The sequence below is a fragment of the Pinus tabuliformis genome, chromosome 9 (assembly GCF_031772625.1).
Source record: "Pinus tabuliformis cultivar Carrire ecotype Pingquan chromosome 9, CPIR1, whole genome shotgun sequence".
NCBI classification, from domain to species: Eukaryota; Viridiplantae; Streptophyta; class Pinopsida; order Pinales; family Pinaceae; genus Pinus; species Pinus tabuliformis.
The window spans coordinates 1,720,287,087-1,720,431,265 of NC_142307.1; positions in this window are offsets into that span (position 1 = coordinate 1,720,287,087).

Here is a 144,179-nt window from a genome sequence, read left to right on the forward strand (position 1 = left end):
ATGAGCTATGAGCTAACTGAGTACCAAGACAAGAAAATAATTCTGTCCAAAAATTTCCAGTGAAAATGGGATCTCTGTCACTTACAATAATCTTTGGGTTTCCATGTAGCTTTTGAATTGTTTCCATAAATGCAGTAGAAACTGTACTGGCTTTAAATGGATGTGATAATGCACAAAAGTGTGCATACTTGGTAAGTCTGTCAACTACCACCATGATGACACTCTTTCCCTCAGACTTGGGTAAACCTGTGATAAAATCCATTGAAACCTCCTCCCAACGTTGGCTTGGAATGGATAAAGGTTGTAATAGACCCGGTGTCTTAATTGTTTCAACTTTATTTTGTTGGCAAACCAAACATTCTGCCACAAACTTTTGAATATCTGATTTAAGGCCATCCCAAAAAAATTCCTTCTTAACCCTGTGGTAAGTTTTTAAAAATCCTGAGTGCCCTCCTAAGGGAGAAGTGTGCAATTCCATAAGAATCTTTTGTTTTAGCTGGGAATTCTTACAGAGGTATAAGCGATCTTTGTACCATAACGAATCATTTTTCCAGCTAAATGTATCAGACGTACTGGAATCTTGTTGTAGCTTTCGAATAAGTGCCCACACTTCTTCGTCATTCTTCCATTCCTCCCTTGCTTCATTTATCCAATCTGGTTGGATAATAGAAATGGCACACAACAATGCTTCCACATCCTCATCCTTTCTTGAGAGTGCATCTGCCACCACATTTTGCTTCCCTTTTTTGTAGATGATTTCAAAGTCATAACCCAACATCTTTGTGACCCACTTTTGTTGCTCTTCAGAGGATAATCTTTGTTCTAAAAAGTATTTAAGGCTATCATGATCTGTTTTTACCTTGAAGTGTCTTCCCATTAGGTAGGGTCGCCATTTCTTAAGTGCATGGAGTATTGCCAACATTTCCTTCTCATAAATAGCTTTGCTTAAAAACTTTCCCTTGATTGGACGACTTTCAAAAGCAATGGGTCTTTCATCTTGCATTAGAACAGCACCAATTCCATTTCCTGAAGCATCACATTCCACAATAAAGGTTTTTGTGAAGTCCGGTGTAGCTAAGACCGGTGCTTGGCACATTGCCTCTTTAAGATGTTCAAAGGCCTTTGTTGCTTCCGGAGTCCATGAAAATGCATCTTTCTTCAATAATGTTGTTAGAGGTGCTGCTATTCTCCCATAATTCTTAACAAACTTGCGATAATACCCTGTCAACCCAAGAAATCCTCGCAGATGCTTTATGGATGTGGGGATTTTCCATTCCTTAATGGCTTTAATTTTGCTAGGGTCTACCTTAACTCCTTCATGAGATACAATATGACCCAAATATTCCACCTCCTGGACTCCAAAGAAACATTTGGATCTTTTTGCATATAATTGTTTCTCCTCCAATAGTTGTAGCACCCTGTCAACATGTTCAACATGATCCTTCCAAGACTTGCTGTAGATTAGTATATCATCAAAAAATACTAACACAAATTTTCTAAGGAATGGTTTGAAAATTGAATTCATCAAACCTTGAAATGTTGAAGGTGCATTGGTAAGGCCAAAAGGCATGACCAAAAATTCATAATGACCCTCATGAGTTCTAAATGCCGTTTTCGGAATGTCTTCAATCTTCATTCTGATTTGATGATATCCTGAACGAAGATCCAACTTGGTGAAGTAAATTGATCCATGCAATTCATCCAGTAATTCATCAATGACAGGAATGGGGAACTTATCTTTAATAGTGAGCTTGTTGAGCTCCCTATAATCCGGACACATGCGCCATGATCCATCCTTCTTGTGCACCAATACTACTGGAGCAGAGAAAGAACTTTGACTCGGTTGAATTATACCAGCCTCTAGCATTTCTGCAACCATACGTTCAATTTCACTTTTTTGGACATAGGGATATCTGTACGGCCTGATGTTTGGAGGAACACTTCCTGGAATCAGATGAATAGCATGATCATGATCACGCATAGGTGGGAGACCTTTGGGAGTCTCAAATACCTTGGAATGATTGTCCAGGACTTTTTGGAGATCTGGAGAAATAGATGATTCCAATGTGGAAACATCTAGCGAACATAATTGTGCAATTACACCTCTTTGCTCCTTTTTTAGAAGCTTTGTCATGCCATTAGAGCTGATTATCTTTCCTGGTTTCCCTGCAATACCCCTTAATTCAACTTCCTTTCCTTCCACAGAAAATTTCATGAAAAGTTCTTGAAAATTAAAAGCTATTGTACCCAAGGATTGTAGCCATTGGACTCCTAGTACAACATCAGCACCTCCCATTGGAATGGAAAGCATTGGGCTAGTCAATACATATTCTCCCATGGATAGCTTGATATTATGGCACTTTCCAGAACAATTTATTGTTCCTCCATTTGCAATCATCACTTGACACTCTGGTGCTGGATATAGGAAGCAATTCAATTCTTTTGCTACCCTACAATGAATAAAATTGTGGGTGCTTCCTGAATCAATCAACACTATTACCTTTTTCTTCTTGATTTGTCCTTCTATCTTGATGGTTTGAGGAGTGGTAATTCCCGCCAATGCATTACAAGATATGGTCGGATTTATTTGTTCTTCATCTAGGCTTTGTTCCTGGAATATATCCTCTTCTTTTGACCTTTCTTGCTCCTTTTCTTCTTCCTCTTCACAATCTATGTAGAATAATTTCTTCTCAGCACACTTATGACCTTTTGTGTATTTGCTATCACAATTGTAACAAAGCCCTTTTGCTCTTTTTTCTTCCAATTGTTGTGGTGTCAACCTTGTAGGTTGTGGAAGACTATGGGCAACAACACTTCCATCTTTATAGTTGTGAATGGTATGCTTCCTAGTTGCCATAATTTTGCTTTCCATTTTTCTTGCTAACCTGAATGCCTTCTCTAATGAATCAGGTTCCCAAAGGCGCACATCATGTTGGATATTATCCTTTAAAGACCCTATGAACACATCAATCCTATGCTCCTCTGGAATATCTTTTACCCTTATGTTCAATTTTTGGAACTCCTCAATGTGCTCCATTATTGAACCCTTTTGTTTGAGACTTATCAATTGGCTAAAAAAAGTGTTGCTTTTTGTATCCTCATAATGTGCTATCAATTCTTCCGTAAAAATTGCCCAAGTGATAAATTGTTTACGAGAACAAAGCCATTGATACCATACAAACTGATTTGGTTCCAAATATAAAGTTGCCATACGTACCTTTTGTGTGTTTTGCACATTATTGAGATCGAAGAATTGCTCCATCTGTAATATCCATGTGGCGGGATCCTTGCCATCAAACTTCCTCATATCGATTTTTGGAACATGGTGAGTCTTCGATCCAACATTAGAGTCTATGGAATCATGATTAACATTTCTTTTGTTCTCATCATGAGTTTCCTTTAGTACTCTTTCACCCTTAGTGACCATTTCTTGTAGCAACTTATCTATCTTATCATCCATGCCATCAATTTTAGCGTCCATGCCATTCACCTTAGCTTCCATGCCATCCATCTTAGCTTCTACACCTTTCTTTAAACCGTCCATCTTAGCTTCTACATCTTTCCTTAAACCATCCATTTTAGATTCTGTTGCTTTTTGTGCAAGTGACACTTGTTGCACTTGTTCTTGTAATTTTGATATATCATATAGCATTTCTTCTTCTTCTTCATGAGTCATGCTAGAGCTTTCAGGTTCCTTACTAGGTGTTTTCATTTTCTTTCCTCGGGGCATCAGTTACTGATAATAATTCTCTAATATTCCCTTTGAATTCCTTCAAAATAAATTTTCAAACCAAGCTTAAGCAAAAATTAAAGAAAATCTACACACCTTTTTTCACTTTGTAGGAGCTCGATATTGCCTCTGATGTATCTCTGTACTTCCTGATTATCTAGTTCTGAATTTGTGACCTGTAGTAGCCCTCTGTGTCCTCTTTCTAATGCCACAAGTCTGACCCAAATTGGATTCTCCAAGGAAGAGTTATGCGAAATCTCCCACAATGACTTAATTATAGACTAGTTCAGCAGAGCGAACTTGTATGACGGGCCACGTGTCACTGTTTCAACCTTTGATTCTGAAAAATATATAAAAGAAAACTATAGTCTGTCCTCTTTCTGTACCTTCTTACGAAATTTCAATCCGATGCTCAGAAAGAAAGTTATGACGATTTTCCCCAGGTCACCTGTTTTGAGTGTAATTCAGGAGTCTGAAAAAAGACCAACTTCCTCAGATCATATCTCCGAAAATATCACGCGAAAAACTCTGAAATTTGGACCCAAGGTTCAGCGCGATTTCTTCTCAAATGGGTTTTTTTTGCGACTTCTGAAACGTCACAGAAAAAAAGTTATAGCGAAAATGCCACGATGACCTGTTTGGAGCAGCGAAACCCTAGAATCCAAAGGCTCTGATACCAAATGTTATGAAACCAGCTCACAAAAAGATAGAAAAGAGAGATCCACGCCTTAGAATTCAGCCTCTTCGAGGGGGCAACCTCCTTTACATTACATAAATGAACAATTCTTGGATGATACAAATGAAAATACCTCCTTTCTATATATAGGAGTCTAAATGGTCCCAATACAATCAGAGCCTACATCACAATAATATTGTAGGGCACAACAATAACAATAGTGGGCTTCTATGTGGCACAATAGTAACAATATGGGCACTACATGGGTACATCATTATAAATAAGGGGTATAACTACAATATTAATGGGGTAATCACTAGTATTATAGGGACCCAACATATTCCAAGCTGAATGTTGGGAAAAAACATATTGATGGGGATCACTGGTGATGAATTAATGGCTATGGAAATTAGAAAAGTAATTGGCAAAGGCTTTGGAAAGGCAAAGTGGCATTAATTGGAATTTATTTATGCAAATAATGGAAATTAGGAGAAAAGGAAGATGAAGGGTCACAGGTTGCATGTGAAGAGGAATATGAAGGAAAATAATAGAAATTGAAGAAAATAGAGGCCTCATTAATAAAAAGGCTTATGAGAATCAATTAATATCTTTTTGTCAGTTTTAGCTTGGAGCTCTCTCTCTATTTGCTCTCTCTCTCATACTTTTTCACAATCAGAGTTCTTGGAGCACTCTTGGATAATTTTGGTCATACTTTGGATTTGGAGCAAGAAGGCAAAGGAAAAGTAGGAAAGCACAATGGAACAACGGGATCAATAGCTACAACAGGTTTGCTTTGCAGGTACCGAGTTGCATGTATGATTTCCTTGCTAGTTTTGGCATGCATGGCATATGCATGTGGTTTTTTGGTTATGTTATATCATTGGCATGGAGGATTGCCTGGATTGGAAGTGGTTTTTCCTAGCCTTACCATTTCCTAGATAGCCATGGTGTTGTGGGTTTTACCTTTTTTTCTGGTTGGTGTTCATGTTCCTCATGGATGTGGGTTGAGTTATTAGTTCTTGGAGCCTTGGTTGGTGTTGAAGCCCAACATTGTCTCTTTTTTACCACCTTCTTAAACTCCATCCTCCTTTTTTACCTTAATAACTCTAATTGAGCATCAATCTACAAGGTTCACGACAATAGTAGGTACTTAAACATATTGTATTTCATAAGTTTCATTATTATTTATTATTTAACTTAATATTTGCATGAGCTATTGAATTGCATTGATTCTGTAGCTAATGACTGATTTTGTAGCAAAGTCGAAGGTTTGATAGGTTACAAAACTCCAGCCGAGGAATGAGACATATGGGCAGGTGGCTAATAGTTGGCACAATGATATTTTCCTATCTTCATGGTCTAGATCGATGATAAGAACACCACATAGGCCCATTCAACGCAGAAGTCAACCAATGAAGAAGGAGCCGAAGGTGAACCAAGCGAGCGAGGAAATTAATTGAAGAAAATATTTAGCCTCATGATTTTCTTCTCCGATAGAAAATCATGAGGAAATCATGAGATATTATCCTCTTATGTTATTTTTAGTCTCTGTCGAGTAGGATAGGCTCATAAATCTCTAAACAATTATTTGATGGAGGTTATAAATCTACCTCTCAGCATGACAAACACAATGTTGAATATTATTTTGAAAAACTCTATTTTACAGTTATAAAAACCCTATTTTATTTTATATCCTTGTTGCGCGTTACTTCGATGTGTAGATAGTCCTTTGAAGAGTTGTGTTGTTGCCTACATCTCTCAGGAGGGCCCCCTGGAGTTGCAAGGTTTTGTTACTAACATTTCAATTCTACATTTTATATCATGTTTAATTTGTTCATCTAACTATCGAGTTCGATTATTAGTGAATGCTTTTTCCAATGATCACAGAGTTCATAACAAAGCATATTTTGTTTAATCATTTTGTTGTAGGATGAATGAGTGAAGTCGATATCTCTTGTGCACATGATAATTAGTATAGTAGCGTGTGAATTGATTTATGATTTGAAGTATAGTTTGAGTTTGGTGAAGAGGATTTCAATTTCCAATTAGCGTTAATTTCTCTTTTTTTGTCAGAGTGATTTAGATTCAGTTTCATTATTTAGTTGAGTAAGTGTGATTTTTATTTTTGCAAAGTGTGATCTTTTTTTGAGCAAGTGTGATAATCCTAGTTTCATATTTCTTTCAGGCAAGTGTGATTTTTCTTTCAAGTAAGGTGTGATATTTCTTTTAAGCAAGTGCAATAATTTTGATTTCAAGAGTGACATATTTATTTTCATGTAAAAGCAATGAAAACGTGTGCATCTCGATATATCAATTTAATTTAGGAATTGATTGAATAATAAAGATTTCTAGTACATACAGTACATATAAACTTCATCAGTATACTAGCCCTATTCGATAATTTATGTAGTAATTTAACATCAATTAAATTACCAAATAGTTGGACAAACACTCTGGAAGCCATGTAACAAATTGGGTTGAGTTACTAGTCCTGGAAGCCTTAGTTGGACAAACGCTATGGAGCCCTTGGTTGGTTGAGTTACTAGTCCTAGAAGCCTCGATTGGACAAACACTTTAGAGCCCTAGATATCTTGGATAGAGACCAATTTGGTGATGGTTAGTGATGTTCAACTATGAGGTGGAATCACTGGTTGAGGGTTGAGGTGGTTTGGCCTCTAGAAACCCTGGTTTGGTTTTCTTGGTTTATTCCATGAGATCCCACATGCATGCTTGGAATATGGCACGGGGGTGATTGGATAAAAGAAATATTTGTTTTAGCCCAATTTATGGTTAGGTGATACGTGGAAGTCCCTGACTTGGTTGGATTTGCATATGCTAATACTTCTTGTGTTCTATGTGTAAATGTACTTGTTATTATGTGGCAATGATGATTGTTCTATTATTGTTGATTATCTGGTTATATGTTGGTTACAATCTTGGTTAATGATAGATTGATTTATGGATGTCATCATGTTTTGGTTAGTATATGAAATGTTAATAAATGAATGACCTAATAGATAATAATGCAACTATTGTGAGAGGGAATTAAACCTCATTGGCAATTCTTAGATAAGTATGAGACCCCTATGTTCATATGTGTATTTATGACCTGTACCTTACATGTTCATGATGTGTTTGATAAAAGGTCTGTCATGGATAACCCTGGTTAGGTCAAGTTCTTATCTAAGTTTTGTGTCAAAAGATTTTTCCTAGTGTCATTCATTGTTCTGGAAAGTTTTATGAAGTTTTGGGCAGTGGTCTGAAGACTAGCCTAAAAAGGTGGCTTAAATCTCATAGTTGTTGGCACAAAACTAGGTGAAAAAGTTTGAAGTCGCATGGAGACCTTATTGTGGGAGCGACTGGAGGGTTAAAATCGCATGTAGCTCTTGTCATGGGAGATATTGGGGGTTTAGTTTAGTTAGAAAACACGTTGACTCAGGGGTTGGGCACCTGGAGTGGTTGGTTAGCCCATGGGGGTCTTGTAGCTCCTAAAGAAGGTCAGTTTTGTTTTGGTTTTTCGATTCCACTTCCTTAACTGTACTTGGGAAGTTTAATCATATTATAGTAACTCTTTGTCACATATTTGCCCTGGTGGATCGGTTGGATGGGGTAAGTGTGGGAGGAGGGTCTTACAGAGTGGTATTAGAGCATGGTTTAACCCTTGGAATGGATGGGCATAATGTGTTTGTTATGTATGCATGGTATTGATTATCCTTGTAGCTGTGTTGTCATGAATTCATGTCATTTGTATATGTATTTTTTATGCATGTGTGTTTTCTATATGTTTTCCATGCATGCATTGTACCTAGTTTGTGTTATAGTTGTGACATCGTGCATGGTAGTTGGGATAATGATTGGGATGATGTTGGTTTATTGATGTGATTATATATATATATATATATATATATATATATATATATCGTGCTAATTAGGTTGATCTTGCAGACGAGATATCCTCCTCTAAACTACATTGAGGTATGTTGGTATGTTTATGTTTGGTTTATCTGACATGATATCATTGCAGGTCGAAGATCAAAAATGACTAGAAAAATGGTAGACTACAGTTCACGAGATTCTCAATATAGATAAGATGAGCAACATGGTGATGGGTACTCCCTTGACATAGTAAACACTTTGAGAAGTTTGAAGGAAAAAATAAGAAGTTGTAAATCAGGTAATGATAAAATCATTTAGTCACAAGAAAGACTTGCTAGGGTGCAGGAGAAACAAGCAAAGGTTAATGCAGTTATCCTTCAAAGTTTTTCAGACTTGCAAAGACAGGGACCACTTAGGATTAGTCATGGATAAGAGGATAAAACTAATGGAACATATGGTAGCAGGTCTCATGGTGGGCATAGGTCGGACAAAGATGATACCATTAGAGATGGAAAGTTATTGGATACACCTAATAGACGAGGCAGTGGACATGGGATTTACTCTAATTCTTGTTCAGACACGTACCATGGTCATCATCGTTATCATACCTATATGAGAAGTGATATGGGATATTGTTGGATGAGTTCAAGAAATCCAAGCCACCTACATTCGATGGAGAAATGAAGAAGTCACAGGATGCATAAGTGTGGTTACTTGGTATGAATAAGTTCTTTCGGTTGCATTATTATTCAGAGAACACGAAGGCCATAATAGCTAAGTTCAGTCTTAAAAGCAAAGGATAAATTTGGTGGGAAATGTAAAGAATGTCAGGGGCATTTACGAAGAGGAGTTGACTTGGAGTGATTTTGAGATACTTTTTAGGAAGAAGTATCTGTTGATTTTTGTAGCTTGGGAGGTACTCCAAGCCTTATGGATCGAGTGTTTAGAAGAAGGAGCTCCAAAAATGGCCTTGTGGGCTTGAAACCCAAGCTTGGGATTTTGCACCCATCATGATTTGGGCCAAAAACCACGAGGACATTTCGACGTGTGATAGATGTGGATGATAGCTCCCATCAAGACGAATCTGATGCAATGAAGATCACCCAATTCCGAGTTGTAGAAATGGAGTTATGAATTTTTGAATTTTATATATGTGGTTGTGGATTAATTTGGGAGAAAAGAGTAGGTCGGCTTGTGTCCAAATTAGACTTGTTGACACCACATGTAGCCCTCATGTTTGTGTATAAATATGAGGTGAGTGAGGTTCATTTGAACACATCCAAAAGTGTGTTTATCTCTTGAGAAAATACAACCGAGTAGCACGAGTGACTGAGTCGCGGTAGTGGCTGAGTATCAACAGGGACCGAGTAGCAGCGGCGACAGTGATCGAGTAGCAGCAACGGTCGAGTAATAACAACTGACTAATGATCGAGTAGCAGAAGTTGAGCATCAGCCATGCAAAGGAAGCCATCAACCCTTAAGGACTTGCAGAGGTATGTGTTTTGATAGAGTTGTTTGCTAATTGGATGGGTGTCCAAGGGTTGGACAGTTGATGCACTCTGTTGGTAGCCAAGAGGAGGGTTTCCTACGTATGAGGATGCCCTAGCCATAGGCATATGCTACAACGAGGATTTGTCACTCATGGATTGTTGGAGGAAAGTGTGAGAGTGGACCAAGTGTGGACGTGATTGGGAATTTATGGTCTGCTGGAGGACAATGTGATAGTGCCCAAGTTAGAGCCCGGTGTGCAACACTTTGATGGACAAAAGTAGTTGTAAGAGTGGCGGTGGTTAGAGCTCAAGGGTGTGATCAACTAGTAGCAGTTTGTGGAGACCTAGAATTGTGTGTGGATAAGGACTTCTACAGTAGATGATGAGCATTCCTCCTAGCTCCTGTTCATTGTGGGAGATGGACATCTTGTAGTGATAAGTGGGAGCCCTCTGTGTCCTATGTTGGTCTTCATTGGAGTAGTGCAGGAAGACCATAGTGAGATAAAGTACCTAAGTAGATGAGGAGAAGAAGTGGGAAGATTGAGAGTTTGTTCACAAGTGGAGATGTGAACAACTTGAGAGGAGTCTCAATGTGTTAATGCGTTGCTGGATGAACTATCAACTAGTGAGAATATTGGATAGCCGAGGTTGAGTGGTTAGATGGAATTGGAGCATTGATAGAGGTAAGAGATGCATATTGGGAGCCGAAGGACTGGGCAGGTACAAGGTACGCTCGAGAGGAGATGAGAGAGCACGCTACATCGGCTAGATGGTCAGAGCATCTTGTTGAGGGAAGATTGGTCGTCAAAGTACTGACACTAAGCCCTATTTTGTATCTTGTACTAGTGGATGTATGAGGGCCATTATACCTGGTGTGGGAGCCCTAGACTATTATATTATATGTTGCTTAATATAACGAAGTTGGGTTGAAAAATGTAATTTTTTTTATATATTTTGTGCATATGTGATTTATTGTTGTTTATATTCCGTTGTGAAAAGTATTATCGTTGAGATTCTTGGTTTGGTAGCGTCAAATATTTTAAGAATCTATCCTAGACCCAAGATCATGGAAATTCAACATGGTCTCAGAGCGTGTCTAAGCTACTTTCAGGGACAGTGAATCACAGAGTGCGCAACAAATCAACTCAGAGGAAGTTGTACATGGTTGTTTAGATCATGGAGTAGAGGGTTCAATTGAAGACATAGATATGTGGTCTTGATTGGCTTGGTAGTGAGGTTGGCTGGGAGTTTTGGTGGATTGATGGTGAGGCTGGTGAACAACAATTTGTTGTAGGTCAGATTACTGATCATGGAATTTCGTTGATTTGTCATGGATGGTTGGGACAACTCAAGGTTTTCTTTGGCTTGGATGAGATCAGATTGATTGAGATAGCTTCATGTGATGGAATTCAGATTGGCAGACTGGAGTCTTCATTAGATCGTGATGTTGCATATGTGAGATTGGAGGGATTTTCACGAGTGGTATTTGATCTAGGAGGATGAGTGCTTGAAAGACTAAGCAAGTGGAGATCATGTAGTCTCAGAGGGAGTCTAGCCTTAAAGGGAGAAACCCTATGGAGGTTTGGGATCTTCAGGTTCAGATGTGATGAGGCAAAGGAACTACCGGGAATGTCAGATTCATTCTACAGGGTATATTGTAGTGATGGATAGCATATGGGCTAGTTTCGTCGGATGATGACGGTTACTTCCTAGTCTTGGAAGTACCTCCCTAGCTAAGAGGGAGTGTTGATTTTTGTAGCTTGGGAGGTACTCCAAGCCTTATGGATCCAGGGTTTGGAGGAAGGAACTCCACAAATGACCTTGTGGGCTTGAAACCCAAGCTTGGGGTTTTGCACCCATCGTGATTTAGGTCAAAAACATGAACACATTTCAACATGTAATGGATGAGGATGATAGCTCTCGTCGAGACGAATCCAATGCAATGAAGATCACCTAATTTCAAGTTGTAGAAATGGAGTTATGAATATTTGAATTTTATATATGTGGTTTTGGATTAATTAGGGAGAAAAGAGCAGGTTGACTTGTGTCCAAATTAGACATTTTGACACCACATGTAGCCCTCATGTTTGTGTATAAATATGAGGTGAGTGAGGTTAATTTGAACACATCTAAAAGTTTGTTTATCTCTTCAAAGAATACAGTCGATCCAAGTAGCAACAGTGACCAAGTAGCGACAGTGGCCGTGTAGCAGCAACATACGAGTAACAGTAGCTGAGCGACAACTGAGTAGTAGTAGTTCAAAAAAAACTATGAAAAGGAAGCCATCAACCCTTAAGGACTTGCAGAGGTATGTGTTTTGATAGAGTTTATTTCTAGTTGGATGGGTGTCCAAGGGTTGGACAGTGATGCCCTAGCCAGAGGCAGATGCTACAACGAGGATCGTTCACTATGGATTTTTGGAGAGAAGTGTGAGAGTGTACCAAGTGTGGATGTGACTGGGAATTTATTGTCTACTGGAGGACAACGTGATAGTGCTCAAGTTGGAGCTCGGTGTGCAACACTTTGATGGAATCAATTGTTGGAGCTCAAGGGTGTGATCAACTAGCAACAATTTTTGGAGACCTAGACTTTTGTGTGGAGAAGGACTTCTACATCAGATGATCAGAATTCCTCCTAGCCTGTGTTCATTGTGGGAGATGGACATCTTGCAATGATAGGTGGTAGCCCTTCATGCCCTATGTTGGTCTTCATTGGAGCAACGCAGGAAGACCATAGCGGGTTAAAGTTCCTAAGTAGTTGAGGAGCAACAGTGGGCAGATTGAGAGTTGTTTGCAAGTGGAGCCGTGAACAACTCGACAGGAGTCTCGATGTGTTGATGCGTTGATGAATGAACGATCAACTAGTGAGAATATTGGATAGTCGAGGTTGAGTGGTCAGATGGAATTGGAGCATTGATAGAGGCAAGAGATGCATATCAGGAGCCGAAGGACCGGGCAGGTACAGGGTATGCCCAAGAGGAGCTGAGAGAGCACGCTACATCAGCTAGATGGTCAGAGCATATTGTTGAGGGCAGATTGGCCGTCAATGTACTGACACCAAGCCCTAGTTTGTATCTTGTACTAGTGGATGTATGAGGGCCATTATACCTGGTGTGGGAGCCCTAGACTATTATATTATATGTTGCTTAATATAATGAAGTTGGGTCGAAAAATGTAATTTTTTTCTATATTCTGTGCATGTATGATTTATTGTTGTTTATATTCCGTTGTTCAAAGTAGTATCGATGAGATTCTTGGTTTGGTAGCGTCAAATATTTTAAGATTTTATCCTAGACCCAAGATCATGGAATTCAACATGGTTTTAGAGAATTCTTGAGCTACTTTGAGGGATAGTGAATTAGAGAGTGCGCAACAAAGCAACTTAGAGGAAATTGTACATGGTTGTCTAGATCATGAAGTAGAGGGTTCAGCTGAAGACATGGAGATGTGGTCTTGATTGGCTTGGTAGTGAGATTGGTTGGGAGTTCTACTGGATTGGTGGTGAGGTTGGTGAATAACAGTTTATTGTAGGTCAGATTACTGATCATGGACTTTCTTTGATTTTTCATGGATGGTTGGGACAACTCAAGGTTTTCTTTGGCTTGGATGAGATCAGATTGATCGAGATAACTTCATGTGATGGAATTAACATTGGCAGACTGGAGTCTTCATTGGATCGTGATGTTGCATATGTGATATTGGAGGTATTGTAGTCTTAGAGGGAGTCTATCCTTAGAGGGAGAAACCCTATGGAGGTTTGGGATCTTCAGGTTCATATGTGATGAGGCAGAGGAACTATCGGGAATGTCAGATTCATTCTACAGGGTATACTGCAGTGATGGATAGCATATGGGCTAGTTTTGCCGGATGATGATGGTTACTTCCTAGTCTTGGAAGTACCTCCCTCGCTACGAGGGAGTGTTGATTTTTATAGCTTGGGAGGTACTCCAAGCCTTGTGGATCGAGGGTTTGGAGGAAGGAATTCCACAAATGGCCTTGTGGGCTTGAAACCCAAGCTTGGGGTGTTGCACCCATCATGATTTAGCCCAAAAACATGAGCACATTTCAACAAGTGATGGATGAGGATGATAACTCTCGTCGAGACGAATCCAACGCAATGAAGATCACCCAATTTTGAGTTGTAGAAATGGAGTTATGAATATTTGAAGTTTATATATGTGGTTTTGGATTAATTTGGGAGAAAAGAGCAGGTCGACTTGTGTACAAATTAGACTTTTTGACACCACATGTAGCCATCATGTTTGTGTATAAATATGAGGTGAGTGAGGTTCATTTGAACACATCCAAAAGTTTGTTTATCTCTTCAAAGAATACAGTCGATCCAAGTAGCAACAGTGACCAAGTAGCGACAGTGGCCGTGTAGCAGCAACAAACGAGTAATAGTAGCTGAGCGACAACTGAGTAGTAGTAGTTAAAAAAAAACTATGCAAAGGAAGCCATCAACCCTTAAGGACTTGCAGAGGTATGTGTTTTGATAGAGTTGATTTCTAGATGGATGGGTGTCCAAGGGTTGGACAATTGATGGAGTCTGTTGGCAGCCAATAGTAGGGTTTCCTAGGTATGAGGATGCCCTAGCCAGAGGCAGATGCTACAACGAGGATCGGTCACTATGGATTTTGGAGAGAAGTGTGAGAGTGTACCAAGTGTGGATGTGACTGGGAATTTATTGTCTACTGGAGGACGACGTGATAGTGCTCAAGTTGGAGCCCCGTGTGCAACAATTTGATGGACTCAATTGTTGGAGCTCAAGGGCGTGATCAGCCAGCAATAGTTTGTGGAGACCTAGACTTTTGTGTGGAGAAGGAATTCTACATCAGATGATGGGAAGTCCTCCTAGCTCGTGTTCATTGTGGGAGATGGACATCTTGTAGTGATAGGTGGCAGAGCTTTGTGCCCTATGTTGGTCTTCATTGGAGCAACACAGGAAGACCATAGCGGGTTGAAGTCCCTAAGTAGTTGAGGAGCAACAGTGGGCAGATTGACATTTGTTTGCAAGTGGAGCTGTGAACAACTCGACATGAGTCTCGATGTGTTGATGCGTTAATGGATGAATGATCAACTAGTGAGCAGATTGGATAGTCGAGGTTGAGTGGTCAGATGGAATTGGAGCATTGATAGAGGCAAGAGATGTATATCGGGAGCCGAAGGACCTAGCAGGTACAAGGTACGCCCAAGAGGAGCTGAGAGAGTGTGCTACATCAACTAGATGGTTAGAGCATCTTTTTGAGGGCAGATTGGCCATTAATGTACTGACACCAAGCCCTAGTTTGTATCTTTTACTAGTGGATGTATGAGGGCCATTATACCTGGTGTGGGAGCCCTAGACTATTATATTATATGTTTCTTAATATAACGAAGTTGGGTTGAAAATGTAAAAAAATTTCTATATTCTGTGCATGTGTGATTTATTGTTGTTTATATTCCATTCTGCAAAGTAGTATCGCTGAGATTCTTGGTTTGGTAGCGTCAAATATTTTAAGATTTTATCCTAGACCCAAGATCATGAAATTCAACATGTTTTAGAGCGTTCCTGAGCTACTTTGAGGGACAATGAATTAGAGAGTGCACAACAAAGCAATTCAGAGGAAATTGTACATGGTTGTCTAGATCATGGAGTAGAGGGTTCAGCTGAAGACATGGAGATGTGGTCTTGATTGGCTTGGTAGTGAGATTGGTTGGAAGTTTTGGTGGATTGGTGGTGAGGCTGGTGAACAACAGTTTGTTGTAGGTCAGATTACTGATCATGGACTTTCGTTGATTTGTCATGGATGGTTGGGACAACTCGAGGTTTTTATTGGCTTGGATGAGATCAGATTGATCGAGATAGCTTCATGCGATGGAATTTAGATTGGCAGACTGGAGTCTTCATTGGATCGTGATGTTGCATATGTGGGATTGGAGGGATTTACATGGGTGGTATTTGATCTAGGAGGATGAGTGCTTGTAGGACTGAGCAAGTGGAGATCGTGTAGTCTTAGAGTGAGTCTAGACTTAGAGGGAGAAACCCTATGGAGGTTTGGGATCTTCAGGTTCAGATGTGATGAGGCAGAGGCACTATTGGGATTGTCGAATTCATTCTATAGGGTATAATACAGTGATGGATAACATATGGGCTAGTGTCACCGGATGATGATGGTTACTTCCTAGCCTTGGAAGTACCTCCCTTGCTAAGAGGGAGCATTGATTTTTGTAGCTTGGGAGGTACTCCAAGCCTTGTGGATTGAGGGGTTGGAGGAAGGAACTCCACAAATGGCCTTGTGGGCTTGAAACCCAACCTTAGTGTTTTTCACCCATCGTGATTTAGGCCAAAAACATGAGCACATTTCGACATGTGGTGGATGAGGATGATAGCTCTCATCGAGACGAATCCAACGCAATGAATATCACCCAATTCTGAGTTGTAGAAATGGAGTTATGAATATTTGAAGTTTAAATATGTGGTTGTGGATTAATTTGGGAGAAAAGAGAAGGTCAACTTGTGTCCAAATTAGACTTTTTGACACCACATGTATCCCTCATGTTTTTGTATAATATGAGGTGAATGAGGTTCATTTGAACACATCCAAAAGTGTGTTTACCTCTTCAAACAATACAATTGAGCCAAGTAGCGATGGTCATGTAGTAGCAATGGATAAGTAACAGTAGCTGAGTGACAACCAAGTAGCAACAGTTGAGAAAAAACTATGTAAAGGAAGCCATCAGCCCTTAATGACTTACAGAGGTATGTGTTTTGATAGAGTTGATTTCTAGTTGGATGGGTGTCCAAGGGTTGGATAGTTGATGGAGTCTGTTGGCAGCCAAGAGTAGGGTTTCCTAGGTATGAGGATGCCCTAGCCAAAGGCAAATGCTACAACGAGGATTGGTCACTCATGGATTTTTGGAGAGAAGTGTAAGAGTGTACCAAGTGTGGATGTGATTAGGAATTTATTGTATGCTAGAGGAAAATGTGATAATTCCCAAGTTGGAGCCCGATGTGCAACACTTTGATGGAATAAAGTAGTTACTAGTGTGGCAGTTGTTGGAGCTCAAGGGTGTGATCAACCAACAACAGTTTGTGGAGACCTAGACTTTTGTGTGGAGAAGGACTTCTACATCAGATGATGGGAAGTCCTCCTAGCTTGTGTTCATTGTGGGAGATGGACATCTTGCAGTGATAGGTGTAAGCCCTTTGTGCCCTATGTTGGTCTTCATTTGAGCAGCGCAGGACGACCATAGTGGGTTGATGTCCCTAAGTAGTTGAGGAGCAGCAGTGGGCATATTGAGAGTTATTTTCAAGTGCATATGTGAACCAATCAACATGAGTCTCGATGTGTTGATGGATGAACGATCAATTAGTGAGCAGATTGGATAGTCGAGGTTGAGTGGTCAGATGGAATTGGAGAATTGATAGAGGCTGGAAATGCAGATCGGGAGCCGAAGGACCAGGTAGGTACAGGGTACAACTGAGAGGAGCTAAGAGAGCACACTACATCATCCAGATGGTCATAGTATCTTGTTGAGGGCAGATCGCTCATCGATGTACTAACATCAAGCCCGAGTTTGTATCTTATACTAGTGGATGTATGAGGGCCATTATCCCTGGTACGAGAGCCCTAGACTGTTGTATTATATGTTGTTTAATATAACACAGCTGGGTTGAAAAATGTAAAAAGTTGTCCATATTCTGTGAATGTGTGATCTATTGTTGTTTATATTCCATTGTGAAAATTAGTACCATTGATATTCTTGGTTTGGTATTGTTATAGATTTTAAGATTCTATCCTAGACCCAAGATCATGGAAATTCAACAGTATCTATCAAAGATATACTATGATGGCAGTGCAAAAGAATTCTATGAGTTGAAGATAGTATCCATGACTGATGAGGAGTAAACTAGAAAATTCTTGGATTTATTGAGGTATATGCCTCGTATTAAGGAGGAGAAGGCGAAGATTCAGAGATTCATCAGTGAGTTTCCAGTGGCAGTCAAAGACAAGATTGTGTTTGATGAGCCTAGATCATTGGAGGAAGTCATGAAAAAGCTAAAGCATTGTTATGAGCAATCAAAGCGCAGATCTAGGACTAAGCAGGATTGGAAAGATAATGAGAAGAATAAAGGAAAATGGTATAAGAAGTGAACTAGACCTTAGGACATAGGTAACAAAGAGAATGAAACAACGCCTAAGAAGTTCAATGCATATGACTGAGGACAAGGATTTCAGTCTAAGGATCAGAACAAGGGTGATAATAGGAGGCCTTTGCAATGTTGGACTTGTGGCAAGGATCATCACTGAAACGATTGTCCGTAGCATCAGAGTGTCATACCATAGATCTATAGTGCTAAGGAAGCACAGACAGTGGGGGATGTTGGATAGAGTATTCCTCATATTTATGGAGCCTTGGATAATAGGCGGGCGGATCACCAGGCATCTTTTATCGAGATGGATGGTAAGCTTTGTGATAAAGTTGTTTCTATTTTTATTGACCCTAGATCTAATTATAGTTATGTTAACCCTAACTTAGTGGATAAGTGTGGTTTGAATAAAGAAGTACACGCAAAATCTTGGTTAGTGCAGTTGGCTACATGTACAAAGAAAAAAGTCCATCTTTGAGTAAGAGCTTGTGCATTTGAGTTGAATGATATGCCTACATCAACACATCTGAATGTACTTTTGTTGGGTTAGTACAATATGTTATTGGGTATAGATTTGTTGTATCTTCACAAGAATAAGGTGGAACGTTATGATAAGGCTATTGAATGCTTGGATTGCAATGGAGAACAAAGAATATTGCAGGGTAAGAAAAGACAACATTAGTTAGAATGGTTACATCTATGCAAGCAAAGCGTAGTTGTAGGAAAGGGTGTGTGTTATTTGCAATACATATTTCCAGTGATAAAGGTAAGGATGTTTAGGATACATAAGTCTTAAACACGTACCCATTTCTACAATAGTGTTAGGATGTATTTCCCACAAAGATTCCAGAGTTACCACTTCACAGAGAAGTGGACTTTTTTATTGAGTTGGTAACAAGGGCAACACCAGCATCAAAGGCACCTTACAGGATGAGCGCACCATAGTTAGTGGAATTGAAGTTGTAGCTGAAGGAAATGTCAGACAAGTGATACATTAGGCCAAGTTTATCGCCTTGGGGAGCACCAATATTGTTTGTAAAGAAGAAGGATGGTACTCTTAGGTTATGCATTGATTACAGGGAGTTGAACAAGGTAACCATCAAGAACAGATATATGTTACCGAGGATTGATGATTTGTTTGAACAATTGAAGGGAGCAATAGTGTTATCAAAGATTGATATGAGATCGAGATACCATCAGGTACACATCAGTTTTCTCGAAGATTGATATGAGATCAAGATACCATCAGGTACGCATCAAATAAGAGGATATTTACAAGACTTCTTTTCGGACTAGGTATGGGCATTGTGAGTTCATCATAGTTCCTTTCAGTTTGATTAATGCTCCAACTACTTTTATGTGCTTGATGAATAGTGTGTTGAGTCCTTATCTGGACAAGTTTGTTATTGTATTCACTAATGATATATTGATATATTCTAAGAATGAGGAAGATCATGTCGAACACTTGGAAACAATATTAAGACTGCTGAGAGAGCATCAATTGTATGCCAATCTTAAGAAATGAAATTGATTTCAGACAAAGGTACATTACTTGGGGCATGTTGTTTCCAAGTAAGGCATACCAGTAGATCCGTAAAAGATAAGAGCTATCATGGAATGGGAAACTTCTAGGAATGTGGACGGGGTTAGATCATTCATGGCATTAGACGGTTATTACAAGAGGTTAATCAAGAACTTCTCACAGATTTCTTGTCTTATTACATCATTGCAGAGGAAAGGTAAGAAATTTGAATGGAAAGATGCTCTAATGCTAAAAATCACAGATCCAAATAAAGCGTTCATGGGGTGTACAAAGGCTTTCAAGAGAGTACTTGGTGGAGTTCTAATGTAGTAAGGACAAGTAGTATGCTACAAATCAAGAAAATTGAATGAGTGCGAGTAGAATTTTGTGACACATGATCTTGAGTTGGCAGCGATCATTCATGCATTGAATATGTGGAGGCACTATCTTCTTGGTAGGAGGTTTGTATTGATAAGTGATCATAGTGGATTGAGATACTTGCTTGACCAACTGAATCTGAATGCCAGGAGAGCTAGATGGTTGGTCGCGATCAATGAGTTTGACTTTGAGATTAGGTACATTAGAGGAAAAGGGAACAGGGTTGTTGATGCTCTTAGCAAAAGAGGACAGGTAAATCACATTGTAGCCATGAGTTCATATGGGACAAATCTATAGGATCAGATCTTGTAGGCAGGACAACATGATGACATGTATAGGGAGCTTAGGCATGATTTATAGTAGGATACAAGTGATCTGGATGTGGAATATCGTCTCACCTTGGATGGTTTGTTCAGATTTAGGGACAGGAACTATGTGTCGGAAAATAGTGAGCTCAATAATCATATCTTGAGGGAATGTCATGGTAATATGTATTCAGGTCACCCGGGATATCATAAGACATTGACAATGGTGAATAAGTTCTATTATTGGATGAATTTGAAGAGGGAGGTGGCAGAGTTTGTGGCTAGATATTTGTATTATCAACAAGTAAAAGCAGAGTGTAAGCATCTAGGTGGCTTACTATAGACGATTCTGATTCCAGAGTGGAAATGGGAGGTCATTTCCATGGATTTTATTATGGGTTTTCCAAGGACATCTAGGCAGCATGATTCTATTATGGTTGTGGTACTTGACAGGTTGACTAAGGTAGTGCACTTCATTCCAGTGAAGTCTACTTATTCATCTAATGATGTAGCACTACTCTTCATCAGAGATATAGTGAGGTTGCATGGTGTACAAAAGAATATTGTATCAGACAAGGATTTTAAGTTCACTCCTAGGTTCTAGAAAGAGTTATTTGCAGGGTTCAATACAGAGTTGGCCTTTAACAAAACTTATCATCCACAGACAGATGGATAGACGTAGAGGGCCAACAGGATTCTAGAGAACATGTTGAGAATGTATGTTATGCATCAAAAACGGTAGTGGGAAGAGTATCTTCCACTAGTTGAGGTTGCTTACAAAAATGGTTATCAGGAGTCACTGAGGATGAGTCTATTTGAGGCACCTTATGGGTAGAGTTGTAATAATCCCATCAGTTGGAGTGATCCAGTGAACAGGGTATTGATAGGACCAGACATGTTGGTAGAAATGGAACAATAAATGCAAGTTATCAAGAAGAATATAAAGGTAGCACAGGACAGGAAAAAATGTTAAGCAAATCAACGCATGGAATTTAAGGAGTTTTAGGTTGGGGAACATGTGTAATTGCACATCTAGCCTAAGAATAGCTCCTTGAGTATTGGGTCATGTGAAAAGTTAGCACCTTGTTATTGTGGACCTTTCAAGATCCTTGAGAGGATTGGACCTGTGACCTACATATTCAGACTACCTCTGGAAATGAAAGTCCATGATGTTTTCCATATGACATTACTTAAGAATAATGTTAAATATGTTGATCATGTAATTGATTGGTCTGTATTGTAGGTGGAACTAGAAGGAGAATTCCAACCAGAACCTCAATGCAATTTGCAGAGAAATATGCTCATGGTTTGGAACCAAGAAGTCGATTAGGTTAAAGCGTAATGGAAGCACTTTGGGCCCGATGAAGCTACATGGGAGATGGTTGATCAGATGCGAGCTATATATCCTTCATTGTTTGTCAGTGAATGTAAATTAATTTTGGTATATGTACATATTTATATATGGTTTTCATTGTAAATACCACAATGAGTTGTGTTATAAAGCTCCAATAAGCGGTATGGTTGTCATGTTTTGTTTCTTTTCAGGAGGTTTTACCATTGTAAACACTGCAATGAACTAAGTTATAAATATCCATGGGCAGTATGTTTGGTTTTTAGTGGCCTTGCTTGTTGTAGGTGTCACTTGAGGACGGTGTTCCCCTAAGGGGGATGGCTTTGTAACATCCCTAAGTTAAAAATACATGTAATAAAGTTAATAAAGGCAAAATAATAACCAAGGTCATGGGACACATATTCCAAGTTGAATGTTGGGAAAAAAACATGGTGATGGGGATCACTGGTCATTAATTAATGGCTATGGAAATAAACAAAGGCATTGGCTAAGGATTTGGAAATGCAAAGTGGCATTATTTGGCATTTATTTATGAAAATAATGGAAATTAGGAGAAAAGGAAGATGAAAGGTCGCAAGTTGCATGTGAGGAGGAAAATGAAGGAAAATAATGGAAATTGAAGCAATCTTGGAGGATTTTGGGCGTGCTTTGGATTTGGAGCAAGAAGACAAAGGAAAAGCAGGAAAGCACAAGGGAACAATGGGTTTGCTTTGCAGGTACCAAGTTGCATGTTTGATTTCCTTGCTAGTTTTGGCCTGCGTGTCATATGCATGTGGTTGTTTGGTTATGATCTATCGTTGTCATAGAGGATTGCCTAGATCGCAGTGGTTTTGCCTAGCCTTTCCATTTCCTAGATAGCCATGGTGTTGTGGGTTTTACCTTTTGTTTTCTAGTTGGTTCTCATGTTCCTTATGGATGTGAGTTGAATTATTAGTTCCTGGAGCCTTGGTTGGACAAACTCTTTGGAAGAACTGTAACAACTTGGGTTGAGTTACTAGTCCTGGAAGCCCTGGTGGGAAAAACACTCTGGAGCCCTTAGTGGGTTGAGTTACTAGTCTTAGATGCCTTGGTTGGAAAAATTCTCTATAGCCCAACAACAACTGTGGGTTGAGTTACTAGTCCTGGAATCCAGGTTGGAACAAACGTTCTAGAGCCCTGGACAACTTGGATAAAGACCGATTTGGTGAAGGTTAGTGATGTCCGACCGTGACGTGGAATCATTGGTTGAGGTTTGAGGTGGTTTTTCCTCTCGAATCCATGGTTTGGTTTTTTTGGTTTATTCCATGAGATCCCACATTCATGCTTGGAATATGGCATGGGGTCATTGGCTGAAAGAAATATTTGGTTCAACCCAATCTATGGTCAGGTGTTATGTGGAAGTCTGTGACTTGGTTGGATTTGCATATGTTAATAAGAGTTTTTTCTTCTTGTGTTATATGTGTAAATGTACTTGTTATTATGTGGCTATGATGGATGTTCTATTATTATTGTTTATCTGGTTATATACTGGTTACAAGCATGGTTAATGACAAATTTGAGTTATGGCTCTCATCATGTTTTGGTTAGTAGATGAAATGTTAATGAATGAATGACCTAATATATGATAATGCAACTATTGTGAGAGGGAATTAGACCTCATTGATGATTCTTAGATAAATCTGAAACCCCTATGTTCATATGTGTAATTATGACCTGTGCCTTACATATTCATGATGTGTTTGATGAAATTTGTGTCATGGATAGGCATGGTTAGGTCAAGTTCTTGTCTAAGTTTTGTGTCAAAGGTTTTGTTTTGATGTAATTCATTGTTTTGGAATTTTTTATGAAGTTTTGGGTAGTGGTCTGAAGACTAGCTTGGAAATGTGGCTTAAATTGCATAGTCGATGGCATAGAACTGGGTGAAAAAGTTTGCACTCACATGGAGGCCTTGTTGTGGGAGCGAATGGAGGGTTACAATCACATGTAGATATTTTCATGGGAGCGACTGGAGGGTTACAGTTGCATGTAGGGATCATCACCAGAACAACTAGGGGTTTAGTTCAGTTAAAAAGCAAGTGAACTCAGGGGTTGGGCACTTGGAGTGGTTGGTTAGCCCTTGGGGGTCCTATGGCTCTCGAGGAAGGTCAGTTTTGTTTTGGTTTGTCGATTCCACTTCCTTAATTGTACTTGGGAAGTTGAGTCATATCATGGTAACTCTTTGTCTTATATTTATCCCGACGGACTGGTTAGATGGGGTATGTGTGGGAGGAGGGTGTTACAATGGTTTTTTCTAGATTCTCTGCTTGGTTATGTTTTGGTTTATTCCGTGTAATCCAAAATCACACTTGGAATATGGCACGGGGGTGATTGGGCTAGAAGAAATAATTGGTTTAGTCTCAATCTATGGTCGAGTGGTACATAGAAGTCCCAGACTTGGTCGGAATTATGCATCTTTTAATATTTGTTATTCTTTAATGAGATCAATGAGTACAACTTTTGGTTTAAATGTGTTGATTATGTGACTGGTTCGTCATAACTTCATTCTGGTTAATTGCTTGTTACATGCATGGTATATTTCTTATTATATGATGTGCTCTGTTATTTACATGTTCCATGATTTGATAGGCTCTTCGATAATTCATATGAATGCATGAGCTAATACATGTTTATTGCAACGAGTATGAGAGGAAAACAAGCCTTCTTGGTGAACATCTGATGGAATCGATGAAACGGTGAACAAACCATATATTCAAATCTATGGATAGCATAGTCACAATGTTTGTATAAATGTTTCACATGATTTGGAAAAGTTTGAGCATGATCAAAGTCTAAAACAGGGCACACAAACACATAGACATTGTTGATCAAGTTTTGGAGAGTTCTGGGCAATTGGCCTATATGCTAGCCCTAAAATTCTGGAAGAAAGTCTATGGCCGCACTATTTAAACAAGGAAATTTCAGCTCTGGCCACATTGAGGATGGGTTGTAGGTGTGGATGGAGGCTTCTAGTCACAATGGAAGGCCTGCATGCATGCGATTGGGGTGTAAACTAGGTCAAGGGGTGGAATGGTATCAAGAAAAATTATCACCAGGTAAAGTTTGGCATATAACAATGTGATCATGCACCCTTGGGTGTTTACAGTAAGTTTTGGCAAGTGGACCCATTTTCACAACTGAATATTGGACGTTGGGTCATGCATAGTAAGTATCAGCTCATATTTACCCTGGTAAGTATGTTAAAGTGGGTAAATGTGGGGTGGGGTGTTATAGAATCATATTTCCATTCTCCCTTTGAAATGGAATAATCCCTCTTGCAACTAGGTTGCACTGGGATTTGTTCTCCATCTGAATCTGGAATCTGATTTCCTCCTCCTTATAACTAGAGAAGTACTCTCTAACTCATGTCATATGGAATGACACTCAATTGTTTATATATTAGACACCATATGAAGTTGAGCTAGATAGGCAAGCCATCAATGTGAATTCCTATTCCATCTCGCTGGACGGCTCATATGCATCTGTTGAAGTTGCTACTTGCTTCTTTCCATTCTTCTTTATGTGAGGAAAATCATTGATATACTAGCCAAATGCGTGATACCCATAGAGCTTGACCTTTGATAGGTCCTTCTTCTTCTTCTCTCCTTTTGTGTCAGATCCCTTGTTGGATCACTTCTTTGCCTTCCCCTTTCCTGCTAAGGCCACGTTTTCTTGCTCCTTATCAACCTTCAAAGTCTTTCTATTACTACTACCATTAACCAAGTTGAGCCTAAGCTTCTCATTAGTGAAGTCACTCCATAGGTAATCCCATCTTGTAAGTGTATCTCCCCCATTGATCACTTGGATGAACATGCCCCACTCCTTGGAAAATACATTCAGTTCTATTCACACTAATTCATCATCACTAGGTTTATCACCAACCACAACTAATTCATCTCTAGCAAGTCAAACTCTGGTGAGGTAGGAAGTCACATCTTCACCTTTCGGCATCTTGATGGTCCTCAGCTTCTCTCTAAGAATCAACTTCCTGTTCTCTATAGGATTATGGTATAGATTTATAATTTGTTAGCGAAAACGCTAGTATGTAGAAGTAATTGTGTGTAGATTTTGTAAGTACGTGTATTAAGTAATTGTGTTATTGAATTAAATCTGAATGGTCGTTATAATGCTTTGTGGAAGTGTGCCTATATAGGCATTAACTGGCCACAAAGGTGAGTGGTCACATCTTTTGACCTATGCCCCTTCATAATTAATGGGCCATTAATCAATTAGAATATTTAATTTATTATTATTTAATTAATGTTTTTTATGAATATTGTGTTCATAACATTTCCACCCCCTATAGAAATGTTTTGTCCTCAAAGCATAACAAGAAGGGTTTCACTAGTTGAACACACTGCGATGGAATGACAACCTGTATTTTGACTTTTCTTGTGCCTTGTGAGTTGGTGAAACCCTCATGTGTATTTGCATCTTCCTTGAAGATGGAAGCATTGAAACCAAATAATTTATAATGTCGTCCTTGCCAACTAAACTCCATGAGTTGTTCTTCAAGGTTCGTAGTATATCTTCCTAATTGTATTAACCATGCTGCACCTATCACTATATCCATTTCATTGAGAGGTAGGGCATAAAATTTTGTCTATATCTCTTGTTCTTGTATCCATATTGAAACTTTAAGACATTCTTCTACCTCTTCGAACTTTTTCCCGGTAGCTACAGTCATTCTTAGGTCCTTGATTGGGCATATACAAAGATCAAGTTTTTTATCAAGGTCAATGTTTATACAATTGTGTGAACTACCAGAGTCTACAAGTATATTGATATTTCTGCCTCTTATGAGTCCTTTAAGCTTTATGGTTTTAGGGCGTAATCTCCTCATCATGTTTGTTGGTGGTGTAATAAGCTTAATGTTCCTTCTTCTTGGAGACTAGTTTCTCTTCTTTCGAAGATGTGGTGGAATGTATTTTGCAGTTGCTTGTTGTTCTTGATCTTTTGAAGAATTGTTATTTTCATCATGGTTTTTCTAGTCACATGAAATTGTAGCTAATGAAGGTTCCTCGGGATTTTAATCTTCCTTGTGTGTGACAACGATTTATTCATTAGGTTCTTGTACTTCAACTTTCCTTCCATCTTCTCTTTTATAGTAGCGTAAGGATGTGCCTTCACATTTATGTCTTGGAATCCAGTTTTCTCCACAATTGCGACAATATTATTATTATTTGACTCATTACTAGAAGTATATTATTACTTCTCAACTTCATAAATATACAATTTCTTGTTAAGGCATCTATGTTCTAATGTCCATTTGTCTCCACAATACCTACATTTGTTTGCATCTTTTTTACCTAAGTATTGTTGTTGGTCTTCGTCTTCCTTGAATGATGACATTTTGAACTTATGTTTTTGTTCAATAAGCCTTGTCACATGTCTAGATTCTTCGATAGTTTTAGGTTTGTACAATTTCAATTATGCATGAATATACTCCTTAAGTCCACATTTATACATTTTAAGTAGTTCTTCATCAATAAATCCTCTTTGTCTTGTAGCTAATACTTCCCATTCGTGGGTGTATTCGCTTACAAACCCTTTTTCCTTAAGATGAACAAATATTTCGTAGACATCATCTTCTTCTTCGTCATAAAACCTTCTTAGCAAAGCATCCACAAAGTTATTCCAAAGAAAGGAACAAGTGTCACATTTTCCAGACCACCATATGAACTAATCATATGCCTCTACTTCCAAATTATTGGATGTGGTCATGGTTTTTTCTCGTTCACCTATTGGCGGGCTTGACTAAAAAATGGCTTCTGTTTGATTAACCCAGACAATAGTGTCTTTATGGTCTTTTCCATCATATTTTCGGAGCTCATTTTTAATCTGTTGATAGTTCCATTCTGAAATTCTGGTGAAATTTTAACTTCCTGAAAAATATATTTTAGATGGATTTGTTGGTTTATGTTCATTTTCATTTAGGAGGTTATTAGTTGGCTTCTGATAGGGGCCAAACTGCAACATCAAGGTGTCCATTTTTTCTATTAGTGTATTAATTTATTCACCATGTTCATTAAGCCTTCGAGTAGTCTCATCAATTTTGAAGTCCTTTTGAAGAATTTGCTCCATCATTGACGTCAATCTTTTTTGTTCTTCCCTAAACTCTGCTTGTGATTTATCTATATTACTAAGGCAATAACATAAATTGTTGACTTTGTCTTGATAATGATTAAGATAAGATTGTAATTATTCATTTCTCACCATCTTGCCTTTTTTCTTGGTGGACACCATTTTTTATTTTATATTTTTAAGTAATATATATATATATATATATATATTAAATGATTTAACTTTATGATATATTTTGTCTAATTATTTTATTTTATAATCACTGATTCAACTAACCCACCAATTGTATGTTAATTATCCAAGCTATGTGACGTTTGGAAAAAAATGATGGTTGATTGGATTGAAATGAAAATGAATTGTTGACTGGTTGAACGATATAGACAAGGAGTAGACATGGACAGGGGAACACACGACGACGGAGGAGGAATGAGAACAATGGTTGGGACGGCGTCAGGGCAGCTATAGGGTTACGCATTGGATGAGGGTTAGACAAATCACAGTAGAAATAGGTGCCGAGAAGTTGACAGAATGGTGTATGGTGATGAGAATAAGATCACGCGACAGTAGAAATAGGTGCCGAGAAGTTGACAGAATGCTGTATGGTGATGAGAATAAGTATCGTGGGTAGCTGCGTAACCGAATAGGTAATATGCCATAGGAACAAGTAAGAGGCAATGGTAACCGACTGGAAGGAATTGTGGGGAAATGAAAATATTCGAATGCCGGAGTTGACAGGTGGACGCAACATGGAAAGTGGCGGGGAGCAGGCACAACGAACAAGGAGTAGGCACAACATACACGGAAATGAGCTGGAGGGTGAAAAATAATGAAGAATTTCATAATAAATAATGACAATGTGGATAGAGTTGTGGAGTTGCCGTGGATGTTTTGGTAGGACGTGCAGAAATTATGGCCTAAAGATCGAAACTTCTTTGATATCACAATTACAAACAAAGTTCCTATACTCATAGGAATATCTAATATCATTGTTAGTGAGAACGATAGTATGGAGAAGTAATTGTGTGTAAATTTTGTAAGTATGTGTAATAAGTAATTGTATTATTGAATTAAGTTTGAATGGTCATTACAATCCTTCGTGGCAGTGTGTCTGTGTAGGGATTGATTAGTCAGGAAGGTGAGATTTTGACCTATGTCTCTTTATAATTAATGGGTCATTAATTAATTAAATTGTTTAATTTATTATTATTATTATTATTATTTAATTAATGTTTTTAAGAATATTTTATCCATAACATAATTACGTCCTACATCATCTTTGTTGTGTCTAGCTTTGCGATAACCAGAATAATATGGTCCTTGACTGTTATGCTCTTAACTTGCACGACGATACCAGAATACCAAATATGCGAAGAAATATACCCAGAACATAGAACAATGAGAAATAATAGCGAGTATTTTATTATTTAGAAAGCAATGTTTACTTGCCTCTTCGAGGGGGCAACCTCCAATAGAGCTAAGCTCAATTACAAAATAAGACACGATGCTCCTCGAGGGGAGTCTCTATCCTTTATATAGGATTCATACATGCAATACCATGGGGCAATACCATGGTTCTTATTAATACCATCTATCTAATACCATGGCCCATTTGCAACTAACTGTGGTCCCTTCATTAAATGCGGGTTAACCACTTACAATTATTAATATGGGCTTTATTGACTCTTTACTTAACTATAACTATGACTCGATCCTATTACATAAATAAGGGGGTTAGGGTTGGACCCTAACATGCCCTCCCCCATAAGAATAGCCTTGTCCTCAACGCTGAAGCTGCAAAAACTGTTGAAGGATAGTAGCTGGTTCTCAGGTTGCATCTTCCGGAGAGGTGTCTTTCCACTTGACGAGGACTTCCTTGATCATGCGGCCACGCAGGTGCCGTTCTCATGTGTCAAGAACCTGTTCAGGTTGGAGCCAGATTGACCCTTCTTCATCCAGTTCAGGTAGAGTGGTTCGAATTCTGCAATTGTTCCCAATCACTTTCTTGAGGCATGAGACATGGAAAACTGGATGGATTTTTGCAGTGGGTGGCAAAGCTAGCTTGTAGGCAACTTCTCCAATGCGCTGAAGTACTTGATACAGTCCGTAGAATTTTGGAGATAATTTCTGACAACCCTTGTCTTTGAGTGATGTTTGCTTATATGGTTGCAGCCTCAAAAATACTTGATCCCCTTCTTGAAATTGGGGTTCTGAGCAATGTTGAACTACCTGTTGCTTCATGCAGTTTTGGGCTTAATGAAGATTCTCTCTAAGGTGGGCTAGCATGGCTGTGTGGTTCTGTAGGAGTTGATCCATTGCTTGTACCTTTGAGCATCCCTTAATATAAGAAGTAGGGGAAGGAGGGAGTTGACCATAAACTGCTTCATATGGAGTCATTTTGGTGGTGGCATGATAGTTGGTGTTATACCACCATTCGGCTAGAGGTAACCACTGTACCAAGAGATGTTGCTTTTCTGAAGTGAAACACCTAAGGTAGGTCTCCAGACATTTTTTGACTGCTTCAGTTTGACCATCAGTTTGTGGATGATAGGAAGTACTGAGTTGTAGTTGGGTACCTTGTAGCCGGAAGAGTTCATGCCAAAAGTTACTGGTGAAGATCGGGTCACAATTAGACACAATGGAAGTGGGCATGCCATGCAATTTGAAGATCTGATCCATGAAAGATTGAGCGACCAAAGTCGGTGTAAAAGGGTGGGGTATGACACAAAAATGAGCATGCTTAGAAAGTATGTCTACAACCACCATGATGACTGACTTGTTTCCTGACTTTGGAAGACCCGTAATGAAATCCATAGAAACCTCCATCCAGATTGAGGTCGGGATGGGCAATGGCTGTAATGTGCCTGGGGATTTGATTGTTTCTCCTTTGTGGTGCTGACAGATGTTGCATTCAGCTACAAAAGTAAGAATGTCCTTTTTCATGCTTGTCCAAAAAAATGATCTTTGAGTGTGAGCATACGTCTTCTGAAAGCCTAAATGTCCTATAGTGGGAGATGAGTGCAACTCCGCCAAAATGCGGCTTTTGAGGGTGGATGTTGATGATATTACGACTCTATCCTTGTAGCAAAGAATCTAATTCTGCCACGAGTAGCCCGCTGTAGAATTTGGATCTGCCTGTAATTGATTAATGAGTTGGGAGAGCTAGGGATTTGAAAACCATTCCTTGTGAGCCTCTTCAATCCATTTTGGAATGGGAAGGGAAATTGCAAGTAAGGTACTTTCCTCCTCAAATTGGCAGGATAACACATTTTCTACAATATTTTCGCACCCTTTCTTGTAAATTATCTCATAATCATATCCCAGCATTTTGGCGAGCCATTTATTTTGTTGTGGTGAGGATAGACGTTGCTCAAAAAAATATTTAAGGCTTTGATTGTCTGTGCAGATTTGGAAACGTCGCCCCAATAAGTATGGTCGCCAGGTATCTATTGCATGTAAGATGGACATCATCTCCTTCTCATAGGTAGATTGTCCCAGATTCTTCCCACTTAGTTGTTGGCTCATGAAGGCCAAGGGTTGACCTTCCTGCATTAAGACCACCCCAATACCCGTACCAGAAGCATCACACTCAATCACAAAAGATTTGGTGAAGTCGGGTAGTGCTAAGACTAGAGTGGAACACATGGCATGTTTGAGAGCTGTAAAGGCTTGTTGTGCTTCATCATTCCAGAGGAATGAATTTTTCTTGAGGAGTTGAGTGAGGGGCCTAGCAATGCGACCATAATTGCGGACAAATTTGCGATAGTAGCCTGTGAGACCCAAAAATCCTTGCAAGCTCTTCAAGGTCTTTGGTTAAGGCCAATTCTGCATTGTTTGGATCTTTTTGGGGTCCACCCTGACACCTTCACGTCCCACAATGTGGCCCAAATAATCAACTTCTTCCATGCCAAAAGAGCACTTGGACATCTTGAAAAATAATTTATGCTTGCGGAGCAGTTGCAAGAGGAGATCTACATGCTGAAGATGTGTGGCCCAGGTGCGACTGTAGATGAGGATGTCATCAAAGAAAACAAGGACAAATTTTCTGAGATATGGTTTGAGCAGGTGGTTCATAAGGCTCTGAAAAGTGGATGGGGCATTACAAAGACCAAATGGCATGACCAGGAACTCATAATGGCCTTCATGAGTTCAGAAAGTAGTCTTTGGAATGTCTACTTCTTTCATGCGAATTTGGTGGTAGCCCAAGCGAAGATCGAGCTTAGTAAAGAATTGAGCCCCATTTAGTTCATCCAGAAAATCATCGGCAACCGGGATGGGAAATTTATCTTTGACCATTAACTTATTGAGGGCCCTGAATTCTGGAAACATACACCATTCCCCATCTTTTTTGAGCACCATGACCACCGGCGATGAATAAGGACTAATGCTGGGACGAATGATGCCTGCTTCCAAGAGTTCCTTGAATATTTTTTCAATTTCATTCTTTTGGGCGAACGTATATCATTATGGGTGCACATTTGGTGGTTGGCCCCCTAGGACCAAAGTAATGCTATGATCATGTTCCCCTCTCGAGGGTGGAAGCTCATGAGGCTTGTCAAAGACTGGCAGATGGTTGTTTGAGATCTGTTGCATCTCAAGATGACTATGAAGACAATGGGGTTCAAAGGCCTGGATGGCATTTAAATTGGGCTATAACTCCATGGTGGCCCTTTTTTAACAATTTTTCGATCCGATGTGAGTTGATGATAGAGGGAGCTCTCGCCTGGAGTCCAGGAAGGGTATGTGTGTGGTTGTTCTGCTTAAATCTCATATATAACTCCTGGAAATCCATTGTGATTGGACCAAGTGTGCGAAGCCATTCAACACCTAGGACAATGTCGCACCTTCCCATGTGTATGGCAAACATGTGGGTCTTTAACTGATAATCCCCCATTTGAAGTTTGACATTTTCATAATAGCCTTCACATTTCATTGTCCCCCCATCAACAATTTGGATCTGGAAGTTAGAAACTAGTCGGACAAGACAATGTATTGCTTCTACGACTCTTTGATGGATAAAATTATGTGTGTTGCCACTATCAATCAAGACTACTGCTGGGCGATGCTTAATAAAACCTCTAATTTTGAGATTTTAGGGAGAAGAAATCCCTGCCAAAGCATGCAGTGAGACAACTGGTTCTCCAGGTACATTGTCCTGCTAGTTGTCCTCTTCTTTCTCCTTTGGTTCCTCAAATGGTGGGGCTTCCTCCGATGAACTGTGATCAGTAGCATCAATTTGAAAGAATTTGGGTTGCTTGCATTTATGCCCAGGGGAGTATTTATCATCACAGTAGTAATACAATCCTTGCTTTCTTCTTTCCGCCATTTCTGCTGGTGACACCTTTTGAACCTTGAGTTTTTGGGTAGTGCTTTGAGCCTGTGTGGAGTGACCCTTGGTGATGAAATTTGGGCAATTGGACTAGGCCGCTAACGCACATTCTACTTCACGAGCTATCCTGCAAGCATGCAGCCATGAGCTAAGGTGGTGCAGTCGGACGTGGGCTTGTATGGCTTCTTTAAGACCACTGACAAAACATTCCGTGTAGAACTCATCTTGTATACCTCCAGTGCGGAAAGCTAAGGCTTCAAAGGCTGTAATATATTCATTCACTGTTCCTATCTGTCGGAGCTTAGTGAGACGACCCAAAAAATCAGATTCATGGTCAAAGCGATCCGTAAGAGCTTTTTTGAATGTCTACCAAGTCAAGGGCCTTCCATAACAATGTTGATGCCATTGCCACCATTGCCATCTTTCATTGTCCAAGTACATGATACCCACACTAAGCTGAGTCGCATCATCCAGAATGTAATTCAGTGTGAAATATTGCTCCATTTGTGCTATGCATGCGACCGGGTGAGAGCCATCAAATTTATACATGTCCAGCTTGGGTGGTCGTGGATGGGATTGTTGGTGGGTGCCAAAGAGGTGAAGAGACTAGCTAGACTCTCCCTCAATGTTTTCATTGCCAATAGATGCCTCCGCGCGTGCCTCCACCTTGCCCTTAGAGAGTGTTTCATTTAAGGTCTTCCGTTGCAAGATGACATCTTGAAATTATGATTCAAGGCTGTCAATCCTCTCATTGGCCATAGCTTGAGCTCTAGTTTGTACCATGCATCGATCCGATGTACTAGAAATTTGGGACCGCCTGAAATTTTTGGCCCTAACAATTGAATGGTACCACCTTACTCAGCTCGTCGACCTGATTCTTATGGGCTAAGTCACCAATAAGCGTCCCAGGGGGTCTCAAACTCTTTTTTTTTTACTTCGAACGAAGTCTTACTCCTTGCTTAGGAATGTTGCAGTAGCCGGATCCCAGGAATGTTAATGTTGCCCAAAGTCCTGCGAAAATCACGCCTAGGTATAGGAACCCACACAATTAGTCAGATCTGAATGGCGGATCTAATTTTTGTGATGGATACAGAGCCCAAACTGCTAGATCTGGATGGCGGATCTGATGGATCTGAGAGATCTGAATGGCAGAACTGATTGCTGCTGCGAATCTGATGGATCTGATAGATATGAATGATATGATAGATCTGAATGGCGGAACTGCTTGCTGCTGCTGTGACAAAAACCCCACTTGCGAGATCTGATCTGGCAAAGATTATGTGTGATCCAGAGATAGAGAAGGGAATTATGGTCTCCAGGAGTGTCAAGTGCTACTGATCGCAATATACATAAGGGTCTGACAGTAGTACTCGACCCAATTTTTCAGGGCACTAACTAAGGAGGATCAACCGTACCCTTAGTCGTACAATCCAACTACCCTATCGAATACGCGAGTAATTTCTCCGAGTGCTTTTCTTGGTGTACTGTAGTAGCAAGACGGCTGACAGTTTATCTATGGCGAGGTTTCAAGGGAGCTAGGGGGCTTCTGATATACCCAGAGGGTACTTAGAAGATAGTCCGTGCGCGGTTCTGTCTAATGCGCTACTACTCGAAGGGGTACCCACAAGGGTTACAAGGGGGTCCAACAAGCGTGACCACCTCTTGTATTTCCTGCTGTATGCCTCCCCAAATCCGCAGGTTTATGCACTCAACGACAGATCCCGTGGTTTAAAGACACCGGAACACGTCTCTAGCCAATTTTTTTTTTGCTAAAAATTGGAGATCCCACCGGCCCTGGAAAGCACTCTGATACCACTTGTTATGCTCTTAACCTGCAAGATGATACCAGAATACCAAATATGCGAAGAAATATACCCAGAACATATAACAATGAGAAATAACAACAAGTATTTTATTATTCAGAAAGCAATGTTCACTTGCCTCTTCGAGGGGGCAACCTCCAATAGAGTTGAGCTCAATTACAAAATAAGACACGATCCTCCTTGAGGGGAGTCTCTATCCTTTATATAGGATTCATACATGCAATACCATGGGACAATACCATGGTTCTTATTAATACCATCTATCTAATACCATGGCCCATTTGCAACTAACTGTGGTCCCTTCATTAAATGCGGGTTAACCACTTACAATTATTAATATGGGCTTTATTGACTCTTTACTTAACTATAACTATGACTCGATCCTATTACATAAATAAGGGGGTTAGGGTTGGACCCCAACATTGACTCCATCAAGGATAATCCTCTTCACTTTGGCATTCTCCATTTTGTAGGTGGTCAGCTAATAATAATATTTGCATACTCCCTCAATCCAAACACATCTAATAAGAATGTCATTATGGATTTCCATATGCCAAAGTTGGAGGCTCCATCCAACTTATCCCGATCTCTCAAACTTGCTGCGACCATCTCTGGAAATTTAAGAAACTCAAATTTTATAGAGACTAGACTGAAGAAATTGAACTGGTTTAAAACCCTTGGCTTTTCTCTTCCCATTCCTGCGTAGATCTTCCTTCTTCCCCTAGATCTGCTCTGACACCATATGCAATTTAATTACTATTGTAGTTAGCTAGTTATTATTCTTCTATCAAATAATTATTTGTCTTCTGCGAAAAATAATGAATAAAACACAACTGCAACTTCACTAAAAAATAAATAACCATGAGAAAATTATGCACATGCACAAATAATAATGGACCCTAATATTTTGGACAAATGTCCCTAGAAAAACCCCAAAGGGAAAACTAGTTATGCAGATGAGGGTTTCATTATTAATTATTTGTCAAAATTTGTGAGTAAAAATTACAATTGGTTGCTGTAAAATAGCGAACCTTCGAAAAAACAATTTCTTCACTTCCACGAGCCAATCTGACCTCCTGGAAGCAACACGAACCCTCAGATCCAATTTAGCCTCCCTCTGCCTATTCGATCTGGCTCACACGTGTGGTCTGATAAATAAAATTGGGCCTCCTGAAAATTCACACTAACTGGGAAATTTACTCAGCTTTCACTGGAAAATATGAATTCTCTGGAAAATCGAATTCCCTTAGGCAAATTGACCTTCTTCCATAAATTTCATTCTTCCTCTAGCAATTCGACTTCCTTGACCAATTCACACTCCTCCTGGGAAATTTGGCCTCTCTACAGAAAATTGATCTCCCTCTGTCACTGAGAATCTAGAAATCATTGTGAATATTTTCTCTCTGGAACTTGATCTTCAATCATTTTTGATACCCTTGTTGTTGATGTCCCTATGTTTCCTCTACACCCTTGCTCTCACTACAATGTTATGTCTTGATCTCTCATTGACATTCTATGTATTCTCTAAATGCCCATTGATTTCCGCTTATAATCTCTTGTTAATGAAGCAACGACCATTATCTAATCTCATTTGATGGCTAAGATCATCTTGACCTCTTCTCATGACTTTTCTGAAAGTCTCTAGAGGAAAATCGATTTCCCTAATTAATACTAATTAATTAATCCATTTCCATAAGTTATATTTACGTAAATTAATTAACTGGATTATCGATTCTAATTAATGCCTTTTCTTGCAAAATCTTTTATGGGTATTGGAGAAAATGTGTTCCTTAGCCTCATAGACACAATCTGAGACTAGAACACCTATCCAGGCTACACAAACTAATACATACCACCCTTTGAAAGTAATACCTTCAAGGCCCAAGAGAAATTGCATGAAGATGGGGAACTCATTCAAGAAACTGAAGTCTGGAAAGAGACTCAAGAAGTTTTGGATTAAGAGGCAAAGGACCGTGTGGCATGAACCCTCCAGATCCACTCATCCCCGGAAGCAATCTTGTCCTTAGAACTAGGTAACCTAGGGGAAGTAATCCAGGAAATAGTTCAAGTCCTAAAAGTATCCAAAGGGGCAGCCTCGATACCAAGGTCAACTAGAGCCAGATCTGCACAACAACAAGAAGGAAAGGTAGAGGAAACCAAGAGGGCGATTAGGGGAAAAGTGAGTAAGAAAATCAGACAAAGAAATCTGAGAGACCATGAAAGAATGAGATAAACAATTGGGGCCTCAATCAAGGCTAGATTCCTTCAAAGGGTACTCCCATGAAGAATCGATTCTGTAGAAAAACATGAGAAATAATGTTGGTAATTCCTCTCATTTGGCTAGTAAATAATGAGCATCATCTCTTGGAATTGCAGAGGGTTGGGCAGTAAAAGGAAAATTTGAGTCAAGAAATATGTAGTGCAGGATGTTCGCCCCTCCATTCTTTGCATCTAAGATACAAAACTTCCAAATGCTTACTGTCATTAATTTATTATAGAAAAACAGTTCAACAATAGCAAATATCTCCTCTAGAGGATCTGAAGGACTATGAACGGTTTGGAATCCAAGACAATTTCACTTAATGAGCCACATTATCCTTTAAGATGTTATATTGAAAATTTTGGAACACTAAGATATTGGACATAAACTGAAGTTTTACAATATCTACGTCACAATTATTTATGGAGAAAACAAAGCATTTTGAAATGATTTGAATGCATTGTAATAAGAGGATCACCACCACCTGATCAGGTGCTCATGTCCTAAGTGTCGTAAAATGCTCAAAATTTAAAGTGCTCAGAATTGGTACAAAGTTGAACGACTGGAAAGTGCTCGTCTTCCTGATTCTGGTGCCGCAAACGGTTCGAAAAACGGTCGCTGTATGAGGAAGTTATGGCAAAAAGAAGAATTTGTCAATAACATTGGAAATTTTAATTTTTGAAAAAAAAATAAAAAAGGAATATTCCACAGAATATTCCTTGGAATATTTCAGGGAATATTCCCTTTTCGGAAACCAATCATATGCTGCCACGTGGCAGGCTCGGAGGCTGCCACGTGGCCCCCATAGGACGTCAGCAAGCTCATGGGCGCATGTTCAAAATTTTTGTGAGTTCAGAGTTTTGAACCCACGACCTATGGATTAACAGCCTAGCGCTTTACCGTTTGGCCACGGGGTCATGTGTTGTTTAAAGGGCAAAACCATTGTAATTTGAACATTAAAATTGTGCTGGGCGGAAACCAAAGGGGGCCAGCCCCCCATTTCATATGACCTTGGGCCGAGAACCGTGGGCCAAACTTAACCACCAGCGCGCAATCCAAGAATAACTGCAACGTGGTCACATGCGGAATTTGTGGGCAGTTAAGTAACAGTTAGACTGGCAGATTTTTTGGCGGTGGCGCCAAATTTGGCGGACGCCCAGATTTGGCGGAGCTAACTGGACATTAACTAAAGTTAGCTGGAGTTCTTTTAGGCTAAACTGGAGGGGATCATTAAATGGCCATAACTTTGGCTAGGAAAGGCGGTTTTGGAAGATTTTTTTTTTTTTTTTTTCGGTATTTTCGACCTTCTGAAGCCATTAGTGCAGGTATTACAGCCATCTGAGGTCATTTGCAGAGGTTTTGGAGCCGTGAAAGTTCTAGGAGCCACTAGGGCCCAGTATTGTGAAGACTGTATAGGGTTGCAGGTATCCATTGGAGGTGATCCAATAGTCAATCCTGAAGGATTCAAGTGTTCTGAATCCATTTTTACCATAAAATTCACCTGTAGATGCTTCTATTCAGATGTATATTCAATTTGAGCATTTAATGAAAACAAGGACAAGCCCATTTGGGAGCTTTGGACCCAGCAGACGTAGCCCAGGAGGGGTGAACTGCTTTATCAACTTCTTTTGGACCTGTGGTTGATTTATTTTGCAGAACAAATTCATTTTAGTGTGTTAGACAGTAAAAGGAAATAAATCTGCTATGCTTAAATGGATCATGAACAACTGAAAATTTCATTTGTTTTCTTTCTGCAAGACATGGAAATCTTTTAAACATGTATAATTCTGAATTGGATACCTTGCAAACAAATTACAAGTAGTTTCAAATTTAGATCAAGTTGGTATCAGAGCTCAGGGTTTTGTGCAAAGATCTTCTAACTGTCTTGCAAGTATTGATGCTTACCAGGTTGAAACTTAAAAGAGGGGAAGGACAGTTGACTAGAGAATGAGAGAATCCTCAGTCAAGGAAGGCCAGAGAGTCATCACCTCCACCTTCAATTTCACCCTCAAGAGTCTCAGCAGAAGCTTCAAGAATGTCTGCCCATGAAGGAGAAATTCCTGCAGACATGGATCCAAAAGGAGTTTTAGAAAGGCTTTCTTGGACCTCACTGAAATGGTGAGGATATTGTACCAAGAAAGAAATGAAAAATTGGCTGGAGAAGGGTCCAAACATCCACATGAAGGAGAGGGCTCTTCAGGAGGTAAGAAGGATGATGATCATTCCAAGAAAGGACATGGAGGAAATGGTGATCCACCACCCCCATCGTCACCTTCTTCCTCTTCATCCTCATCTTCTTCTTCTGTGCATAAGCATAGATCCTCTGGAAAAAGTCCTTTTTTGAAGCTTGATGTAAAATTCAAATTACCTATGTTTAATGGTGAAGTGAATGCAGAAAAGCTTGACAACTGGATTAGGCAGTTGGAAGTTTACTTGAGGATCCAGAATATGCATGATGATGCCACAAAGATTCAGTTAGCTTCTTTGAGAATGGATAGAGCAGCATTGGTCTGGTGGGAGGCCAAGACTAAAGAGGAGATCAAGAAATTTGGTAAGGTTACCTTAACATGGCCTGAATTTCTGTTAGCCGTTAAAAAACAGTTTTATCCTCTTTCTCACATGCAGAAAGCCATTATGAATTGGAAAAATTTCAGAAAACTTAAGGGTCAGAGTGTCCAAGACTACACCCAAGAATTCAGGAGAAGAGCTCTCTTGTTAGGGGTAGATTTACAGACCCAAGAAACCTTGCTGAAATACATTGGTGGCTTGCATAGCTACCTTAGACACACCATCTTGATGTTTAACCCTACTAGCCTGGACGAGGTTTGTGTCCAAGCTACCCATTTAGAGGCAAGGGGAAAAAACACATTTGAAGAGGGTAGAAACAAGCCCCCCAAGGGGAAAAACAAAGAGAAAACCTCCAAGGGAAAGAGCAAAAAGAATGCATCTGTCAAACAGGAGAGTGAGAAAGTGATCTGTAAACACTGTTCTAAACTAGGCCATGAGGAGAAAAACTGTTGGAAATTATATGCTGAAAAAAGACCTCAATTTAACAAATCCAAAGGGAAACAGAAAACTGCTGCTACTACATCTACCCCACAGGATTTAGGGGATGATTCAGGTGATGAAACCAAAATTGCAGCCATGGGTTTGAAAAACTTGAAGGGAAAAGAAATTGAAACTCAAGCCAGCACTAGTACCTCAAACTGCCATGTACAAGCTCCTAATGAGGAAGAAAGAATTGAACTGTTTCATGTGAGGGTGATTTCAAAACATAATAAAATTGATACACTTTTTGATAGTGGTTCAGAAGCAAACCTTATATCAGAGGACTTGGTCAAGCAGCTTAAACTTGAGACCGTTCCACATCCGAAGCCATATCCACTTGGATGGATTTGCAAGGATGCAAATTTACAAGTTTCAAGAAAGTGCACATTGCGCTTTGCAATTATTGCACATTTTATTGACACAATTGAACTTGATGTGGTACCTTTTGATATAGCAAGAATTGTTTTGGGAAGTCCTTACTTGTTTGACAGGAAAGCTATTTTTCATCACCATGAAAACAAATATCATCTTTTCAAAGATGGCAAGGAGTTCATTGTTAGATCTCATCGCAAGAAGACAAATATAACGATGGTGAATGCAGGACAGGTAAAAAGGCTAGTCAATTCAAGTAAGAATTTTGTTCTTCTTATGATTAAGCCCAAGGTTGATGTGAATCATGCGTCATTTGACAATTGTGATCCAAAACTTAAATCAGATCTATATGATGTAGTTGATGCATATCATGAGATGTTTCAGGAGCCAACAGGTTTGCCTCCTAAGAGGGAGATTCAACATGAAATCCATTTGCATCCAGATTGTCCTCTTCCAAACATAGGCATGTACCGCATGTCTATTATGGAGAATGTTGAAATAAAGAAGCAAATCAAGGACTTGTTGGACAAGGGTTTCATAAGGCCAAGTACTTCGCCATGTGGGTCACCGATTGTATTGATTCCAAAGAGAGATGGCACTTGGCGTATGTGTGTTGATTTCAGGGCCTTGAACAAGATAACGGTAAAGAATCGTTACCCACTCCCAAGGATAGATGATTTGCTAGACCAGATGAAAGATGCTCGATATTCCACTAAGCTAGACTTGCGCAGTGGATATCATCAAGTAAGAATTGAAGAAAGTGACATTTGGAAGACAACCTTTAAAACCAAACAAGGACTCTTTGAGTGGCTTGTGATGTTGTTTGGTTTGTGCAATGCACCTGCAACTTTCATGCGGGTAATGGATGATGTCTTGCGTCCTTTTCTTGATGATTTCGTTATTGTCTACTTAGATGACATCTTAATTTTCAGCATGTCTAGAGAAGATCATGTCATGCATGTTAGGAAAGTACTTGATGTCTTGAAGAAGAATCAGTTATTTCTTAAAATGTCAAAGTGTGAATTTGGAAAGACTTCTTTGGTTTATTTGGGACACATAGTAGGAGGAGGTGCTTTGAGAATAGAGCCTGCTAAGATTGAGGCTATTGTGAAGTGGCCTACTCCCAAATCCATAACATAGGTAAGAAGTTTTTTGGGTGCAACTCAATAGTGGAGGAAGTTTATCTCTAACTTCTCTTCTATAACAGCTCGTATGCATGCAGTGATAAGTGTGAAGCATGCTTTCCAATGGGGAGGCAAGCAGCAAAAAGCTTTCGAATCTTTGAAAGAGAAGATTAGTTCAGCTCCAGTCCTTGCATTACCGGATTTGAGACAGCCATTTGAGATACAAACCGATGCTAGTGATTATGCCATGGGTGCAGTTCTTCTACAACATGGTAAGCCTATTGCTTTTCATTCTGAAACTTTTAATGGTGCTGTTGTAAATTTTCCTACATATGATAAGGAGTTGTATGCGTTGGTACAAAGCGTCAAAAAGTGGAAACACTATTTGATGGGCAAAGAAACTGTTATACATACCGACCATCAGCCCTTACAGTACTTGCAATCACAAAGCAAGTTACAACAGTCACGACACTTCAGATGGATGGGCTTCTTACAACAGTTCCATTTGGTAATAAGGTACAAGAAAGGTACTTTGAATAAGGTTGCTGATATGCTTTCAAGGCCTATTATTGGTGCTGTTACTTTACTTAAGAATGATTCCATTGTACATGATAGTTACATAGAACAATATGCATTTGATGATGACTTTAAAGATGTGTATGCTAACTTGAGTAAAGGGAATCATGTAGAGGAAAATGACTATCACATGCATAAAAATTTGCTGTTTCATTTGGGCAAGCTGTGTATACCACAGGGGGAGAGAATAAATGTCATAAGAGAAGCTCATTCTTCTCTTATTGCTGGCCATTTTGGTGTGAGCAAAACAGTTGCACATCTACAGAGGTATTGCTATTGGCCTCGCATGGTAGATTCTGTTTCAAGGTTCATAAGAGGTTGTTCATTATGTGCTACAAGCAAGCCTAGCAATAGGAAGCTTGGTTTGTATACTCCTTTGCTGGTACCTTCTAGACCATGGGAGAGCATCTCTATGGATTTTGTAGGAGGTTTGCCAAAATCTAGAAAGCAACATGATTATTTATATGTAGTAGTTGATCGTTTCAGCAAAATGTGTATACTTATGCCTTGTAAGAAAACTATAACTGCTGAACAAACTGCTGAATTATTTTTTCATCATGTATGGATTCACTTTGGTTTTCCTACTTCCATTATTAGTGACAGGGATTCCAGATTTGTGGGGAATTTTTGGTCCAACCTATGGGAGATGATGGACACAAAGTTGAAGAAAAGTACTGCTTTCCATCCGCAAACAGATGGACAAATCAAAGTTGTGAACAGAACCATTGTGCACCTCTTGAGAGGTTATTGCAGCAAGCATCCCAAGCTATGTGATGAACATTTGCACTACATAGAACATGCTTACAATCGTGCCAAGCACTCTTCCACAAACACCTCACCGTTTGAAGCTTGTTTTGGTTACTTGCCAAAATCACCTCTTGATTTCATTCTTGAGAAAGATGTCGCCATTGAGGAAAATAGTGATATTGACAAAGCTCGTTCATTCATTGAAAGAATTCAGCAAATACATCAGCAAATTCAAGAACAGCTTGAGAAGAGTCAAGGCAAGTACAAGGAAAGACACGACAAGCATAGAGTCGATCACAAGTTTCAATAAGGGGATGAGGTATGGCTGTACATTAGTAAGGAAATGATGCAAGGAGAAGGTAAAAAGCTGAAGCCTATTCGTTATGGTCCATTCAAAATCCTCAAGAAGGTTGGAAATAATGTGTTTCAATTAGATTTTCCCTCCTACATGCAAATGTATTTTGTTGTCAATGTGGAGAACTTACATTTGTATGAACCTCCTTTGATTGCTGATCATGAAAGTGCTGTTCAGCTGCCATCTATAGAAGATTTCTCGCCAGAATTCTTAGATGAGCTGAAAGAAGATACAATCCTTGACAGAAGGACACGCACTTCAAGAAGGGGCAGTGTAGATTATGTTCGGGTTGGTTTCAAAGGCATCAAACCGAACAAGGCAAAGTGGATGGAGTTGGACAGAGTGAGGGAGCTGTACCCTCACCTCTTTAACAGGTAGTTGAAGGCTTTTGGGGTCCAAAAGCTTCCCAATGGGGAGGCGTGATCAGGTGCTCATGTCCTAAGTGTCGTAAAATGCTCAAAATTTAAAGTGATCAAAACTAGTTCAAAGTTGAATGACTGGTAAGTTCTTGTCTTCCTGATTCTGTCACCACAAACGGTTCTAAAAACGGTCGCCGTATGAGGAAGTTATGGCAAAAAGAAGAATTTGTCAATAACATTGGAAATTTTAATTTTTGAAAAAAAAATTAAAAAAGGAATATTCCACAGAATATTCCTTGGAATATTTCAAGGAATATTCCCTTTTCGGCAACCAATCACAAGCTGCCACGTGGCAGGCCCGGAGGCCGCCACATGGCCCCCAGATGACGTCAGCAAGCTCATGGGCGCATGTTCAAAATTTTTGTGAGTTCAGAGTTTTGAACCCACGACCTATGGATTAACAGCCTAGCGCTTTACCGTTTGGCCACGGGGTCATGTGTTGTTTAAAGGGCGAAACCATTGTAATTTGAACGTTAAAATTGTGCTGGGCGGAAACCAAAGGGGGCCAGCCCCCCATTTCATATGACCTTGGGCCGAGAACCGTGGGCCAAACCTAACCACCAGCGCGCAATCCAAGAATAACTGCAACGTGGTCACATGCAGAATTTGTGGGCAGTTAAGTAACAGTTAGAATGGCAGATTTTTTGGCGGTGGCGCCAAATTTGGCGGAGCTAATTGGACATTAACTAAAGTTAGCTGGAGTTCTTTTAGGCTAAACTGGAGGGGATCATTAAATGGCCATAACTTTGGCTAGGAAAGGCGGTTTTGGAAGATATTTTTTTTTTTTGGGTATTTTCGACCTTCTGAAGCCATTGGTGCAGGTATTACAGCCATCTGAGGTCATTTGCAGAGGTTTTGGAGCCGTGAAAGTTTTAGGAGCCACTAGGGCCCAATATTGTGAAGACTGTATAGGGTTGCAGGTATCCATTGGAGGTGATCCAATAGTCAATCCTTAAGGATTCAAGTGTTCTCAATCCATTTTTACCATCTATTTCACCTATAGATGCTTCTATTCAGCTGTATATTCAATTTTAGCATTTAATGAAAACAAGGACAAGCCCATTTGGGAGCTTTGGACCCAGCAGACGTAGCCCAAGAGGGGTGAACTGCTTTATCAACTTCTTTTGCATCTGTGGTTGATTTATTTTGCAGAACAAATTCATTTTAGTGTGTTAAACAGTAAAAGGAAATAAATCTTCTATGCTTAAATGGATCATGAACAACTGAAAATTTCATTTGTTTTCTTTCTGCAAGACATGGAAATCTTTTAAACATGTATAATTATGAATTGAATACCTTGCAAACAAATTACAAGTAGTTTCAAATTCAGATCACCACCAAAGCATCTGGGTTGGGGATTTTAATACCATATCGACACATCAGAGAAAAGAGGGCGAAATACAGTAAAGGACCCTTTTAGAGAACATATGGAGGACCTTCTCTTAGATTGGGAGTTGGTTGATATGAAGCCTCACAAAAAACTTTCTCTTGGAACAATCGAAGGAATAGTTCCCAATTCATAGTTGCCTACTTGGATCAATTTCTGATCCATAGAGATTAGCTTCTGTAGGGGCTATTTTTTTAGGAGAAAACCCTTATGAATGTGGCCTCTGATCATAATCCCATCTCTATAGTTGTTTCAGAAGGGAAGAATCTAGGGTGAATCCCTTTTAGATTGAATCATTTGTGGCTCCAAGAAGAGGAAGCAATCCAAACAGTTTTGAGAGTATGGGGTATGTATATTCTTGGATCACCAACCTATATCTTAGAGGACAATCTTAGACGACTTAAAAGAGTGCTCAAAGAATGGGAAAAGGTTGATTTCTCTTCTCCAACATCTAAAAAGTAGGAGATATAATCCAACCTAGAATTTATGGCCAATGAGATGGCCAAGGACTCATTTACAAGATCCCATCTCCAACTGAAAAAAGATTTAGCATAAGAACTCTTCATTCAAAATATAAATGAGGAGGAGGAATGGAGAGTGAAATCGAGAAGCCTCTAGCTTAGAGTAGGGGATCAAAACACCACATTTTTCCACCAATAGGCTTATATGAGAGAGCATTGAAACAAATTTATAGAAATCACTAAAGAGGATGGCAAAAAAGTTTCATCCTATTAATAATTTAAAAGGGTCACTTTCAATCTCTTCTAATCTTTGTATTTGGAATGGGGATCTACTCAAGAGGAAGATTTTGAGTATCTCCTACTAGAAATCCCCAGGTTAATTACCCAAGAGGATAGGGCTCAGTTGGAGGGGGAAATATATGAATGCGAAATAGTGGATGTGTTTTGGGTAATGGAAATTGACAAGGAACCGAGTCCAAATGAATTCACTATCCACTTCTATAGGAAATTATGGCACACCATAAAAATCGACTAGGTAAGGATGTTGAATTGGATAAGGAAGAAAGAGAAAATATGAGGAAGCACTAACTCGTCCTTTCTAACTCTCATTCCTAAGGAAACAAAAATTGTTAGTTTCTCTTTCTTTCACTCCATTCCATTGTGCAACATTTCTTACAAAATTCTAACAATGGTTATTTCCAATTGGTTCAGGCTCTTGATGGGTAAAATCTTATTGGAAAATCAAGGCAGTTTCATCTAAAATCGACAAATCTTAGATAATATAATACTAGTCCAAGAGGCAATTAACTCAAGAAAACAAGTAGAGGATAGAGGAACGGTGATAAAGTTGGACATGGCCAATTCTTTCGACCGTGTTCACCATGTTTATCTCTTTGCGGTGATGACCAAGTTTGAATTTAATGATAACTTCATCATATGGGTTAAAGCATGCATTGGACACCCCTAGATATCCCCTCTTCTAAATGGCTTTCCAACAAGTTTTTGTCAGGATTCGAGAGGGCTTAGGCAAGGATTCCATCTTTCGCCAGTCCTTTACATCATCATGGTCAATTCAATTAGTAGAAAATTAAAGGCAAAAAGACTTAGAGGCAACCTTGGAAGACTTTAGATAGAAAGAAACATCAAACTTGTAAACTATTCCCAATTCATCCAAGTTGCACTACTGATGGGTGCAACGTCGAAGGTGATAGCGAAATGTTTCAAGAAATTCCTAAATGTTTACTTGGAAACATCTAGTGGAGAAATTAACAAAAGAAAGAGCCAGATATTTGGGTGGAATTTCCTAGAACCAATCTTGAGAGTTATTTCCCAAGTCTTGGAATTCCCCTTCTTAGCTAAATGGAAATCATTTAGATATATGGGTATCCCCATCTCAGAGGGTGATACCCAACCAAGGGAATGGGAGGGATTTATTCTCAAAATAAAAAATAAATTTGAAGCATGGGGGACACATTGACTCAACCTCACAGGGAGGCTAGTGTTGATCAAATCGATTATGATCTCATTACCAGTTTATTAGTATTCAACACTGTTGGCTTCGGTTGGTCTAAAAAATAATTTGAGTATCCTTGTTATAAAATTCCTCTAGCATGGTGGGAAAGGAAATGAGAAAAATCTACACATGGTAAATCAAAACACTATAAGAGTGTAAAAGTCGTAGGGGGGTCTTTGTATAGGAGATCCCCATCTGTTGAATCTCATGCTCAGAGCCAATATTATTTGGCACCTTTTGTAGAACCCGGGTAGGTGGTGGAAATTTGGTCCCACCAACATTTTCCCTTGCCTCTCGCTCTGGTCCAAAAGAGGTTCAACCATTTGGAAATTATGTTGAGCAATGACCCCTCTTATCTTGAATTATCTAGGGTGGCATATTGGAAATGACAATGAAATTAGAATTTGGGAGGACTCTTTTTCTCATAGAAAAAGGCTCTCCTCTCATGAGGATCTCTCTGATCTCAAGGAATGGTCAACGAATCAAAGATGGAGCACTTTAGATGACATGTCACACTAGAATGAACAAGACAAAGTGTGGGAAGGGTGGAAGCTTTCACTAATTCCTGAGCACCTCGTTGAATAAAGAAATAAAATCCTAGATTATCTAAATGGAGCCACCCCTATGCATGTATATCAGAAAGACACTTGAAGTTGGAACAATGCAAGCTATGGATATCAGGAGAAGCAAGGATATGAAATTCTCTTGCAAGAGATCTCTCTAATCACTTCCTTTCTACTTTGGAAGGAAATTTAGCAGGCTGACTGTCTCCCAATTTTATTATTATTATTATTTATTAATTTTTTTCTTCCTAGCAACCAACGCAAAACAAAATATTAACAATAGAGAACCTTAAAAAGAAAGGAATTGTTGGTTCCTCCCGATGTCCTCTGTCGAGCTCACATTGAAACAACCAAGCATCTCTTTCTCCACTGTGATTACTCTCTCGCTACTTTGAAGATAACATTCTATGATATAGTTCATATCACTCGTATACCTTCTTCATGGAAAGAAATTTTCCCGCACTAGAAAAATTCCTACCCGAGCTCTCTTCAGGCCAAAAAGTCCATGCCCGAAGTATGGACAACTCCACCAAAATTTCTCCGTTGGAAGCTCTATTTAGCTCGTAATTTGGTTATATTCCATGGTCAAATGGAAACTCCAAGTCAAACAACTTTCAAAGAAATGCGACTGATGCTAGAATTCTTCACTCAAAAGAATATTCCCCCCTCCCTGACTATTGGAAGATCTCTCTGAGGAAGAAAGGAGTTGGAAAAACAATCTTAAAACTAGCACCTAGTCATTGTCCAATGTTTAAAAACCAAGAGGGTCGGTAAGAGGAATCATGCGACTCTCGAACATTAATTTTGAAACTTAGCTGCCGGAAACAGAAACTCCTATACTCTTTTTTGATGGACCTTGAAACGAAACCCAGGGGTGGCAGGAGTAGGAGTAGGAGCAGGTGGATTCATTATTTTCCTTGATGAATAATAAATACCACATTTTCTTGGGGATTAAGAACTGCCACTAACAACATAGTAGAATAATTGGATTTGTGGATGGGGATGAAGCTTGCAATTTAATTTTTTTTTAAAGTAGTTCAAGGTGATTGGGGATTGAAGTCCTTTCATCAACCAATTGATAAAAATCCAATATGGAGCATGCACCCCTTCTCATAGATTATGGTTACACATCAATATATATATCATTCATTTTGATAGGGTGGATTCCTTTCACGTCTTAAGGGGTTAAAATTCCTTAGTTGATTTTCAATCCAATGTTGGAGTAAGGCTATATGAGGGAGTTCTAAAAAGAGGGACCACCCTCTTCCTTCCTCCCATTCCATAATTAATCCACCAATAACGGAAACAATGCAGTGTTGATTGATTCAACGATAGGGGGCGCCATCGACCAATTGGACACTCTCTAGTTCCCTAAATCTGTAGGTTTTGCTTCTTATAAAAAAAATTGAACATATTTTGTAGAATCTATAGCAGCAGGATAGTAGGTAAGGGAACTGTTGGGATCCTGAAAAATCTGTCAACTACAATATGTAATGGGCTTTCTACACCCACGAGTCGGTACCACTCAAACATTGATTTTTTCTTGAACTTTGTGACTGAAACTAATTAGGAATTCAACATTTTTTATAGTACCATCAAAATTAATTGTTCTAGTTAAAAAATAAATAAATAATACATTTAAAAAAATTAAGTTATAAGTAAATTTAATAAAACAATTATTTTATTTAAATGATATATAATTAAAATACATTTTAAACCAAATATAAGTAATATATTAGTAAATGGATACTTTTATTAAAATAATATATATATATATATATATATATATATATATATAATTAAGGGAATTGAGTGATTTAAAAAAATTAAGTTATAAGTAAATTTAATAAAACAATTATTTTATTTAAATGATATATAATTAAAATACATTTTAAACCAAATATAAGTAATATATTAGTAAATGGATACTTTTATTAAAATAATATATATATATATATATATATATTTAATTAAGGGAATTGAGTGATTTGGGTTAAGTCCAGGATTTAAAAAGGTTAACATTTTCTTTAACCATGGGAATATGGAATTTGTTAGAATGAGAAGGATTTGAACCCAGGTGGAGAGAAATCAAAAAATACCTCCCAACCATCTCATCAAACCACATCAACCCAAAATTCGCATTTTCAAAATAAATGTTTAGGTTAGGTGCAAGTCACAACTAAATTTAGAAAAATAAATACTTCACTTAAATGACACACTATTTAAAAGAAGTGAAGGATAAGGGTAATACACAAGAAAATTTAGTGATGTAGATATCCCCTCTAAATGGCACATTGTTGAAGAGGATAAGTGAGAAGAAAAGTTTTCAATATAGATACCCCCTCAACAACACTCTAATAAAAAAGGTTAATTCTAAATGCAAGTCACAAGCAAATTTAGCTAAATAAATGCCCCCACATGAATGGTGCATTGCTAAGAATTATTGGAGTTGTTTATATTTACAAAAAAAGTGGATGAAGTTACCAACCACATGAATGGTACATTGTTAAAAAGGGATTGAAGCTAGGATCAAGTCACCAACAAATTTAGTAAAATAAATACCCTACTTGAATGGTGCTAAAAAGGGGTTGAGGTTAGAGGTAAGTCATGAACAAATTTAGTGAAAGAGATATTTTCATAAATGTAATACTATTAAAATATGATTAAGGCTAAGTGTAGGTCATTTAGAAAAATAAATGAGGTCCACTTATATCTAGAGGTGTGACAAACATGCTTAACTTGTTGTTTTGACACACTCTCATCAACACAATTATCTTAATATTTAGGAGGTAAAATTGCTTTTGTACATCCCACCATAATTGCAACTTCTTGAAGCCCAAGCACAAACCAAAATTTCACAAACTCATATTTTAACAAAGGCTTCATAAAGATATTGGAAACCTGATGATTTGTCATGCAATAAACTAGATTGAAAACATTCTCATGTACCAATTATCTTAAGTGATGGGCATGAACCTCCACATGCTCCATCCTAATGCGTGCAATATGATTCTTTACAAGTTGTATTGTAATTTCGTGATCACATTTACCACAATTGATGTCTTGACTTGAAAACCAAGTTCACTAATGATATGTTGAATCCATACTACCTTTTTGTCATCATTCATTGCACCATGACATTATGCTTCTATAGTCAAAGGTGAGACCACCTTTGAAGTGCATAATGAAATGTAGAATTTATGCAATAAATATCACCAATTGAATAGGAAATTGGCATAACTGACCAACTAGTTCACATTATCACTACAACAATTTATACCAAGATAATATGTACCCTTGATATAACAAATAATTTTCTTTGCAACCTTCAAGTTACTTTCTCATGGTTGTTACATAAACCATGAAACCACACTAACATCAAAGGAAATATAAGGTTGATCGCGATTTAAAAATATAAGACTACCAACAAGTTATCAATAATGTGTACCATCAACTTTTGGAGAATCACATTCCATGGTTATCTTTGTTGAAATTTTGTTGTCATTGATGTCAACCCAAGAAACAACCAGAAGAAGCCCCACCTTCAATGACAAAAATGACAAGAAAGAGTAGTGTTCTTGGGCTCATGATCATCTTCATGTGATGGTTCTTGTCAAGTGATTCCAATGGTAGGTGGAATGTCTCATAACTCCTCATGGTTAAGGAGACATGCCTCGTCAAAGTTGGAGCCCCATTTTGTGGTCAAGAAGCCCTAAAGGAGGTATTATAAGCAACTTATTGATTGGTTTACTTGTGGCATTTTATTTCAACAAAAATAATTTAAATTAAGATGGGCCTATCCTAGTCAAATTTTCTTGCAAAAGAGGACTTTTTCAAGGGAAAAATAATTATTAAGTGGAAAATAAGTCGGCCTACAAAAGTAAGTTAATTTTGGCTCCAAATATTTTCAAAATTTGAATTTCAAATTTGAGAATTTGTAAGGTCAAATCCCCCCTTTGAACATGTCAGCTTGCCGCCTCTAGAAGTCTCTTCAGCGAGTATAAATAGGGCTCATTTTACCCCCATTTTCATCATCTCATATGCACTCAATTTATATATCTATGTGATTTTCTATGGCCTTGTGGAGTCACACTCGTCTGAAGAAGCAGGCTAATTTTTAGAGAGGTTTTTGGGTTAAATTTTATTCTTTTGGTGAACGGTTTTTGTGGGTCTAAGCAAGGGTTTTCATTAGGTCTAAGCAAGGGTACTCGTGCATCTGTTCAACCCTTCTCTTGGTAAATTTTGGTCCTCTAAAAGAATATCTTTGTGGCATGATCCTGTACTAAAGTATCTTGTTGCACAATCTTAGTTCAGGGCTAAGGATTTCAACATACCTGAGGATTTCCACAAGGAATTTTTCTAAGACACTTCCTAAGGCATATTATATACATTAGTGCTCCTTTTGGTGGTTTATTCTAATTTGAGATTAACCGAGAATGTTGAGGTAACTCGACCCTTGTGGAAGGGCATGTTTGAATTTTGATGGAATTTTTGGTGGTATGTTTTGCCTATGACCGAGGCAGACCCGAGGCATATTATGGACTCATTTTAAGGGCATTTCTCTGGAACTATTCACTGAACTTTTGGTTATGGTTTTTCGTTGGGGTTGTGGATTAAATCTAAGTATCTTTTATGTGGAAAGTCTTGGACCCTTTCATTGCGGCACATCTTATTCACTATAAATTTTCTAAGGCTAGTCATTATGATTACCTGATCCCCAATGTGGGTTTATATATGGCAACATTATCTTCCAGCATGAGCTCTACTCCAAGTGCTTTTGAAATCATGTTCTAAGGAAAATATGAACCTGTTTTAATGACTCTATGGACAATTTCAAAGGAACTCATGTGTATTTGATTAAGGTTTATTTTGTAAATCTTGAGCACTGATTAAAGTTAGATATGTGGACTAATTGAGTGTCTATTCAAGCCTTGTCTAAGGAACAAACGTCTCCTTTTCATCAAATAGTCAATAGACTTTCGACCTTCGAAATAGGCATCCCAAAAGCTACATTTCAATCTACTTGACACAATATCTATTCACTAATTCTTATTTCGACTTTCTAAGGGACATATAGAATTTTGAGTTGTGGTGTTTTAGATAGACTTTGAAGTGAATTTTTAACCATTATTTGGCAACGACTTATGATCTCACTGTGGCTAGAGTAAACACTGATATTTTTGAATATTTCAAGGACTATTGAGATGGTTTTGGACTGATATCTATCACAAATATTTTCTCCTTTTAGGGTATTTTTGAGGTTGTCCTGAGCATTGAATATTGAGCATCATAGCATGGATAGAATCATATCAAAGTCATCAAATCTGAGGCTGGTTTTGAAGTGGTATTCATCTTTGTAATTATAGTACAATAGAAGAGTAATAACATCATCAATAAGAAACAGTGCATTGAAGTTTGTTCAATATTTAGACCACTCAAGGGAATCTTCAGGCACTAAACTTGATAGTCTGTGGCACACTTCAACAACCTTGAGGTATGGAATATCTTATTTGTTCAGATTAGGTTAACTGAAGGAATTGTCAAATATTGCAATCAAAAGTTGAAAATGTACAAGGGGTGTCTTCAATCAAAGACACACCCTTGAAAAAATATCTCCTAATAGAAGTCTAAAGCATTCATTGGCAAATCTCCCATAAAAGGTATGAAACTTGATGGTTCAGTTATGTTTGATTTTTTAATTGAAGTAGGAGTTGTCAGTACACAAGGACTAGATATGGAGTTTGGAAACATCATTATACATATGGAGCATGCATCAACAACAAATAAAGGTTTATTGAATATATTTGTAAGTGGCTCATTGTCCCTAGTATGGGAGCCCACAGTTCATTTCTCTATTTTATATTTTCAAGGTGGTTGGGTGGTGCAAGGCTGGAGAGTGAAGTATCCTTCAAGTTAGAGCCTGAAAATACTTCATGGTGGTAGGGTGGTGCTAGGGAAAGTTGGATCTTACAGGGTGTTGAAGCATCCTTTCAGTTTGAGATTATAAAACTGGGGCATTGTAGCATCCTTCCAGTTGGAGCAAGTAAAACTAGGGTGTAGGGGCATACTTTCAGGAGTTGGAGCTTCTTGATAAATTGAATGCTTTATAGAGTACTAGGAAGTTTGAGCTTCCCTTTTCGTTGGAGATGAGAAACACTGTACTCATAAATTATTATAGAGAAGCGTTCAATGGTTTTTCTCCTAGAAGGGTCTCCACCTAAAAATATTCTTGTGTACTACTCCTGTGATGTGTTGATGATTTATGTTTGATTTGATGTTATTTATTTGAAATTTAATAATTAAGTAATTTTAAGTGAAATATTGATTCACCCCCCTCTCATTATTTCCAACAACATGCACTTATGACTAATAAGGTTAGCACATGATTTACAATCTTCCATCTAAAACTTTCATAAAATATTCAATACATATTTAGGCTATGGAATCAAGACACCATCATCCAATTACAAGACTTGGATTCCTAAAAATAAACATAATAAATCAAGATCAATAATACCAAATGTATTTGCCAAATGTTTCTTTAAACCCAAAATCAAATCAACATAGCTCCCAATTTTCCCTAGATCATCCACATACAAAAGAAGAATAAGAGCTTCATCATTTACATACAAAATATAGATACAATTTTCTAATTCATGGCATTTGAAACTAAGATTGAGGAAAAAATGTCCAATATTTGCATACCATACCCAAGGGGCCTATTTCAAATCATACAAGGATTCCTTTAATCAACAAGAAAAATTCCATCCTTTTAAAAGCCTAAGGATTTATCCATATAAATTTCTACAATGAGATCACCATGTAAGAAATAACTTTTGACATCCATTTGGTGCACCTTCCATTGAAAATGAGTACCAAGTGAAAGAATAAGTCAAATGAAATTCATCTCAGCAACAAGGAAAAATTCATCGTAGAAAAATAGATGCCTTCTTATAGAGAAAAACCTTTCACTCTCAAATGAGCCTTATTTCTTTCGATAGCACCTTCGAATATGAAATTGGTTTTGTAGGCCCATCATTGCTTTACCCCATTCGTTCCATGTCATTAAGGAACTAAAACTCATTTTTCATGCTTCATCAAATAATGATACTCATCAACCATATTATCCTCCCATTTATGTCAACCATCTACATTTTTGTATGTATCAGGATCACATGCTTCATATATCCTCTATTGGCTCCAATAGCTTCAATTTTCTTAGTAGTTCATCTGGATAGATAAATATTATGTGTAAAATGTGTATCTATACCAAAATATTCATTAGAGGAACAATCAAGGGTTCCAAATCTTGTGGTCAAATCTATTGTAGAAGGTTCACTGGAAGTTAGGTTTGGTATTGTTGTCACTTTTTCTAGCACCTGTAGCACAAGTGCTTTAGGAGACATAGAAAGCTTCCTAGAGACAACCTCTGGGTTGATTGTAGACCAGTGCCTAGGACATCCTAGATAGAGGAGTGCATGGAAGAATATCAGTGAGGGGTTTTGGAAGCACTCCAATTGTCACGTAGTTAAAAAGATAATAAAGGGGGCTTAGTTCAATAGGCCTTCATTAAGGTAAACTGAAGCCAATACATGGATCCAAATGTTCAGGGGGTAAATCGGGCCAACCTCAAAGAGAAATGTCTGGTTCTGGTGGCTGACACACAACAACAGGCAGCTTAATATTGACGTTGCAGTAAAGTGAAGAGGAGGAAAGGGAGGAGGGGATTCGGTGCGTAGGGATGATTGCAATACAAAATCCTAAGCAATGATTGTTCCGATAGAAATATGGAAGAGGGAGGAGATGAAATAGTGGAAGGAGTGGAGCGCAAATTAAGGTTTCATGCCATATACCTCATGGGTACTTTTATCAACAAACAACATGAGTAAATATGTGCTCATACAGGTACTGCAAGTTAATCGAATAACACAAGTAAATCTATCTTGTACACAGGTATTGTAGGTTATATACTAACATAAGTAAATCCGTCTTATACACAGGTATTGTTTTCCATTTAGCAACCTATGTAAATACATGGATCAAAGAGAAACCGACAGCTTCATCACACTATTTCAGAGAAAGAAAAACATATATGAAATGATATTTACAGAGGGGAAAACATACTACGCATTACCATGATTGGAATCACTAAAAAGTTTCATTAATCTTCGAAATAAGTCCCATTCACCAGTCCATTTACATTCAATCTATAGCTCAAGTCCCTCATGAACAAGCTTCATAGAACCAAAGTGGAACCACAAAATTTGGACCACTGCGGGTGTAGAATTCCGGAACCTCTATTAAGTGTTTCTTCCTCCCTTTTATAAGGAGAGGGAGATCTTGGAAATTAATTACAAAAATATCTCAGCCTGAGCATCCAATTGTCTGCTAGACTAGTTGTCTCGGCGTGCAAGGCTCTGTCGCCCCAAAATGATTTCATTCGGATTTGATTCCATTCTTGGAAATATAGAAATTACAGAAAAATAGAAACAAAGGAAACTGAATGATGATGGAGGAAAATATCGTTTTGCGGTTCCTGTGAAGGCCCCTGATCAGGCCACGTCTCTGCCACAATGTGTCCCTCTAGCTTCTCAGCTAGTTCCTATCGCTTTCGCCTTAACTTTCTGGCTTCACCACTCTCTAGAGTTGGTAGCGATCTACTGCGTTTTCTTGTCACAAAGAAGAAGCAAAGTTTGTCCTACAAGTCCTTCATTGTGAATCTGAGTGGAGCTCCATACTGAGCCATTAAGTCTTCCTGAGTCCCATACTTCCATTTACTCTTTGAAGACGTGTGGCGAAGCAATCGAATTCATTTCTGTGATGCATGTAGTCCTTGGTTTCTTGTTGCATTTGCTTCTACAGGTCCGATTATCCCATATCGATTTGCAACTGCTCCATGCCTCTATTCAATGTCTTAGATGCTGACCCATCTGCCTTTAAAGCTCTGTACCATGATATCGGAACAGTACTGCATCGAGACTTTTATTCTAGAGGATGCTACAAACAACGAGTTTCAATGCTCCTTGGCCCCCTTTGGTTTAGCCCCTCTTAATATTTATTCATCATAGGGCCGAGTGATGTGACTTGGGGCTCAGCCTCAAGGCACTAGGGCCTTTAGACTCCTGTCAGGGGCTATTTTCCTTTTATAAAGCGCTTTTTTCCCTTTCTTTTAAGTTCCTCTAACGACTGCATTCTTAGCAAAACATCAGAACTCCTCTACATCGGAGGTTTCCAGTCAAGGTTCTTATATTGGAGCCACAACATGTTTGCGATCTCCGATTGTGATAGCCCTTTAGTGCTCAGCCTCCAGCTTGGCCTTTGGTTTTTTATGCCTTTGTGACCGTGGACCAGCCCCCCACATTGGAGCCCCTTTATCACACTTTCCCATGTGTGCACTGTGTTACAAAGTGCCGATAAGCCTCAACCTCCGATTTGCGATTGCTGATGTGATGTCATCACTGCCACGTGGAACTTCCTGAGTGGTGACACGTGTCACCGGATATGTCCTATTTGGACCCTTGAAAATGCCAGATCTTCATGCCACGTGTCCTCCATACTGCCACGTCATGATGACATCAGACACCACATGGATTTATCGGGACCAATAGTATTCCATAATGTGGCCCTCTAGAGGAGAGAGAAAAGGCCCATCTGCCCTTGGTTGCTAATTTCCTTTGTAAATCGCTTTCGGCCTTTCTCGGTGATTTGTAATATCGACATATTCTGATCGTGATTTCTTAAGAGTGGTCGGTTGAAACCCCCAATCGCCGATTTGTGATATCGACGATCGTCGATCGCTGATTTCACCCCAAACCTCTGATTTTCTCATCGCTGCTCTAGACCACTGATCTCTGATATTGGCAATCACTGATTTCTGGTATACTCTATCTTGCCATGCTGCTTGATCCTCTAATTTACAATTTGCGAGATGCTCCCAGACCTCTGATATGCTCTTCTCCTTCATTTCAAAGGAAACAAAACCCCTGAACTTCAACAAGCCATATCTTCTGATCCAGAAGTCCATTTTTGGGCCTCCACATACCGTTGGAAAGCTTATTCCAAGAAATATCCAATGGAGAGGGTCCAATTTATATTTGAGAGCTTCTGTGGCTTGGAATATGGCTTCATACTTCACTTCTCTTTTGCACTTTGGGCAACTGAAAACACATTTTGTAGTGGGTGACAACAGGTACAATAGGTAATACAACATCTTTCTTGCAAAAAATTTCTTGTTTGACTAGAGCAAACACTTTGTAGGCCTTCAAATATTTAGAGTAAACCTTCATAATATAAGCATGACTCTTTGGATCCAACTTATTTCTTTTATCATTCAAAATGTGAGCCCACAATATGCATCTAAAGATTCGAATGTCCAACTAAGGGTTTCCTCCCACTCCATTTCTTAATAGGACTTATATTTCATATAGCTTTAGTCAAAATTAGGTTCAAAATGTAATTTGAGTAGTAAATAACCTCTACATAAAACTTCGTTGGTAGACCTTTGGCCTAAAGCAAACAATGTTCCATTTTTTTCTTCCTTTTTGCAACAATATTTTGTTGAGGTGTGTACGACACAAATCTTTGACAAGAGATTTGATGAGCCCAAAATTTGGTAACATTTTGGGCTCATTTGGCCTAACTACCCTTGCCCAATCCTTCATTTTTCATAACTTATGGATCATTTTTTAGTATGTTTATGTCATTTGTACGAATAAGGGTAGTCACTATTCCTAGGTGGCTAACACATGCTCATTTCAGGATTTTTTGACACATGTTGGAGCAAAACCGAGCAGACAAGGGCTAGGAGATAGCCAAGATGGGGTTGAGGATTCGTAGGGGGGTTGTCCACGGCATTAAATAACCTTCCTCGGGATCTTCACCCCCAACTCCGAGCTCCAAAAGCCACCAAAACCGGATCTAGAAGGCAGCCAAACAGATTTTGTGGAAGCAGCTGTTCACTCCCAGTTTGGTCAGCCAAGTCCCATAGATTTAGGAGGCCAGCTTGGGCCTCGTGATGTATAAATGATAAGGCTTCAGCCTTCGAAGAGGACTTTTGGAAAAACTTTTGCACATTCTGCACTACGAGCTGCCAGCTCTGTTTTGTTCTTTTGTAGCCATTATTGGCATAACTCTTGACTTATGATTATTATTTTTTAATGGGAAGCAGTCAGATTTGATCTCAGCTCTGAGTTTCTAGAGGAGCCATAGCTCTCGGGGTTGGGCCCAACCTGAGAGCCTAGGGCCTCCTTCTTTGTATTGATATCTTTCCTTTCAGCATTATGATTTTCTTTATATGCATTTGAAACGCAGTTTGTTGAGTTAGATTTCGTTGTGTGGTTAAGTAGGTCATTGTTGAAGAATAGAGTTGCTTCAGATGTCTAGAATAGAGTAATGAGATAAGAATTGATAAAAGCTCCAGAAAAGGGTTGCCTGCACTCTCATTTTCACCTCTTCCTAGGGGCTGGAATTGCAGACAGTGCTACCCAACAAAAACACTAGTTTTCTCACTCATGCAATCTCTGGTGAAATGTTTTCATTTGTAGGAGTTATTCATGCGTTCAGACCTCTTGGAATGTTTCTTTGCTTTAGTACTATACATGGTTCTCTTTAGAAATAACGCTGTTGTTCAGTGGTTTCATTAACAATTAGGATAGATTAGTTAATATTTTGATTATGTGCAGGACGTGGTTGATTTGGTTAAGTATACACTGTGCGGTGCATCTCCATCACTCTCTCGTCCATCTAAGCTTCGTCCAGGCCAACTGATCCATCTCCAAGTTAGGTCCCTCATCTCACAACTCCTCTTTTGCCCACGTCACCCTACCTTCTTGCCCTTCCGTTGCCTCAGCCCTCTTTAAGACAAGCTAGCTTTCCACACCCTCTTATCACTTCATCCCTCTGTCACTAAGTCATTTCAGACCCCTATCCTACCTCCCTATCCATTCATGCATCCTCTTTCACTCACCCATCATCCAAAATCCAATCGTAGAACATCCTGTAGAAATTTCTGAACATCTTGTAGAAATTCTGAAACATCCTGTAGAAATTCTGAAACATCCTGTAGAACCCCTGCAAACTTCCTGTAGAAGCTCACAAATGAGGTTTCTTGATATCCAAACTTTGTGAAACTCTCTGGAAGGGTGTTAGGGACCCCTTATACCCTCTCTGAACCTTCCGAACCTTTCCCAAGCATTTCTCCTCTTGATCTACCCCTGCACAATAAAAAGCCAGTTAAAAGCACACGCATGATAATTCAAAAACTTATTCAAAAATACAAAAAGATGTGTTCTTCAGATAGAGATAGCATAGGCATGTGCATTTTACCTTTGTAGAAGTAATGGCATCTTTTTCAATAGTTTGCATCCTTTCCTTTGCACCAGTAGGGTTAATTGGTAGAATTAGGGTTTGCTAGGGTTTGCGTTACTTCTTGGCTTTCAGTTTCTTTCTGCAAGTAGATTAGCTTCCTTTGAGTTAGCTTTCATCCATCAGTTAAAAAGCTTCTTCTAAAAGCTCATAGAAGTTGGCTTAAGCCCCTAGCGGACTTGTGCCAGCTGACCAAGTGACAGCTGCGGCAAGAGCTAGTACTTGTGCATACAGCATCGTCGCTTCCAAGTTTGTTACGAACTACCGGGTTGATAAAATTAAAGAAGGGAGTTCTAGGAGTTGTAGCATTATTGCTACAATACTGGAGCCCACCACCTTTTTGGCGCCGTTGCCGGGGAAGCGTCAGAGTATTGGTGATTGTTGCTTTTCTTCTATTTTCCACTACAACCTTTTGCTAAGTAGTTTATTTCATTTCCATTCTGCAATTTCATTTCCGCAAAAGTAGCGTAGACATTTCCTGCTTTTGTAGATTAGCATTTCAATTCCGCAATTTCATTTCCTGTTTTCGTAGATTTGCATTTTAATTCCGCAATTTCATTTCCTGTTTTCATAGATTAGCATTTCATTTCCGCAATTTCATTTCTGCAAGCGTAGATTAGCATTTCAATTCTGCAAGCGTAGCCTAGCATTTCATTCCTGCAATTTCGTTTGAGCAAAATAGATTAGTCCTTTCATGCTTTCATTTCAATTCCGCATTTCCATTTCAGCAAGATAGTTAGTTGCAATTCAATCTATTTTAGTTTTGCAGGTACCAGAGAAAAAAAACAAAAGCAATCAAAAGTCTTCCCATTTCATGCCTCGTAGAAATCGAGATAAAACATGCAAATTCTTACCCAACACCCCCACCACTTCACTGAGTCACCCTTCTCTCTTCTTTGGTGACAGTGATCCAGAAGAACCTATAGGCGAGCCTCCTGAGATATACGAAGATCCTATAACAGAAGAAGAGTTATAGAACACTCCATCTGAAGCCATGGGTGACAATAGAAGAGAAGATGAGAGAATAGAAGGTGCCTTTCCCATCCGAGAGACCAATGGAGACATGAAAATGAAAAACATAAGCCCCTCCGCTTTACCTCACTTCCATGGACTAACTACTGAAGACCCTGATACCTTCCTATTTGAGTTTGCTGTCCTTTGTCAAACCTATGACTATACCGAATATGAGCAAAAACTGAAACTCTTCCCCTCTACCCTTAAGGATGCAGCATTACGCTGGTTCATGGGCTTACCTGGGAATAGTATCACCACTTGGGCTCAGATGCAGCAAAATTTCAATACCAAATACCGGGACTACTGTAGGTCCAAGGAAGCCAAGGGAGAAATCTTTCGGATGACCATGGGAAATGATGAGTCTTTAGAAGATTACGAGGAAAGGTTCCAACTTAGCTATAAACGGGCCAGGTGCACACTTGACCCTGAATCTCTCAAGTTGGTCCTGCTCCGAGGAGTCCCTGAAGACCTTCTAGATACCCTTCACATGCTAGCTGGAGGAGATATTTACCAACTACCTTATGAGGATATAAAGACTGTGTTTAGAAACCACTCTAGGGCAGCCCGGAAAAGAGGTAGAGGAAACCCCCTCTCAGCTAGTATTCCTTTCTCCAAACATGAGTTTGCAAATCAGTTAGAGGACCTCAAGAGTGAGGTGAGACAGACCATTGCCATGCAACTTGATACATTCCAAATCCAGCAGAAGAAAGAGGAATCTAAGAGGGCTTTGGCTATCTTCTGCCCTAGGTGTACAAGGAAGCACCCTAAGAACGAGTGCCCATTACATTCGGTAGAGGTATGTTTCGTTTGTGAGGAGGACCACCCCACAAACCAATGCCCAACCTTACCTAGGCTTAAAGCCATGTAGCAAGGAACAGAGGCGCCCACTGAACCTCTCTATTTCCTCAACCAAAGGAGGCCACATGGACCTAGACCTTACCAGCAGGGGATGCAAGGGACATCCCAAGCTTATTATAGCCCCAACCAATCTACTCCTATGCCTTCCTGGGGTCCCCCTGCTCATCCTTCCTGGTCTGTACCTCCCCCATGGTCTTACCCACCTCAATACCATACTCAGCCCACTACTCATTTGTTTCACTCACATGCCCAGCCACAGCCTCAGTGGAATGCACCTCAACCGGGGTGGAGGCCCCAGTACAATACTCCTCCCACCATTTTGCCTCCACCACCAGCTCAACCACAACCATTACCTCCTGCTCCTCCAAGACAACCCCAAATGCCAGCTCAACCGAACTCGAATCCCAACAACCGACAGGCCCAACAGGTATATACTAGGGAAACAACATGCCCTACCTATGCTGTGGAGATCCAGGAGATCAACCTGCGATCTGGAAAGACTCTTCCGGATCGCCAACCTCCTCCCCGAGAGGACGAGGAAGATAAACAGGAAAGTGAGCCAAAAGCCATTCCACCCTTTCCTGAGAGACTAACAACAACCACACAACCCAACCCAGAGGAGGATGAGCTTCTGGGAGAACTCAAACAGTTGTGTGTGAAAATACCACTTCTCCAAGCCATCAAAGATGTACCGATATACAACAAACTGGTTAAGGAAAAGTGTTTCAAACACCCAGGTAGGCGAAAAAGAGATGCCTCAACCATGAACGTCATAGGACAACTGTCTGATCTTATGTTGGGGCAAGTAATCTGCCCAAAGTATTTGGATCCTGGGAGTCCTGTAGTTGATGTCCACATCAATGGCACCATCATACCCCACACTTTGATTGATCTAGGGGCTGCCATTAATGTGATGAACAGAGATACCATGCTCAAACTCAACCTTCAGGGTTCCTTAAGAAAGACCTCGACAGTCCTGCAGCTAGCAGATCGCTCCACCGTGACTCCCAAAGGGATTGTGGAGGATGTCTTGGTCTCTGTTGACTCTTGGGAGTACCCTGCGGACTTCTTGGTTCTTCAACCAAAGGCAAAGCTTACTGGTTAGCCACTGCGGATGCTGACATAAGCTGCCGTGCAGGAAACATGACCATCAAAAATGGTCCTATGTCCAAGCAGCTAGTCCTATATCCTCCTGCCCAACCTCTATTAGAGCATGACTTACCACTTTGGATGGAAGAAGGAGAAGAGGATGAGGTGTACTCTGCACCCTTGTGCACCTTAGAAACCACCAGGGGAGGTCCTCAAACCGAGGATGATTTGATTGAGACCTTGATTCAGAATCCACCTCCCAGTGCATTGTCCTTAGAGAAATTGGTGGAGGATACCCAAGCCAGCACCTTAGTGGACCTTTGTGTGACCAATCCAATCACTCCCAGAGTCAAAAATGTGGAGTTTGTCCCCGAAAGAACGTTAAAGATCAGCTCCTCCCTATCTCCTTCCCAGGAAAAGGAGCTATGTAGTTTGTTGGCCAGTCATCTAGATGCTTTTGCTTGGAGCTATAAGGAGATGAAAGGAGTCCATCCTTTAGTCTGTACCCATCACATCTACATCAAAGAAGATTGTAAACCGGTCAGGCAACCCCAAAGGAGAATGAATCCAGCCCTTAAGGACATCGTCAAAGAAGAATTGCAAAAACTGTTGGATGCAGGATTCATTTACCCCATCTCGGATAGCGAGTGGGTGTCCCCTCTGGTGTTGGTTCCCAAGAAAAATGGGAAGTGGAGAATCTGTGTGGACTACCGAGAACTGAACAAAGCCACCAAGAAAGACCACTTTCCTCTACCCTTCATAGATCAAGTGTTGGATGGACTGGCGGGAAAGAAGTTTTTCTCTTTCCTAGATGGGTTTAGCGGGTATAATAAGATCCAAATCAGCCTGGAAGACCAAGATAAGACCACCTTCACTTGTCCTTGGGGTACCTTTGCTTACCGAGTTCTTCCCTTTGGGCTATGCAATGCTCCTGCCACCTTCCAGAGAGCCGTCTTGAGCATCTTTTCTGAGCTGGTCCATGACTCGGTGGAAATCTATATGGATGACTTCACTCCTTATGGGTCCAACTTCCAGGAAGTATTGTCCAATCTGGGAAAAGTCCTAACCAAGTGCATTGAGATGAACCTGTCCCTTAGTCCTGAAAAATGTGAGTTCTTGATGACTGAAGGGACCGTGCTAGGACATACCGTTTCTCGCCAAGGGTTACAGGTGGATCCTAACAAAATTGCTCTCATAAAAAAGGTTCCACCTCCTCAGAAGGTAAGAGATGTTCGAAGTTTCTTAGGTTTAGCATGGTATTATAGGAGATTCAATAAAGACTTCAGTGAGCTAGCCTCGCCATTGTTTGGCCTCTTAGCAAAAGATGTTGAGTTTAAATGGACTGACGATTGTCAGAGGGCTCTGAATGAATTAAAGGATAAGTTGGTGTCTGCCCCAATCTTGAGAGGTCCAAATTGGGCCCTACCTTTCCACATCCACACTGATGCCTCGAACAAAGCCATAGGGGCAGCCTTAGGACAATTTGAACAAAAACTTCCATACACCATATACTTTGTTAGCAAAAACTTATCCAAGGCAGAACTGAATTATACTGTAATTGAGAAAGATTTCTTGGCCGTGGTCCATGCACTGAACAAGTTCTGACATTACATCACTGGCTATCAAACATTTGTACATACTGATCATGCTGCAATTAGATATTTAATGAATAAACCAGATGTGAATGCTCGTATTATTAGATGGCTACTTTTGTTGCAGAAGTTTGATTTGACTATCATTGACAAACCAAGTAAAGAAAATGTTGTTGCTGACTTCTTGTCTAGATTGGATTTACCTGCAGGTGAGGATGGAACAGTGGATGACCAGATGCCAGATGAACATCTGTTTGCTATCTCAGTACTCTCTCCATGGTTTGCTGATATGGCAAATTACCTTGTCTCAGCACAGTTCCCTCCGCACCTATCCTCAAAAGAGAAGAGTAGAGTTGTAAAGAAGAGTGCCTCCTTCACTTGGATCTGGGGCAACCTATTCAAGCTTGGTCCCGATCAGATCTTAAGGCGTTGTGTAAGGGAGGAGGAAGTCTTTGACATCCTCCTAACTTGTCATGACGGGCCTTGTGGAGGACATTTTGCAGCCAAAAGAACTGCCTTCAAAATTCTACAGGCAGGCTACTATTGGCCCACGCTGCATCAAGATGCCAGAAGATATATCAGCCAATGTGACCGATGCCAAAGGATGGGGAAACCGACTCCAAGGGACGAAATGCCTCTCCAACCTCAAGTGACTCTTGAGCCATTTGAGAAGTGGGGTATGGATTTTGTGGGTCCGATCAATCCTCCTTCAAGGCAAAGGTGTTACATCATTGTGTGCACAGACTACCTGACAAAGTGGGCAGAAACCAAGGCAATCAAAGCAGCGACATAAGAAAAGGTGGCTAAGTTTTTAAGAGAAAACATCTTCTACAAATTTGGCTACCCAAGAGAGCTAGTCACCGATCAAGGAAGCCAGTTCACCTCAACTTAATCGAAGACCTACTCGCTCATCACAAAATCAAGCATAGGACTTCCACCCGCTATCATCCTCAAGCAAATGGGCAAGTGGAAGTCACCAATAGAGCATTAGAAGGGATCTTGACTAAGGTGGTGAGCAGCAGTAGAAAAGATTGGGCAGATCGCCTGGTTGAGGCCACTTGGGCTTACAACACCACTTGGAAGACCACAACCGGCTTCACACCTTATGAGCTGGTCTATGGGAAGAGAGCTTTGCTGTCAATTGAGTTCGAGTACAACACCTTGAGGATGGCAGCTCAGCTGGACCTAGATCTCAGCCATGCCCAACAAGAAAGGTTATTGCAGCTGAATGGGCTGGATGAACACCGAATGCAGGCCCTTCTCCACTCAGAGGTGGTTCAACTTCAGAGGAAGGTATGGCATGACCGGCACCTCAATGACAAGCAATTCCAGCCGGGAGATTGGGCACTGTTGTACGATTCCAGACATAAGGATTTTAAGGGGAAGCTGAGAACAAGATGGCTAGGACCATATGTAGTGGAGAAGTGTAACGATAATGGGTCTGTTCTTATTCAGACCATTGATGAGGAAGCCATCCCCATGCTTGTCAATGGGCATCGACTAAAGATCTACAGGAAACCTCTTTCGAGGCACGAATTCATCAAAACTGTGGAAAAATCAGTGCTGGTCATAGAGAAGGGTTCTGCCTCTTTTTTGGGCATACCCTGAACATCAAAAAAAAAAAAAAAGAAGAAAAAATAAATATCCTTGGGTGAAAACCTCATTGAGGCGCCCCTGCTGTCTTTCTGAAAATTTTTGAATAAAAAAGACCCTTGGGTGAAAACCTCTCTGAGGCGCTCAAGGTAGATGGTAGGGGTGAAAACCTCACTGAGGCGCCCTTGCTGTCTTTCAAAAAAAAAAAAAAAAGAAGAAGAAGAAAGAAAAAACAAACAGAGAAAAAGAAAACAGAAAAGAAGGAAGCAGAAACAGGAAAACAGGCTCAAGATTTGACAATTCAAGCAGGTTGCAGGTATTCCATGTAGAAAAGGAGGTCTCTCAACTCAAAGATAAGGCTCCCTACTATGCTACCAGGTGACCTCACTAGCACTCCCTCCAGAAACACTCATCTCTTCCAAGGTCTCGGCACGATTTGATCACAGTTTAGCCTTCTACAGGAAGCTACAGGACTTTCTACAGGAAGTTCTGTATTTCTACAGGAAACTTCTTGTAGAATCTTTGGACGGCCCAGGACCGACTGTGTGGAAGAATTTGAAGCCCGAAGTCCAATAAGGAGGCATGCAACCAAAGTTTTTCTCCATCACCCACTACTATCGCCTCCTTCTACCACCCCTGTTGCCATACCATGGAAATACCTGCACAGTCAAATCAGAACGTTGGATTCTCAGAAGAAACAATTCTCAAATGGAATAAAGTATGCAGAGGCCCAATGCACTACTTATCAAAGCAATCCGAGGACCCTGCAATCGTGACCGTGATTCCACCGTTTCGGCATGCACCCTAGGAGGAGAAACGACTACAGGATATCCTACAGGAATCCTGTAGCAGTTGATCCGGCTAGAGCATACACCATGAAGGCACCTACAACTCATAAAGCTGGCAATTGCACCATCTGCAGCCAGGCAACCGGTCTCGTAACCAGCAGCAGTCGGCAAGAAGGAACTCCCGTGCCTGTGCATGAAGCAGCAGCAAGCGGATCCGTCACCCTCGTCCTGAAGCATGAAAATAACGTCGCGGCCGCACAGGTAAGTGCCTCACCCTGTTTCGTCAAATTACATGAACAATGCTCTAAAATGTGTGCGAGTATGGAAATGAATGGGTTGATCCAGTCGGGTAGCCATTCAACTGGCCACCACGACCAGTCCGATGGTCTTGTCCGATTCGGAAAGCGTTGGTTGTGTCAAACAAGACATGAAATGGACACGTGGGAAGCGTCCAGTCAGGGAGAAGCGACGATCTAACAGAAATGGCGGCGGTAGATATGTAGGGAATGATTCGGTGGTCAGGCAGACTTACAGTGGAATGATAACAGGTGACGTCGTCCAACGGTCCGGCAGGGACAGCTTACCCCCGCGCCACGAGTTCCGCAGGGATTCAAATCCACCGGCTAGATCGCGTATGGCACTCCACTCATTTATCCTCAATCGCTTTGCAGTCGAGTAAGCATCCGAAATTTCCTGAAGACTGTTACTCCGAGTCCTCGGCCTGTTCAAACGTCCGGTGGTTGCACAGAAGGCCCAGAACCACTGACGCGCTCGCAAGAACCCGTGCACGACTTCTACAGGAAGATGCGCTATAGGAAGCTCACCGCTACGGAGGAAAATAATCTATTCACGTCAAAGGTGGCAAGTTGGAACGAGGTAAGCCTGAACCTAGTCCTCCCATGCAATTGGTTCGAAGGGTGGCGAAGTCGACGTCCTAAAAAAGTAGAATTACAGTCCGCGCATGAATTTGCAAGCGTCGTCATACTTCTGCATGAGAATTGTGGTCGTAGTGTATATGCGGGGTTTTCTACAGGGTTTGGTTCATAATTGAGCCACTGTCAAGGCTCACCTGTAGACAGTCGTGAATTTACAAACTGTGTGCATGACAGAGGCGTAATTCTGCGCTTTGTCTAAGGAAATACCAAAGGTCCTGTTGTGCTCTACAACAACCCCCCATTTCATATCATCTTTATTTATAAATATTAACGTATGAAATGGGTCCCTTCAAAGTTTAATTGGTATCAATACTTTTATTGTTCAAAAGAGGTCCGATAATCAAATGAATTCATTTCATAAAACCCTTTTTGAAAAAAACCCTTTAAAGAAATAAGGCAAATCTTTGTCATTGCGATAAAGCGATCGCAAGATCGCATATCGCAATGACATAAGAAATATAAATAAGCGGCACATTGATTACCCCCGATGCGATATCGCAATCGGCGATCGGCAACACTTCATACACATCTTAAAAACGCACATAACATAAGCTCCGACGCGACGCGATATCGGCGATCGGCTATCGGCGATACTCCGTATGCGGTTAAAGCATCTTAAGTCATTTACTCCGATCCGATGCAATTGCGCAATCGGCAGTCGGCAACATCCCATGCACATTAATAAGGCGCCCAGGTCTTACCCCCGATGCGATGCGATATCGACAATCGGGGAATCGGCAATTCACTCTAAATGCACCTTGTTATATTTCTTCGCACTAATCCGATGCGACGTCGCAATCGGCGTTCGGGAGGATCCTATGCTTATGATTATATAACACTTATTCTCCTAAAGCGATGCGATATCGCTATCGGCAATCGGAATTTCAAAAGGCATACCTTGAAGATCTAAAGTATTATTGATATCCGATCGATAGAGCGCGGATTTCGAAAAAGCCGTTAAATGGAGGGATAAGGTGATGTATTCGTATTTAAAGTTTTGCCCCTTCGATTAACGATCACCTGCGTTCAACCGCCAAAATATCCATTGCACGCTTAAGGGAGTCATTCAACCGGATAATGGTGTAATAAGCATTTAAGGAGTAGCAGGCCTTAAACGGCCATTTAATATATTTGTAATATCTTCTCATTGATTGGATCTGCAACCATTTTTGAGAGTTAATCTCTCGGCACGCTTCGATTGATATATCTCTCCCACCATAGGTCCTCATTATTATATTTCTATGTTACGGTTTTTCTTGCCTTTGTGCAGAATTCACCTTTCAAGAGAAGCCTGAGCATGATGGGAAAGAAATCTAAGAAGACTGCGGGTTCCGCTACTACATCAGTTGCAGGAAAATCTGCCACAGATAAAAAGAAGGGCTTAATATCAGATACTACATGCACGGGTCTTACCAGAGCTACATGGCAAGGCACGTATAATTTGATTGAAGCCGAACAACCAGAAAAGACAGTGACAGAAGCTACTGCGGATCCTACTCGCAAGTCTGATTGCACTCTCAAAGATTTAGCCGACTCTTTCCTCCACAGGATAGCGGCCAGAGAACAGATTCTCCCCTACACAGACGTCGTGCGATGGGCAATTGAGGAAATTCCAATCCTCGACAGAACTTTTAATACCAGAGATGGGAGGATTTTCGGATCGTTCAAGCCAGAGCATCTAAGGCAAATGTATCATTTACCTGAGCCAGAGAAAGTGTATAACAAGACGTTCCTGGAGAAATTTGCAAGTGATAATGAAGTGGAACCCGAACCCATCCGGGATTGGAGGCAGAATCCAGCCAAACACAAGCACGAGTCTTCCGGTAAGTACTCAGTCGATTCTTTGGCTTCTTCCTATTGCTATGCGGGGATAATGATGTGTAGGCTATGGGGATTACATGACTCTACTAACTTTACCATAGAGATGGTTCCTCTAATGGAAGTAGCAGTAAACAACATAATTATGGATTGGGCCACTATTCTCTCTGATAAGCTAGCCGTAGCTGTTCGTGATTTTAGAGCTAATTCTGTTGTCACAGAAAGGAAAATTCCCCCGTTTTATTACAGTGCATATATTTTAGATACATTATGTTTCAATTCTGAGTTTCCCGTCCTTGGTTGGAGGTGGACTGCCCAAGACCCCTCACCCATTCATATATACCACCAGAAATTGTGGAAATATTCTTACAAGCACCATTTATACCAAATCTGCAATGGCTTTATGGTTCCCATTCATTATTCTATTTTTGATAAGCCCATTCCCAGAATCTCCTATTTAGCTTCCTTTGATTTACCGACGGTAGCAAGTTGGTTTGGAGAAGAGAGATTTACCTACATTAGGGTTTTCGGCAGCCAAGCCAATCCGCATGTTCTCCCTTTGTATATTCCGGATAAATTGCTAGCAAGAGAAATCTCCTATCAAATTATGGCAGAGAGTACTACACAGAATCTCAAGAAAGAAAAGAAGAGGGGCTGTCCCTCTTTTCCCTTGAGAATTGGTGTCTATACTCTGCATGATCTCAAACATGCAGAAAAGGAAGCCACAAAGATTCAGTCCTTAACCCTGGCCACTATCCCAAATAGGCTATATGATCCAAAGAAAAATGCCTATGCTGCATTGGAACATGCCAAATTAACAAAATTTGACCATCAAGAAGATTGGTTTGACGACCTATTCATTTCAATCGAAACAATAGGTCAAGCTAAAGAACTTGCTCGATTGAAATATAATGATGAAGGGTTAACTGAGTTCAATAAACTTAGAGAGCAGAGGTTGCAAACTCTGCCTCTAGATTTACTGGCAACAACCCCAGCGACGTCTTCAAGCGAGCCTGGTCGGCAACAGTCAAGCCAGCCTCCTGTTACAACAAAAGATTAGAAGAAGCAACAGGAGGAGAGGCAAAAAAGACAACAGGCAGAAAGGCAGAGAAAAGAACAAGTAGAAAAACAACAGAGAGCACAAATGGAACAAGAAGAGAAAAAGAAGAAAGAAGTAGAGGAACAACAGAAGAGGGAACAAGAGGAGAAACAGAAAAAAGAACTGGCAGATAGGCAGAAAAGGGAACAAAAAGAAAAACAGAGAGAAGAGCAAGAGGATAAGCAGAGGAAAGAGTAGGAAAAAGAGCGGAGCGAGTCCCAAGCCGAAAAGCAGAAACAAACCGCCATTGATCCCGAATTGCTCCAACAGTGGAAGCAATTCGACTCTATTATCAGTGGAATAGAATGTTCCAAAGATACGGACACCTCCAAAACAAATGACACACAGGACATCACTTCTCCTCAGGTTCTAAGCGGAACCAGCGACCCACCCATTTCTAAGGATGTTGAGGTAATTCCTAAAGACCCTTCCGATCAAATCGTTCTCCAAGTGGAAGATATTCCTCCCTTGGATGTTTTCTACAGCCTAAGGCATAGAGAAGTTGTGAAGCGATCAAGGAAAAGACGAAGGACTGATCAACCTTCTATCTTTCCAGATAAAATAGTCACAGGTAATGTAGTGAGGAAGGAGGAATTGGACCCCTCCGATGACCTAACAAAGCTGTCACAGAATGCAGGTGCCTATTCTGCAGCGACTATCGACAAGGCATCGGAGGTAACTCTTCTACTGAAGACTAAGGACCAAGAAATATTTGCACTGCAGGCAGAATTGACCGAGACAAATCAGAAGGCAGCGCAAGCAGAGGAGCAGTTGCTGGTACAACAACAAATGAATGATCAATTAACCCAACAACTGCAGGAAGAAAGGCAGAGGATCGACCAAAGCGCGATCCAGAAACAAAAAGAGTTATCAGAGGCATTGGCACAGTTGAGAAAAGCAAATGAGCTGATGATGAAAACAAAAGACGAGCAAATAGCTCAATTATCATCACGGCTTGAAGTCATAAAGGGCACCCAAAAAGTGGAGGATTTCAGAGCAGAGGCATCGCAAATAAACAATCCGTTAATATCACAGATTAGACTCCTGTGTAATCAACTCACTGAGGCAGAACCATTGTGCGAGCTAACTACATCAGTATGTCAGCAGGTAGAGAAGCCCAGGAATGAGTTAGACCAAGCTGAAGAAACCATAATCGGATATCTTGATTGGCAAGATTCTGATGTGGGAAAAGCAGCGAATTTGCCTAGAATCCAAGAAACATACAAGGATATACTCTTTACAGAATGGCACACTCAAGTGATGAAATCAGAAAGGGCGGCTTCAAGATGTAAATTAACTTCCAGCAATATGATTGATCTGATCAACAACACCCTCTACTTGGCAAACATGATCTCCCAGTGTACACCTAGAAGCATAACAACAGCAAATATGATTGAGCAAACAAGTTATCCTGACTTAGAGGAGAAGGGGAGATTAATCGCTGGGGTTAACACTTTAACTTTCGATGCATATTGGCTCTTTCTGATCAAGCCACACACACAAAGGTCTGCCCTCAAGTGTTTAACTGATGCACTCGGGTGTATAATTCCCGATATTCAAGATGCCACATACGCTGCTCAGCTCAGTTCACGCCTCAACAAACCGCCTGAAGTAGAGCCAATGCTAGCGATAAGTCAGCTCAGGTTTAAAGGAAAAGAGCCTACCTGATGAATCATTGTCGCCGGTTGCCAGATCGCTCCAGGAAATAGGATCAATATTTATTGATGCCAATTATGTAGGATTTCTGTTTATTAGATATTTAGATTAGCTTAGTATTTATAGACCCTTTCATTGTTTTGGAAAGGGTCGTAAAATTTTGTAATAGAATTAAAGACTGAAGTTTGCACTACTGTGCTTCAGCCTATATTCTTTTATGAAACTCGACCAATCGTTCTTAATTTGACAAGGAAGTTTCTTTATGCAATTGCGCACTACTGTCTTTTGTTGGGGATGTTTTCTGAGTCGAAGGAAGAACTGCGACATAGCGATTGATATATGGGAGTGCTAAACAACTTATATGGTACTTTTATCTGCATCTGTATTCATTCCTTTTATATGAATTGTTGTGTAATTATTTTTGCTATTGTTGAATACATGTATGTGCTGTAACAGCAAATCTCTATCTCATTCCAATATTGGATGTTTTGCGATATGCCTTTTCCTTTAATCATGCATGTAACAATGATATAAATGATAAAGTGTGGTAATTTCGCTGTTATCGCTTTGCGTAACTATTTATGCACAGCAGTCTTGAATGATTTAATATCTATGTTTTAGAGATGTAGTCATCTATATGCCTGTCTTAAAGCACAGATCATCAAACGCTACGCTTCAGAAAACAATAAGTCCCCGGGATAGATCATAGTTATTATATTTTGCTGATAGTTTTAGTTATTCGCTTATCGCCAGCATATTCTATAAGTCATTCATCCATCCCGTCTACCTATAATTTTTGGGAAACTGGTCCCATTATCCCCATTCGAAGCCACTATTCCAAACGGAAAAGGAGCTGTATCAAGGTCCGGACCGGGTGGTTTCCCCAATGTTGTTGCAACGATTTTCGAGGCCTCAACATAATTGGCGCTAGAAGGAGGGCCTCAACTGTGAATGGCACATAAGTCAAAACCTATAAGCCATTCTAAGAGTAACTCTCCCTCCGAATTCCCTCGATTTTCCCATTTTCATACTGGTTCGCCGGTATCCAAACAAGGAGAAGGGGAATCAACTACCACTGCTCAAACCCATCATACTCCAGAACAATTAAGTCTTGAATCACCTGAAGTCTAGTCTCTAATCCATAAACTTCAGAGCTTCTCGATTTCACCACAGAAATCTGAGGTATCACAAAGCAGTGCGACTTCGCAGTTCAATTTAACTCATCCTCTCACCAGACTTCAGAGTGAAAAACTCGGTATTGAACCCACTGAGTTCCCTTTACCCAAAAGGAAAAAGGCGAAGAAAATTACTGAAGGATCTAATAGTGAAGAGCTTTCATCCACATCCTCCATTGCATCTTCACCTCTGCAAAGTCAACCACCCACTTCCCCATTACATATTGTCGTTCACCAGGGATTAGAAGCCTCAATTTCCCAACCTGTTCACTCCTCATCATTAAATCCTTCTCATACATCTAGAATTCCAACAGTAGTATCAACCACTGTTGCTATTATAATGGCAGACCCATGGACTAGGCCAGGTGCAGTCAACTTGCCTGCACCATTGCACCCTCTACCAGATGCTCCTGAAAAATGGCTACCTAAATTTAACCTAGATGACGGGACCCAGGCTGAAGAACACATTAATAATTTTATGTTAGCAGTTAACTTGAAAGGAGGGACAGAACAAGATGTTGTTGTAAGACTCTTCCCTTACACCTTGCAAGGATCAGCAGGATCCTGGTATTTTTCTTTACCCTCTGGTTCAATTACCAGTTGGAACACTTGCCAAGAGCATTTTCTTACCAAATATGGAGATGATAGGTCCTTAGCCACTTTAATAAACGACCTCTCCAATCTGAGAATAGAGCATAGGGAACCAATAAAGGAATTTAACGCTAGATTTAATAAACTCCTGAATAAAATCCCTACAGCTTCCAAACCGAGTGAACAAATTCGAAGTGAATGGTATATTACTGCCCTACCTGCCAATATAGCCATTTTTGTGGACAGGGCTGGTAAACCTACCTTAGCTGAAAACATGAGAGAAGCACTTGCTGTGGAAAAACGCATCAATGCTCTAGAGAAGAAAGCTGCTTTGGAAGACAGAAAAGCCAAAAAAGTCTCATTTAAAGAGGATTCCAAGAAGAAAACCCCAAAGGACCCATACGACATGGAGGGTTTACAAAAATTCCTGAAAACTTTGTCTAACGAAATGGTTGAAATAAAGAAACAGGTGGCCGAAACCTCAAACAAAAGACCATTTAGGACTTATAAGAAAACTGAAACAAAGCCACCTAATGTTATATCTAACGCAGATTCAGAGCAAGAAGAAGAGGAAGAGGAAACAACCTCACAAACTGATGATGAAGAAGAAGTAGTTGAATGCCACGGAATGTGGGATTTTATACTCCCCAACTCTGATACCGATAACGAAGAAGAAGCCTTCCCGGTTACTACAAGAAGTAAAAGTACTTCTGAACCTGCCCAGGCAACTTCAAAGAAAAGGAGTGCAGGTGCCACCACAACAAAGGAAAAAGTTCCCCCAAAGAAGTCGCCTGTAGTAGTTCCCCAAAACCAGCCTTCAACTTCTAATTCTCCTTCAACATCCAAAACATTAGTGGTATCCGATTCAATGGAATATAACATTGTTGATGACATGAAGAAAACTAAAGCAAACATAACTATGTTTGAACTTAGTAAATTAAAGCATCAGCAAAAATTACTTCTTAAAGAATTGAATGATGTTCCCTCTACACCCCTTCCCAGTGCAAAAGCTGCTAATGACTCAGGCCAACCTCCTCCAGGTATGGTTGAAGCTATCGATTCAGTTCTAATTGGAGATAGATCGAATTCTCATACTCCACCCTTCCTACTGACCTATGAGATTTATAACAGAAACCTGCACAACTGTTTAATTGACTCAGGGGCATCATCTAACATAATGCCAGCTTCAGTTTGCTTTAAACTGAACATTGAACCCCAGAAATCCGCTATTCATATTGTACAATTGGACAGGACCAAAGTGCAGGTTGTGGGAGAAATTAATTCCGTAACTATCAGGTTGTCTGCCGATCCCAGAATTGTACAGAGGATTGACATCTTAATAGCTGACATACCTGAATTCTACGGTTTAATTTTGAGTAGGGATTGGTCCGAAAAATTGCATGGGTATATTTCCACAGATTGGTCACATATGTGGCTTCCCTACAAGGGGAAGCCAAATCAAATAAGGATCGATCGAGAGAAGCACATGACCCACACAGTTACTGAATTTGAGCAAGAAAACCAACCTGTAGCGTTCAACAACAACATTTTGGGGAATTATTCGTCAGAGTCATTCTTTGGCAACTTTGTTGCCCAACCATCTCCTTTTTTAGTCAATCATTTTACATCTCAGATTGAAATTTTTTCACAAACTGATAAGTTTAGATGTTTTAATGATGCTGAGGAAAATGTAAATACTTTGGTTAATACTTCTTTATTTTGGTCTTTATATTTTGATGGCTCTAAGTCCAGCGAGGGCTCAGGAGCAGGTTGCATTTTGGTTAGTCCACAAGGAGAAAAGACAATGCTGTCTTGTAGGTTAGAATTTGAATGCACTAACAACATAGCCGAATATGAAGCTTTAGTCCAGGGATTATATAAAGTAATCGGCCTTAAAGTGCAATATCTAAAAGTATTCGGCGATTCGGAAATTATTGTTAAACAGGTGAGGAATGCAATTCATTGTCTTTCAAATCACCTCAAGCATTATCAATCGCTAGTACAGGATCTTACCTCACACTTTTCAGCATTTAACATTTCCTCCATTCCTAGGTTGCAAAACTCGGCAGCCGACCTACTAGCCAATGTAGCTTCCAAGCTTCTACCTTCTGAAGACTAAAACCTTGATAGATTTTCCGTAGAATTGCTTTTTAGGCCTTCAATTCCCGACAATGTCACTAATTGGAGAGTATTTAACCATGATGAAGATATCTTGCAATTTCTAACTTCCGAAAAGTCCTATGACAATCAAATTATTGAGGAAAATGACCATGATCTACAGATGAAAGAAACACCTCAGGAAAATTCAATTCCTAAACCAGTGGTAAAGCTCGAAGATCTTTATGATATCAAAGACATGTTTAAACTTGTAATTAATGCAAAGCTTCAAAGTTCTACCCTTAGGTTTGAATTGATAAATCTAGGTACTGACCATGCTCCTCAAAACATCAATTTAGGATTAGGACTTTCCTTGGAAGAGAAGTAGGCATTCATCAAACTGTTAAGAAAAAACAAACAGGTCTTTTCTTGGAAGTATGATGATTTGAAGACATATGATACATCTATTATCCAACATACCATTCCTATGCTTCCTGATCAGAAACCGATTCAGCAGAAGTTAAGAAAAATACATCCAAATTTAGAGATCCAGATAAAGTCGGAACTTAACAAGCTCTTGAAAGCCAAGATTATTTTTCCTATCCGACACTCAAACTGGGTCTCTAATATGGTGCCAGTCAGAAAGAAAAATGGCGACATTCGAATTTGTATTGATTTCAGGAACCTGAACAAAGCGAGCTTGAAAGATAACTTCCCATTACCTACTATGGAGCAAATACTCCAATCAGTAGCAGGCTCTGAATTGATGTCCTTTCTTGATGGATTCTCAGGATATAACCAAGTTCTGGTTCATCCTGATGACCAACTTAAAACCACATTCAGAACAAAATTCGGAACATATGCGTATCAGAAAATGCCTTTCGGACTTATAAATGCAGGAGCGACATTCCAGAGAGCTATGGATATAGCCTTTAGAGGGTTGATTAATCGAACAGTAGTCGTCTATCTAGACGATATTACTGTATTTTCTAAGAAGAGGTATAATCATTTGCATGATATAAATCAAATCTTTCAGCGATGCAAAAGATATGGTATTTCTCTGAACCCAAAAAAGTCTTTCTTTGCTCTTGATCAAGGAAAACTCTTAGGCTTTATTGTATCCAAAGATGGCATTTATATCGATCCTGATCGGATCAAGGAAATTTCTGAAATCCCTTTCCCACACAATAAAAAGTCGATGCAGACATTTTTAGGCCAGATCAATTTTGTTAAACGATTTGTTCAATATTTTTCTCAAATTATATTACCACTTCAGACAATGATCAAGAAGAATTCAGTCTTCAAGTGGGGATCAGCAGAAAAGCAAGCTTTTGGTGTAATCAAGCAATCAATAATCAATGCCCCAGCCTTGAATACTCCAAATTTTTCTAATCATTTTACATTATATACCATTGCATCTGACGTGTCTTATGCTGCAGTTCTCACCCAGCCAAATGATCACAATTTGGAAGCACCCATATCATTCTTCAGCTCAAATCTTCAGGGTGCCGAATTAAATTACTCCGATGTAGAAAAACAAGCCTTCACTGTATTTAAAGCGGTCAAACATTATAGACCCTTCCTTCTGAAAACCCATACAAAAGTAATAGTTCCTTTCCCGGCAGTTAGGCAACTATTAATCCAAAAAGAGCTGGGTGAAAAAAGGGCAAATTGGGTCACAGCGCTTCAAGAGTATGACTTAGAAATTAGGCCAGCAAAGATTGTTAGGGGCCAAGGTTTTTGCAGGATATTGGCAGGAGCATCCAACATTCCAGAATCAAGCGATACAGATCAAACTCAAGAAATTAATCAGATAAGTGTTACTGATTCTGGATCTCAATATGCAGATTTAATCTTTTATTTAGAGAATGGTTATGCACCTCCGAATTTGTCTTACAAAAACAAAAGGGCCATTAGGTTAAAAGCAAAGAATTTTACAATCATTGATGACGTGCTTTTTTGGCAGAATTATGATTCTATCTTGTTAAGATGCCTTGAGAAACCTGAAGCCCAAAAGGTTTTGCAGGAGTTACATGATGGACCAGCAGGAGGACATTTCGGAGCTGACACAACAGCTCACAAAATTATTCATGCTGGTTACTATTGGCCTACTCTGTTTAAAGATGCCCATGAGCATGTAAGGAAATGTCTCAATTGTCAAACTGCTAGTGGAAGACAACATAAACCAGCTTTCCCTCTGCAACCAGTCAACATTGAACAACCATTTGAGCAATGGGGATTGGACATCATTGGAGAGATTACTCCACCATCTTCCAAACAGCATAAGTATATCCTTACTGCTACCGATTATTTTACTAAGTGGGTTGAGGCAATCCCTTTAAAGACAACAAATTCTGAAGCAATCATTGAATTCATAGACCAATTCATTATTACCAGGTTTGGTGTCCCAAATGCTCTTGTTTTTGATAATGCATCTTACTTTTCAGGCAATGCTATGTTTGATTTCACTATTAAAATAGGATTTAAGTTAAAATATTCTGCCAATTACTATCTCCAAGGAAATGGTTTAGCAGAATCTACTAATAAGAATCTGATTAAAATCATTAAGCGAACTATCGAACAAAATCAGAGAAATTGGCACAAATCCTTAGTGTTTGCATTATGGGCTGATAGGATAACACAGAAAGCTTCTATTGGAACTTCTCCATTTAATCTTGTATATGGAAAAGAAGCAATCCTACCCACAAATCTTGTTCTTCCTTCTTTAGCCCTAGTGCAGTTTATTGAGGAAACTCCTTCCTCTTCTATTCAGTTTAGACATGACCAGATTCTAAAATTAGAGGAGGAAAGAGAAAAAGCCAAGGTTATCCATGCCAAACATCAGCAATTCATCAAAGCAGCCTTTGATTCAGTCTCATCCGGTTCAAAACAATTCCAAGTCGGTGATTTAGTTCTGAAATGGAACAAAGCCCATGAGGATAAGGGTAAACACTCAAAGTTCCAGAAGTTGTGGCTTGGACCATTTCAGATCTGTGAGAAGATAGGCCATTCAACCTTTATATTGCAAGATTTATCAGGTTTGAGAGACTCTCTCCCTGTTAATGGCCTTGTCTTGAAGAAATTCTTTAACTGAGGAGGTAACCCCTTCTCCTTTCATTTCAGTAGGATTTTATAGTTTGTAGGATTTTTAGGAAATAAGGTTGTGAGATGTCTCCCATTGACCTTTTGCTGTGTTTGAAAAGTTGTCCCACAGAACTAGTATGAACATTTGCTTTTAAAATGATAGAACTTTTAACCAAAAAGGATAATTTCTAGGAAATTAGATATCTTTGTATTTTGAGATCACAATTCAATTTTTGTCAACTCCTCTCAAAGCATAGAAATATTGTAAATCATTTTCTGTTTTTAAATTGGTCTCTAAAGGTTATCCATACTAAGATAGAAATCAATCCAATCTCAGCATCTTCAACTCTTACCCTATTATCCATTTACTCTTAAGGAGAAATTTGTTCACCCCATTCATTAAAGTTTATGATTATTCAGAGTGTAATTCTAAAATATAAGATATTAAAGATAAGAGGTCTTATTACAAGCCTGCTTACCATGTTCATAGAGAAATAGTTTATCTGACATTACCAATACTGCAAACCAAAACAGGGTAATGGCTTGAAATTACAAGACAAGGGGTCTCATCACGAGCCAGCTTGTTCAGTTAGACTACTATCAGTGAGTGGCATTGTCAACGGCTGGCCACCAAACCAGGACAATGGCTTTTTATCTTATCAATAACAAAGAAGAAAAAAGAAATGAAGTACAAAATATGAAAAAATATTTTGAATTCATTTTGTTAATCACACTCTTAATTGGATGGGACAATGGACAATCACATGGTTGAAAGGAATCCCTGTCGAAACTATAGATGTTTGCTGGCAGCAGAGGCTCTACCTATGACATATGAGTTTACTATAAAGGCTGATTTGGAAAGGTATTCTATTTTATCATTATAAACCAATAAAGGCCTATTTTAAAAGCTTAGAATGTTTTTATTTTCTTAAAAAAGAGGAAGTCAACAAAATAGTTTCATTTTTCTCAGAATACATAGAAATCTAGTTATATTAGAATTTTCCCCATTGATTGAAACTCTATTTTTGAAAAAGCTTAAATGTTTCTATTTTTGAAAGAGATAACTGGTTCTTCCAGCGAATCGCCAATTGTTGTGCTCTACAACAACCCCCCATTTCGTATCATCTTTATTTATAAATATTAACGTATGAAATGGGTCCCTTCAAATTTTAATTGGTATCAATACTTTTATTGTTCAAAAGAGGTCCGATAATCAAATGAATTCATTTCATAAAACCCTTTTTGAAAAAAACCCTTTAAAGAAATAAGGCAAATCTTTGTCATTGCGATAAAGCGATAGCAATATCGCATATCGCAATGACATAAGAAATATAAATAAGCGGCACATTGATTACCCCCGATGCGATATCGCAATCGGCGATCGGCAACACTTCATACACATCTTAAAAACGCACATAACATAAGCTCCGACACGACGCGATATCGGCGATCGGCTATCGGCGATACTCCGTATGCGGTTAAAGCATCTTAAGTCATTTACTCCGATCTGATGCAATTGCGCAATCGGCAGTCGGCAACATCCCATGCACATTAATAAGGCGCCCAGGTCTTACCCCCGATGCGATGCGATATCGACAATCGGGGAATCGACAATTCACTCTAAATGCACCTTGTTATATTTCTTCGCACTAATTCGATGCGACGTCGCAATCGATGTTCGGGAGGATCCTATGCTTATGATTATATAACACTTATTCTCCTAAAAGCGATGCGATATCGCTATCGGCGATCGGAAGATCTAAAGTATTATTGATATCCGATCGATAGAGCGCGGATTTCGATTAACGATCACTTGCGTTCAACCGCCAAAATATCCATTGCACGCTTAAGGGAGTCATTCAACCGGATAATGGTGTAATAAGCATTTAAGGAGTAGCAGGCCTTAAACGGCCATTTAATATATCTGCAATATCTTCTCATTGATTGGATCCGCAACCATTTTTGAGAGTTAATCTCTCGGCACGATTCGATTGATATATCTCTCCCACCATAGGTCCTCATTATTATATTTCTATGTTACGGTTTTTCTTGCCTTTGTGCAGAATTCACCTTTCAAGAGAAGCCTGAGCATGATGGGAAAGAAATCTAAGAAGACTGCGGGTTCCGCTGCTACATCAGTTGCAGGACAAGCTGCCACAGATAAAAAGAAGGGCTTAATATCAGATACTACATGCACGGGTCTTACCAGAGCTACATGGCAAGGCACGTATAATTTGATTGAAGCTGAACAACCAGAAAAGACAGTGACAGAAGCTACTGCGGATCCTACTCGCAAGTCTGATTGCACTCTCAAAGATTTAGCCGACTCTTTCCTCCACAGGATAGCGGCCAGAGAACAGATTCTCCCCTACACAGACATCGTGCGATGGGAAATTGAGGAAATTCCAATCCTCGACAGAACTTTTAATACCAGAGATGGGAGGATTTTCGGATCGTTCAAGCCAGAGCATCTAAGGCAAATGTATCATTTACTTGAGCCAGAGAAAGTGTATAACAAGACGTTCCTGGAGAAATTTGCAAGTGATAATGAAGTGGAATCCGAACCCATCCGGGATTGGAGGCAGAATCCAGCCAAACACAAGCACGAGTCTTCCGGTAAGTACTCAGTCGATTCTTTGGCTTCTCCCTATTGCTATGCGAGGATAATGATGTGTAGGCTATGGGGATTACATCACTCTACTAACTTTACCATAGAGATGGTTCCTCTAATGGAAGCAGCAGTAAACAACATAATTATGGATTGGGCCACTATTCTCTTTGATAAGCTAGCCGTAGCTGTTCGTGATTTTAGAGCTAATTCTGTTGTCACTGAAAGGAAAATTCCCCCGTTTTATTACAGTGCATATATTTTAGATACATTATGTTTCAATTCTGAGTTTCCCGTCCTCGGTTGGAGGTGGATTGCCCAAGACCCCTCACCCATTCATATATACCACCAGAAATTGTGGAAATATTCTTACAAGCACCATTTATACCAAATCTGCAATGGCTTTATGGTTCCCATTCGTTATTCTATTTTTGATAAGCCCATTCCCAGAATCTCCTATATAGCTTCCTTTGATTTACCGGCGGTAGCAAGTTGGTTTGGAGAAGAGAGATTTACCTACATTAGGGTTTTCGGCAGCCAAGCCAATCCGCATGTTCTCCCTTTGTATATTCTGGATAAATTGCTAGCAAGAGAAATCTCCTATCAAATTATGGCAGAGAGTACTACACAGACTCTCAAGAAAGAAAAGAAGAGGGGCTGGCCCTCTTTTCCCTTGAGAATTGGTGTCTATACTCTGCATGATCTCAAACATGCAGAAAAGGAAGCCACAAAGATTCAGTCCTTAACCCTGGCCACTATCCCAAATAGGCTATATGATCCAAAGAAAAATGCCTATGCTGCATTGGAACAGGCCAAATTAACAAAATTTGACCATCAAGAAGATTGGTTTGATGACCTATTCGTTTCAATCGAAACAATAGGTCAAGCTAAAGAACTTGCTCGATTGAAATATAATGATGAAGGGTTAACTGAGTTCAATAAACTTAGAGAGCAGAGGTTGCAAACTCTGCCTCTAGATTTACTGGCAACAACCCCAGTGATGTCTTCAAGCGAGCCTGGTCGGCAACAGTCAAGCCAGCCTCCTGTTACAACAAAAGATCAGAAGAAGCAACAGGAGGAGAGGCAAAAAAGACAACAGGCAGAAAGGCAGAGAAAAGAACAAGCAAAAAAACAACAGAGAGCACAAATGGAACAAGAAGAGAAAAAGAAGAAAGAAGTAGAGGAACAGCAGAAGAGGGAACAAGAGGAGAAACAGAAAAAAGAACTGGCAGATAGGCAGAAAAGGGAACAAGAAGAAAAACAGAGAGAAGAGCAAGAGGATAAGCAGAGGAAAGAGCAGGAAAAAGAGCGGAGCGAGTCCCAAGCCGAAAAGCAGAAACAAACCACCATTGATCCCGAATTGCTCCAACAGTGGAAGCAATTCGACTCTATTATCAGTGGAATAGAATGTTCCAAAGATACGGACACCTCCAAAACAAATGACACACAGGACATCACTTCTCCTCAGGTTCTAAGCGGAACCAGCGGCCCACCCATTTCTAAGGATGTTGAGGTAATTCCTAAAGACCCTTCCGATCAAATCGTTCTCCAAGTGGAAGATATTCCTCCCTTGGATGTTTTCTACAGCCCAAGGCATAGAGCAGTTGTGAAGCGATCAAGGAAAAGATGAAGGACTGATCAACCTTCTATCTTTCCAGAGCAAACAATCACGGGTAATGTAGTATGGAAGGAGGAATTGGACCCCTCCGATGACCTAACAAAGCTGTCACAGTATGCAGGTGCCTATTCTGCAGCGACTATCGACAAGGCATCAGAGGTAACTCTTCTACTGAAGACTAAGGACCAAGAAATTTTTGCACTACAGGCAGAATTGACCGAGACAAAGCAGAAGGCAACGCAAGCAGAGGAGCAGTTGCTCGTACAACAGCAAATGAATGATCAATTAACCCAGCAACTGCAGGAAGAAAGGCAGAGAATCGACCAAAGCGCGATCCAGAAACAAAAAGAGTTATCGGAGGCATTGGCACAATTGAGAACAGCAAATGAGCTGATGATGAAAACAAAAGACGAGCAAATAGCTCAATTATCATCACGGCTCGAAGTCATAAAGGGCACCCAAAAAGTGGAGGATTTCAGAGCAGAGGCATTGCAAATAAACAGTCCATTAATATCACATATTAGACTCCTGTGTAATCAACTCACTGAGGCAGAACCATTGTGCGAGCTAACTACATTAGTATGTCAGCAGGTAGAGAAGGCCAGGAATGAGTTAGACCAAGCTGAAGAAACCATAATCGGATATCTTGATTGGAAAGATTCTGATGTGGGAAAAGCAGCGAATTTGCCTAGAATCCAACAAACATACAAGGACATACTCTTTACAGAATGGCACACTCAAGTGATGAAAGCAGAAAGGGAGGCTTCAAGATGTAAATTAACTTCCAGCAATATGATTGATCTGATCAACAACACCCTCTACTTGGTAAACATGATCTCCCAGTGTACACCTGGAAGCATAACAACAACAAATATGATTGAGCAAACAAGTTATCCTGACTTAGAGGAGAAGGGGAGATTAATCGCTGGGGTTAACACTTTAACTTTCGATGCATATTGGCTCTTTCTGATCAAGCCACAGACACAAAGGTCTACCCTCAAGTGTTTAACTGATGCACTCGGGTGTATAATTCCCGATATTCAAGATGCCACATACGCTGCTCAGCTCAGTTCGCGCCTCAACAAACCGCTTGAAGTAGAGCCAATGCTAGCGATAAGTCAGCTCAGGTTTAAAGGCAAAGAGCCTACCTGATGAATCATTGCCGCCGATTGCCAGATCGCTCCAGGAAATAGGATCAATATTTATTGATGCCAATTATGTAGGATTTCTGTTTATTAGATATTTAGATTAGCTTAGTATTTATAAACCCTTTCATTGTTTTGGAAAGGGTCATAAAATTTTGTAATAGACTTAAAGACTGAAGTTTGCACTACTGTGCTTCAGCCTATATTCTTTTATGAAACTTGACCAATCGTTCTTAATTTGACAAGGAAGTTTCTTTATGCAATTGCGCACTACTATCTTTTGTTGGGGATGTTTTCTGAGTCGAAGGAAGAACTGCGACATAGCGATTGATATATGGGAGTGCTAAACAACTTATATGGTACTTTTATCTGCATCTGTATTCATTCCTTTTATATGAATTGTTGTGTAATTATTTTTGCTATTGTTGAATACATGTATGTGTTGTAACAACAAATCTCTATCTCATTCCACTATTGGATGTTTTGCGATATGCCTTTTCCTTAAATCATGCATGTAACAATGATATAAATGATAAAGTGTGGTAATTTCACTGTTATCGCTTTGCGTAACTATTTATGCACAACAGTCTTGAATGATTTAATATCTATGTTTTAGAGATGGAGTCATCTATATGCCTGTCTTAAAGCACAGATCATCAAACGCTACGCTTCAGAAAACAATAAGTCCCCGGGATAGATCATAGTTATTATATTTTACTGATAGTTTTAGTTATTCGCTTATCGCCAGCATATTCTATAAGTCATTCATCCATCCCGTCTACCTATAATTTTTGGGAAACTGGTCCCATTATCCCCAGTCGGAGCCACTATTCCAAACGGAAAAGGAGCTGTGTCAAGGTCCGGACCGGGTGGTTTCCTCAATGTTGTTGCAGCGATTTTCGAGGCCTCAACAAGACATGAAATGGACACGTGGGAAGCGTCCAGTCGGGGAGAAGCGACGATCTAACAGAAATGGCAGCGGTAGATATGCAGGGAATGATTCGGTGGTCAGGCAGACTTACAGTGGAATGATAACAGGTGACGTCGTCCAACGGTCCGGCAGGGACAGCTCACCCCCGCGCCACGAGTTCTGCAGGGATTCAAATCCACCGGCTAGATCGCGTATGGCACTCCACTCATTTATCCTCAACCGCTTTGCAGTCGAGTAAGCATCCGAAATTTCCTGAAGACTGTTACTCCGAGTCCTCGGCCTGTTCAAACGTCCGGTGGTTGCACAAAAGGCCCAGAACCACTGACGCGCTCGCCAGAACCCGTGCATGACTTCTACAGGAAGCTGCGCTATAGTAAGCTCACCACTATGAAGGAAATTAATCTATTCACGTCAAAGGTGGCAAGTGGGAACGAGGTAAGCCTGAACCTAGTCCTCCCATGCAATTGGTTCGAAGGGTGGCAAAGTCAAAGTCCTAAAAAAGTAGAATTACAGTCTGCGCATGAATTTGCAAGCGTCGTCTTACTTCTGCATGAGAATTGTGGTCGTAGTGTATATGCGGGGTTTTCTACAGGGTTTGGTTCATAATTGAGCCACTGTCAAGGCTCACCTGTAGACAGTCGTGAATTTACAAACTGTGTGCATGACAGAGGCGTAATTCTGCGCTCTGTCTAAGGAAATCCCAAAGGTCCATCTTTTTATACCCGCCAGCCAGCTCCGGCTAACATAGCAAGCTTTCACCATGCCGGGTGGGTTCATTAGGAAAGAGCCGACAGACTCAAAGAAGCTACGGGAAAACCCTGAGGTGGTAGACCTGTTTTCTCGTGCACAGTGGATGTCGTTCTGCGACAAGCTTCAAGGTTACGATGACGAGGTGGCAGAAGAATTTCTGCGAGCTTTGAAGCCAAAATCAAAAACGCTGGCCGTTGTCAATTTCAAAGGTTTGAACCTCAGACTCACCCCACAGTTCATCAGCAGAGTCACTGATCTCCCGATGGGGGTACCGTGGGATAAGGAGGAGAGAAAACTGGGCCAGAAGGCTAAGAAGGAGTTCTTTCTACCGGAGGAGCAATTCTCAGAGGACAAGAACGGAGTTCGAAGAGCCAGCCTACAACCGCTCTGGAGTGAGGTTAGCCTCCAAATTATGAAGTATATCACGTGCGAGGGGCGATTCAGCATCGTGTATGGATACCATTTCCAGCTGCTCACAGAACTTAGGCACCAAATGGACCTACCCTTAGAAAACAAGTTGAGTATTCCTTACTTCCTCCTGCAGTCCATGACTGAATGTGCCACCAAATTACGAGAGGGAATGCCAGACCAGGTAGCCCACCATGGGCTCATTAAGCTCCTCGTGGAGGATGCACTCCACACATACACCGTCCCTCTCTCGTGGGAAGCCTTCCGAAACCTGAGTAAGGATGATGACATCAAAATTTTGGCTGAGGAGCTCACCTCCTCCAGCAGCGAGGAGAAGGAACCAATTCAAGCAGAGATGAAAGGAAAATGCCAAGAAACCATGGCCAAAGCACCAAATAAAGAACACAAGGGGAAACAAGAGAAACACCACGCTGCCAAAACAGAGGATGACAAACCCACATTAACACCCAAGGAGAAAAGGTTATAGAGCAGGGTGGGAAGGACTGAACAAGTCCACGTCAGTGAAGGAAACTCTAAGGCAGCCTCAACAAAGTCAAAAGACAAAGCACCCTCAGCAAAGAAAGCTAAAACGGTGCCACCTGTTTCTACAGGAAAATCAAAAATGGCTTCTACAGGAAGCCAGAAATCATCCACTACAAGGCTTTCTACAGGAAGTCCTGAGAAAGGAACACAGAAGGGGAAGAAGGCCGAAATCCTTGCTAGGGAGGCAGCAGCTGTGCTGGCCACCCTAAGTACCCCTCCCAAGCCAAAGGAAAAACGAAAGAGGGAGACCCCTCTGTATTTCAAAGCAAGGAGAAGTGTAAGAATCAAAACAGGCAGGCCCCAACCTCCATCCGGCGACCCAATTACCATAGAAGACACCCCTACCTTGCCAAGGGAGAGGTCCCCCTCAAAAATATCAGTCACTTATGAGCGGGGGAGCCCGAAGACAACTGCCTAGAAGGAGAGAATGGAAAGGTTGGCTTCAAAAACCCCGCTATAGGATGCTGAGGCCGTTCTACAGGAAACATTGGCCAGGCTCAAGGAGACCGAAAGAATGGAGGGAGAGGTAGCCACATCACCACCAAGGGAAGATGGAGGAGAGCCACGGAGGGAAGAAGAGGTAGAGCACATTCCAGAACCTAGTCCCCAGCCAAGCTTGAGCTCGTATTATAACTTTTTGGAGGTTGGAAAAAATATTCCACAGAAATTCACAATGCCGCTTTTCTTTGCGTTGGAGGAAGAAAGAGTGAGAACCCACACGTGGATGAGGATAGCTAAATCTAAAGGAGTAGCAGATATAGGCCCCTTGGAGGAACAACACAAGGAGGCAAGAAGAGAATTAGCTATGGCAAAACACGTGGGAAACTTCCAGCGGGTATTCCTATAGGAAGAGAATGAGAAACTCAAACTGCAGCTACAGGAACAGAGGAAAGAAAGGGGCATAGCATCAGAGGACACTAAGCAGAACCTCAAGGCAAAGAAGGACTGCAAGTTGGTCTTGGGGAACTAAACCAACATCTACAGGAAAGGGAATTGCAAGCACAAATCGAGATACAAGCTCTCAAACAACAGTTGCAACAAAAAGAGGCACAACTGGCCTGCATGGCCAGTTGGGCCATGGATGCTCTACAATGTAGACAACCGGCCAAATCTTATGGCCTATACCTACGGGACCAATGGCTGCAATTCCAAATTAATGCATTAGCACAGAGGGGTATCTCCCAAATCCAAGACCCCCAGCAGTTCACAGAGTTATGCAATAGCAGTTCATCGGAGGACAAGGCCAAGCTATGGGAGTTCTATCTCCATAGTTTGGCCCTTCCTAATGTGACTTCATGGGATCCCAACACAGTCGTGGGAGATATGCAGTTGATGGCATTTGCCTCATGGTTGAACCATGAAGAAAAGAGAGCAGCAGAGGTCAAAGAGGTCATGAACCGAGAGTTACATGAGCCACTGCTGATTAGAGCAGAGCCAGGGGACCCCACTGCATTGATATCAGCCCACCAACACTTAGCAACCGACTCTCAAGCTTTATTGAAATACATGGATCAGTAGGCTTAGGCTATAGCACATTTTGAGGATATGGAGCGATTATTAGGGGACAATTGTGTTCATGCTTGCACCCGCCGGTGGAACACGTTGTCCCACAGCCTCAAAATCAGGGAATATCACACTCCAAATCGAATGAGGGAAGCTCTAGTACGGGTGCCCCTCTACAAGAAGTCCATACAGAACCTCCAAGCCAGCTGGATTGGCCTCAAGATAAGCCCACCTTTGCTTTTAGGATTGATGGAAGGCAACACAGAGAAAGAAGAGCATAAGCAGTGGGAAGAGGTGGAAAGGAAGGCTGGGTTCCATGTCAGTGAGGAGGATACTACTTCAGAAGCCTGGGATGTGAGAGTGGCGATGAAAGCAATGAAGGACGAGGAGCTGGATTAGTTGCTCAAGGATGAGCAATCATTTTAGCTGGGGGGTGATGATGAGCCCCAAATTTGGTAACATTTTGGGCTCATTTGGCCTAACTACCCTTGCTCAATCCTTCATTTTTCATAACTTATGCATCATTTTTTAGTATGTTTATGTCATTTGTACGAATAAGGGTAGTCACTATTCCCAAGTGGCTAACATGTGCTCATTTTAGGATTTTTTGACACATGTTGGATCAAAACCGAGCAGACAAGGGCTAGGAGACAGCCAAGCTGGGGTTGAGGATTCGTAGGGGGGTTGTCCACGACATTAAATAGCCTTCCTCGGGATCTTCACCCCCAACTCCGAGCTCCAAAAGCCACCAAAACCGGATCTAGAAGGTAGCCAAACAGATTTTGTGGAAGCAGCTGTTCGCTCCCAGTTTGGTCAGCCAAGTCCCATAGATTTAGGAGGCCAGCTTGGGCCTCGTGATGTATAAATGATAAGGCTTCAACCTTCGAAGAGGACTTTTGGAAAAACTTTTTCACATTCTGCACTATGAGCTGCCAGCTCTGTTTTGTTCTTTTGTAGCCATTATTGGCATAACTCTTGACTTATGATTACTATTTTTTATTGGGAAGCAGTCAGATTTGATCTCAGCTCTGAGTTTCTAGAGGAGCCATAGCTCTTGGGGTTGGGCCCAACCTGAGAGCCTAGGGCCTCCTTCTTTGTATTGATATCTTTCCTTTCAGCATTATGATTTTCTTTGTATGCATTTGAAACGCAGTTTGTTGAGTTAGATTTCGTTGTGTGGTTAAGTAGGTCATTGTTGAAGAATAGAGTTGCTTCAGATGTCTAGAATAGAGTAATGAGATAAGAATTGATAAAAGCTCCAAAAAAGGGTTGCCTGCACTCTCATTTTCACCTCTTCCTAGGGGCTAGAATTGCAGACAGTTCTGCCCAACAAAAACACTAGTTTGCTCACTCATGCAATCTCTGGTGAAATGTTTTTGTTTGTAGGAGTTATTCATGTGTTCAGACCTCTTGGAATGTTTCTTTGCTTCAGTACTATACATGGTTCTCTTTAGAAATAACGCTGCTGTTTAGTGGTTTCATTAACAGTTAGGATAGATTAGTTAATATTTTGATTGTGTGCAAGACGTGGTTGATTTGGTTAGGTATACACTGTACAGTGCATCTCCATCACTCTCTCATCCATCTAAGCTTCGTCCAGGCCAACTGCTCCATCTCCAAGTTAGGTCCCTCGTCTCACAACTCCTCTTTTGCCCACGTCACCCTACCTTCTTGCCCTTCCGTTGCCTCAGCCCTCTTTAAGACAAGCTAGCTTTCCACACCCTCTTATCACTTCATCCCTCTGTCACTAAGTCATTTCAGACCCCTATGCTACCTCCCTATCCATTCATGCATCCTCTTTCACTCACCCATCATCCAAAATCCAATCGTAGAACATCCTGTAGAAATTTCTGAACATCCTGTAGAAATTCTGAAACATCCTGTAGAACCCCTGCAGACTTCTTGTAGAAGCTCACAAATGAGGTTTCTTGATATCCAAACTTTGTGAAACTCTCTAGAAGGGTGTTAGGGACCTCTTAGACCCTCTCTGAACCTTCCCAACCTTTCCCAAGCATTTCTCCTCTTGATCTACCCCTGCACAGTAAAAAGCCAGTTAAAAGCACACGCATGATAATTCAAAAACTTATTCAAAAATACAAAAAAGATGTGTTCTTCAGATGGAGATAACATAGGCATGTGCATTTTACCTTTGTAGAAGTAATGGCATCTTTTTCAATAGTTTGCATCCTTTCCTTTGCACCAGTAGGGTTAGTTGGTAGAATTAGGGTTTGCTAGGGTTTGCGTTACTTCTTGGCTTTCAGTTTCTTTCCGCAAGTAGATTAGCTTCCTTTGAGTTAGCTTTCATCCATCAGTTAAAAAGCTTCTTCTAAAAGCTCATAGAAGTTGGCTTAAGCCCCTAGCGGACTTGTGCCAGTTGACCAAGTGACAGCTGCGGCAAGAGCTAGTACTTGTGCATACAACACCGTCGCTTCCAAGTTTGTTACGAACTACCGGGTTGATAAAATTAAAGAAGGGAGTTCTAGGAGTTGTAGCATTATTGCTACAATACTGGAGCCCACCAAGATTCCATGTTGAAATAATTAATTTTCAAATACCTTACCCACACATTCTCCATCATTGTCTATTCTTAAAAATCTCACAGATCAACAACATTACATTTCACCTAACGCCCTAAATTCCTTGAAATTTTCGAAGGCATGACTCTTACTCTTAAAGAAATAGACACAAATATACCTAGAAATTAAGAAGATGCCACAACCTATTATGGGAGTTTGGATAACCAATTTCCAAAAGAATTACTGCTAGAATTTTTTTATCCAAGTAAGGTTTATAACTTATGTGCGGTAGTGGTCTTCATTAGGGCTATGGATTTGTGGAATTATGCGCAAATTATGCCATGAAGGTTATAAATATGATCAAATTAAATGGGAAGCCGAGAAAAGTTGATAAGGATTCTCAAGATAAGAAGAGGCTAAATGTCAAAGAAAAATTGTTTGTTGGAAATCTCAATTCTGATGTAGATGGAAAGATGCTATATAATTATTTCAATAAATTTGGAGTTATTGTTACAATTTCCAAGATCATGAGAGATCCTAACACTGAGAATTCATAAGGCTTTGGATTCATCAATTATGACTATGTTGTGACATTTGATGCCAAGTATTGATGAAATGACTGGTTAAGATATTTTCCATCACCAAATAGTCGTAACATATGCATATAAAAAAGGATACAAATGGAGAATGGTGTGGTGCTCTTACAGAGAAAATGCATGCATCATGCAATTTTTGAGAAGGATTTTTGTACTTCTCAATATATATTGGAATCACAACTAAAGACAACAGTTGTGGGGTCATTTGTATCCCGCTATAGGTTCTAAAACTAAAAAAATGAAGTCTCAATTCTATTTGTATATTTCTAACTTCATTACAATTGCAAAGAAAGGGGTACTAACAATGTAACCTAAATGATGAGACCATTCTAAAGTAATGAAGAACAATGATATAAACTATAAATTCAACAAGATAGATTCATTTGTTTATTGTGTTATCTTGAGTTGGTGATCAATCTGTAAGTCACTAAAGGATTCATTCCAACCTTGGTGATTTCATTCCAAGCATATAAGAACATATATGATCAAGGGATGTTTTATTCAACTTGCTCAATTTCTAAAGTTTGTGTTGAAAATAGCAACAAGAAATGCTAAAAATAGAAGTGCTAAAATTAGCACTATTATAAATAGCAGTTTCGGTACTAGTGCTAGATTGAGCAACAGGGAATGAAAAATGGAAGTGATATAAATAGCATTGCTAAAAATAGCAGTTCAGGATAGATTCCTATTTTAGTCAGTACCTAAACTAAAATAGTGATGTAAAATTCGAATTTGAACTTAACAGCTATTTGTAAAATAATTAATTAATTCATCTTGAGTTAATTAGTTAAGGAAAATCAAACATGAAGTCTATGTGGGGACATGCAATAGTTTCTCCATTAATTGAGGAATTTATCCATCAGTTAAAGAGATAAGGATGAGTTCTAATTTGAGTTGTAATTAGTTGGCTCAATTAACTGAGTCAAGTCCAGTTAGATTGATTTAAATAGTTTGTTTAAATTAATGTGAGTTCAGTTAGTTAATGCATGCTTGCATATAATTGTTGCACTTCAAATAACTAAATATTCTCTCATGAATAACTCATGCATGTCAGTTGAGATAGAGACCCAGTTGAGATCAGAGGAGGGACAATGTACTATTAGTTAGATGGATTTTTCCTATAAAGGAAGCTCATCCATGGAGAAGGATTTATCTCCTTCAGGATTGCGCAGTTAGATCAGAGGTTAGTGAGTGTGTGAAGAGGCCAATTCACCCAAGGAGTTGCATTGGACCCCAAGGAAAATTACGCAAAGAAACAGGAGGCTTGGAGGGCAGAGGAGAAAGTTTGTGAGAAGCCTTTGACTGTCTATGAGCAGTAGAGGGATTGTACTGAGAGTTGGATAGCTTCTTAGCTAAGGCTTTATGTAATCTAGACATATTTCCACTTGTATGATAATACAGAGATTGGGGTTTTAGGCTGAGGCTTTCCCTGGGTTATTTCTTTTGTGTTATGTGTGATTGATTTCTTCTTATCAGTTATATGTGTTCAATTGATCTTTCTCAATTCGATTAAGCTTCCGCATAATTGTTTTTAGAAGTAGATCAAGGATTGTGCTTTAGTATATTTCATTATCAGGTGATCTACAGTGGGAATATCTACAGTTTTCACGGGACAAATATCTATTGCATAGGTTACAAAGTCACATCACAACAATGATTATGACCAACCAACCTATTTTGCAGTTTAAAATTAATTTAAGAATGCATATTTGAAGGGGGGATGATCTTTGCAACATTTATTGGACGTGTATTTGAGGAGCACATTTGAAGATGTTCAATTGGCACGATTTGAAAACATTTAGTAGTTTAGAGGGCTACCTATCCATTTCTTCTAGTCATATTTGTGTTTACCTTGATCAAAGGGATGCACACAATGGGTGTATATTTGAAGCTAGATGGAATTCACTTGCCTAACTTGGAGGGCATCTTGTGGTTGCATGTGCATAAGTTATGAAGGAGAATTTGGATGCATTTAGAGGACCACAATTCCCACTTTAGATGAAGACACGATGCTAAAGCAAATTATTTGAAATGCCATATGCCTACTCATGTGGGAAGACATGGAATATTGTTTGATGGATAAGAAAATTGCGGAATGGTTTTTGCACGATTAACACAACCACTTGGATGATGACTTGGACGCTGGATTATGAACTTTGAAGCTCACTTTCTCACATTTAGGAGTTGTATTTAGAGTTTTGGTGAATGAAGGGAGCTTTGAAAATACTTGGATGCCAGGCATTGCACCAACATCCCTTCTAAATCCTTCATATGTGGAGAATGCTCATGTTGCTTAAAATTTATAGAAGTGGCATGAATGCCCCTTAAATTTTGTAATTTAGATTAATTAATTAAAGAAGAGTTCCTTTTTTCCCTCCATAGGCTAGAATAGGGGATTTTAGTTTGGAAAATTAATATTTTATTTTGAGGGAAGTTGAGAACCTCCTCTATAAATAGAGGTGAACTTCCTCTCGTTTTCTCATGGATGGATTTTAGGGGACAAATCCCTTAGAAAGTATGAAATTTTGAATTTTTTTGTTATTTCTTGATTTTTGCTATGGATGGATGAGTTGAGAGTGACTTTTGGGGAGTATATTTGGATGTGAATAGTTTTATCTTCTTGATGGATATAAATATATATTGATGGGAAGGCCTTATTGATGTGGATAGACTTGTTCTCATGGATGATTATTACGAAATTTACGTGGATATGTGATCAAATTGAGTAAGCTATCTTTATTCTATCCTATTTCTTGTTGATGGAAAAGGGTTATTATATCTACCGCAAGCAGTGGATATTGCATTGGGTTTTTGGTCAAACCATATTAGTTTGATTTTGACTAAAAATCCAATGTAATATTTCTATAGATTAATATTGGAAATTAAAGTATATTATTATTTTTAAATAATTTAATTTATTTATGTTCAATTTAATTGATTATCAAATTGAACATGTTATTTTTCATTGCTTTGGAATATGTGTTACACATTTGAGGCACTAACACTTGACTGTCAACCTACACTATTAATTGGTTGGTATGATGACATTGCTAATTGGTTGGTACAATGATTGTTAACAGTTATTACTTGATGTCAAAAGGATTGCAAAATATAGGAAATCCTCAACGTATATTAAGAATTGAGGTCATTTCGATTTCTGAATTCGTGTTCAGTACCTCAGTAGTAGTGTATTTATAACATTGCCCATCGAGCCTACAAGTATTCATCTATTGTTCATATCACTGTATCATTTTCGAGCTCCTAGCATTGAAGCCCCAAGCAATTTGATTCGATGGCAAATCCTCCAAAACCATGGAAGATCAAGTAGGTTAGAGACTAGGTTTTGTTTGGTTCCCCCCTTTTTCTAACATGCCCAACCTCTTCTATTATAATTGACGACCAACCGGGCCCCTCTTGAAGTCATGGTTGGGTTAAAACATGCCACCAAACAAATATATCAAGGCCCAACTTAATTTAGATCTGACATCATACATTTGACTAGAGGCTGGGATCATAATTTTTTTGTGAAGTTGGGATCAAACTTTTGCTTCCTCTACAAGTCCTTCATGCTACGATCAAAACTAATTTGCAGCACTTTCAAAATTTGTGTGCATATTTAATACTTGTAGGGAAATACATACATAATATACATGGGTTCTCGACTTCACCATTGTTCAAATATTTTAGAATTGCAGGATTTTGGTGGTGAACTTATCGTTTAATAAGCTTCTCCACCATAATTTTCTAGTGTGTGTAGATTTCAAAACTAATTGTTAACATACATGCCAAATGATGGAATCTTACCACACATACCATATACAAAACTTGAGGATGTAAGCTAGAGAAAAAACCTGCAAATGAACTATATTGGGTAAACATTGTGACAATATAAGCCAAGGAAAAAACAAAACCCTTGTAAAATAAAGTTTGATCAAATATCTCAAAACATAAAAAATATAGAGTATGTAAATTTTTGATTTTTATATCTAGCTATAGGCATGTTATATTTTAATCACTTTGTAGTAAAAAATGCATTGTCTTTTTGTTTTATAATTTTTTTTTTTTTTTTAAGTTTTAAAAAAATTATCATATTAAATCGATTTTTCTCAAAATTAAAATTATTTTAGAATTTTTTAAATTTAAAAATTCGGTTTTATGATTGGTCTAAATTATTGAATAGACAATTTTTATGAGTTTTTTTTTGAATTTAAAAAAAATAATAATATATAAAATATAAATTTGAAAAAATATGTAAAAATGACACATGTAATATCAAGTGTACTATAATAACATGACATGACATGTGTATTATAGTGTATCATCCATTTTTTAAAAAATATTTTTTATTTATTTAATAACATCATCATATGTAGCAAAAGTTGTCGTGAGGAAGTGATGAACATCGTTGCCCAATCAGAGCAACATTTGATAGTGATGCAAGTAATTTAATTTATATCTATTAATGGTATGAGAAGGTTCACGGTACTGTATCCTAAAATTTTAGGAGTAGGCTGCAATCCAAATTCGATTGTAGAACTTTATTTTTAATATGTTAATTTAAGTGATTTATTTATTTTTAATCATTTCAATTAAAAATATAATTTTAATAATAAAAAACTATAAAATATTTAATAAAAAATTAACACAGTTAAATTGAGCCAAAAAGAGTTAGTTGAGAAATGAGTACAAGAAATAAGATTAAATTGTGTATTGAATCAATAAAGACAACTATTACTCACTACTATTTACAAATGCAAACTGTTTTATCAAGAAAAGTCACTTTAACTAAAATAAATTTTGAGTATTCCATACTAGGTAGATTTTCACTCCATACCTCCAAATCTATCTTTACAAATTATTGCATTGAAATTAGCTAATCTATATGCATAATTTCATCACAAAATCAATCAAATTTATATAATAAAAGATCAATTACAAGAAATAAGAGATTTTTTTATATAATTTAAATTTTTTCCATTACTTGAAATATATATATATATATATATGTGGGGATTTAAAGTCCTAGAAAATGGTCAAGTATTTTTTTTTGGTATAAATATAACTCAAATTTACCATTACAATAATATTTATTTAGATATTATTATTCAACCATTTTTTACCATTATAACAATTCAATTGTCAAAAACTCTTAATCAACAAAAACAATTTAAGCCATACTCTAGAAACTTTTATCGTAACAACTTCTATACACAATAACATAGATTAAAGAAAAATGATTTAATTTGATATCTATATCTATATATATATATATTTTAAATTTAATAATTAATTAATAATAAAAATACCTATTATTACTTATTATTATTTGATTACCATTGTAAAAAAATCAATTTATTATAACATGAATTTTCAACACAATTCTCCTCTTTATTGTTTTTTGATTTAACTTCTGTTATCAATTACTTTTTGTATAAGAGGCAAGTACTAAGTTGGACGTGAGTGCATGATGTGTTGGTTGGGGCGGTTGGCTTTCGCACCCCCCAACCACGTTCGATTCCTGCGGGAGCTGCGTGATGCTGCAGCACATTTGATTCGGTGATGACGTATCTCTACACGCTACGGCGATATTTGTATCAGCGATATATGTAAATCTGCTCGCTTTGGCGATATATGTTGTATGATGATTCTTCAGCAGGGATGCTTCTCCCCCACTGAAAAGAGGCAAGTACTAAGTTGCTATCAATTACTTTTTGCATAAGAGACAAGTACTAAGTAGCAATGTTGCATATTACATGTATTTAAAAATGTGATTAACATTGTCAAAAGGTATGGAGAATTTAAACTTTTGATTTTTTTTTAAAGCTTAGTAGGACTACATCTTTATCATGTTCAATATATCACCTTGATTGAGCAGGGAATTGAAATTGAACGAGTGACTTCACATCAAAGAGTGCTTTAACAAAGCACCCGATTACCGTCTATCCAAAATCCATGAACAAACTTTTGACTTTTTAAAACTATGATGTAATAATTTAATTAACATTATTTAAATTAATTATCATACATTAAAGTAAATTAATTTTACAACCACACATATTATTTAACTTAGGAGCATATTTTGAAGTAGTAAACATATAATTGAAAAATTAACACTCAAGAAGGTCTATATGCTATTCAATCTAAAAAATGTGAGGCGGTTATACTCAAGATAGATCTCTGTAAGGCATACGACTGCCTGGATTGGGGCTTCATCAGGTGTTTGCTCGCAAAGATTGGGTTGAGATCCAACATGATCAACTGGATCATGGCCTGCGTTGAATCGGTGGACTATGCGATCATCATCAACGGGATTCCATCTCCTTTTTTCCGTGCGGCTAGGGGTCTTCGTCAAGGATGCCCCCTCTCACCTCTTTTGTTTATACTGGCTATGAACTCTCTTAGCCTGCATATCAACAAGGCTGTCGAGGAAAACATGTGCCGTCCCCTGAAAATCTGCAGAAATACCTCAATCTCCCATAATTTATTTTTTGATGACATCGTTTTATTCGGTTTGTTGTGCAGGTTCACCTGGATAGTTTTCTATGAAATCCTAATCAATTTTCAAAAGGCTACGGGTTTGAAAATCAACAATGAGAAATCAACAATTTATCACAATGATATAAATCTGGATGCAGTTGCATGGTTAGCTGATCTTTTTGGATTTAAAATGCAATCCATCAGTTGCGGTATCAAATATTTGGGTTTTCAGATAAAACAAATGGTTACTCTAAGACAGATTGTCAATGGATTCCGGACAAATTCTACAGGAGGATTTCAGTTTGGGAATATAGATGCCTCTCTCTGGCGGGAAGAGTGATCCTAACACAATCAGTATTAAATCAACTTGCGGTTTACTGGGCGCATTTATATTTTCTTCCAGCAAGCATAATTCAAAGCATGAACAGAATAACAGCTAATTTTATTTGGGGTGGTCAAGCGGAAAGAAGGAAATTCCACCTCTCAAAGCTATCCAGTATCTCGTTGCCAAAGAGTATGGGAGGTTGGGGTTTGCTTGATATGCGCACTTTTGGGAAAGCTCTTTTATGCAAATCGCTGTGGAGAGCAATTCATGGAGATGGACCATGGAGTAATATTATTCAGAAGAAATACTTAGGCAGGAAGGACTTAACATTCTGGTTCAGAAAAGGAAAGATCGGTGCCTCATATGGTTCTTCAACCTGGCTTAGATTTCACAAGTTAGAAAATTATTTATTGAAGAACTTAATTTGGTGTTTTCAATTTGGCAGCAAGATCCTTATTGGAAAGGATCAGTTCCTGAGTGACACTGAGGTGGTCAGTGTGCCTGAATATTTATTGAAATTCTTTCATAGAAGAGGTCTTTTCTTTTTGGATAGTTTGATAGCTAGCTGGCAAGATTCCATCCCTCTGTGGAAAGATGCTGAAGTTCTAGGAATGCCTCATCCGCTTGCTCTTCAATGGGAACGCATCAAGTCGAGTCTTAGGAGCTGTGGCTTTTTTCGCTAAGTGGAATCTGATTATCTTATTTGGAAACTTTCGAACGAGATGAATATGGTCCGTGTAAAAGATGTATATCAAGATTTAATCGGCTCAAAGCAGCTCATGTGCAATCCTGTTTTCCCCTGTATCTTCTCGAAGGATGGTTGCCCTTCAAAAATGATTTTTTCGCTTGGCTAACTTTCCACAACAAGAATTTAACCTGGGAAAATTTAATGAAGAGAGGCTGGCACGGGCCTGGTCTATGTTCTATATGTAGGTTTGAGGGGGAAAATAATGATCACTTATTTTTTGAATGCAAAGAAACGTAAAAGTTATGGCAGGCTTTGGAGATCTGTTATGGAGTTCAGCATAAGACACACGCTTCAATTTCCGAAGCCTTTCTCTGGTGCAATGATCAGAACAAATCATGGAGAAGGATCTTTATCATTACTCTGTGGATCATTTGGAAGTGGTGGAACAATACTATCTTCAATGGCATCAAATCTCCATTCTTGAAAATCTTCTTTAATATCGTTGCTACCTTTGAAGATCTTCCGCAGAAGCCTCTCAAGCAAAAAAAGGATGATTGTTCAGATCTATCAAAGGAACTCTCATCGTTTCCAAGGGCGTTTTTCGACGGTGCCGAACAGAAAGGCTCTTATGGTTGTGGATTCCTCATTATGGTAAATGAAAATATTCATTTTTCCATCCATTGGAATGGGGGGGAAGGCTCCAACAGAAAAGCGGAGGCGATGGCTCTTGCTGGCCTGCTAAAATTTTGTCTCTTCCTTGATATTCAGGATGTCAAAGTTTTTGGAGATTCAAAAGTTATGGTGGATTTCATTTCAAGGAAAAATCATATCTTAAAGCCTCACCTTATTGGCTGGTTGGATAGGATCAGGTTCTTCTGGGGATGTTTGGCTAGAGGATTAATTCACCATATTAGTAGGGATAAAAAATTTCAGGCTGACTCTCTGTCAAAAATGGGTCTTCAATTAGCTCCAGGTTTTTGGTTTTTGCAGGTCTTTTCTGAAGGGGAAAGCTTTCTTATTCAAGAATTTTCTCTCCCTGATTTCTAGCTGTGAATACTTGTCTCATAGGCTTCTCCTTGACTAATTATGTTCCTATGTTGCTGCTTATTGATCCAGCAGATTCCTCTTTCTATGTTCGTCCATGTTTTTGGTTTTCTGCAGCTGGTCGAATATGCGACCTCTATGATCTATGTTTCTCTGTATAGATGGGTATCTTTTTTGAACTGTCAGCCCTGGCAGGGAGCTTTTAGTTTTCTGGAATATGCATCCATGCTTTATCTTTTTGATCCTACCCTATGGGTCATTTTCAGATGTAAATGTTTATATCTCTCATATAATGCAATATCTAGCTTTTTCGTCCTGAAAAAATAAGTGAAAAAGTAACAGATACGAAAAAAAATTGGAATAAAACGAGAACATAAAGAATGAAAGAAAGAAAACAACATCATTTTTGCACCAAAATTTTAACAAGCCCAAGCCGAATTGAAAACATGATACTTGCCGAATTAATGAAAAGTAAGCATTGCCCAAAACGCAATCAAAGTCTGAATATGAAGCCAAGTGTTAGTGGGTACATTTAACAACATTTTCCTTAAGAAGCTTCGATGCATAAAACAGAGTTTGACATTTATGTATAGATGAAGATTGTACCAATTGATACATGGTTTGTCCCCAACCTTAGAATCCAAAGAAGTCTTAAATCAGTCTGGCAACCCATATTATAGATAAGACAACTGATGAGGCAAGTTGTCACGTTCATTGCAGTTCATTGATCCCAACAATTCACAGGGCTTTAAATGCATGCAAAAGGTTTCACCTTAAGAGGGGAACTGCAAGTATTTTTCTAGAAAATCTATGGTATAATGAAGAATGTAAGGTATCCAGGATATATCTAAAAGAGAGAAAGTGGAGCAAAGAAAACAATAAGACATATGAAAAAATAGTATTTTAAAGAAAAGAATATGTAAATCGAAGAAGAAAGAAGTTAATCTCTCTTGGAAAGCATAAATCCAAGGGATTTTGGAAAGAGCTACAACAAGGAGAAAGCACACTGAAAACAACATTACAGGTTGCAAATGGTTGGACTATGCGAGGCTCCTCTATGAGTGGGTGCACGAGAAAGATACTCCCCCCATAGTGAACACTTCATTGGAACTATTCATAGAGGATGATATCAAGAAGAAAATAAAGAATTTAGAAAGCAGTAAAGTAGAGGACATAAATGAGATTAAAGTTGAATTCCTAAAATGGGGAGCTGAGATCCTTGCTCCTCATTTAAAAGGAATTTTCAATGGCATCATTTAGGATGACTTTCCGGGAGAGTGAACTACTAGTGTGGTCATTCCTCTCTTTAAGAGTGGAGATATCAATAACCCCTCTAACTACCACACTATTATGGTTAACCCCCTCATGGGAAAGATTTTTGGGAGAATGCTAAAGTGAAGAATCAACAGTTGGGCAGAAAGTAAGGGAAAAAGGGCAAAAGGACAAGCAAGCTTTAGACCTAGACACTCTACCATTGACCACTATGTCACCCTTAGACATTTGATAGAGAAATTTTGGGACAAGCAATGTTAAACAAACTATTGTTGTTTTGTGGACTTCAGGAATGCCTTTGACACAGTTCCTAGAGACAAACTATGGAGCAAGATGGAAGAGTTGGGTATCCCAAATGAGTATAGAGCAGCAGTTCATAGACTTTATGAGAAGGTTAGAGCTAAAATCAGGACACAAGTGAAGGATTGTACGAATGTTTTGGTAGTGATATTGGTGTTATACAGGGATGTCCTCTATCCCCCACTTTGTTCGATTTATATATCGATAAGATGGAAACATGGTTAAGCAAAGCGGATGGACAAGGGGTTCATCTAGTAATCTATGTGGTAAAGTTGTTTCTATACACATATGATCTTATCCTAATCTCAAAAACAACACATAAATTAAGATAACACTTAAAGGCCTTAGAAAACTTTTGTCATGAGGTTGGGATGCAAGTGAACATTAACAAGACCAAAATCATGATTTTCTCTTCAAAGTATAAAAGACAAAACAAGCACTTTTATTTTCGAAGGTAGTCATCTGGAGATAGTGAAAGAATACAATTATCTTGGGATTGAAGTCCACCAGAAGCTTAGTTGGGAGACTTGTAGGTTGAAAAGAATTCAGGGGGGATGGAGAGCTTCATACCTACTCCAAAATAGGTACCAAAAAGCTGGACTTTGGGATTGGAAAACCAAGAATATCCTTTTTGGTTTGTTGGTTACGCTAGTTGTTCTCTACGGTTGTGAAGTATGGGGAAGCAACATGTCAACTTGTAGCTGGAGGCAGTTAGAAAGAATATAGAAACATCTAATTACTAGCAATCTCAAAGTTAAATCCACAGTCCTGTACGAAATCCTTTTGGCTGAAGCAAACACTTTTCCATTGGAGGCAACAACGATAACCAGGTTAATAAGCTATTTAAATAAGACTAGAAACATGGATAACCAACGTTGGCCCAAGATAGATATGGAAGAGGGATTAGATCATAGGAAGAAAACTTGGATGAAGCAAAATAAAAAGTGGTTGAGTAAGTGGAATATCAAGCTGCATGAATGCCCTAGCACCAATGAAGAAATAAAAAAATTGTGATGGAAAAATTTAGAACTGCCATGTGGACCAATCATAATGGGCGTAAAAAAACATATTACATCAAAGAGTTCAATCCAACTTGTGACCATGGTGAGAAAACATATTTAGGAGCAGCCATTAAAGGAAAAACAAGGGTGCTAGTGGCACATTTGAGGACAAGGTCACATCACCTTAGATGTGAGACTGGCAGGTGGAAGATCCCAAGGAATTTTGGGAAGAGAGAACTTGCATTTTCTGTGATAAGGGTGTGGTGGAGACGGAATGACACTTTGTCATGGAGTGTGCAACATATAAGGATATTCGTATTCAATATGAAAACAATCTAAAGGTTGACAACATGCACCATATATTTGACAAAGATAAGATTAATCAGATTGCAAACCTTCTAGTAAAGACTCATAGCTGAAGATTCGACATCGAAACGAATATGAAGATGAATTGATGTTTTTATTCTCTGGGTCCCTTAGGCTGCCCAACTTCGTGGACGTCATTCAAATCACTCATTTCATTTAATTTCATACAAAAACCTTGGAAACTTGTTTAGCACATTCATATGCTTGTGTTATAATAAACCATATAATGACAGTTTCCATTAAAGTATTGATATATATTTATTTCTTGTATTGAATGTTTGTAATTTTGATAAAATTACCTTTGTAAATAAATATATTTTTATGATGTAGAGGAATTGAAAAATCTTGACTAATAGATACCTTTATAGTAGAAAATTCCCAAAAACTAAACTCCTGTATTTAGTGAAGATATGTATACATTGGATTAGTTCTGTAATTTCACAAATAATAAGATAGCATATGAATTTAGGATTTTATCTTATTATATTTTTAAGAAAATAATTTTTATATGAATATGATATAGTTGTAGATATATATTGATTCCAGAGTATATATTTACTTTTATAATTTTAATTAAAAAATTTAAATTATATATATGATTTCTTAATCAACCATATAATTTTGATCTCTATAATTTACTTTTAATTTTTATACACCTAACATCATATCATAGTATCTACTCTACCTTAATTCTTTCAGTTATTACTATTTTACTGTCCAAATGATCTTTTATAAATTTAGACTCCATGAAAATATTGTTCACACACTCATGATGAGAAGATATCCTTCATTTTTTTTAGTTGGACATAGCTTATTATTGCTACATCACGAGCTTGAGATAAAAATGAGATTTGAGTAGATTGTAAGTTAATTAATAAATAGTTTTTTAACATTGTTTGATTTTTCTAATGGATTACACATCTTTACAACGATTAGCTAAGACATTCTTTGAATCATAGGGTAACCTTTAAATCATCAATTAAAAAAAAATTCAATAAAGAAAAAGGGTTAAACAAATATTTATATAATTCATTTTAAAATTTTATCATTGTTAGGACCACTTCTTACAACACATCATAACATCAAAATATTTTATTTAAAGTAAGCAATAGGGATATTTTATGGAATGGTGATTTACATGTAATTATTATTAATATTTTGAAATGTTTCACGATCTCAGAATTTATAATTTATTTAAATGTCTAATTGATATATAATTTTTTAATAAAAAATATAAATAAATTCTACATAAAAATTTAACTATTTTATTTTATTTTATTTATAGGAAATAATTTTTTTCTATATATTTAATTATTTTAAACCATTGAAATATGATAAAACTTATCTGAATCATGTTTGTTCTTCAATGAAGAAAAATGAAAATTTAAAATTTAAACTCTCTAAATATTTATAGATAAACTTTCATTTTAAATTAGAAGAAGTATATTAGACTCTACAATATATTTAATCAAATCATAATAAATATACATATTATATATATACTTATTTCATCAATAACTTTAGATGAGATTTTGTATACATCATATTTATAATTTAATTATGGCTTAGTCTAATTAATAAACAAAATGACTTTTTTCTTGCTTTTTTTTGGGTCAATTTTGTGCTAAATGTGGTAAATATTTTTAAAGATAATAAGTTTAATATGTTTAATTTACAATGTTCGAGTGTTTTAAGGGTTTTTAAGGATGCTAAACCCATTCATGCATTTAAAAGTGCATTTTAAACAACAAGAATAACAATTTTGCTTGAAATTGCATTGCAAGATTATAGCTTAAAAAGTCATTTCCTCTATTTAAATTTTTATAATTCTAATTCTAATATTAAATAGTTGTAAGGTCAAAATCCATGAAGTGTAGACTAATTCATTTTGGTGGGCTTTGTCATCATCACATTGATTGAAATCTCATGAGGATTTGAGGGTGGAAACCACTTAGGGAAATACAAATTATTTCAAAGGATATATAGAGTGGACCAAACTTTATACAATACTAATTTAACTAATTTAATTTCAACTTGTATGTCTTTATTGTTTTTTTACTCTATTAGCTTACCATAAAAAAGAATGAAAGAGACAACTCAATAAAATATAGAGGCACTAAAACATATACATTAATTCATATACTTGTAGAGAGAACGTACAATTATTTATAAAGTTTCAACCACATTGGAGATGTTTCCATACAAATTGTCGAGAAATTTTCCTATGCTAATTTTCCTTCAATTTGTCTGTGGTAAAACAATTTGTAATTAATTATTTATTTAACTTTTTTTTTACTCAAATAGTTTTGAGCCAACTTATTTATCATGACTTTATTTATTTTATCACTGGTTCTTGACAAAAGCAGGGATAACATGGTGATAAATTGACTTTTCAGTTCTTATTATTTTAAATTAACTAATAATGTATATTAGTATTTAATTAAAATTTGAATTTATTATAATGTTTATCAATTTAAGATAAAATAAACCATTTTCAAAAATTGCAAAGTTGAATGATTTTGTCTAATCATTAAACAAAATTTACATATAAATTTATACCTATAATTAAACAATAACATATTTCAAAAAATAAACATGAATAATAACATAATTATTTCTAAAAACAATAAATTTAAAGAATATATATGTAAAGTTTTATTTTATATGATAATATATTTATTAATAAAAGGTAAGTTTAATTAATGAATTTTTGAACCATATGCATAAAAATTTGGCTTTCTTATTAAACATATAATTTTTTTATATGTCATAAATAAATATATTAAATTTTACTTCACATGCTTCTTTATATCACTTATTAACTTTTTTTTCTAACACTTTGATATTCTTCTTTTAAACATTTGGTATAACTTTGTTTTTTATTTGCTATTAGATACTAAATCCATTCTAGGTTCCCTTAGATATTATTAAATCAAACTTGCAATTAGATACTAAAACCACTGTAGGTGTCCTTGAGACATTATTAAATCAAACTCATGATACAAGGTTTTCCATTATATTAAATGTATTACATATATTTAAACTAAGCGACAGAGACTAGCTACTATGTAGCACTTGTTTTTATTAAATACTCACAATGGTTTTGTTGACATTTTTATCTCTTTATTTTCCTTGAGCAAGATTTTGATTAAATTCATTTGAGGCAACCTAGGTTAATCTCCTTCCTTTATTTGTCCTTGAAAATTGCAAGGTACCTAGCCCCTGACTCTAAGGTAGATTAGTTAGTATGCTCTATTATTTGAGTCTAAATTTACTTCAAGCCTCTTTGAAGCTCTCATCAACCTCTTTTTGAGATGACCTTAGTCAAGTTTGCTCACTTATCCCATCTCTAAAAATTGAAGGATGCCTAGGTCAAATTTCTAGGGCACACAAGCTAGTACATTATGGTCTTTGAACCTAAATCCATTTCATTTCTCTCCAAATGTGCAGTTCCTTGACCCCCTATGCCGCCAAAAATATATTGGAAAGCTAAAGTACCGATATTCTATCTTCCATCACCCTTTTTCTTGTAAACTCATATTAAACTATTTCTGAGATATGCATTCTCTTAATAATTGCTAAATTTCATGTGTTTGGAAAATTTACCTTTCAACTTAAACTTAGAAATTACCCAAACCATAACAATCTTATCTATCTTAAATTATAATTGTTTTATCTATTAAATAATAAAAGTACAATTAAAATCTTTAAAAAAATCTTTACTTAACTTACCCTAACCATTTCATCCCTAAAATATACAAGTATAACCTCCTTTTGAGTTTAAAGAGAAATTGGCCCAAAGCAAAACAAAAAGGATGAAGTAACAGTGGCCCCTTCTTAAATGTAATAAGTCTTACATTTAAATTTTTAAATTTAATATTCTTCAATTAAAAAAATCCAACAAAACAACCTACATATAAAAATAAAAAATAAAATTAATATCTCATCAAAATGATCTCATCTTCGGAAAATTAACATAAAAATGTGCTATTATTTAAAGCGAATGAGACACATATATTTCATATAAAAAGTTTAAAGCGTCATTCAAAGGATTGCTCCATGATTTCCATGATTTTAATCATGGAAGCATGTGGGATTGATATGAAAATAAAAATAGACCCTTTTTTCATCTATTTTATGTACAATTTAGCATTCAAATGCATGAGATCGATAATAAAGTGAAAGCAAGTGAAAGCAAGTTAAGTGAATTTTGAAATGTATTTATAATGTAAATGGGTTTTTGATTTAATGGTAAAGTAATTAAATATTGGATTGTTGTTAAAGTGTCGTTTTCACGTTGTGTTATTTAAATAATATTTAAAAAATTGTAATTTATTTGTTTTGCGTAAATAATATGTTGAAAAGTGTGCAACAAGAAATGCTTGTTGAGAGTGCAACAACATGATGGAGCTTAGTGAAAAGAGTCGCCTTCACTAAGTGGGCCCGCAGGCTATTTTTGGCGCAAGTCTATTTTTAGACATATGGATCATGTCTATGGATTGCAGGTTGCTGTTTATGGATGATTGGTCAAGTTGGGAAAAATAGATGGACTTCTATTTTTGATGAAAGTGTGAGTGATCACAGTGTGAGTGATCAAAGTCTATTTTTAGACTGGCTATCAAAAATAGAAAAGTCAAATATTATTGTCTCATAATAATATTTGGACTATAAACTTGATCTTATTCTCTTGGAGCACTTCAGTTTGAGCTACGAATGTGGTACATGCAGATCCCAGAGGGAAATACGTGGTTACCTATGGGATGACTAATATTTGCATGCATGACTTCAGTTAGAACTCAAGTGAGTTGAGTTTAGTGGACTAGAGGTGCAGTTGATGGAGTTGTGTTCAATTTAACTTTGTTAAACTAGTTGTATTTAGTCTAACTGATCAATAGACTAGAGATGAGTTGGGTGAATTAGTTATTAATTAATTCACAAGTTATTAACTCATAATGCAACTATAGAATACATCAGTTAACTCAGTTGCATGTCAGTGCATGTTCAGTTCAACAGGGACAGGTGTTAGAGGATCAGATTGCTATCAGTTGTGACTATAGCTGTGCATGATGATTTGCACAATCAGAGGGATTGAGTATGCCAATGAATTGGCCAATATCAAGAATTGTATCTTGTGCTCACGTCCAACAGAGTGTGAGTGATTATTTGCAGGTCAAATACGAGTTTGGTAAACCATTCTCATCAGTTCTTGAGCAGGTATTGAGCAGTGGAGGCAGGCAAGCATTGGAATAGATTTGGAGATCAGATCTGAGCTGTATTGTGTGTAACAGGTGGAGATACTTGTGAGAAGTATTATGCTGTGTATTGTTACATGATTCAATCAATATAATATACAGATAGTGTGGGGTTTTTAGCGAGATGCTTTCCCCGGGATACATACTGTGTTTATGAGTTTGATTGATGCTTCTATGTGTGCCTGTGAATGTTTCTGCTTCTATAAATTGATGATCAACGTAGAGGAGATTATGTATTATACATGTTCCGCTTATAATTGTATGATCAGGATAATCTCTGTGAATATGTGTTAAATTATTCAAAATTTCTACATGGTATCAGGGCTAGATAATTGTAGAAAAAGTTTCTACATGGTATCAGAGCTAGATAATTGTAGAAAAAGTTTCTACATGGTATCGGAGCTAGATAATTTGTAGAAAAATTTCTACATGGTATCGGAGCTGCTTGATTTGTAGAAGATATTTTTACAGGATATCAAGCGAGGATTGATCATTAGATCTACTATTCAGGAAGTGTTTACATTCTATTTCTTTAGGTAGAGTCTGTAATCGGGCCAGGTAGCCTCTAGATTCATCCTTCCTTTGGAAGGTGAGATATCCGGTGAATGCCCATATAGTCAATCTCTATACGAGAAATACTTTGTTCTCACGAATTTTAGATCGGAAGCGGTTGAGTTTTTGTGTTGGTGGAATTCGAATTTAATTCCAAAGCAAGAGATAAAACTCAGAAACATTAAGCTTGAGAATGGAGACAGTATGCCCCAGTATCTCACGAAGTTCACCCAATGCCGAGATGAGCTGGGAAGTGTGGGGGTGACTGTCAGATGAGGATGGTGAGTCTAGGACTCCTTGACCTTCCTAAGAGTTGGCATAGCTACCAGGACTCGGTGAATGGAAGGGAGAAACTGCTAGGATGGGAGAGACTTTGGTCGAATCTTGTGCAGGAGGAGATTAGACGGAGCACCAGAGACGGTTCTTCATCCATGCAGGATGAGGAGAACTGTGCCTTAGCGAGTAAGGTGAAGAAGGGGAAGGAGAAGGGTTCTCTTTCCGAATCTTGTTCTTCCAGTGATGGGAAGAAGGTTGACAAGTCGAAGGTGAGATGCTTTCGTTGTCATGAGATTGGTTCTCGGGTCAAGAACCTGTATGCTCTTGAGGTTCAAGATGCATGCAAAGCCTTGAGCAACGAGACAACTGATGGAGACTTGGTGGTTGAGAGGGAGCGTATATTACCTCTCAACATGCAAAGCCAGAAGAAGTCTCAGACGATTGTGGAGGAGCCACGATTGGTGCAGCAGCATCAGGAGGTTGTGGAGGAGCCACAACAGGGGAAGCTGAGAGGAGATCGAGTAGAGACATATACTCATCCAGAGACCTCCTGTAGGGGGAAACTTCAAACCAGGTGGGCTGAGGGATCGCATGCAGCCATACCTCCAGGTAGGAGGTGGGGTGATGTGGATTGATCATCCCAAGGAGGAGGGGCAGGATCCTTGAGGTACCCAACCTCTTGGATGAGACCTTGCTACGGGAGCCCCAAATGTGTAGTAGCAGGAACTGACTGATTGGGTAGAGACAGATGCGGATGGAGCGGAAGAGAGAGCGACAGTGCAGGGAATCCCAGGACAGCGCATAGCTAGCAGGTTGTAGCAATGAGAGAGGCACAAGTGTTTTGCACAGTGCTAGGTGGCATAGAGAGGTGTGCAATGGTGCGAGATGCATGGAGATGTTGCAGTAGCGCAGATGTCAGAGAGGGAGCACTTGTCAGCAGCAGGTAGAGCTTCAACATTAGAGGATGTTTCTATCCCAACAGGGAGGTCAGTTGGGAGGTGCAGTGCGGATGCAATGATGGGAGATAGAACCAGCAGCAGCACGAATGCAGTCAGAGATCAAAGTGATAGAGGCTAGAGCAGTTAGATAATGAAGAGCACAGAGATGCAGAGTTTCAGTCGACAGAGGCAATAGCAGTCAGAGACTTTGATGATAGGGCAAGTGGACCGGCCAGATGTGTTGCATGGAGAACATTCCAGAGTTACAGTATCGGGTTTGAGAGGAAGCCTTTCTTGTTGAGAGGGAGTGTTGAAAAGTGTGCAACAAGAAATGCTTGTTTAGAGTGCAACAAGATGATGGAGCTTAGTGAAAAGAGTCGCCTTCACTAAGTGGGCCCGCAGGCTATTTTTGGCGCAAGTCTATTTTTAGACTATGTCTATTTTTAGACATATGGATCATGTCTATGGATTGCAGGTTGCTGTTTATGGATGATTGGTCAAGTTGGGAAAAATAGATGGACTTCTATTTTTGATGAAAGTGTGAGTGATCACAGTGTGAGTGATCAAAGTCTATTTTTAGACTGGCTGTCAAAAATAGAAAAGTCAAATATTATTGTCTCATAATAATATTTCGACTATAAACTTGATCTTATTCTCTTGGAGCACTTCAGTTTGAGCTACGGATGTGGTACATGCAGATCCCAGAGGGAAATACATGGTTACCTATGGGATGACTAATATTTGCATGCATGACTTCAGTTAGCACTCAAGTGAGTTGAGTTTAGTGGACTAGAGGTGCAGTTGATGGAGTTGTGTTCAGTTTAACTTTGTTAAACTAGTTGTATTTAGTCTAACTGATCAATAGACTAGAGATGAGTTGGGTGAATTAGTTATTAATTAATTCACAAGTTATTAACTCATAATGCAACTATAGAATACATCAGTTAACTCAGTTGCATGTCAGTGCATGTTCAGTTCAACAGGGACAGGTGTTAGAGGATCAGATTGCTATCAGTTGTGACTATAGCTGTGCATGATGATTTGCACAATCAGAGGGATTGAGTATGCCAATGAATTGGCCAATATCAAGAATTGTAGCCTGTGCTCACGTCCAACAGAGTGTGAGTGATTATTTGCAGGTCAAATACGAGTTTGGTAAACCATTCTCATCAGTTCTTGAGCAGGTATTGAGCAGTGGAGGCAGGCAAACAGTGGAATAGATTTGGAGATCAGATCTAAGCTGTATTGTGTGTAACAGGTGGAGATACTTGTGAGAAGTATTATGCTGTGTATTGTTACATGATTCAATCAATATAATATACAGATAGTGTGGGGTTTTTAGCGAGATGCTTTCCCCGGGATACATACTGTGTTTATGAGTTTGATTGGTGCTTCTATGTGTGCCTGTGAATGTTTCTGCTTCTGTAAATTGATGATCAACGTAGAGGAGATTATGTATTATACATGTTTCGCTTATAATTGTATGATCAGGATAATCTCTATGAATATGTGTTAAATTATTCAAAATTTCTACATAATATATTTAAAAAGAAAGGAAATATTAAGTAAGTTATGGGTGAATTTAGTATTTATAATGTAAATGGGTTTTTGATTTAATGGTAAAGTAATTAAATATTGGATTGTTGTTAAAGTGTTGTTTTCATGTTGTGTTATTTAAATAATATTTAAAAAAATTGTAATTTATTTGTTTTGCGTAAATAATATATTTAAAAAGAAAGGACATATTAGGTAAGTTAGGGGTGAATTTAGTAAAATAGTGATTTTATTTTACTTCTAAATAAGGAATTTATATTATTGTAGAAATTATATGCATACTGGTTTTCGTTTGTTTAGTGGGAAATCAGATTAGAGACTTAACTTTAAAATTTTAAAGTTGTGAAGACTTTTTCTGCTTAGTGACTTGCTATACATAGGTTGGTCATACATAAGTTCACTAGAAAAAGAAAAACAAATAGAAGAATTTGCATAAGGTCTATTAATTGAAGTTGTTTTACTTGGGGATGTGTTAGTGAGCATCCCCACTTCAGTAAAATAGTTATTTTATTTAAATGATACATGGTTAAACAAAATTAAGGGTAGATGCAAGTAACCAATAAATGATTAAGTGGACACCTTCGTCAAAATTGTGTATAGCCTTTTTCTTTTAAATAAGGGTATTCGTGACATACCTTTACCAAAATTACATATTTTTTTTATTCTACTTTTTTAATATGAGAATTGGTAACTTGTTAGGGTGATCATGGCTAGGCCTAGGAGTATATTAAACAACCTACAAACATATATACTAATAACTTATGACATAGCAAGGGCCAAGGCATCCATCTACCTTTATAGCCTTATCACAACGACCCAAAGTCTCATCGAGTATTTGAACCCTAGTGGGGATAGTGCATGACCTACCTCCCAACCATCTTGTCAAACCATGTCAACTCAAAAATGCACATTATTAAAATAAATGTTGATGTTGAGTGCAAGTTATAACTAAATTTAGCAAAACTGATACCTCACTTGAATGTCACATTATTTAAAAGAAGTCGAGACTAGGGGTAAGTCACAAGAAAATTTACCAATATAGATATCCATTCTAAATAACACATTATTAAAAAATACAAGTCAGAAGCAACTTTCACAATATAGGTATCCCTCAACATCATTCTAATAAAAAAAAATGCTAAGTGTAAGTCATATGAAAATTTAGCTAAATAAATGCTCCCACATGAATGGTGCATTGCTAAAAAATATTGGCGTTGCTCATATTCATAAGAAACGTGGGTGAAGCTATCTTTTGATGAATGGAATAATGTTGAAAGGGGGTTAAAGCTAGGAACAAATCATGATCAATTTTAGTGAAATAGATACTCTACTTGAACGACATACTATTAAAAATGTGTTAAGGCTTGGGGTAAGTCATAAATCAATTTAGTGGTAGAGATATCCTCCTAAATGGCACATTATTAAAAAAATGATTGAGATTAAATGCAAGCCATAAGAAAATTTAGCAAAATAAATAGGGCCCACTTAGACCCAAAGGTGTGACGAACCTACTTAACTTGTTTTCCAACACTCCCACATTAGCACAATCTTTTGCAGATTTAGAAGGTGAAATTACTTCACACCCAGATAATTGCAACTCCTTGAAGCCCATGCATGGCCCAAAGTTTCTAAAACACATATTCTAATAAGGGCTTTACAAAGATATCAAAACCCTATCATTTATCCCAAAATAAACCAAACTCACAAAAATATCATGTAGAAATTGACTCCAGTAATGAACATGAAGTTCTACATGTTTCATCTTAGTATATGCAACAAGATTCTTCACACTTTTAATTTCACAATATATCACATTCAATGTCTCGAATAGAAAACCAAGTACATACATGATGTTGGAAATATTGAGAGGGGTGGGGGGTGAATCAATATTTCTTTACAATTGTTATATTATTCTAGTTAAGATCATTAATTAAACCAGAACACAAGATGTACAAGAAGAAAATAATTTTATTAATAAAAATGATGAGGACTCCAATCCTCTTACAAACAACCAGGCTCCAACCTATACAGTAAAATTCTAAATCTTTCAAGGCTCCAATTTTGGTCTCAATGAGGCTCCAACCTCTTATGAGGACTCCAATCCTCAAAGACAATCTAGGCTCCCACTTTGTTTCCTACAAGGCTCCAACTTGGTTTTCTACAAGGCTTCAACCTTGTATGAGGACTCCAACCCTCTCTACTTGCTTCAATCCTTTAAGGTGGATTCAATATTGCTTCAAGTCTTCCAAAAGCTTCTTCAACAAGACTTGAAATATCTCTTCAACAATGCTTCAAGGATGCCTCCAATATTGCTCCAACAATGCTTCACATACTGCTCCAAGATTTACTTCAACAAATTCTTCTAGATGACCTCCAAGATACTTCAGAGTCTGGTTCAATTCAAAGCCATCATCATAAAAAACATAGAAAGTGTCTCCAAGGCTCTTCATGTCTGCTCAAGGAATACTTCAAAATGTCTTCAAGACTCCTTCAAAATTTCCTTCAATAATGCTGCACAACATGCTCCAAAGGATCAACTTCAAGTACCAATTCCAATCTCTAAAAGATGCAAATGTACTATCCTCAAAAGTATGCTCCAAAACTGTATAAGGTTTGCTCCACGAGTGGTTAGTTAATTTTGGTCCAAGATAGAAAATCACCTTTCTTCGAGCTACATACAGTCACCTTTTCGGAGATCTACGAGCTATAAAAAGTCACCTTTATTTGAGCTCTACGAGCTAGAGAAATTTGCCTTTTTGCGGTCCGCAAGCTATAGAAAGTCATTTTTCTCTGATGTCTGTGCGCTATAGAAAGCCCCCTTTCTCTAAAGTCTACGAGCTACAAAAAGTCATTTTTTTGTGAGGTCGACGAGCTACAAAAGCTTACTTTTCTGTAAGGTCAACAATTTGTTCAAGGGAGGGCAATGAATCCAACATAAGATGATCTTAGACAAACAAAGATTCACCAAAAACCAAAATCTCAAAAACTAGATCCAAATCAAATTATTTCTTCTTTTTTGCCACCAAGTTCATGAGCTATGAACTTCAACTTAGATCGAAGTCTTTGTCTTCTTGTCTTGGTCAAGTTGTATAGATAAAATGGAAGATCATAATTTATATTTATGCTTGTTCGGTTATATTTTGAATATACGTGTCTCTTGGAGAGGGACGAATTGAGTTCATGTAGGATCATGTAGGACAAATTGATGAGATATAGGAATATGGGTTTCTAAACTTAAAAAAATCATATCTCATCAATAAGTAGGATTTAGAAGGCAAGTAAATTCCCATTGGAAAGTTCATTAAGTATTATACACTCTTAAACTCCTTGAGCTAATGTCTCTTTTGACATTAATAACAAGAATTCTTCCAAAAATATCCCCTTTTGTTATTGATGGCAACAATATGCTCATATGCTACTCCTATCATCATGTTGTTCCCCTGTCATTGTGCTACTCCCCCTGATATTCCGCTCCCCCTATCATTATGCTACTTCCCCTATCATATTCTCCCCCTTTGACATCAATAGTAAAGGGATTCTTCCTTTTTGTGCAGCTTCTCAGTGCTCCCCATGAGCTTGTGCTTTCTTAAATCCTCTGCACATATCTCCTTGTGTAATGCATGAATGTATTTAACATTATTTTCTTGGGTTTTCAACCTACCCACTTCATCTTTTGCCTTGGAATACTTAATCTTGAAGATAGTTTAACAATTAGGACAAATTCATGTTCTTGTATTTTTGGATCCTCATGTTTTCTTCTGCAAACTTGGTTGGGATCTTTTGAGAACCTTTGTTATTTGATTTGCTTGGGAACCCACTTCATAACACTTCTGCAATCCCGTGCTATATGACCAAAGTTGTGACATTGATAGTATTCTACATTGAACCTGAATGGTGGAGTAACTAAATTCTAATAGCCATTGTCTTGTCTTATGGAAATATTCCTTCTAGGGTTTTTATGATAACCATTACAATAATTCTTGCAGTATGCTTTACAATATCTATATTTATAACCAAAATTAGTGCAAGAATAAAAATAACTAGAGAAAATCCTTATGTACTTGGATGAATAGCATTCTCTTGACAATCTTTTGAAGTTGTTCTTCCTTGGAGGAGGCTTAGCCCTTTGTTGGTCCTTACTGTTGCTTGCATTGTGTATGAAGTCATCTCCATAGCTTCTTGGTGAAGTGGTTCTTCCAAATTCATCTTTATTTCCTTTATTGGGACTAGAGCTCTGAAGGATATGGCTCTCATATATTTTAGGTCACTGAATGATTTCATCATTTTTGCATGAAGTCTCGCCTGTATAACCAAGACCTGATTTGTCAAATGGTGAGCTTTGAAAACTGAGGATGTTATCTAATACTTGAGAACTTTTCAAGTTCTTATTCAACTTGTCAACTTCATTTCTCAAGGAAGAAATTTCGTCTTCAAACCTCTCACAGTCTTATTCTTTCTTTATTAGCTAGATATTTATTACTTCTTCTGCTCTCTTTGCTTCTTCTAGCTGAAATTTTAAGGAGTTTACTTCTTCTTCATGTCTACTTTCTTGTTAGTGAAATTTTTCTTCAAGCTTGCTAAAGTCCTTATATGTTTATTCTTCTCGGAGCCTATTTTAAGAACTTCTTCCTTTGTATGGTCAAAGATCTTGATTCCTTTTTTCAGCATCTTGTACTTGCTTCTTAAGGTCTTTATTTTTTTTTCAATCTAATTAGGGAATCCACAAGTTTTGTTTTAAGGTCTACTTCAACTTCTACTTCAGAGTTCTCTTTTCCATCTTCATTGTCTTTCATGCTTTTTATTCATTCATCTACTTCCTTTGATTCATGATCATCCGTGTGCTCTTGTTCCGCATGCTCTAGTTCTCATTTAACCGATATAAAGCCAGATTCTTCATAGAACTTTTGTAGTTTTTCCCAAAGTCTTTTAGCTAAAGAACAATGACCCACCTTGGCTTTTACATAATCTCATAGGCCACTCAAGATTACTTCCATAACTTTTGTATTGTATTCTTTTGACTCATTTGTAGTTGTGTCCCTAGTAGTAACTGATTCCCATACTTCACAGGCAAGAGCCATAAAAAAGAACTTCATTTTGTTGCTCCATAATACATAATTTGTTCCATCAAACAATGGAGATTTTCCAAAATGATTTACATATGATTTCAGGACCGAGGAGATATCTTCAAAAGGTTTGAAGCCTTTCCTTCTTGACTTTTCCATTTGTGTTCACAAGATCTACATTCTAGCTGTTAGGTTATGCTTGAAGGTACTAGCTTTGATACCATTTTTTGGAAATAAGGAGGGGGAGGGGGGATGAATCAATATTTCTTTATAATTTTCATATTATTCTAGTTAAGATCATTAATTAAACCAAAACACAAGATGTATAACAACAAAATAATTTTATTAATAAAAATTATGAGGACTCCAATCCTATTACAAACAACTAGTCTCCAACATGTATAATAAAATTCTAACTCCTTCAAGGCTCTGACCTTGGTATCAATGAGGCTTCAACCTATTATGAGGACTCTAATCCTCTAGGGATCCAACCCTCTCTACTTGCTTCAATCCTTTATGGTGTCTTCAATACTGCTTCAAGTATTCCAAAATATTCTTCAACAAGACTTGAAAGATATCATCAACAATACTTCAAAAATGCTTCAAGGATGTCTTCAATACTACTCCAACAATGCTTCATATACTTCTCCAAGATTTACTTCAAAACATACTTCTAGATGGCCTCTAAGATACTTCAAAGTATGGTTCAATTCAAAGTCAAATTCATCAAAGCATAGAAAGAGTCTCCAAGGCTCTTCATGTTTTCTCAAGGAATAATTCAAAATGTCTTCAGGACTACTCCAAAATTTCCTTTAATAATGTTACAACAAGCTCCAAAGGATTAGCTTCAAGGACTAATTCCAATCTCTAAAATATGCAAGGGCGCTTCCCTCAAAAGTCTACCCCAAAAGTGTCTCAAGCCTGCTCCACAAGTATTTGATTAAGTCTTCTCCAAGATAGAAAGTCAACTTTCTTCAAGCCATAGAAAGTCACCTTTTTTCGAGTTTGCAAGCTACGTAAAGTCACATTTTTATAAGATCTGTGAGCTACATAAATTCCCCTTTCTCTAAATTATGTGAGCTACATAAAGTATCCTTTCTGTGGTCTGCAAGATACATAAAGTTTCTTTTCTCTAATGTTTGTGAGTTATAGAAAGTCACTTTTCTGTGAGGTCAACAATTAATTCAAGGGAGAGAAACAAATCTAGAGTAAGATGATATTAGACAAATAAAGATTCACCAAAAACAAAAATCACAAAAACTAGATACAAATCAAATTTTGTCTTCTTGTTTGCCACCAAGTTCATTAGCTATGAACTTCACCTTAGATCAAACTCCTTGTCTTCTTGTCTTGGCCAAGTTGGATGGACGAAATGGAAGAGCATAGATTCTATTTATACTTGTTCGACCATATTTTGAATAGACGTGTCTCTTGGAGAGGGCTGACTTGAGTTCATGTAGGCTCATGTAGGCCGACTTGATGAGAGATAGGAATATGGGTTTCTCAACTTAAAAAATTCATATCTCATCAACGAGTAGGAGTTAGAAGGTGAGTAAGTGCTCGTTGGAAAGGGCATGAAGTCCTCTACACTCTTATGTGATTAACTCCTTAATTTGGTGTCTCCTTTGACATCAATAACAAGAATTCTTCCAACACATGAGATGTTGAATTCATAATGCCATTGTGTTAGCATTCACTACACCATGATATTATTCTTTTACGGTTGAAAGGGAGCCCACCTTTTGATTTTTATAAGACCAAATTATGGGTCTAGGTTCGAGATAAAATAGATAGTCAAATGTAGATGTTATTTCATTTATGTCTTCAACCCTATCTAATTTGGCATAACCAACCAATTGGTTCACTTATAGATGTATGTGTGTGTGTGTGTATTGTTATCGCTTGTTGTCATCCCTTATTTTCATCCCTAATTTAGCTTACCAATGGAAACCTTGAGAAAACATATCAAATAAATCAAACTCATTAGGAGTGTGTCCAACCAACAACCTCCAAAGGACTTATAAAAAATAGGCCATGTCACAAACTTGGAGCTCTAATACCTTGTCGGACAGACAAGAAATGAAAGAATTATGCATCCCAAGAAGAGGCGCTATCTAGAGACACCATTATCATGATTAATCACAACTAAACACAACTCAACAAACATACAAGAATCACAAAATTATAAGATTTACATACCTACAATGATTAATTATAGATCAACCCATAATGCCATCTTGTATAGAACCCAGATGTAATCAACTCTCTTTAATGAGGAAGATGAGGTCCACTTAGTTTGGTTAGGCTACATAATAAAGTCCTTGAATTTTTCCTTATTTTATGCATTAGTCAACTTCTTTAGTCAAACTAATCGACAAGTTGAATCCTTGATCGACTCACCTTGTTGATTGTCAACTATCAACTGATTATCTCAAAAATATCTAAAGGTATGATGAACCTACCTAACCTATTGTAATAATGTATAAGGTCCAGATCTAGTATGGTTGATTCCTCTTTGGTCTCAGTTAGCAGCAATTCCCAACTTCTCTACTTTGGGTGCTAAGCATAATAATATGAGAACTTCGCAATATTGAGATTTTCGAGGCCAAAGTAATAAAATTTCAATTGATGGATTTTTTTTGTCTATCAACATTGTTAACTAACATATACATGCCATGAAATATCGACAGTAATGATGGTGAAGAAGTGGGCAGCAGAGCACTCAATAGTGGGGTGGTAGAGCGCTTGGTGGAGAGGTAATAGAGTGCTTGATGATCTCGGTGGTAGAGCGCTTGGCATTGAGGTGATAGGGTGCTTGATGGTCACGGTAGTAGAGCACTTGGCAATAGACACACAAATTTGATTGAATAGGTTTACCTCTGTTGGGATCATCAAATGATGGGAGCAACTACTGCTTGTCATTGTGTTTCACAACTCTTCTTTGCTTCTTGGTTGGCCAGTGGTGATAGATAGGAAGACAAATAACAGGAATGTCTCCATCTTCTTGGCACTATTGGTTAACGAAATGTTATCAGTTCACGCCTGGATGGTATGGGATTGATGGGGAGAGGTTCTCATCCTTTTCAACACATGGAGACTTGGAAATTCAATATTTAACTAAGTATGAATTTGTGCGACCTTTACCATAATGCCTGAATTTCACTTTGTTATGTGTTCGGGCTATCCCACTTGCAACTAAGTCAATTGGTCTAACACGCAAAAAATCAGGAATACACAAAATTGATAACACACAAAGGATATGATACTGAATATTGATTTTTGAATCAAACAAAAAATTATATAGGTTATACAATCAATATAGTATCCCTTTACATAGATTCAAATATATCCAAACCTCTCTCTCTCAATCTTCTCTCAAACCTGATCATACAAAAGATAACTCTTTTAATATAGTATCCCTTATTTGATTGCATTATGAATTTAACATAGAAACCAAATGACATTCGACTAACTTTCTAAAAAATTAAATTCCTTCTAGACTATAGCTAGATAAATTAGAGAACCAAGTCCCTTAGTAAATGGGGTTTTGACCTAAGGAGGTCAAAGGTGAATTTGACTTGTAGATGCTCCTACATCAGACTCCCGGGGAAGATTTTTTTTTCATAATCTCCTCAACACTAGTTCCATACTTGATGATTATCTTCTTCGGTCATCCATGTAGCACCTTCAAATGGTTGCTACTTCCATTTGACTGGATACTGAGGATAGTATTTACCTGTATTTTTATTGACTACTTTTTAACCCAAGATTGCTTCGATTTCTTTCTGAGCTACTTTGGGCAGTTTCCTCTTCCTCTTCTTTGTTTGGTATTCATCACTTACAAGTGTATCTCCTGTACCAATATCTAATTTCTTTAAGGGATATAGGCCTGCTACATTAAAAATTGGTGATATTCCAATGTATTATAAGATTTATAGCTCATAATCATTAGAAGAATTTTTCTTCAAAATTTCATAGACCAGTTTTCTTGAGTGTAAGTTTGTTGTATGTCCCTACAGAAAAATATCTCCTTTCTCAAATATCCCATTACTAGGTTATCAACTTCGAAATCCAATTATTTTCATTTCATATCTGCTCTGTATTTGTACTTGTTGTTTTTCTCTTGCAATTGCTACTTGACTCTTCCCTGCAACTCCTACATATTCACTGCAAAATATTCACCTTCTACACTTATGAGTTCCTATTTTCCCAAGTTCCTTAACTCATATACTCCCTTGGGGTGAATTTCATCTATTATTTGGAATGGACTCATCCATGTACTTCTATTGGGTGATTAATTATAAGCGAACTTTGCTTGAGCAAGTATATGATCCCACTATTTGGGATATTCATTCACCAAACTTCTTAGGATGTTTCCTAGACTTTTATTTACCACCTCTGTTTGTACATTTGTTTAGAGGTGATAAATTGAACTAAAGTTTAAAATAATGCCGAGTTTCTTCCATAAAGTTCTCCAAAGTGGCCTGCAAATCTTGTATCCCTGTCTAATACAATGCTTTTAGGCAATCCATGCAATCTTACAATTTCTTTAATTAATAAATTTGCCACACTAGTTCTTGTACAAGAAATAAAATGTGCTATTTTAGAAAACCTATTCACAACAAAAAATGGAATCATTACCTCTCTCCGTTTGAGGTAAACCAAACATAAATTCAATGCCAATAGAATCCCAAGGCCTACTAGAAGTTTGCAATGGCAGGTACAATCCTACATTCTGACTTCTTCCTTTAGCCAAATTATATATTCTACATATTTCCACAAATATCTTCACATTACCTTGCATACCTGGCCAAAAATAAAAAGAAATTAATACTGCAAAAGTCTTGTAAGCTCCAAAGTGTCTTGCCAATCCTCCACTCTACTTCTCTTTGATTAAGTTGTCCCTCATGGAGCATTTGGGAATGAAAAGATTATTGTTTTTAAACAACAAAACTTCTTGAATCATGTAGCTTGACCATGGTGTTGAATTCATTCTCTTTAGGTTTTCACATGTTGCATATGCTTCTTTGAAATCCGCATCACTTTTTCACATTCCATTGAGTTCATTAAATACCAAAACGTGTAATTGAAATTTTGTAAAATTAAATTTATCCTACTTAAGGCATCAACTACTTTGTTTGATGAACCAATATTATGTTTAATTACATAAGTGAAATTTTGCAAAAATTCGACCCATTTGGCGTGTCTTTGATTCAACTTTGGATGGATGATTATAAATTGTAGAGCATGATTATCAGTAAGAAAAATAAATTCCTTGGGTATGAGATAGTGTCATTTCTTCAAGGCATGCATAATAATGTATAAATCCTTATTATATGAGGATTACTTCTACTTTCCTTCATTTAACTTCTCGCTGAAATTAGCGATTGGTTGCCCTTCTTAGCTCATGACTACTCCAATAACAATTCCACTAGCATATGTTTCAACCTGAAATGACTTCATAAATTTTGGCAGTGTTGAAACAGGCTACTAAGTAATTGTTTTCTTTAGAAATTAAAATTTATGGTCTGTGGCTACAATCCATTTGAATGGTTGTTTATTCTCCCTAATAGTTTCAATAATGGGTGCACAAATTGATGAAATTCTTTATAAATGTTTTATAGAAACTGGCAACACCATGGAAGCTTCTTACCTCAAACATGTTCCTTGGAATCGAATGGTTAGTTATCACCTTCAATTTATCTTGGTCCATCTTCAATCCATCTTTTGAAATTACAAAGCACAAGTACACCAACTTATTCTTCATGAAGCTGCATTTCATTAAATTTAACAACAATTTCTCTTGTTGCAGGGTGCTCAAAACTAACTTGAGACGTCTCAGATGTTCTTCTGTTATTTTGTTATACATTAAAATATCAACTAGATGCATGATCACAAATTTTTCTGTAAACTCCTTCAAGACTTCATTCATTAATACCATAAAATTATTGGGGACATTGAAAAGATGAAAAGGCATCACAAGCCACTCATACATCCCATGGTTTGTCTTAGAGGTGGTTTTCACTCGTCCGCTTCTCTAATTCGGATTTGGTGGTACCCACTCTTTAAATCAATTTTAGAGAAGTATTTAACACCACTTAAATAATGAATCAAGTCATCAATGCATGGAAGTGGAAATATATACTTGATTTTGATCTTGTTTATGGATCTTGAATCAATACACATCCTCCATCCACCATCCTTCTTTGGACTGAACATTGTTGGTATTGCACAAGGACTCAAGATTTATTTGACAAGGCCTTTGTCTAACAACTCATGAACTTTCCTCTTTACCTCGTTTTCCTATCGAGTCATTCTATACGCTACCTCATTTGGAAGATTGGATCTTGGGATCAAGTCTATGTGATGAATAATGCTTCTGATAGGAGGTAAATTGTTTGGTAGCTCATCAACAATTATGCCAACAAGCTCATCCAACATGTTTCTAAGTTATTCAAGAAGAACATTTAAATTGCTACATGTAAGAATTACTTTATGCTTCCCATCTAGAGCAAAATGTACCTCCTATTTCTTTACTTCTTGTAATAGTTCTTTCCCTCATCAACAATACACTTGGAATAACTTCATATTTGGCTTCTTCATCCGACCAGGGTAACAAGTTGTGGCTCTGGCCATCTTTCTCAAAAGTATATGTGTTCCTTATGCCATCATGGATATCTTTCCTATCATATTACCATGGTCTCCTGTTACGGGAATAAATACACTAGGGCTTTGAGTTAGAACCCCAACAGAGAAGAAGCAAACTACAACAAGAAACACTCATACAACTCAGGAAAAATGCTTATATAAACAAACTATGTAAGAGTGACCGTACTCGGATTTCCTTTGTTCGAGTAGGTCCCATAGGGTTCAGACCCTCTGCAACTCCCGATGTTCTTTAGACCCGAAGATCATTCAATTCAAACATACATAGCAGTATAAAAGTAAAGCATATTCACAAAATTTGACTTTATATCATATAAGCTAATGAGCAGTTATACAGCAAAACCACATTCATACATGAATTATAACACAATTTGATGCATAAACAAAGTTATTTTCAGAAACAAGGCAACATTTCTTTTATTGCAATAAGCTATAAATAACATGGAGAGAATTCACCTGAGTCTTATTCTTCCGGCTCCAAGCGGAACCGTCCTTCGGATTTGTCCTATCCCAACCTTCAACAATCTTCTTTCATAACCAACACCATGATATCTCAAGCAAGAGGGAGAATATCTATAATCAAGGAAACAAGGGTTTCCTGAAGCTTGGGGAAGTGCATGAGGCACAGGGATTCACTAGACTCAGTTAGGGATAATCTCAGTATAATAACTCTATCTCTTCTCTTCCTTAAGGCCTTCCCGTAGAAGTCTATTTATACTTTTACCAATTAGTTTTTTAGTTGGGAAACAGTTGGGCCACATGCAATAGGAGGTAATCAATAGGTAAAACCCGTGAAATCCGCCCATAATTAAAGAAATTTATTTTTTTAAGTGTTTTAACACATTTACGCGGGTTGGGTATTGACTAACTCGTGTGTACACACTTTTATCTGAGGGAAAAGTAGCATATAGGGAATAAAACACTATTTTTAATATATTTGGACCAAGTCTGGAAGGAGGGGTTGCCTTAGGCCATAAACCAAGCATCACAAATACCAAGGGTGATAAATGGTGCTATAACAGATGCCTCCTAATATATGAGGTCAGAAGGGGTACATGGTGGCCGAAATGTATTAAGTGTATGGAAATAATCTTGTCAAGACTAAGAAGGGCTTCACCAAAATTCAGCCTGCCAAGCCATCAAAAAGAGATCAGAAAGAAAATTCTGTTTGAGGTGGGCATACCCATGCTCAGAGAAAGTAAAGCATGTTCACATATCAAGTACAAGTGGATCCAATATGTATACAAGTACAAAGAACTGAAAGTACATAATGGATCATCTAATCGTGATAAAAAAAGTACATGTCTGAATATCACATATAAGTAGAATATCAATGAAGCTGATCACTGATGTAAAAAACTGATCCCAATAGTACCAAATGAACATGATGGAATAAAATGATACTACATTGTAACTCAGATGCTAGCATATAAGATGTCACTGTGAAGAACTGCAACATATACGGTGGATGGTGTCAACTAGTAGTGACAAGAGCAACTGACAAGTGAACCAAGACATGCTGATGCAACCCGAGGTCTTCACCGACCGTCGCGGTACATTTCTACACAATGGGAATAAATGATCTGAGGTCAACCACATGAGAAATCGTTTGATTACCGGTCATTGATGTATACTGTTAACAAACGCGAGACTACTCACCGATAATGAAAATGAGAGTCAAGGTACCCAGTACAATCTAAAAAGTGCGAATAAATGAGCTGAAGTCAAATACTTGGAAGAATATATCAATCAGGGGACAATGATGGTTTCCCATTTTCAATAGCGAAGGAATCTGCCATTGATGACTGCAAACCCCAAGGTACTGCCAAATGGACTCTAGATATTTGTCTCAGAGCAAATGAGTTGTAGTCAATAGGAAAATATCCACTAGAAGGAAGGCGTTAAGGAATCCTTCATCAATCTAACGCGAGTGTAACCCGCGGGCCAATAATGTGGAAGGAATCAGACGAAAAAGATGTAGTGACCCAATCGAAGCACGTTTTCGGTGTACACAAGATGTAGCTAGTGCACGATAGAAACCCTCTGAACCAACCAATAATGAAAGCTGACACAGAGGTGAGGAATCCATCAATAGGGTCAAATGGAAACCAAGGCACTGCACGAATCCCAATGTGTGATAATGAAAGTTGATGTCAAACACAAGGGAAACCACTCAGTCAAAGACCCATGATACTGATTGATGCTAAGCACAAGGTGACCCATCAATAATGAAAATAGGGCCAGGGTACAGCTCTAGGCTTGCCCTCAGAGAAATATGTCCTCATCGATAAGGACAAGACCCACTAGCAAGAAGTCAATGGAGACCTTCTCAAACCGACACGAGCAAAAGACCAATATAACTAATGTGATGAAAAACATGACATTGACAACCAGGGATGGTCGACTGAAAAGATAGGTCAGGACACACCGCAGAGAGGTCGACTCAAGCTTACTTCCCTCGAACAAAAGCATGACTCAATGATGACTACATGGCAACATATAATAACTCTGTATAAGTTTGTCATGTAGGAGGCATGAGAAAACTCTCCATATGATTGGAAGAGGTAACTAATCGGAGGAGTACTAACTCAATAACAAGGTTAAGGCGTACCTATGTCAAACAAAATCCTGCCCAAAATGGAGGAAAGAATTTCTTTTGAGTGCTTTGTTCAAGGGCGACACGACTGACTCTAGTTGCCAACAAAATATGGAAATGTTGTCCCGTTCCCGCTCTTTTTGTAATATATAATCTTTTTTCTCTTTTTCTTTAAGCTGGAAAAAGAATAAAAGAATGATATAGTACAATGGAAAGAATGAGTGTTAGAGAAAGAAATGATCTAGTTACTTGGATGGGAACATTCCTATGCTCAATGCAGGGAGGCGAAGCTGGTCAAGGACACTCAAAGGGATGTTCTTTCCATGGGTCAAAGGATGCGTCAAGTTGCAGAAGCTAAGTGATTACATGGTTGATTTTGCAAAAGACATGGTCAAATAAGTGGCTTAAACACGAGTCCAAGTGAAGTCGGCTCAAGGCCAAAAGGTGCAAATAGTCAAAATGCAATGCAGTAGTACAACTCAACACAAAGGAACCTCTAGGGTATAAGGCCATAAATTAGCATAGAAGAAAGGAGAATGTGTCTTCAACGCACAAATCATGGCGGAACTAAAGAGGATTCCCGAGCCTACTCAGTATAGCAACATTGGAAACTAATGTCAGCGAGGTTCTAACCAAGGATAATTTTAGGGGCGAATGTTCGCCCTTTGGAGAAATTAAGGGGTTTTAAATTTTTAGTGGGCGAATATTTTGTATCATAGTAAATTTTTACAAATCACGTCAAATAGCCCACCTTATTTTAAGGGAGAGGGTAAAAAAGGTAAATTTAGCCCTTGAAATTAGGACTTACAACCTTCCATTCACCCATTTTCAAGAATAGGTTTTATTTAAGTGAATCCATTCGCCCATTTTCAAGAATAGGTTTTATTTAAGTGAATTCTATGGGCCAAATACCATATTTATAAAACAGGTATGGTAAATTAATAAAAATATAAATAAATGAGAGGTATGGTAAATAAATAAAACATTTTTTATATTTACTCCATAAGTCACCTTATATACATGTAAGGGTGTAAACAAATAAAAATATAAGTAAAGTGGAGGTATGGTAAATAAATAAAACGTCTTTTTATACTTACTCAAAAGGTATGGTAAATAAATAAAAATATAAATAAACTAGATGTATCGTGTAAATAAATTAAACCTTTTTTTATATTTAGTCCATAACCCTCGTTCTATTTATGAAGGCTCAAGAAAGAGGTTTTATTTAAGTGAATCCTATGGGCCAAATACCATATTTGTAAAAGAGGTATGGTAAATTAATAAAAATATAAATAAACGAGAGGTATGGTAAACAAATAAAACATTTTTATATTTACTCCATAAGTCACCTTATATTTACGAACACTCAAAAAATGTGTTATATTTAGGTGAAACCTATGGCCAAAATACTATGGGACAAATACCATGGACTAGATTGTTATTAATACCATGCAAAAAACCATTATTAACCCTAATATTAGAATTAATAAAAATAAAAATGGCACATGGTATTGACCCATGGTATTCACCAAAATGGAACATGGTATTGACCCATGGTATTCACCTGGAATGTAGCCTATTTAAATGGGGGAATTAAACCAGCATGTAGCCTATGCTAAGATTCACTAGGACTTTACAAAGTTTTATTATTTAGTGAAAGACTCGCCAAGATCTTCTAAGATTTTATAATTGAGTAAAATATTCGCCATGCCTGGTGAGAGATTCGCCAAAAAATTATATATACATATTATATTATTGATAAAATCGCCTTCCATTTTTCCTATATACCATGGAGATTCGCCCATTTATTATTTATAAATTTAGGGGGGTTCTTAAATTTTTTCCTGGTTCTAACTAAGATTCCCATGTAAAGGATGGCTCTACCATCACATCATGATTTAAAAATCGGTAAGTGAACATGGTTTGCTAACCAAGACACGTTGGGGTCAACCCTATGGCTAATGTATCACTGAACGAAGGCTAGTACGCAAGATGCAATGGAAAAAATGGTTTTCCCTAACCTATATTCAAGTGAGTGAACAATATCTGCCATGACGGATCAACGGTCACAGAACATAAATAAAATCTCGAAGAAGTCTCCAAAATATCCTGAAAAACAATCCATTCTCGACAATCCAAGCCCACAGGTCAAAAAATCCATGAGACAAAAATAAATTTTTGAAAAACTATTTTGCAATTTCAAAGTTATATAATGACTTTTGAACTCATAGTTTTTTTTTTTTTTTGGTTCGGAGCAAAGAGCTATGAATAAAAAAGGATCAAGATTGCCTCTAAACAATTGGACCGTTCAAATCGCACCAAGTTATCAGGTAACCCTCAAATCATGCTTGTAATGTTTTGTGATAGTTTTTACAAGTTTTCATAAAGATTTGACCGTGGGAATTTGTGCCCAAAAATCCAAATTTGTGTACACGTGGGTTGGATGTGATAAACCCGCGTATACGACAGCCCTACACGTGATTGTGTGTAAAGGGAACCTGCGTGTATGCGAGTTAAAATTTAAACACAAAAAAATAACGATTGAAACTCAAATTTTTGCAAGATGACCATCACATGGAGAGAAAGAGAGCATCCACAATTGATAATGAGGTAATGAATGCCAAAATGCACTAGACGCATTGAGAGGTTGTGGCTTATTGAAATTCTTCAAAATGCCAAACATGAAAGCCAACACATGCCTACTCAAACTGTTGATCCACTACTAGAGTGCAGAGGATGATGCCTTCATGATAGACCAGATGCCTCTATGGATTGATGTTGAAGACATCTAATTTACTATAGGTCTCTCCGGAAGAGGGGAGGTCGTGCATTCGACTGGAAAGACAAGAAGTAGTCTTTCAGTAGAAGGCTATATACATATATACTGTCCTGGACACCCAGAGAAGATTGGAAGTCAGATTCCAATCAAACATGTGGAAAGTTTATATTTGAGGATTTTGCTATTTACCATTTCAAGGGTAAATGGATCAGCTTCACTGCATCAGGCATCACGAGTGTCTATGAGCCTGGCAGTGGAATGCCTTACCACAGTTTTTGACTGGTGCATGCCTCTTCTGACCAACATGAAGAGCCAATTGACCTCTATTCAGAAGGGTCAAACAAAGAACTTTGGATATGGGACTATCTTATGCTCATTCTTCTTTGAGAAGGTACCTAGGCTACGTCCCAAAGTATCTGTCTCCATTAGCAGCCCTCGAGATCCTCGAATGGGCAAATGGGCTGACTTGATAAAACACCTTGGAGGCGAGGACGTGCCTAGGATGACTTTCGATGATGAGTTTTTTTCCTGGTGGGACCAACAAATCATCACAGTTGACGACTATCTATATGCTGGTATGGTTTTCGAGGAGATCCAGACTTAGTGTTGCCACCAAACGCAACATGAGGAGACATAGGTAATAATTTTTTAAGTTTTTGTAAATTTTTAAGATTTTTTAATTTTTTTTTTATGAAATGAACTTAGAAATATTTTTGATGAGACAAAATACTAACAAAATGACCATGTCCTAGATGTGGGTCTAATGAGACCAGATGGATTTCCGAGGCACAGACGTCGTGGAAGAGGTGCCGAAGAGGCAGCAGCTGAGATAGAGAGAGTCCTATATGCAGTTCAGAGAAACCTGGTGAGACTGACTCACCAGGTACCTATTATAGACATAGAGGATCTACCTGAGGAAATGCAGCGTCGCGTGGTAGGGGTACCAGGGGATTGGGTCCACATACTTCGGCGTGTAGCTAATGCAGTAGTTAAATTTTTAGCCGCTCATCCTGAGTCAGGTCGATAGACAGACTAGACATGATTATAGGAATGAACCAAAATTTTGAGGGCATTTCGTGCCAATTTTGTATATTATTTTTTGAACACTTTATCTATATACAAGCGATTTTGTGATATATAAACATATTCAAATTTTTTGGCGTTTATCTAATTTGATGAATGATTGATATGCAAATCTAATGCTTGATTAGCAATAGAGTCTGCTAATGAATTCTCAGATCGTGGAATGTGAACATATGTAATATAAATAAATGATCGTTGCAACATTCTCACTCTAAAAAATTGGCGATATAAATAAGGATCATGAACCCGATAAATGTTATTTAATCGTGACACTACGAGCTGTGAGTCTAGATAAACTACCAATGAATCAATCCCATAAGAAATTGCTTCAGATAGTAAATTAATAATGGTAGTATTTTCGACAATGTTATTCGAAACAGGGCTAATACATACCCCCCTCGACACCATCAACTGGCCAGATGGATAATAAATCACCCAAGATGTGGAAGCAAGATTTCGAGTGTGCTGGCTAGCACCATCGACGAATCCAAAATATATCAAATCATCCATTAACACCTGCCAAAGCAGATAAAAAATGTCGATATCACAAAATGCTAGACAAATATTTACAAAAATATAATATATGCAAACATGCAATTACTCGGCTAGAACCTAAGAAAAATAATTTTTAAGGAAGAGCCCATTCTGGGGCTCCGCCAACTTGTTCCCTTCAAAATCAATTAATTCATAGGCCCCCTTTCCCAAAAATCGCTTGACTACAAAGGGACCATACCACATAGACTTGAATTTGCCTGCCCCCGGGGCATCTTTGTCTTGGTCATAGACTAAGACAAGGTCGCCTTTAGAAAAAACCCAAGGACGGACAACTTTATCATACTAAGTTTTAACCCTCTTCTTATGGGCCTCATTTATTATGGCAGCATCTCGACGTTGCTCATCAAGATGTTCCAAATGAACGAGGCGTTCTTTGAGACTAGACGTCTCTAGAAGAAGTTCTACAACTAGCTTAAGGGACGGAATTTCACATTCGATAGGAAAAATAGATTCCAGCCCGTAAACTAATTGAAAAGGAGTAAAACTGGTGGCAGTCTTCACCAAGGTTCGGTATGCCCAAAGTGCTGGGTACAACATGATGTGCCAATTGGAGCGATTTTTGTCAATTGTCCTTTGTAGGATAGTCTTAAGGGACTTATTCACGGCTTCGACTTGCCCATTGGCCTGAGGATAATACGGAGACGAATGCTCCTGCCGGAAGCCCAACTTGAGAGCCAATTCGGTCATCAGTTGATTCTAGAAGTGACTGCCATGGTCAGTGACAATCTCTCTTGGGATACCAAATTGTGAAATAACCTGATTGAAGAGAAACAAGGCTGTTGTTTCACTATCATTTTTGTAAGTAGGCATGGCCTCAACCCACTTCGTAAAGTAGTCTACGACCACAATGATGTACTTGTGATTCACTGTCGAAGGCAGATTACAAGTAGTGAAGTCAATTCCCCACTTCCTAAATGGGCCGAAATTGATAACAGGAAAAAGTGGAGCTAGATGCGCGTGTATTTTTCGAGTATAAATTTGACAAGGGTGGCAACATTTGACCGCTTCAATACAATCTTTGAAAATTGAAGGCCAAAAGTAGCTGGCACGTAAAATTTTCTGGGTTGTTGCAAGCCCCGATAGATGACTGCCACAAGCTCCACTATGGCAATCATTAAGTGCAGACTCTGCTTCTTCCAAAGTTAAGCAACGCCTAGGATTGAATCGACCCTTTTGCGATATAATGTATCACCAGTGATAACATAGTTTTTGGCAAGGTGACATAACTTTCGACACTCATCTTTGGAGGAAGCAGGTGGGAACTTCGAATTTTGGAGATATATAATGATGTATTCATACCAGGGATATTGTAAAGAAATGAGGAATAAATGTTCGTCGGGGAAATTTTCCTCATAAACAATGGCTTCCTCACAAGGCAACTCGGAAATTAATTTCGTAAAAACCAATGACTTCTTAGATTTGGCTGACAAGAACTCGAGATCAAATTCTTGCAAAATAACAATCCATCGATTATATTTTCCCCCAATCACTCGCCTACTGAGGACAAATTGAAAAGGATTGACAGCCGCTAAGACGAACGTTTTGCGTAGCAGAATGTAATGACGAAGCCGCTGGACAGCATGGATAGCTGCCAAGGCCAATTTCTTGATAGGATAATAGCGTAGCTCAGGTCCTACTAAGCCTCGACTCAAGTAGTAGATTACATGCTCACTGAGAGCATCATCCTCCTGAACCAGAACCATACCTATGGTTGATTCTGCTGCAGCAAGATACAAAAGGAAATCTCTGCCATAATCTGGTGGACTCAACAATGGAGCAGAGATTAATTCCTGTTTCAAGGCATCAAAATATCATTGCACAAATTCGTCCCATAAAAATGGAACTCCTTTCTTAAGCAAACACATAAATCCTTTGGTAATCTTGGCGTAATTTGCTATAAATCTTCTCAAGAAATTTGCCTTTCCTTGGAGACTTTGAAGTTGACGAATGGAAGACAGTGGAGGCAACTAAATTATTGCCTCAACCTTGAAAGGATCAACTTGAATCCCTTCAGTTGATACTATGAATGCTAAAAACCAACCAGATGTGACCGCAAAAACACACTTATTCAGATTCAACCGGATTTTATAAAAATGACATCTCTCAAAAACTAACCGAAGGTGGTTGGGATGATTGATTCTCTTTCGAGAATGAGCATCTAAAGCATCCAAGTATGCTTTGATAACATGTTTGATGTCGTAGAAAGCATAAGACATGGCCTGTTGAAAAGTAATTCTAGCATTTTTAAGACGAAAAAGCATCTTCTTGTATGCAAATGTGCCCTAGGGACAAATAAAGGTTGTCTTGTGCTGGTCCTCTAGACGGATAGTAATTTGATTGTAACCAGAGAATCCATCCATGAATGAAAAAATTTCATTACCCACACATTCATCAACAATTTGATGAATAAAAGGCATGGGGTAATTGTCTTTTGGACAAGCTTTATTCAAATCCCTAAAGTCGATACATACTCGTATCATTCCTTGCTTTTTATCTATCAGGACTGGATTGGAAACCCACTTCATTAGAGGAACGAGGTATATGAAACCCGCCTTAAGAAACTTTTCAACTTCAGCTTTAATAACTGTTGCTTTCCGAGGATTGACTGGTCGAAGCTTCCGATGAATAGGTTTAGCATTTTCGTACGTCTTGATCTCATGCTGGACTATAGATGGATCAATTCCAAGCATTTCCTCATAAGACCAAGCGAACACATCTCGAAACTATTTAAAGAGGTCGGTGTAAATTTGAATTTCTTCAGGGGAACAATTGGCTCCGATTAAGACATTTTCGATAACGTTAGGATTCCTAGAGATGTTTATAGGTACAATTCTTGAGATAACCGACATATTACCTTCGACAGAAAAGAGAGATAAACGCCTTAGAATTCAGCCTCTTTGAGGGGGCAACCTCCTTTACATTACACAAATGAAAAATTCTTGGATGATACAAATGACAAGACCTCATTTCTATATATAGGAGTCTAAGGGGACATAATATAATCAGAGTCGACATAACAATAATCATGTAAGGGCACAATAATAACAATAGTTGGACTCTATGGGGCACAATAATAACAATATGGGGACTACATGGGAACAACAATATAATAAGGGGGTTGTACTCATAATAATAAGGGGTTAAACTAGTAGTATAGGGACCTAACATGCCCCTCTCCTTCAAAAAGTGTTGTCCTCAACGCTTGAGTAGTTCTTGATGCTCTTGTATAAAATTCCTGTCCTCCCACGTGGAATCTTCAGCTGGTAAGTTCTTCCACTTGATGAGATACTCTGAAATTGATCGATTTCGTAGCTGTCGGGTTCTTGTTTTGTGACTGCTCCAGGCTCCAATATGATTTTTCCTTCCTATTTAAGTTCTGGAAATATTGTTTGAATTGGGATCTTCTGCAACTTTTGAATGAGTGGCCACACTTCTTTGTCCTTCTTCCATTCATACCTTGTTTCATTTATCCACTCTGGTTGGATATTAGAAATGGCTCACAACAATGCTTCCACATCCCATCCTTTCTTGAGAGTGCATCTGCCACAACATTTTTCTTCCCTTTTTTGTAGATGATTTCAAAGTCATAACCCAACATCTTTGTGACCCATTTTTGTTGCTCTTCAGAGGATAATCTTTATTCTAAAAATTATTTAATACTATCATGATCTGTTTTTACCTTGAAGTGTCTTCCCATTAGGTAAGGTCGCCATTTATTAAGTGCGTCTAGTATGGCCAACATTTCCTTCTCATAAATAAGTTTCTTGAGGGACATTTGTTTGTATGTATGTAACCATAAAAATACCCAATCGCCAACATCAAAACTTCTTTCATTGCGATGTTGATCTACCTGTTGTTTCATTCGATTCTGCACCAAAGTGGCGTTATCCTTTAAAATTTGGAGAACTTGTTGTTGATGCTCGATGTGATCTTTCACTGCTTGAATCTTTTTCTTCTTGATATGTCCTTCTATATTTAGAGTTTGAGGAGTGGTAATTTCTTCCAGTGCATTACAAGATATGGTCGAATTCATTTCTTGATGCTCTGTATGATCTTTCACTTCTTGAACATTTTTCTTCTTGATATGTCGTTCTATCTTGATAGTTTGAGGAGTGGTAATTCCGGCCATTGCATTACAAGATATGGTAGGATTCATTTCTTCTTTCTTGATGTGGTCTTTCACTTCTTGAACCTTTTTCTTCTTGATATGTCCTTCTATCTTAAGAGTTTGAGGAGTAGTAATTATTTCCAATGCTTTACAAGATGTGGTAGGATATATTTCTTCTTTCTTTGGGGTTGGTTCCTGGTGGATATACTCTTCTTTTGACATTTCTTGATCCTTTTCTTCCTCCTCTCCACAATCAATGTAAAATAATTTCTTCTCAGCACACTTATGGCCATTAATGTATTTTTTATCACAATTGTAAGAAAGCCCTTTTTCTCTTTTTCTTCCAATTGTTGTGGTATAACCCTTGTAGGTTGTGGAAGGCTAGGAGAAACAACACTTCCATCTTTATAGTTGTGAGGGGTAGACTTCCTTGTTTCCATAATTTTTCTTTCCACTTTGTAACAAAGCCCTTTTTCTCTTTTTTCTTCCAATTGTTGTGGTGTTTCTCTAAAGAAGGTGTTGCTCTTTGTATCCTCATAATGTGCTATAATTTCCTCCGTGAAAATTGACCATGTAACAAGTGGTTTACGAGAACAAAGCCCTTTATACCATAAAAATTGATCTTGTTCTAAATATGAAGATGCAATACATACCTTTTGTAATAGTGGTACACCATGTAGATCAAAATATTTCTCCATCTGTAGTATCCAATTTACTGGATCCTTACCATCAAACTTCCTCATCTCAATTTTTCTTGATTTTAGGAGCTCGATCTTGAAACAAATGTAACTCTGTAATTTCATATCTCCAAGTTCTAAAATTTCTTCCTGTGGTATCTCTCTGAGTTCTCTTTCTAACCCCACAATTCTGATCAGAATTTGATTATCCAAGAAAGAGTTATGCCAAATCTCTCACGGTGACCTGATTATAGACTATTTCAGTAGAGCGAACTTGTAAAACGTGCCACGTCTCACTGTTTCGACCTTAGTACTTGAAACTGATAAATAGAAAACTACAAGCAGTCCTCTTTCTGAAATTTCTTACGAATCAATCTGATGCTCAGAACAAAAGTTGTGACGATTTTCCCAAGGTGACCTGTTTGGAATGTAATTGGGGGGTCTACAAAACCCTAACTTCCTCAGATTATATACACGCAAATATAGCGAGACAGGATCTGAAATTTAGTGCCGAGGTTCAAATTGATTTCGTCTCAAGTGAGATTTTTTTTTTAGCTTCGGAAACTTCATAGCGAAAGAGTTATAGGAAAAATTCCACGATGACTTGTTTTAGATGAAATTCTGGAGCTTGCAAAAACCTTAACTTCCTCAGATGATATCTCCGAAAATATAGTACGAAAATATCTGAAATTGGGACGTGAGGTTCAGACTGATTTATTCTCAATTGGGTTTTTGTTGTAGATTTTGAAACTTCGTAGCGAAAACGTTATAGCGAAAATTCCACGATGGCCTGTTTGGGGCAGTGAAACCTTAGAATCCACAGCTCTGATACCAAATGTTATGAAACTAGCTCACAGAAGATATAAAAGAGAGATAAACGCCTTATAATTCAGCCTCTTCGAGGGGGAAACCTCCTTTACATTACAAAAATGAACGATTCTTGGATGATACAAATGAAAAGACCTCCTTTCTATATATAGGAGTCTAAGGGGACATAATATAATCAGAGTTGACATAATAATAATAATGTAAGGGCACAATAATAACAATATTGGGACTCTATGGGGCACAATAATAACAATATGGGGACTACATGGGCACAACAATATAATAAGGGGGTTGTACTAATAACAATAAGGGGTCAAACTAGTAGTATAGGGAACTAACATAATTGTGCTGGAGCCAAAGGGTTTGAAATTGTATAAACATCGCTACTAAGCAAATTGGAGAACTTGGATTCAAATTCATGCAATAGAGGAAGAAAATATTAAAGATGATGTAAATCTTTCCATGGTCGATCCAAACCCATCATTACCTCCAAAATTTATTCTTCAGATTGTAAAACTGTATCTAAGCAATCCAGAGCTGAAGTAGAGTCGAGGGTCCAAGCTGGAGCCACATCGCCATCTAACTCCTCTTGTGAAAAAGGAGTGGGATGGTTGTCTGTAGAGTTAATGATAGATTGATAGCTAAGTTCTGCTGCAGACATGGGAAATTCCATTCCACCAACCTGCCCTCCATCTAATGTGGTGGTAGATGAAGGTAAGGTCCAAGGGTCTAAAAAATAATGAGTTCGAAAGAACTCTTTCCGTGAAGGCCCCCTGGAGGATGAAATTGCATTGATTCTAGCTGTAGGAGGAGGAAGGTCAAATATACCCATTAACGAAGAGTACATCCCAACTCCTAAATTCTCAATAGGTTGACGGGGATTATCCACCAATGGAACGGTAGAATCCGAAGTTGCGTGGGAGTCACCTAGAGAATAATCTAACTGATCAATTTTAACAATTCTCCCCTCATGAGGAAAATAGAGGATGCAAAATAAAGATGAAGCTATGGCATCCATCTTGTAAATCCAATTCCTTCCTGAGAGGAGGTTATAATCTAGGTTGGCATCAATGATTTCCACCTCAATGTTTACGACCTTTTCCCCAACACATATAGGAAAGGCCGAGATAATTCCGTGTGGCCTATGAGAATGTCCATCAAATGTTGTCAAGAGAGTCGGTGAAGGAACAACTAAAGGTGATCCAATGGCCTTCCAACATGACATAGACATTACACATGTGGAATCTCCCTCATTTATAACTATTCAAAAAATATTGGTTTTTTGGTAAGTGGACTTTATCTGGAAAGCCATATGGTGAGGAAGTCCCTTTTTGACATTCAACATATTAGAAGTGAGCACTAAAGAATTCTTTGGATCTACTACACCGATTTCCGAAAGCAAAGAACTTCTCTGAGTAGGACACGACTGGAGTACCTCCAAAGTAGACATAGCACAAGGACTTTGAACCAGATATTCTACAATCGAGTAGTTCTGGGCTGCCCTAGCATTAGGGTTAATATTCGAGCGCTTTAATGAACCTTTCAGTATCCGAGGTATAAAATCAATAGAGGGTTACTCAATATGAAGTGGGTTTGTGGCTTCGGGAACATATTTAGCCTTAGATGTTTATGTTTCACTATAATCACGTGCTCGTGTAGCAACATCGACATGAGAGTTCATCATATAAACATTTGAGGAATTTTCCCCTTCCTGGTTGCCCCCTATGGTGGTACCAATGTTCGAGTTCACGCCAGTCAGAATAGCTTGGGAGCTAGAGGACCCTTGCTGCATTAACAAGCATTGAGCATTTTGTATCTTAGGGCAGAGGTGAGTCAAATGATCTCCATTGCATAACTTGCATGGAAACTTAACCTTTTTCTTGGACTCTTTTCTACCCTCACCGACACCATTGTCGGGTTTGTTTGCATTGCCTTTCCCCTCCTGGTTCTTCTTCTTACCTCGTCCCTTCCTCTTCCCATCGGATTGTTGATTTCCTTTGGGGTTAGAGGCCTGGACGACGTTTATAGAGGTAGGTTGGGAAGGTGAAGGTGTAGACGGTGCTGCCTAGTTAGAAGAAGCAGTTTGTAGAGACAACTGCTACAATTGATTCAAAAGGTTCACCGTATTTGCGTCAATTGATCCAACTATACCATTGGCGTGAGGGCCTGGCTTCGGTTTGGATAAATCAACCTTAGATCTAGGAGTATCAAGTAGGATTTTCTGAAGAGTCCCAGACTGAGAATATATCAGTTCTAATTGCTGGGCTCGAAAAATAGCCTGCTCTTCCGAATAAACATCGGAAAGAGAAACATCCTTTGAGATCTCAGGTTGTAATGATTTGAGAAACCATTCGAGAAGGAACTCTAGTGGAATTTCGTCTTTGATAAGCCTTTTTCTCCTTCTCCATTGGTGGATGTGATTTGAAATGTGAGTTGTTGTGTCTTGCTGAAAGTTGGCCAGAAGTTCAGTTCCAGCTTCATAGTGGACAGGCAACTGAAAATGGTTCAAGAAATATTAGCCAAATCAGTGAAAGAAGTATAGGTTCCCCCTGGAAAATCTATATGCCATTTGGCCGCATTTCTGGTTAGGGTGAGTTGAAATAACCTCAACCTGATCAAATCATCTATCAGGGAGTTGGATGAGCACCATAAGTGAAATGTGGTCACATGGTCTTCCAGGTCTTCACCACTCTTCCCTTTGAACTTTGGGATATCCAAGGGAAGTTTAGTTGGGACCGGAAGCCAAGCCGGATTGTACCTAATTGGATCATTCGTCAATTTAGTTAAGTCTGGGAAATTAAACGTGGCTAGAGAAGGAAGTCGTGGGGGACCTTGGGAATTCCATCCAGAGCAGGCAGGGTTCCCAAAGGTCTGAAAATAATGACCTAGATTTTGAAAGGCACCAGGTTGCCTGAAGTAACTCGTAGAGCCTACTGAACTAAAAGGTGATCCTTGTGGTCCAACAAAATTTGGAGTTTGACCAACTCCTGCTGAAAATCCTCCGTAACTAGTGAAGTTACCCCCAACGAAGTATTGAAAGGAGCTGACAACCCCTGATAAGGGTTCCATGCATTAGCAAAGGGTGGAAAAATTTGAAATGAATTAACCGAAGAATATGACACATTCCCTTGATGGCCGAAAAATTGATTCCCAGCTCCTATCCTAGTAACCGCTACCTTGACTTGTAAAATGAAAAGGCATTGACCCTACTATCGGATTGGAATGTGGTATATGACCACTTCTAAATGGGAAACCATAAAAAGAAGCCAATCCACTCATCATGAATGTAGAGGTAGTTGATGGTATGTTCAAAGGAACTGAAGGAATACCTTGAGATGACATTACCAAAGGGAAGAATGCAAAACTGGATGCAGTAGCTTAAGAACTTCCACTTGTTGACGGAATGGAAGTAGACCAAAATATAGTCATGCTGGGTGTATTAGAAGGGATGGAAATAGTTCCTCCCCCTTGTACAGATATGGGAGTCTACATGCTCACAACACTCGTCGTAGATGCCATGCTTCCAGCAGTGGTCATTGAAGGAATAGATGTATGTAAACCTGGGCTCAAAGGCGTCTAAGTTAGAGTTCCAACGTATAACAAAATGTCTAGATGGTAAGGAGGGAGAGGAGAATTCAGAGCCACAACCGACTGTGAAAGCTCTTTTACTTCAATACTATCTTTCGACTGGAAGAGCACTCGAGAAAGAATTGGTGTGTTCCTCTCTAACTCTGTACTGGTACCAAGTCTATCTTGTGAACTGATGTCCCCAAGCGGGATCAAATCTATGATGCGCCTGTTGCCATTGGCAGAATCACTCCTACACCTTCTAGGGTAAGGCTTCGAAATCGTAGGTGATAGCCCACGAAGTCTCCTGGACTGTCGAGATGGTCAGTCAACCACTTTGAATTATTTAAAAGATCTACTTAAAGACTAAAAAAAATATATAAAGCTAGGCCGACTAGGAGCACATAACACTCACTAAAATGTCCCTAAAGATATCAACAATCAAACAAATCTCAAGTATTTTCGCTCTGGGTGATCCGGATCGGACACCAAAATACAAGAATGTTAATAACAAGGGCCTTCTGAAAATAGACTGGGGTAATTACACCCTAGACCTACTAGCGAAGGTATCAGAGGTAGTTATGTTGACCTCTAGATAACAGCCTTTGCTGGTGCAAGCCCCCAAGCTTCGCAAGGGCGCCTTCCAGAAGTACAGCTGAACGTGATACAACGCCAACCTCAGTTGCCACAGGATTCCCCTTCGCAGCCACCTGTGTGGTTCCTAGGATAGGCAACTATGGTCACCAACTCATATCAGAAGCCGGGCGGAATAGTCGTGAGGTAGGATCCGACAAGTAAGAGAGGGGGTATCTCTCATCCTTATCTTCACTAAGACTCGTGCTTTACTCCCAGTCACGGAGCTTTCCCAGTCTCCCTAACGCTAGTGGATTTCGATCATTAATCAAACTTCTTTGTTTTGCAATTTAGAGTGGCCTTGGAGAGTTAACTCTCTTCTCGCCTATTCCAAGGCCCTAATAAACCTAAATTTTTTGGTGTATTATGATGAAAATACAAAAGTTCTAGTTTATTTTAATCAAGCACTTGATTTTAATGGCTGTTCTTTTAAGTCAAGGTTATAGATGGAAGTGAAACCAACGGTGTTTATATGACGCAAAAGAAATCAATGAAAAACTAACTACATGAATGCAATCATTTGTTCTTCGATGAAAAGAGATCTCTACGTGGGTTCTACGAAACTTTTATAAAGCAAAATACTTTTTCTTTTCTTTTCTTTTCTTGAAACACACTTCACACATGCAAACACTAAAAAGGCTACTAATGCTTTAACAATGTAAACTACCCTAATGCAAGGTGTAATGAAGATGCAAGATCCTAAATCACTCTTAAAAAAATGAAAGCAATTGTTTATAACTATTAATGATCCAACTTAAGCATTGAAGAGGATACAAATTTTGAATACAAAATTCTTCCCAAACAAGAAGGACAAATTGCAAAAGATCGCAATTCACTTTCAAAAATCAAAAGAAACCAAAATCAAACTTGGCAAAATAGAAAAAAAAATGTTTTTTGAGATCTTTTCTTTTTCAAGAAACAACCAAAACAAATTTTTGAAATCACTCTAAATGCCACTAAAACTCAAATACCAAAAGAAGAGCATAAGGATTCCTTGCAAGTTACAAACTCGAAAGTGAATCAAAACTTGAGCAAAAAGGCTTCAACTTGTACTAAACGACCCAAACAGCAACAAAGAGCTTGACAAACTGACCAAGAAGCCAGGAAAGAAATACTTTCAATTTCGTCAAAAAGACTTTAAAAAAGCAAGAAAAACTATAATGCCACAAAATGACGGAAAGCAAAGAAAGTAGACCAAAAACCGAGCTTGACACTGAGATTGAAAACAATCTCCTGTTCTGGAGGACCAGAACAATCAAGAACTTCTAAACAAAGTCTTGTGTGCCAAAACACCAATTACAAACTTGCTCAAAAAGCAAACCTAGGCCAAATATTTTCAATGAGGAAGAGACTTCGAAACAGTAATCTTGCAGAATAATGAAATTCTTCATACAGAAATTGACCACTTAGAGACTAAGTAGACCAGGCAACAAATATTTCTGGTCAGAGAGATTTGAAAAAACAATGCAAAAAATGGTATACAGGAATGTGTTCAAGCACAGAGGCGTGTACATGCACTTTTGATAAAGGAAACTCGTGTATACGCGGGTTCACTTCACAGAAAAACGCGTGTGTACGCTACTGTAAACAGAGTAAAATGTGTATACAAAGCTTTGCAAGAAAAGTAAAAAAACAAAGTGAGATAAAAAAGATCAGACTTAAGGTCTGAGACTCTAGGAGACCAAATAAGACTGTAATAGCAAGAAAACCACAGACTGAGCCCTGATCGACACTGAAAAACACAAACTAGGAATAAAAAGATTGTTATCCCCAGTGGAGTCGCTAATTTTGTTACAGGAATAAATACTCTAGGGCTTTGGGTCAGATGCCCAACAAAGCAGAAGTAGAGTACAACAAGAAACACTCATACAACTCAGGCAAAATTCTTATATAAACAAACTACGTAAGAGCAACCATACCTGGATTTCCTTCGTTCGAGTAAGTCCCACAGGTTTCAGACCCTCTGAAACTCCCAATGTTCTTCACACCTAAAAATCATTCAATTTGAACATACATAGCCGTATAGAAGTAAAGCATATTCACGAAATTTGACTTTATATCACATAAGATAATGATCAGAATTACAACACAATTTGCTGCATAAACAAAGTTTTTTTGGAAACAAGACAACATTTCTTTTATTGTAGTAAGTTATAAATAACATGGAGAGAATTCACCCGAGTCTTCTTCTTCCGGCTCCAAGCGCAACCATCCTCTTGATTCGTCCTATCCCAGCCTTCAACAATCTTTTTCCATAACCAACACCATGATATCTCAAGCAAGACAGAGAATATCTATAATCAAGGAAACAAGGGTTTGCTGAAGCTTGGGGAAGTGCATGAGGCATAGGGATTCATCAGACTCAGTCAGGTATAATCTCAGTATAATAACTCTATCTCTTCTCTTCCTTAAGGCCTTCCCATAGAAGTCTATTTATACTTTTCCCAATTAGTTTTTTAGTTGGGAAACAATTGGGCCACGGGCAATAGGAGGTAATTGACAGGTAAAACCTGTGAACTCTGCCTATAATTAAGGAAATTTATTTTTTTAAGTGTTTTAACACATATACACGGGTTGGGTATTGACTAACCCACGTGTACATGCTTTTATTTCAAGGCAAAGTAGCGTACAGGGAATAAAACACTGTTTTTAATATATTTGGACCAATTCTGGAAGGAGGGGTTGCCCTAGGCTATAAACCAAGCATAAAAAATACCAAGGGTGATAAATGGTACTATAACATCTCCCCAAAAAAACATGGCAAACACCGATCAACATCATATCACATAGAATTTCGTTGATATATTTCCAAATTTAGAAATCCACCTTATAATGTTCATTAACTAAAACTTGATGGAATTTTTGAAACCAAGATACTTTGTAGGGATGAGGGTGTGTTGTCTTCAAATTTAATTTCTCCACCATTTCAGTGGAGACTATGGTTTTTGTGCTAGCATTATAAATTACAACTTTGTGATAGGAAAATGTACCACAAAATGCAAAAGATGGCTGGGAAAAACACATTTAGCATGTGGGCAAAAGCCAATACATGAGATCTACCCCATCATCATGGCCATCACCCTGGTTCCTATAGGTTCTTTGAGCCTCCTTCATCATATAGTAACCCATGATTTTCCCAAATCCTGGTGGGCAATGAACTGCCCCACCTTAAAATGGGGTTGTCATTACTATATCTTATACATCATGTTCTTACCCCTTGAGTCCCGAGAAGTTAATTAAAAAAATCATAAAAAGGAAAAAGGAATATAAAGAAGGGTGGAAAAATGAAGTTCGGGGCACCTCACGTACCACAATTTCTCCCTCCTATACATTATAAACCTAAGTGTGGGCTTCCCTCTTATTAGCTACCCTTGTACCCCAACATGTGACTCAGGGTTGCCCCTTCTCATTCCCTACTTCATCCACCTATCTGCCACATGCCACCACCCTTTAAAGGATGTACCTTTACTATATTATCCCCTTTAGAAGTAGAAACCACCTAATAGGCTTATTGGTTAACCCTGTTAGTGTCAGTGTCTTCACACTGCCATCAGTGATCAAAATATGCTCTTTTGCATTTCATAGTAGGAGTCCCATACTGATGAGTTTTCATTCCATTAGGTCATGGATTCACTGATGGTAGGGTTTTCTTCAAAATTTTCCCTCATGATCTGT